The following is a 144,179-nucleotide window of genomic DNA, read 5'->3' as shown; positions in this document are numbered from 1 at the left end:
GCAAAAGCAACAGCCCCACCAGCAACTGACACTAGAAAAAGTGTCATCAGATGCAGAGGGCAAAACACTAAATGTCCCCCTACATGCTAAATGTCTAGGACAGCAAGTGTTGTAAAAGTGTTTTCATTTCCCTGTGGAAAGGAAAAGGAGTGAAGTTGTTATTCTTCCAAAGAAAAAGCTGTGCTAAAGGGCAGCTGACTATACCTCCTAAATTTACTCTGTGGCTACGGGCAAGCTTTTTGTACTGAATTAAAAGCCTGAGCACACCTGTGGTCAGTGGCCAAGCAGAAGGAGTATCTTTGCTTCAGGCAGCCCAGTCTACTCTGGGTGAATAAAGAGCAGAGCACCCTCTCTCTCGTGCTCCAAATGGTGCAAAACATGTTCTCACTAAAGCTACTCATGGGGGTTCAGGGGCTAATGGCCAGGAAACAGCTGGTTTTTGATCTCTGTAGAGCTTGTGCTGCTAGGGTTTTAAGCCTTATGCTTAAATTATGCAGAATCTGAGACTTTACTAAATACCGCAACAATAGTGACATATGTTAAGTATCAGTGATTAGTTTTTTACCAAAAAACCCATATTTAATCTGAGTGCAAACACACAGAATTCAGTAATTCAATGTAGTTATTCACCTCCTCCCAACTTGGAGATAACTTTGGAAAAAAAAAATATTACTATTCATAGTGGAAGTGTTGTTATTTCATCCAACTTTGAACCAAGCTGCCACCTACCAGAATAAATCAGGAGGATTTAACTGGGTCCATTGAAAACAACAGGTCAAAAGCAAATCTGTCTGCTTATATAACTGCTATGTTAAAGTACATTATAATTAGATTTCCATATCCACAGATACCATAAAGGGGGTCATGCTCCTCTCAAGAAGTCTTGGTACTACTCAGCAGTTAACTGTCCATTTCTACTTTCCCAAACAATGGTGATTATAACAAGTACTCATCTTCAGCTCTCAGCTACTTGACATGGACTATTCAGTACTTAAAAATGCAAGCTGAATACCTTTTTTAATTATTACTATTAACATTGAAATGTCTGCCTTAGGAGTCTCAGGCTTTTTCAGGATAGCCAGATGCCTCAGACTTGCAACAAGGGGGCAAGAATGAAGGAATAAGAACTTCTCACACATTAGGGGGGATGAGGAATTTAATTTCTAATTACAGACACAAGTTTCTCTCTTCAGTGCTAAGTACCAACTGCAGAGAAGCAGCAAACCACGTCTATTCTTAAAGGATTTGTTTGGCGGTGAGCAGACGCAGGCTTTAACTTTAAAGAGGGAGAAATAGTAAATATTTTAAAACACCCACGGGTAGTTTATGAAGAGCTGTTAATGTCTGTTCAAGCTACAGAGGATGCTTCAGAGAGAGGAGGCCACTGGCAATTTGCCCTTCGTCACTCGCACAACTTCCACTTCAAACACAAGATGCTTTGCTTATCTTCCTGCAGTTACATCTGCCAATATAATTTGTCCATTTGGAATAGAGAAATGCCTCACCATCAATGCCTCACTAAGTATTAAGAGCTGAAAACTCCGTCATGAAGCACTTGAAATGCAATTTCTCTTACTTTAGCAATAAGAGTTCAATCCCCTTAAGATGCTAAAGATTTCCCTACTAATAACACACAGGAACAGAATAAAATTTGAACAAGCCAAAGCCTTTGACATATTCCAAGGGGCATGCCCTGTCAAGTTTACCTTATATCCATCTCTCATCCATGTGACAGAGATATACATGAATAAAAATGAGTGGAAGAGCATTGCATCAACTGCTCTTCAGAATCAGTTGATTTATATCCATTTCTTTTTTCTTTTAGAGGCAAGAGGTTTATATTTATAGGGCCTAGAAAGTTAGGACTGGCTGAGATTCAGATGTCATCTTGCAATACTAGGAATTGATGCCTGACAGCTGACAGTCTGCCAAGTGTAGGTAAGCACCTAACACAGTTTCTCTCCCTTGGATTTGGTCACTTCAATATTTTGGGAATCTGAATTAGAGAAGAGGCTTTAACCTGCTCTTGCTCAGCCCAGCAATCAAAGCAAGAAATATTGCAAACTTTCCCTAAAATGTCACCAAGCTTTCAGAGCTAAAGGAACCTCTGAAATGGAAGGGAAGGAACACTCAGAAGCTACACTCAGGGAAGCTGCAGTTTTTTTCAGCAACTACTAAGAGCACAATTTTCAAGTGGTATATTACAACCCTGCCATACAGTCCATTGTTTGCCTAATGCTCAGGACCCAAACTCGTGACAACAAAAGCTCTGGGAAGGTGGACACTTATTCCTGGAGTTAATACCCCTGTGATTTTTGTAAGCTTGCCTGTTAGGTGATATTTACACTTTTGGTTTGGTACAGAGTTTGAACCTGTTGCTGATGACTTTTACATACACAATGGAATTCCTCAGGGCTATTTGGAGAGCAGAGGAATTTATGTGTTACTGGGTTTGACCCCAGTAACACCTATGGAATTGAAATATTTCTTTCCAGGGAGACTGAAGTGTGTATATATCTTCATATCAATCTCAATAAAAAGGAGGCAATGACTAGGCTGGCTATATATGACCTTGCTTCCAGATATTGCAAAGCACACAGAAAAAAAAAAAAAATTAAATCATACTTCATGGTGCCAGAGACTTACAGAAATAAAATGAAAGAGTCAATTTTGATAAAAGCAGCTCCTGCACATGTATAGAAGACCAGCTGATGAGGTGTGTGCAATTCCTCAACAGGAGAGACCACAGGCATGTTTCAGGTTTCTCATATCCTCTCTCAGGATCTACCTCCACTTGCTCCTATAGCTTTGCTTTCTCCTTTATAATATGACAAAATGCACTTGAACCCCTGTTGGGATTTCTTAGAGCTCTTAGAGAGTGAAGACATGATTTATATTTGGATTGATTGAGGATGAGCAATCCCAGACTGGGCCCTTTGGCCTGCAGGGCCTGTAGGCCTCTGGGGCCCGTGAGGCCTGCAGGCCTCAGGTTATGGCGCAGCAGAAATTCACATTTCACAGTAAGGTGTCCCGGGGAATAATGGGTTTATAAATGTAGAATTGTAGTTCTGGCACTTTAGCCACCTTAAGACTAAGATAAATAAGGTTTGTTTGCATTCTTTGTACAGCCTGTAATTATAAACTCTGTCATGAATCTATAAAATTCTCTGTGGGTAAACAATAAACAGAAGATTGACATGGTAGCCACATTGGTTGAGACATGTCGTTTGCTCTGTCCAGCCTCCTATTATCCAGAGGCCTCATATTGCAGAACAAGACCATTAAATAAAGTAACCCAAAAGCCTCCAATCTCAAGCCTCCTACCCCAAACCAAGACAGTCTTTGCACAGAGCCCACCCAGCACTTCCTTGGACTATATCCGAAAGGTTTAACTGTGTCCACAAGGTGAATTCCAGACAGTCCAGAATTAAATGCAAACCACCTTGGAGACTTTGTTTAGGTGGTGCAAAATTTGGCTCAGATTATGAACCAGTGAAGCCACACTTGATCCCTCATGTTTTGTTTTTTTTTTTAAATCATAGATCAGTCTACATTGCAGCCTCATAAAAAAACATTTACATGGCCCTTAAAGTGTAACATGAAACTACCTTTTTTCTGGTTGTGATTCATACTTATTGAAAACCTCTTTCAAAACATTGCTCTTTCACCTGTGAATCTATTTTTCTGGTGAAGCATATATAAGACTGAGGACTAGGTTTTCCCCCAAAATAAGCCAGTGTATGCACATACCTAGTGGATGTACCTCTTTTCTTGAAATAATTTCTGAATTACAGCATATATTCTACTGAAAAGAAAAAAAACAGCAGAAATATGAAGACTGAATGACTGATCGACTGCTTTACTCATCCCAGTTATCACAGGACCTAAAGAAACACTTCAATGGGTAAGTTTATCACTGTATGTCTAAGCTTATCATATCATCTGGCTATGGTTAGAATCTCATACCAAAACCATTCAGTCATTGAAATAAATGTGTTCCATAGCACAGAAGAATGACTAGATGTGAGAAGACAGTGTGATATGAGCATATAGACACCAGATGGATAATGTAGTTCTGAGCATTGTAGAACACAAGTGAACACTATTCTCCAAAATTTCTTTCCCTTCTAGTGTGTTGCAGGTTAGACAAGAAAAATAACAGAAATTTTTGCTTATCACTTGCATTTTAACAATTTGCTGTGAAGTTATACAGTGAAATTTCTCTGAAATTTCAAATGGTGTGCAGTATATTGTTAGAAAATTCCTTTAAGACTATTTCCCACATTATTGTAGTTCCTTTATTACAAAAAAAAATACCTTCATCTAAATTTTCAGAACAACAACTGTTTGAAAAGAGATAAAAAGGAGAAAAGTAAGAGCATCTCTGTGTTCACTACCATCACCAAATGCAGGAAACTTCACATGTTTTTAATCTTAGGACAGCTTTCAGTGTAATTGTTAGTTCCACCCTGACTGCTCCCCAAAATGACAGAAAGTGATGTTGACACAAGACAACAAGCCATGGTACAGAACATCTAAAGGAGTGAAAAACTGGTAACAGTGAGATAATGATAGTCCATCACCTAAATTCTGACACTCCTGAGTAATTCGGGGATAGATGTCCATCCCTTTCACCAAGCCACTCTGATTTTTCTACTTCATTTGCATTTCCTTTGATCTTCCACTCACGTTGAACAAAATAAAATGCAGACTTAGGAGCTCCATCAAGAGTGGGATATCATGGAAACTTTATAGCAGCCAGAGTTAGCTCAGTCAGCTGCTGTAAGTGAAGGATTGTACAGCACAAGGGTATCTAATATATAAATCCTAATGAAGACTCTCTGAGGAGGGACATTCAGTTCTGATGAACTGGACCAATCAGAAGTAAGAGTGAATTTTCAGATATGTTCATAACTTTAAGTCCTTCACCCTAAAAAAAAAAAGGAAATTACTACAAAATGCCTAAACTACACAACAAAGTAAATGTGAAAACTTCACAAAACTGAAGGTATTTTCTTAATCTGTTTTGCTTCCTGTAGCAGCAGAAAAAGAAATTACTCTAAAATTTTGGAAAACTGCACTTCTAATAACATCTGCTATCCCAAAGTAATTGGTAAACTACTTTCCATAGCAGATGTTTCTTTATGAATGTAGTTTTTCTCACCACAGCAATACGAAATCAAGAGGAGAAATTTGGTTGTAGACAATCTTTTCCCAAATATAACAGTCTAGTCTTCAGTGCCTAAAGCTACATAATCCTCTAAAGCTGAAGATGGTCAGTAATGCCTTCAACACATAACATCTATTCTTCCATCTGACTGAAATAGCATATCCCCCAGAGCGAGGAAAAAAAAAAAAAAAAAAAAAGTTGTTTATGGTTGAAGACTTGTTGAGGTTTGTGAATCAGGACTTCCAGACTATCAGCAACATTTGTTCATTTGTTCTGCCCTCCCCTCCCTTGAGTATGAAGTCCCCTACCCAGGCACAGAGCTAGGAAAGCCATGATTACAATCGTTTGTGAAATCTGTCAGATCACAGAACAAAGTAGGAAGGAAGGCTGCAGATTTTCTTGACATGAAAATCTGAGTGCATTAACAGACAGTTCTGGGGTTCCCAAGAAATCCTGAAAAGACAAAGAGAACCCACTTAAGGAACATGGCTCTGTATCTTCTGACATTTGGATAGGTCTAATAGAGAATACAAATCTGATCAAAAAAGAACCACCCCACAAGTAAATCCACTTACATCCTTGTAGTAAAAACTGGCTGTGCTCACATGCCAGCCAAAGAACTGAAACATCAGGTAAAGATGTAGTATTTCCTCACCACTCCGCTGGGTTACTATACCAAAATACAGTGAAATTATGTAGACAAACACCAACTCCAATTTATACTTCTTTCTCAGCAGATTAAGAAAATCACACACAAAGCAGCTTGTTAAGAAATAAGTAAAATTTTCTTAAAGGCATTTAACAATCTGTTCCTGCCACAGCTCCTTTGCAGCCAATTTGCACCTATAAGGTCATAACACAACTGCTTTGGAACCAAGAAAACATGAATTGCATATTTTTATTACACATAAGATGTATAACAATACCATTTATGCATATATACATAATTTTCCTTCACTGCTTCTCATGAACACTTCAGCAAAGACTTCTTATATGCATACTGTATAAAATTATTTAGAAGTCCAATACGTCCAATGGTAGAAAATTAACATGGACAGAATAATGATTTTTTCTCATCTTCTTTTCATTGTCGTGTTCTCCAAAAATGGATTTCTGAACACACTTGTGACATTTCTTCCTTCAGATCAAAACTTTGCCTAAAGTGGAAAACTTTTAAAGTGTAATCTACTTACCCAGAGGGAAAAGACCCCAAGACTTGCCACAATCAATAATTCTGACAGTAAATCCCTTGGCAATGCATACAACACCAAGGCAATCTGTGCCTGCGATTTTCATTTCCCCATGGGCAGCACTGAGGTGCCCATTTACATCACTTTGCGCTCAGATATTAACACTAAACATTGCTGGCTCTTTCTTCCATAAAGGGCCACTGGTACCAGTGGAAGAGACTACTTTTTTCTCATAAATAATCAATCAAAAATCTGTTCAGCCTTTCTGAAGACTTGTATTTGTCACATGGGTGGCTGGAGAAAAAATGTGGAATGGATCATAGAATGGACCTTAAAGATCACCTAGTTCTGACCCTCTTCTGTGGACAGGAACATTTTTCACTACATCAGCTTGCCCAGAGCTCCATTCATTCTAGCCTTAAACTCTCCCAGAGATGAAGCATCCACAACCTCTCTGAGCTACCCATGCCAGTGCCACACCACCCTCATAGTGAAGAATTTTTTCTTAATCTTTCATCTAAACCTAGTTTTCAGTCTGAAGATGTTCCCCTATGTCCTTATCACTACATGTCTCCATAAAAAGTCCTTCTCCATCTTTCCACTGGAACTCTGAACCACTAACCACAGCCCTCTGGGTATGACTGTTCAACCACTTTCTTATCCATGTAACAGAACCATTCATCAGACTATCATCTCACACTATTCAAAGTGATATTTGGATTATCAGAGCTTGTCATTCACATGCTTTCCAGTATAAATTATGAATTGCCATTTCTGAAGCATCAGGTCACTGTTCTTATGTGCTCCCACATTAACTTGGAAGATGGCCCCAAATGACATGAAGACATCAGACATACTTTCCTCCTTGTCATTCCCTGTCACTCGGTATGTGACAGGACAGTTGCTTTCAAAATTATGCTGAAGGAACACAGAGATGCCTGGACAGAAGCACAGCTACTCTCTTCCTGGACAGGTACAATTTATGCTGAATTCTGAATTTCTTGCTTTTGTAACAGAAACAGAGTGGTCACCTAAAATCAATGGGCTCCAAGCATTACGAAAATACATGAGTAAGAATGAACATTAGTCCTGTTCCATGAAATTTCAGATATGTTGTACAGTAAAAAAAAAAAAAAAAAAAAAAAAAAAAAAAAAAAAAAAAAAGGCACCTTTTTGCTCTGATGCTGTGTATGCAAAAACTTAGGGAATAACAGATTATAACAGAATATTCAGGATCACAAAACAATTGTATTATTGCTCTTCATCAAATTAAGTCATTATTCAGTCTCCCTCATTTTAGGCATGACAAGCCTGACAGGTGTTTCAGGCAGGAATATAACTAGCTCTTACACACAGAAATATATATTCAGTTTTGTTAGTGAATTCACTCCAGTCAAACTTGGTTTTCTGGAGATGTTGGAGGCAAAAGAACTTAACAAATGTACTTGAGAAATTGACTGGAATATGAGAATTTTCACTTTTGCTAAATGTTTCTTCCTCTGTCTGTCTAAAAGATAGTTTGTACTTTTTGAATCTTTTGACTTGCCAGTTTAGACACAATTAGCCTAATATAAATTCATCATAATTAGCAACACTCATCCTACTGCAGTGTCTGTTGAATTATAAGTAACAAGAAGCGTCAGTGTATTATTAATCTTGCTCTTAACAAGAAAAATTAAAATGGTTACAGCAGACATCTGAGCACCAGAATTCCACTGCGTCACCCTCAGTCCTGTGACAGTTCATTACAGAAACACATGGGCCAATTTTCCCCAAACTCCTTTTTTAAAACTGTCCAGGGAAGAGGATGCAATAGTAAGCTCAGATACTTCTGCAGAACTGTGGGCCTCTATCCTTGAGTTTCACACCTACCAAATGGTAACCACAGTAACTATCATTCAGTGTCACTAGACATTTGATTTAGAGCAGCAACCAGTAGTGCACACAAAAAGTGAATTTCTAAGTAGGCAGCAACATAAGATTGCAATTTGCACATTTTACAGCAATAAGATTGCTAATTTTATTGTCTGTAGTTTAGGATAGACAATGTCTTCTGGGCCAGCCTACGATGCAAGAAGGTAGAATTTTAGAAAGGGCTCCATGAGAGTACAGTTAACATTTCCATCTGTGCTGAAACTATTGTCAATGAGGAAGAAATGCACAGAAATAGAAGCACAAGAAAAGATATGGTGAGATTGTTAAAATCTGTATGCACATTGAGAAGAGAGACAGACAAAAGGCCTATCAATCTTTTTGATGTTTATAAATGACAGCAGTTAATATTTTTCCAAAGATATTTTACTTCAGATTTGTAATCAACATCAATTAGTGTTTGTCATCAATATTTTAAGGTTTATGACTAAAACTAGATATTTGATTTCTCAGCTGAAAGTAGAAGCTAAGCTTCTACCAAGCTAGATAAGGGCGTGCAAAGAGAATTACTTGACAAGAAACAATGTAAAAATAAAGGAGACAAATATATCACACCAAAAAAATGTGGGCTGGAGAAAAATAACCTGCTGATTCTGTCCCTGGCAAAAAAAAAAGCATTTAAAAAAAAAGGTTGTCAGGAAACTAACTTTTGTGGCTAAGAAGGGAGTGAAAGTCCTTCAGTCTCAAACAGATGCTCTTCTAAGACATGAGAAACTTTTCCAACAAAACTTCTCCACTGGGAGTCCTGTTTCAGGAATACATGTTCCTGACTACATGTTGAAAAACATCCAAACATATAATTTAAAACTTAAACACTGCAAAGGACCTTCAGCTGAAATTGGAGGTAATACAGACACCAGTTTTGTTCTTTGAAGATGAAACTTCAATACTGTTATATAACTGAAGAGAATTCTCATAGCTGCCACCTATAACCTCATAGTAGCATCTTCCAAACACTGACATTTTTGATCATCCAAAAGATCCCTATCCTGATCCTCCAAGAGGTTTTTAAAAAGGCAAATGTCATATACACATTAGTTAACACAGTTGTCTGAAAGTCTGCATTAAGCCAAGATGAGGGCTGTCCAACAGAACACAACTACTTAAGTGATCACTGCTTTTGTTTCAAATCAATACTCAATTAAAAATTTCCCACAGTCTTAGCTGTTAATTGCTTCACAGTAGAACAAATAACATTTTACCTGCCTGTAGGCTTGTAACAAGCCCATTTCTTTCTGTTGTAATTGTTTCTTTTCTTGGCACCCTCACATTTCTTCTTTGATCCTGTCGAAACAAATTGAAAGAATGAATGGATGATAAGATAATGTACACACAGAGATTGATTGTACACATTTTGATTACAAAAAATGTATTGGGATAAATGAGAGCAAGTAGAAAAATGTGTATAAAGTGATAATTTTGATCAAAAATATGTTTCTAATGTTATATGTTCTTAATCTGTAAAAGCATCTCAACCATTTTCAAATTTAGAAAGTTTTTCAGACTTCAAAAACAGAAGATATTTTAGAATATTAAAGTTTCTTTTTATATACAGTTTGCAACTGAACAAGGATGATATCAGTAATTTTACCACAAAATCTTACAGAGAGAAAGAGTAACAAACATCTATCATCAGCTAGAAAGTAAATATTTTGCATCTGAAGTTTCCAATGCCCAAATCAGGAAAGAAATTGCTTGTTGGCATCTTACTCCTGCAGCTTACAGAACAGCAGAAGTCAATACACAATGCTGGACTTTATTTTCACCATGAGATAAGCAGTAAAACATCTGCTCTGCCTAAAATGAAAGGACTCTATTTTCATTTAGAGATTTCATGCATTCCCTGTCTTTGCATCACCTGCACAGACCTCTGCTATTACTTTGTTCCTGCAGAAGAATTCATATAGTGCTTTAATTTCCTCTTTCCCAGAGTGGTCAAACACCCTCCTCTGCGGTTTTTTCCCATTCCAGGGAGCTGCTCAGGCCTCAGAGACACAGGGACTTGAAGGAGTACATCTCTCTCACACAGCTCCACTGCCCCTCATTTGTCAAGAATTTGCCAGCAGGTTGTAAATCCTCAATAGATTTGTTTGCAAGGATATCTGCTTTTGTGCTTGATCCCTTGTCTACCCATCCCTACCTGTGGCTGAACATCTGTATTCATGGGCTTCTGCAGCCTTTATCTGGAACGGCCTTCCTACAACTTCTCCTCTTGACTTAATTACATCAATAAAAGAATTGCAAAACACCTTTAAAAGTAATGAGCTCACACACACACACTACTGCTGTTTCCTCTCTTATGTAGTCCATAAAATGTACCAGGGGACAGATGATTACAGCTGATGATTCTGCTTTACAAAGGGTAACTAACTCTGGCAGTACAGTGTACAGCACCCTGTTTAGATCTTTTTTATTAATTGTAATAAAAAACAATAAAACTAATTCATGCAACAAATCAGGGACCTTAATCTGATGCTCAAGATGAGGACTTCAACAGGTAAACTGTGACTGATATTCTCAGAGTATTAGTGAAGATTAAGAACACTGAAAACACAGGTTATCTAATTTTATCAATCAAAAATAGACTGCACTTGTCACACTGTTTTTCAAGTACAAGATGCAGCCCATGTGAAATTATTATTTCTTCAAATTCTCTTGATAGGACTTTTCAAGGCCTCCCTGCAGCTCACATTCTTAAAAATAAAGTTCTACATATCTACAAAACAACCTTCTGTTAGCAACCATCAAGTAATTTGCACGCAAACATCCAATGAGAAGACACAAAGATATAAATCTCAGTGGGATGAACTAACATAACTTTCTCTGAACTTACCTAAATTGATTAGTTGAAACCCATTTTTATGGAACTGTGTTCTGTGCCCCATTGTGGCCCAATGACACCCATGATAAGAAATGAAAATTTCTGATAAAAAATCACTTTTATAAATATATTCTATGATCTTTGTTTGATTATTGTTAAAAAAAAATCCCTGGAACTCACAATAAATTACGATTTAGCCACCTGGTTATCCTACTGAAATACTGGGAGGAAAAAGATCAAGTTACTGTATTCCAATGAGCTTAAAGGAATGTTTCTGCCACAGTAAATGCCACCATCTGATAGTGCTGAAGGAAAAACTGGGGGGCTTGTATCCTTTGATTTTTCACATGAAATATAACCTAAGAATCCTGAAATCACTGCTTCTCGAGAGCACACAGGAATCTCTCATTTAGTTTAATTGCACTATGAATCTTGCCACTGGTGGAGAAGCTTTGATGAAACTTTAGGGGGAGAGGGGAAAAAAGAGAGAATTTCACATGCTATCTGAACTTCTGAAATGAGCCTTGTTCCTGTTTTCCAAACAGTAAAATTCAACCAGAGGGTTAAAAGACAAAATCACACCATTGTTATTCATTCACACCTCCAAGAAGATCTGATCAAAATCTTACAGGAAACCAGTGTTTAGCCTCCAGTTTATCCTTGGAAGGGACATGCAGAGGAAGTGATCTCTCAGACTGCCTTCATAGTAATTTACCTCATAAAGCTCCAAATGCATCGTCTCCTTTTAGAATGATAGACAAGCTCTGTCAGGCTGTTGACACCTTAATGTTGCCCACAAACACCCCCAGGTTCTGGCTGTCAGTGGTTTTTTAAAGCTGTCAGTCTTCCTGCAGTTATTTGAATGGGATACTCCATTTGGATGCTCTTCTAAGTAATTTTTCACTGGTATATGAACCATTACTCCTTAGGAAGAGTAGTGACATCTGTTCCTCACAGGAAGAAAGGGTGGATTGAGCAATGCTGTCAAGCCCCAGCAATTTTTTCTTTTTCTTAAACAAAATTTTACATGAGAATTTAAAATTAACAGGAACAAGAATAACTCTGAAAATTGTGTGCACAACCACAGTTTGGAAATTTTGCCTTTTCTCTATTCTTTCTAACACAATTTAAGCTTCCATTGATTTCACAGTTATACAGGAAGTCAAATTATGAAACATTCCCAGTGTTCTATTCCCATGTTCTCAATATGTTCTACCAGTCCTTGTAAAGTGTGTCACAAAAAGTAACTAAAATTGAGGGGAAAAAAGGATAAGAAAAGGGAGGGGAGGAATACAGTTCCCTCCCTCCTTATGTATATATTTATTGGTTTTAAAATATTTGTTCAAGGTTATTCAAAATCCAACTTTTTCAGTAATGTAGAATTCTTATATAGTTATATTTTGCATAAATAAGGATAATTACATATCATCAGTGGCTCAATCTTGACTGGTGAATGTAACAATTTCAAGGCTTTTTTTTACTTTTGGACAATTGATCAACCATTGATTTCATTCTCTTCAACATAATCTGGGAAAATCTATCTTCATTTTGTAGGTATGGGAAGGAGAAAGAAGACCTTTCTGTTTTCCAAACAATTTGTGTAACAATACAAGGCAGTCTCAAATATTTTTACCCCATGGAAAATCTGGTGAGGATGTTACTTGGAAGTTTTTACTTCCAAGTGCCCCTTATTTGTTCCATTCTGGATGGAATCCACCTATTCATCAGAACAGCACTCAAGGTCCAGCTGGCACTGAACTTTATCCATCCATAAAAGTAGGAGAACAAATTATATGTAAATCCAAACTGTATGGTGACAAAGAGCACTCTGTATGCCTGAGTTAATAGCAAGTGTCTCCTGATAAAGGATAAAGTGATCTTTCTCTTATGAAGAAGATGTAGACAGCAAATAACAAATGCATGATCTAGACTAAAATAAATAAACATGGGAGATAACAGGAGGGAAGGTTTCCTATGTGCAGCTTGAGGAATGATAGCATCCATAAAGAGTAACACATTTCCATTCTCAGCATTTATCAATATTCCTCCAGGAAGTTGAGCATCATAAATTAAAATTCCTCCTTTCTAGACAATTCTGAAAGGAATTGGTAAAATCCAGTCATCTGAATCCAGTATCCTGGATCCAGGACAGAGTACTTTTTTGAATTAAGATAAAAACTATGGGTTTTTTTTTATTATTATTATTAAATGCATTAAAACTTCCTTTAGGGGATTATGTGACATAAAAGATCATGGCTGAGAAATTTCACCTATATAAAAAAACATTAAAAGAGTCTAAAATTATGGTGTTCTATGGTAAAAAAGACTCATCCAACCCAAAACTCAATTTTTGCTATTTAATAAACAAAACAAAAACAAAAAACAAACAAAAAAAATAAAAATAAAAACCAAACCAACAAAAAAGACAAAAACAAAACCAAAGTTGTACCATTCATCATGAAAAGAGTCTCTCCAGAATAAAATTACTTCTTTGACCACATATTAGTTGGGGTAACTGCCCTACTAGGCCACAGAATCAACGTTTACTACATGGTCATTGTACAAGGATTACATGACAATTTCTCTATAATGAAAAAAATAACTAATGACCTGCTCGTTCTTATGGAGGGCTGCTGTAAAATCTGTCAGTTAAACCCTAAAACCCTCAACAAGAAAGATTTGGAAACCTGTCCAATAGTTTTTGGGTTTCTCTAATCATTTCCTCGACAATCTTTCTAATACAGCTTGTGGTCAATTAATACAAATTACGTAGCCTTATGACTCCAGGAGTTTGATAACAAGCACATGATATAACCTGCAGCAAGAGCAAACACATCACCATACTTTTCTTTTTTTAAAGTAAGCCCTTACTACTCAACAACAAAAACAGCAACATTTTGCTATCCTGTATTTTGCAGAAAGACTAGATTCTAATGCTCTGGCTCCTCCCAAGAACTCCTTCCTGCACAAACATTTACTCTGACTTAAACATGCTTATCCAAATCCTTGAACCAGGAGGCAAACTTGAACTCTGGCATGTAAAGAAACCCCAAGTCAATTGCATTCTGAAATGCAAGCAGAGGCATAAATTCCTTGTTGAGTTTTGCTTAAGATGATAGTCAATACAGAAAAAAATTAATTAGAATTTTACTTGAAAGATTGTAATCATCCAGAAAGAAAAAAAAATACTACTGTTTAACTGCGTTGAAGACGAGTAATTTGGTATCCAAAGAAAATTCAGCCATGTCTGGTTCTGACAAAATACCATAACATTGATATAAACCTCACTTACTCTCTCTTAATTGTCCTTTGAAAATATTGTCATTCCAAATTCAAATCGTTTCACAAAACTCTGCAGCCATTCTTCTCCTATGGACATCACTCTGGAGAGGAAAACAGTAAAATAAAAAATGAGGGAGATTTCCAAAAGCTATTAGTCATACATAATAAATATGTAAAATATTATGCGAAATTCAGACAAAGTATATGAAAGTGGACACAGCATTTGTGTCAAAGGCTTCCCATATAATTTGGTAGTAGCAGGATTTCCTTATAGTGCACTTTTCTCTTATAAACACAACACAGTTGATTTATAGCTATGTTTTCATGGAAAAGAGGATGAGGCAAGTGCATCCTCCCTTTCAGAGAGATGCAATGGTTCTCCCACCACAGCAGCCTCCAAGCCTCTGCAAGATGAAGAGGTGACTTTGGAGTGTGTTCTCTCTGTTGGAACCCTGGGCACTGACCCTAGCAGAAAAGAAGACAAAAAGCAACACTCTCAACTAACTTCAGGAGGAAGAAGGTAGTCACAAAATGTGTTCAGAGTGATTGGATATGTATTTGTAAAAATCAAAACAAATACTGCAACAGGCCAGGATAGTAGTCAATATTTTATAAGCCAATGTTCTTTTTGCAGTGTGTTTTGCTTTTTGGGGTTTTTTTTAGGAAAACACTTGCCTGTTTGCCACAGAGGGGGGGTTTGATAAATCTAGTCTCTCTCAAGAGCTCCACAATCCCAGTGGACTATTCTTCTCAGTGTAGATCAGTCTGTGCCTCTGCCAAATGCTGCCACAAGGGATGTTCTAGGGAAATCACAGGCTTGGTGGCCATTTACAGTGTCCCAGGGCACAGACATGAAGCAGGAGAAAATCAGCCTCTGAACCTCTGCATAAGTCCTGAAGGAGGCACTTTTGGTTCCTGCAACTTTTAAATGAGGTTATCCCATCCCCTGAAGAAAAAAAAAAAAAAAAACAAAACAGTGATTTTCCCTTCTCTGCAGCAAGAACGCCCTGCTCCTATTCTCATCAATCCTTAAATGCTCTCCCAGTAGCTGTACATGGAAAAGGATCCTTTCATTCCCATAATACCTGTGCTAGCAGCAATACCAGGACCAAGGATGACAGCATACACATTTTTGAGTCTAATACTCTTTCTTTCTCTGAGTTCTGACCTTCAGGCTCGCCGTTAAAAATGTTGTTTTTGGCAGGAGCAAAGGCTCTTAACCACAAAATCAGGTGAAGGTGGAGGAAGAGGAGGGAACAGTGATGAAATGGAAAAAGTCAAGCGTCTGACCAGAAATAAGACTGTCAGAAGAATAACATTTCCAACTTACTTGTCCCACCAAAAATAAGGGAGTAAATGAAATGTTATCATTCCCTTTGGGATCCTGAGGGGATGAAGTGACACCAGGAAACAAAGTCTGCCAAGTGAGTCATCTTCATGCCTTTCCCCTCCTCTCCTCCCTTTGACACCCTCATCCAGTTCTTGTAGCACCCCAACGAGCACCTGCAGCCAGCACAGCCAGTCCAGGCCATTTGCTGCTTCTGATTCAATGACAAGAGTCTCCAGGAGGATCTTGTAAAGACTGTGTTTTACCTAATGCAACCCGAATATGAAGGGGTTTCTCATTCAGAACCTCCTTGATACAGAGAGAGGTTTTTTTCTGTCAGAGGAGAAAATCAAGAAAGAGGAAGAAAGAGGGAGAGTTTATGCATAATTTTAAGAGGAGTCTGGTTTACTGTAAGTCATTAGCCTGTTTTGGTAACCTCTTTTAACTTCTGCTGGGAGCCTACAGCCAGCTCTCTGCTTGTGCCCCACGGTGGGGGAGATCTGTGTAAATGTGTATATATGTGTATATTATGTGTATATTATGTGTATTTGTCTGTATCTGCACATGTTGCTTCTGGCTTTCGCACCACCAAGGCAAAGCATCACAGCAGAAAACTATTCTCTCATTTTCAAGGGGTGTGGGGCTGGGATTGTAACCAAACGAAAAGCTGCAAGCCAAGGAGAAGCATCAGAAAAGCAGCTTCGGAAAGGAACAGGCCATGCACTTTGAGTCTGAAACTGCCTGAAGTTAACAGCACACATAAGAAGAATAAACTGGTAGTGCTGTAATTGAATTTTTATGGAAATAAACAGGTGGCAGATTTACTGTGGCTGCAGGGATAGCAGGGGGTGAAATGCTGCAGCTACATTAACCTGTTTAATTTAATAGCCTCTCTACTCCAAGAGGAAAAAAAAAAAAAAAAGATACTGTGCTGTTTAGTTCAGTCAGCTGGATGCCAAATGTAAATAACTGCAATTACCCTACTATGCCCATGTGCTGGATGGGAAAGGGCTTTGTGCCAAGCCTCACTTCGTTGTCGTGTTTATTAATTAAGCTCCAGGAAGTTTAAAAACACAACAGTTTTCATGAAAAATCAAGGCAAGAGGAGCCTGCATGTGGCAGCAAGTGCAGGATGTACCTGGGTCCTCTCTGTAGGGTCTGCTACTTAAACCCAGCACTGCAGCCCCTCTGCCAGAGAGATGTGGCCAAGTCAGTACATTCATGGCAGGCTTTTAATGCCTGCTGGGATATTCAGAACTGGCCAGCATTTAACAGCAACCTTTAATGTTCACAGGGAGCCTGCAGCAGTTTAGCACAGGGAATCCAAAACTATTATGTATTTATAATCAAGGAAATTGTATGGGGAGGGATGGAAATATTAGATCTAGCTTTTTTTACCTTAACTGCTGATGCAAAACAAAAATAGGCGGAAGCATTATGAGCAATATATTTGCGTCCTGGCATGAGAGAGGTACATGAAAGAAATGCTGCAATAATACTTGAAGAGGGCTCTGGAGCAACCCTATAAAATTACACATTAATGGAATGGGGAAACTGCACATTTAGGCAGCTGCCAGCCAAAAATGGGTTCCAGGGCTCTGCCCCTTGTCCATATGGATGATGATACAGGTTTTTAAGTATATGATCAGTCTTTAATGATGTAATATAATAACAACACATTTCCTGGTATACTGCCCTTGATAAGCTTATGCAGCCCCCTACAGCTGTGGGTAAGTAGACAAGATAAAAATACTTTATACATAAAATTTCTTTTAATTCAAGTAAATGAAGGTTTTTCTCTGGAAAATTACTCTGTTCAAGGAAAGGAATTACATTCCCTTTTAGTGTACACTGGCATTGACTCTGAGGGAGCTACAGTCATTTATATGCATTGCGGGTCTGGTCCAAGCAATCATGTAATTAAAGACTGCAATGCAATTGCATCTCATTAGTATGGCTGAGATAAAGCTTTAATTTAGTCACTACCTGCCTCATGAGCAAAATATCTGGGGCTTTAACATACTCTCACTGTTAGTCTTTATGTAATTTTCTATCTTAAAAGAGTATGACTGAAAACAAGAAGATCCCATAATTTAAGACACGTTAGAAAGACATGACTGGAAGAAAGCATATTGATCTCTGTCTCATTCACTATGCTCTGTGCAATATACAGACTGCACACACAAGAATCCTTCCTTATTCCTCACTAATCTTCAGTAAATTTTTGGCTTTACTTGTTTACTCATGGATAAAAAAAATATAAACCTCTCTTCTCCTTTAAAAGTTTCTGCTCAACTTACCAAACATTTTCAAAACCCTCATCATCAAAATACTTTGCTACACCTGCCACTCCAAACAACCTAAGAAGGTCAGGAGGGCAGTGAAAATGGAAAGGAGAACTTAAATGTCTTTTAAAGCAAAACAGGTAACATTTAGCTTGGGAAACTGAAGTCCATTCTTCATCATTCCAGATATTCTCTGAATCCCAAGAAGAAATGCAGGAGCTTGCACTCCTGGCTCCATTTTAACACTGCCCCTTCTGAAAGAATACTGATTTTGAAAATTACAGCAATAAAAGCATAAATCACATGCAGCACAAGGGCCAGGATTTCTGACCCAAATGATGCATCTGAACAAAAGGTAAATTTAAACACCATTAAGGACTATATGTTGCAAAATACAACTGCTAAAACATAGCTCATTCTGAGACATTATTAATGGCCCTCCTCTTAGCTGCTATCTATGTTAAATACTGTGATGAAAAATTAGAGCATGCAAAAGATACAAGGTAATACATCTGAGGGTAAAAACCCAAAACTGTTAGAGAGGTGGGTTTTATTTCTTTTATTTCTCTCAACAGTCATCAGCCTGATCCGCATGAAGCTGCCATGTGTGCATCCCTAGATCTTAAGTGGAGAATCATAGAATGGTTTGGGTTAGAATGGACCTTTAAAGGTCACTCAGTCCAACCCCCATGCCATGAGCAGGGACATCTTCGGTTAGGTTGGGTTGGTCTAATTGACCTATCCAACCTGACCTTGAATGTTTCCAGGGATGGGACATCTACCACCTGTTACTGTGATCCACTACCCTCATAGAAAAAACTTCTTCCTTGTATCTAATCTAAATTAAACCTCTTTCAGTTTAGAAAGTTAAAACCACTTTCCCTTGTTCTATTACACTGGACTGTGGTAAGAAATCTGTCTGCACTCTTATTATAAGCGCCCTTTAAGCATCAAAAGAAATAGGCTGTCCCAAGAGTTTTCTCCAGGCTGGGTAAATCTGTCTCAGCCTTTCCTCAAAGGAGAGATGCTCCTTCCCTCCAGTCACCTTGGTGTCCCTCCTCTGGATTCAGTTAGACAAGTCCATGTTCTCCCTGTGCTGGGAGCCCAGAGCTGATGCAGCATTTCAGGTGGGCTCTGACCAGAGCAGAGCAGAGGGGCAGAATCCCCTCCCTCCCTTGCTGCCCACGGGGCTTTGGATGAGCCCAGGATAGATTTAATTTTCTGGGCTGATTGCCATGGCCGGGACATGTCCAACCTCTCAACCACAAGCACTGCCAAGTCCTTCTGGGCAGGGCTGTTCTCCATCAGCTCATCCCCAGTCTGGATTGACAGCGGGAATTGCTCCCACCCCGTACATTAAACACGGCTATCACCTTCCGTGCTGAGAATCCTCCTCAGAAGCAGCACCAAACACCTGAGAACAGCACGAACACCGATTCCTTCCACAAAACAAACAACGAAAAAATCAAAAGGCAATTCCCCTTGGCAGCGATATTTTTTGCAGGTGCGCCGCGGGATGGCCGGAGGAGCTGGAATTCGGAGCTGGGCTGATACTCCCATCTAGTGGGGATCGCTGGAAGAACGAGAGCAGGGAGGCAGGGAAAAGTCCAGCATCTTCCCAACTCTGTACCGCGCCTGCGATTCGACTGGAGCCGCACTGAAAAGAGTAAAAAGTAGGTTAAAAATTAGCAGTCTCATAGCGTCTGCCGCTTTTCAGGGAGGTTCCCAACTAAGCGGGAAGACATGCTGGAAAATATTTTATTCGAGCTAAAAAAAGAAGGTCAGGATTCTTTAAAAGCAGTCAGGAGTCTGTCATCCACAGTGAGCAAAAGATGATATCATGTATTGTTTCTTAACTATGAGAAGCAGACCCATATCTGGAAACAAAACTCAGTGTTTCTTATTATTGAGTCTCCCACTGAAATATTGTCACTACGTTTGCAAATGAAAACAGAAAATCACTTTATTAGTGCTTTTAATTTGGCGCTTTTTTTCTCCTCCTTTCTTTCTTTTTTTCTCTTTTTCTTCTAGGTTTGGGTTTTTTGGTTGTTTGTTTGATTTGTTTGACTGCTTAAGTTTTGTTTTGTTTGTTCATTTTCTGGGGTTTTTGTGGTTATATTGTGCTTTTTTTGCTGTGGGTTTTGAGGTTTGGGTTTGTTTTGTTTGTTTTTCCAATTGGGTTTTTTAATATAAATAAATAAAACCAGCATTTCTCTTTTTTTTCTTTTTCCTGAGGTTCTGATAAACTTTAGGAAGATTACTGTTCTAGAAGAAATATCTTCAGGATTCCCGGTCCCTCCCAATACTAGGATTTAGTACCCAAGGAGGAGACATTTTTATAGACAAAATACAGTGATGGGGACTTTCTTCCTCAGAAGCCTGTGTATATGTGGCTTCCACAAGCCATAAATGCAGGAAAATTATGTTGCTCCTCATGGTGGTATAGGATAATGAAAGTGTTGAAACCAGAAAAACATGATACAGGTATATAAGTGTCCTTGGAGTCTGAAGACATCATAAACTACTCATGTTTTTCTCTTTTTTACTACCAGAACCCCATAATGCCTACATAGTGGTTTATCATCAGTTTTTCCTCAGTTGGCTTTTTATATGTAATGGGTAAAAAAAAACCTCTCATAGCTGCTGCTGTAATATTCAGTTATGTAGTACCAGTAACCAAGAAAGTCTCATTTTGTTTCTTCTTCAGGGAAACTGGTGGGTTTTTACTCCTTGTTACTCTTTGGCACACGTGAATGAGAAGTTGATATTCCTTTCAACAAACAAAAAAAAATTTGAAGTAAACCAAATAGCTACTAAAACAAATTTGGAAGGATTTCCCCCTGACAGAGTGATGAATATCCCAAAGAACCCAGTTCTACGTAAGTACAGGAATTTTACAGCCATTTAACAATGCAAATGTAAAAAACACTGCAAAAATGAAGGCCAGAGAAACTTTGTATCTATCTGCTTATCACACTTGCAAATATTTTTGCCTCTTTTATGCTGTTGTTTTCTTTTTCTGATTATTGTTTTCTTGTTGTTTCTATATTTGGCTACTGCCACTAAAGCATCTCCTGCTTGTTTTCCAGAACATATTTTCAGTCTGGAGTAACATATGCAACTGATACTTAGGTCTTCTGATAATGATTCTTGCTTTGGTTTGGGGGTTTTATTTTCTAACTTACTCAATGTCTTCTTAACAGCATTATACTTCAAAACATGTCAGAATCTCACTTTCACAAACATATCATCATTAGGCTAAACAGTTGCAATTACATGGGTGCATGATATAATATCCTTCACCTTCCATTTCAGGAGAATTTAGAAGCTCTTGCTTTTGGTTTCATGGAGTTTTGGTTTGCTTTCTCAGAGGATTATGTAAAACATTCCTCCAAGTCTAATCCAACTCTGATATCCTGGAATTTTATTGTTCACAAGCACATCAAAGGTCTGACCTTAGTGAAACTCAACTGAACTTGAGTTTATTCTGAATTCACATCACTTCTACCCAAATTTTCTTATTTTTCCAGATGCAGAATTTTAAGCCAAGTGAAATTCAACTCACATTCAACCTGACATCAGTGCCTTCACCTGAAATGTTTGGGAAGCTCAGAATGATGGAACAAGCACTTACACCTGTAAGCTTCAAGGTAAGTTGAATACCATGCAAAAATCAGTCCCATGGCTCTGGAACATTTCACATTACAGAAGCCTGAACCACCACAGCTGAAGCATCACTTCAATTTACATGTTTCCATTTGTTTGCGAACAGATCACACTGCTTTTCTGTTCAACCCACCCAGGAAGGCCCCGAATTCCTGCTTCTGAGAATCAGCTGATGTCAGTGGAATTGGTTAATTTACACTGTTCAGCAATCTGGCCCTCTGGCATTCTCTATTAAACAGAGCCAGAGTAACAGCTGAGTAGATAAGCATAAACTAACAGATAGTGGACATATGTAAAGCAGTTGTCCATTTTATAATTGGAAATGTAAGAAATAGATCTTTCAGATAAGACTTAAGTTCTCCATCCTGCACGGAAGTGCATTCATCGGAAATTAAAATGCTGAAAATACTGGACTGTGACTTGCCTTAACACACAGAACTCCCCAGCACTTATGCCATGACAAATCCCCTGGAGAGAGCAGCGTTTCCCTCGATACTCAGGGATATGCTGGATTTCTCCTGCTGAAGTGTCTCTGCTTGCAGAATGAATTCAATATTAAATCAATGAGGAACCCCAGCTCAAGGAGATAACATCTCTCTCTCTTTCTCAGTAGTGGTAGAGACCAAAATCCCCTCAAGCCCTCAGAAAGCTTGGCATGACACTGGTGACCTCTCCAGGTGAGCCCAGAGGAGGCCCAGGATTGTGATCCTGGACCTGGAATATCTCTCCTGTGAAGAGAGATGGGGATGTTCTCCCTAGAGATGAAAGCACACCAGAGAGACCTTAAATTACTTTCCAGTACCTAAAGTGACCTACAAAAGATCTGGAGTGGGATATTTTACAAGGCCAGGTTGTGATAGAAAAAGGGGGAATGGCTTCACATTGAAAGAGGGAAGGTTTAGATCAGGTATTAGGAAGAAATTCTTTACACCAAAGATAATTAAGCACTGGAACAGTTTGCCCTCAGAAGCTGTGGATGCCCCATCCGCAAAAAGTGTTCAAGGCTGGGTTGGAGGGAGCTCTGAACAATCCAGTCTGTTGAAAGTTCTCTCTGCCATTCTGTGATGCTTTATTCATAGGATTTTTCTGCTTGTTTGCTTTTTCAGAGCAGTGAAGAGTTGGCCAGCTTTCACAGCTGTGCATCCTTACACACAGAGACCTTTCCCTCTCATTTCTGAGTAAGGCACCTAAAAATTTCTCTGGCTTTCTGCTGGGCAAGCTAAAAAGCTTCCTACTCAACACGCTGGTTTTAATAAACCCCTATAAGTCTTAGCCGTTTAAGAGATATTTCCAAATCCAGATGGTGCTATCCAAGGCAACACAGGCATCAGAAGGGCTCTGGCAGTGTTATCACAGAGTGCACTGATAACTGGGCTGGGCTCTGTGTGCCCAGGGAGGCTGTTGATCCAACACAGCCATGCTCCATCCAGTGCTCTACCCAGCCTTGCAGACAAGGCAGACTGGCTCTCCCCCTGCATCATCTCCCTGCATTGCAGTACTAAGTCAGCTGGAGAATCAAGTCTCAGTTTTTTCTATGGCTAGAAGAGGTTTATTTGCCTCCTGATGAGGCGATGAGTTAACTGGATTTTTTTTTGGGGGGGGGGGGGGGGGGAGATCTGAGTCCAGACATAAAAATCTTTCTTATGCTCCTATCATCCCCTAAAATTCATTCTACTTCTCTTCTGAAGCTGCTTTTCTCTGCTTCAACCATCACACCAAAATAACATGGTCATTTCCCAAGTGCCAGCCGCTGCCACCTTCTCAGCAGGAAAAAAGGGGTCTTTGATCTGAGCTAATTATTCATCTTGCCCCACACCTACTACTACTGTTAAAAAACACAACACATCTGAGGTAGATTGTGCTGTATTTCATGAGCATTCACTGCTGGTGCTAAGGGACATACCCCATCTGTTATTTGCTCTCAGCTTCGCTTACTGATAAAACAGGAAAGACAGATTGCTGATGGGCTCTTTGAAGCAAAAGGCTTCACTCTTTTACAATTAAAGTCTATAAATTATTGTTTTCAGTAGACAGCATGCAGCCTAGCTCAAATCAAAATTACTTCTACTAAATTAAAACTAAGTACTTTGTACTTTTTTTTTTTTTTTTTTTTTTTTTTTTATCATGTAACTTTGAGTGATGGAACCTCACAGCAGCATGACTTTCTCTAAATTGTATTGGACTTTCTCCCAGCACAATCTGCCTTTCTGTTACCTGGATTTCAAACATATGCTCTAGTCTGTTTTTCAGCTGTGTCATCGTAGAAAACTCTGTGAGTGAGTTAGTGCATTGTGGCTCAGGGACCCAAGGAGGCAATCAAGGGCAGAGGGTAGATAGACAATGAACTTTGTGTAGGATGGAGGTTTGACAGACACTGTCCTTTTCAGGGGACTTTTTATGGCCATCACAGATCCCAAGAATTTCCCAGTACAGAAGACAGGCCGTCTGTAACACACAAGGAGGGAGTCACAACACACTGCTAGGAGACATGGTGTTTGTTATAACTTTTCACCAGGCTGAACAAAGACACCAGACACATGTCAGGAGCTCTTCTGTTTTCTTGTGCATCACACTTCAGTAAGTTTTCAACTCCCACCATAAACTCCTCAAAGGTGCTGACTCACAAGCCACAGCACACCTCCAGCATCTTAATGGGGATGGTTTTCACCTCCAGGAACATGGAATAGGGGATAGAGCACAGGTTTTGTATAGATGAATTGTGTTTTTAGAGTGTGAGTAGCTCCCTCTTTTTTGTCACTCAGAGCAGTCACCACACTGCCAACCCTCATTCATCAGTGCAGCAGCTCAGATTTAATCCCAAAAATATTAAAAGTTGCCCTGGAAGGTTTCCAGTTTTGCCAGATATATATCCTGGCAGCAGCTCATCTAGTACACATTACCTGTGTCACTCTTCATGCCCTATCAGAGGATCTCTGGCCAGCACTGGAGTCCTCTTCATTCAGCACAGGAATACTTGGCAGTGCCCTCTCTGAGGAGCAGAAATACTCAGTATAAAGGCACATCAGTGACAGGTGACATACCAAGTTTCTCTTGGTATGCATCTCAAAGCAGCATTTAAAGCTTTTTGGAGGAAAGTTAATTTTCTGATAATGATTACATTTTCTGCATGCTGGTATTCTACAGGCAGGAAGTACAGGAGGAGCTGTCCTTTATGATTCACAGTCAATGAGTTCTGAGCTTTTAGGATTCAGGTGCACTATCCAATGAAGTGCAACAGTTAACAGCATCTTCTGTGTGCTTCTCACGATATCTGAAAACAAGTCATTGTTCTGGCAAGGTCATTTCTACTGCTTGAACAAATTAAACCTCCTAAGGAGAAAAAATAGCCTGCTAAGCACAGAAAATTCTGCTCTAGGTTCAAAGTACCTGCACAGTTCAGAGAAAATAGCCTTGTAACTTTGGGACAAATTTGCTAACACAAGCATCTCTGCACAACCAGTGTCATTTTGCTCAATGTGATCAACATACAGAACACCTATAATGTAGCCCCTTATGGGTATGCACCCTCCATATGAGATACCCAAAAATCTAGAACAGCAAACCTTTGCTGTTCTTCTTCCTCACATATTGCCGTATTGTTCACAGCAATCTACAAAAGGACCAAAATCTGAGGAGGTCTGTTGGCTGGTGAATTCTTACTGCTTTGGGAGACTGGAGGTCCTCATGAACTGAGTCACTGTGCCACAGACATCATCCTAAAATACCCTAGGAAAATGCTTCAGAGAAGAACATCAGTGCTCCCTGACTGTATTATTATTCTGTCTGTCCCATACCAAGGAGCCTTCAGAGAAAGCTGGTGAGTTCTTTTGTACTGTCATAACTTAACTCCATCCAGCAACTAAGTGCCATGCAGATGTTCACTCACTCCCTCTATCCCACTGTGGGACAGGGAGGGGAATCAGAAAAAGTGAAAAAACCCGTCATGGATTAAGCTAAGAAGTGTTTAATAATAGAAACTAAATAAAATAAATAAATAACAATAACAATTATAGTAATGGGGGCGGGGGAAGAGAAAGAAATAAAATCCACAACAGACAAGTTGCACATGATAAAATTGCTCACCACCCACTGGCCAATATTCAGCCCATTCCCAGTCTTTTTGGATAACCCTCTCCAGTTTATACTGACCATGATGTTCTAAGATATGGAACAGCCTTCTGACCAGTTCAATTCAGCTGTCCCAGCAATGCTCCCTCCCAGATTCCTGTGCATCTTGTCACTGCAGACACTTGGACACTGAAAAGTGCTTTATTTATGGTAAGCACTACTGAGCAACAGCCAAAACATCAGTGTGCTACCCATGTTATTCTCATACTAAATCCAAGCCACAGCACTGTACCAGCTGCTAAGATGAACATGAACTCTATCCCAGGACACTTGCTAGCATGAAGGGAGTGTTATGAGATTCCTGAAGAAAGTCATGGCTGAAGTGCAAGTCTCACAAGCAGCCAGAGGTTTGGGCATTGGACCTTGGCCAGCAGAGGAGCTGAACAAGCACAGCCCAGGCAGCTGGAGTCTGCCAAGGAGCTTTGCTGCTCTTCATGGAGGAAAAGGCCTCACAGCTGCAGTAAGCAGCTTCATCTGGTTGAGCCCTAAAAAGTGAAATTTAAGTTGGAAAGCAACTGAAGGGAAACGCCAAGTGCAATCAGCCCCTTATGTGTGTCTGGCAGCAGGACTTGGTCTGCCTGAGCACACTGTATTGATGGGTCAGCTGGGCTGTTCTGGATTTTAGGGGGTACACTGGTGTGTACAAAGTCAGGGTAACCTCACAGTGCAAAAATCTCAACTTCATTACTGCTTTGCCCACAGCAATCATTGTTACCTCCTCTGTAAGTACCTCTGTCATTGTTGCAGCTTAACATAATTACATGGCAATTTGTCTACACTTTGGAAAAAAATGTGTAGTTTGTGTGATCTCACTGTCACAGGGTGCCTTGGCTCCATTCTCTATGTGTTCTTCTCCACACAGCATGCTTGTCACAGGTTTGGGGAATTTTTCTTCCTCTTGGGCAGAATAAACAAAGGAACACTCCACAAAACCTTTCCTGCTCCAGGCAATGGGTAGCCTCCTCTGGAGACTGTGCTCCTAGTACACAGCTCCTCTCCCTGGAGGCACAAAGGGCCACCTCTCTCTACCAGACCTGCAGCATTTCTGAGCCACTAGAACAGAAAAAGGGATTTGGTAGCATCAGGTCATGAAACTTTGTGTCATGTGAAATGGCAACCTCCTCTGCCCTTTCCCTTGTGTCAAAAAGTTAACAAAGGGAAACAAGGAAAGTCGTGAACAAGTAAAAAAATGTTGGTAAAAAGAAGGCAGGAATACCAATGCTTGTGCATGATTTACAATAGGTTAACAAATGTTTTTTGTATCTGGTCATCTAATATATCCCATCTTAAAATACACCTCTATGCATGTCTATGTACAGGTATGTATATAACCTGGAAAAAATAGTTATGTTTTTAGCCTGTTTTTATGCCAAAAGCCATCCATTTTATGGGTAGTCTGAACTTTTCATTTCTTCCCTTCAAACAAGGTCTATGGATTATTTATCTGTTCCCTTCAAGTGTGAACACATTCTGTCATCCATTTATTGTATGAACATCCTTAGGGACTACATCATGCAATTAGACCCCCTTCTGTCACCTTCCTTCTAGGCCTGGAGATAATGTACTATCCAAACATCACCTCATACATAACTCATTCATTTAATTCCCTGCAGTGCACTCACTTCTTGCCCTTCTTTGCACTTCCTAAAGCATTTAAATCCCATCTTCAAACTACTGTTATGAGACTAGCCCACAAAACAGCACACAGGAATTAGACCAGGTTTTGGAGATGCTGTAGAGACGACTTCTCTTTGACCCATAACAACGTTTTTCATGGTCTTCTGGCAGCTCCGTCCTTTGAGAAAAGGAGGCTCAAAAACAAGCCATTCCTAAAAGTGAGCTGCAGCTTGTTGCTTTCTCTGGTGCATTTCAGTTATTTTCTGGGCCTTACTGAGCATCCTGGGTCAGATGATTTCCTTTTGCTCAAGTGTGTCAGCAGCATATCAGCTCTGTTCTGGTGGTGTTGCACTCAGCATACTAACAGTGCAGGCAATGCATTTCAAAAGAGTAATGCTGTGAGCTACAGAGAATATTCTTAGTTTTTGAAGCATTGTCACAATGCTCAAAACCTTGAACACCTACCAGAAACAATGAAACATCTGCTTAGGAAAGCAAGATTATAATTAATAACAGCAAGAGTTTCTTTTGTAAAACAAACAAAAAACAAAACAGAACAAAAAAACTGAGGGAATAAAATATCAACAAAATATAAATTCCTCCTTAACCAACCCTCTGGAGAAATCAGCTATTTCCTTACAGGAGATACAACTTAGGAGGGAAACATTCTCCACTTTTCTTTCTCAAATGAATTTTGTGTTCGATAAAAGCATGAGCATGTGATTACATCATGCTTCTTACACTTGCCAGTGCCTGACTATAGTCAGTCTGCTTCCAAAGCCTGTCAAGTTTACCTATTTTCTCTGCTGTTAAATAGGCTATTTTATGCAGCTTTTTCTCTCTGCACAATAATGAGTAGGCTGGTGTGTGTCATTCCAGCACTGTCATTAACAGCAGGCTGGAATGAGGCCATGCTTTGTTGGAGCAAAGCCAGACCAGAGAAGTATCTTAATAAATGCCAGCACTTTTCTGAGAGAATACCCCAAACAAAGCAAGCCAGGAAAATTCCAGAAAAATATCTTTTCATTGAAACACATGGGATATTTCCAAATATAAAATATTGGGATTTATTCATTTATTATTAATTTTTTTAAACATGCTGATTCTGGTGAGAGGGGCCTGGAGAGGCATGAGTGCTTTCTAGACAGATGAAGCAACCTTCAGGAACAGAGGGTCTGTCCTGAAAATGTCATTGCCATTGACATTGCTTGGCTATTGAAAGCCCAGCAATTATTCTATGATTCACAGCCCAGGAGCAGATCCCACTTGCTGGCTGCCACATGTAAGAAGCTACACAAGTTTCTCAAAAAGTGATTTTCCTCCTAGTTTTCCCTAGGTTTTTTTTGTCACAGGTTTAACACACATACTTCTTCCCCACCATCCCCTCAAAAATCTCCAAAGCCCCAGGGCTTCTGAATTCCTCAAGATGCAAAAAGAAAACTCTGCTTTTCACTTGCTCTGCTCTCCAATGTTGACTTCTCCAGAGAGCTCACTGTTAAGTACGAAATGCAGGTCTACACAATGCAACACCCAGGGTGACCATGTGGTTTATGGAATTTCTTTGGTGTCTCTTCAAGCAGAAGAAAACCCCAGCAGTAATTGAGCAATGTTGCCTGCTCTTATGTATTTTTGGCATTTGTTTCTCTTTTGGTGGAATACATTGTATTTTAAATATTTCACTGGAGTCATCAGCAACAGTGTACTGCCTAATATGAAATGAATTAAGCTCCTTGGAGAGTTAGTTTGGATTTAATGCTGGGTTTAATGGTCTAGCTAGTGTGGTTCTCTGAATAATCTGTGTCATCAAAACTCACTCTGTGTGAAAAGATATGAAGATCCAAAGTGAATCAGTGCTGCATCTGCAAAATTAGTGTAGTGCTGAATTCTGATCCTCAAATAGTGCAATGCAGAGCAACAGCAGAGATTACTTACGAGGCAATTCCTCTGTATTAATTTAGATGCCATACTCTGCCCTGCAAACATAATTTAGGCATTCTTCTGTCTATGACACAAGTACAATCTGCTGAGTCAGCTTTCAGCTGGCTCTTGATTTCAATGACATGAATTTCAGCAGCTGGTGATAAAATACATACTTGGTTTTGCTGAGGAGCGACAGAAGTTCAAGTTTTACATTTCTCTAAACCTGGAGCTGAGTTTGGTATTACAGTGGTGCCTGGAGGTAGAAGTAGTTAATTGTTCCTAACCAAAACTTTTCCATAAAAAAATTCACCTTTCATATACAGACATTTACATGCATCTATATTAAAAAAAAAAAAAAAAAAAAAATTCAAAATGTTTTAGGCAAGCCAAAAATTCAAGAGATGTGAAAATGTGCCTTGAAGCTGAGGTGAGTGGGCTGTCCTGACAGGCCTATTTACAAAGAAAACTATGGTATCATTCTGTTTTAAAGTCCAGACTTGCCTTAACTATTCCTTTAGCAGTAGCACCTATTTAATACAATCTCAGAATCACTTTGCTTGAAAAAGACCTCTAAAGCTATGAGTCCAACTGCTAACCTAGTACTGCCTTTGCAAAACCTTAGAGTACCACAGCTACACATTTTTTAAATATCTCTAGGGATGGTGGCTTAACCACTTTCCTGGGCAGTCTATTCCAATTCTTGGCAACCCTTTCCATGAAGAATTCTTTCCTAATATCCAATCTAAACCTGGTTTGGTACAACTTGAAGACATTCCATCTTCTCCTATCTGTTGTTACTTGGGAAAAGGTCACTTACACACATCAAATTCTAAAAGTAAAATTTAATTTTACTATTATCTTCAGTCTAACAGGAGCTTTGGTTGCTCTTTCTGCCATTTTAATGTTTTTATTTCCTGGCCCCACAGGTGCTGTCGTGCCACAGTGTGAGAGAGCTTTGTTTTCTCTTTGAGAAACCACAAACACTGCCTGAAGGTTTGCAGACCTTCAGTGGTAATAATGTCCAACACCCCCAGTTCCCTCTGTCCTACTCACACACTTAGTGTCAGCCTGTAAGCCAGACTCCAGGATGGACAAAAGGATCCATTGAGGTCCCTTCCAACCCAATTTTTCTCATGTGCTTCTTATATGCAAATATAAAATCCTATAAGGAAATGAAGCAACATACAGAACAACAGAGAGTGGTATAAAGAAAGGGAAGAAACCAGGGCAGTTTTAAGCCTGAGATTAATTCCTCTGCCATTTGAGATGGTTAAGTACTTCACAAATACCACTAGGAAAATGCCCAGTTCCTAAGGCTCATTTATTAAATGCATTAACATTGAGAGAAGTCTTCCAGAATGACGTTCTTCCTCTCCTCAAAATGTGCTCAGATTTTTGATCACATTTCACAGAGGGACAGCCAGCCCTAGAAGAGCTGACTAAGTGCTCTCCCTGCTCAAAGGGGGTAGGAGAAAAGCTGGAATGCAGGCATCTAGCCTGGCAATACCAATTACGATGGCAAGATGACTAATGAAATGACTAATGGAGGATATCATGGCCTAAAACTTCACCTTTGCCAGAAATGAAAGGCTGAGGGAGTTAGTTGCATTTATGCACTAATTTATCCTATACAAAGACCAGGTGGCTTTCAGAATTTGTTCCACTGATTTTCTCTATTTTTTTCAAGTCTTGTTTATTGACATTTCAGCAAAAGAATTCTTCTTTCATAGCAGCCACATAACTTATCTCTGAAGTTTTACATTTCTTTCTTCCCTCTCCTTTTTCCTGATCTTTTCTTTTTAATAACTAAAGAGCCAATTTTGCAAAGTTTAACTGTAACAGCAGTGCACGACAGAAACATTCTTCTGCTTAGCCTGGTTTGTCACTTATGCTAAACAAAAATTTGGCCCTCAGAACAGAGGTTGCATAAATAAATGGTGGAAATAAATGTACAGCACGTTAAAAATTTTGCTTTCTGTTAGACCCTTTGCTCTGTCTGATATCATGCATCTAAGTTACACCTGAAAAAGCACTTAAGCACATACCTATATATAGGAGGCAAAGCAGTTTGCTAACTAGGAATGCACAACTCAGCTGGGGACTGCATTTGCAAATCACATATTTATCAGTTAATCTGAGTGAGTATTTTAGGAAGAACAGTCTGAATAGCACACATGTGGTGCAGAAATTGCCATAGCACCAGAGAGGAAAGATACAGCAGGATGATGATAACCACTATTATTAATATTTTTATCAATGGAAATTATTAGTAAGGATTAATAATGTATCCCAGTGTTTTGATTTTAAAGGGTTTCTTTTCTGAGATAAAATGCTTCACGAAAGTTTGCATTATACTTTAATATATATTAAGGCAACATTTCAAGAAGGAAGGTGGGCTTAGTGCATGTTTTACAGAGCTCTGAACATCAAGATATTTAAACTCTTCAGGCTCATGCAAGCACAGATTGGCAGAGTGTTCCAAGTGGCACTGCTAGATACTAAACCAGGAGGTTTCCTGTTCTCTGCTGAATCCATGAGCAATCCTTGCAGCAGCACTGACCATGCTCAGTCTGCTACCAGGAGCATTTCCAAGTGGAATTACAGTATTGGAAAAGCAGGATATTTTACACTCTGCTTTAGACTTTTCATCTATCAACAGTTATCATGGTGAATAAATAACTTCCAAAGAATTTAGCAACTGTACCAGACTCCCCTGAAAAGTGAGGTCTCCCACAGCCTGTAGCTCAATTCTGCTGTATCTCCTCCCACAGAAATGCTGACATTGACCACAGGGAGTCACCTTCTGAGCCACTAAGAAACTTTTGAGGTTTTGCATATTGGGCCAGGTATTCCATTTTCACCAGTCTTCTTTTGCTGCACTGGAAACCATGACAAATGTGACAAGAGAAATAGTGAATGGAGGGCACCTTTACTAGGTGACCCAGAGTCTTCAGATCTCTGGACAAGAGGTCTACCTCTCACTTTGGAAGGAGTTTTAATGTTTTCAGTTTATTATCCTGAATTATTTTCAGTTGAATGACAGAGAGTCTGTTTAATGACTTAAATTTATAGGCCTTTTGTTAATAACTTCATCTGACTATGGAGTGCAAATTACAAAGGTAAAGACAGAGAAGAGGCTTATAGCAAAATACCTTCTAAAAAATTGAGTTCAGTATATCCTACTATAAAGGAATAAATAAATAAAAGGAACTAGTCTATGACACCTTTACAGAGGAAAAATACCACAGCAGAAGTACTTCTTATGGCCTTCCTCACTCTTCTTTTTGTGGTTGTTCAATGACTTCATGCAATTCAGAAGTCAAAGTACAACAAAGTACAACGATGCCTACTTTCCAAGTCAGTACTAAAAAAAAAGGTTCAAATTCATCATAACTGTAGTGTCTTGCCTGCACAGTTTCTTTCTCTTGGTGCTGGCAGCCACAGGAGGCACAGTCCTGATCTATGCGCTGCCAATGGGAAATGGGGAGTATCTGCCTCATATGAGATGAAGACATAAACTCACATGTGGGATCAGATCTTGTCTCTCTATTCCACACCTCCAGGAGCTATTTCTGTATCCAGTGGCGGATGGCAGGCCAAAAACCACTGGCAGATACATTGGAAAACGGCCTTGAACATTTTCATGGATGGGGTGCAGGAAGAGATGGGATGGAGTTGAGCTGTGGGACCCGCCTGCAGAAGCACGTGGCAGCACAAGGAGGCACATGGCAGCAGACTCCTAGGGGAGAGAAGACTGCTGGAAGCTGACAGATGGATGAACAGCACATGATTTTTGCAGCAGGTCTCTTGTTAGAGAGCAGAAATGAGCCCAGACACAGATTCCTTGTTTATCACAACATAAAAAGGGGCCTGGTTTACTCCTCTTTACAGCTCATCCATCCTGACTCCAACCATTCACTGACTCTGCCTGCAGCAAGCTCCTACTGGAGGTTTCACTTACAGCCTCTGACTGCAGCTTTTACCCACCTAGACTGTGACTGCAGGTTCCAACAACAGGCTCTGACTGCACACCCACACTGACCTCACAGCAGGGATTCTCTGTCCTTATGAGTCTTTTTCTTCAGGGTCCTCACATTCATGATCCTCCATGATGATTCCCTTCACCAGCTAACCCACTCCCTTTTATCTCAGTTATCTTTATTGGATACAGCTGTTATTCATGAGGGACAAGGCTGTATTGGTAATGAACACAGCTGTTACTTATCAGGGATGAGCTCACCTGTATTCCCTTCTCCTACAGGTGATCAGCCCATAAAAGGACATTTAGAAAAGGTGCTGTTGACGTGGCAACATGGCATAGGGTCACAGAGTGAGAATTTTCATGCAGTGGAATACTGTGCCTTGAAAAATTGTATAAACCCAGCTTGTTTCTCTGAATAAAGGATTCAGATTCCCTGCCAGTCTGGATCTGTGCCTTGGTCATTCACAATGGGGCATCCCCAGCTTCTCTGGGCAACCTGTGCCAGACACTCACCACCTTCACAAGGAAGAATTCCTAACTAGAATCTATTCTAGACCTACCCTCTTTAGGCTGGAAGCCATTCCCCTTTGTCCTATCAATAATCTCTCTGTAAGGAAATCCCGTAGTTGTTTACAAGCACAAACACCAAGTACCAAGGACAGCAGAATGATGCTGAAGGTTTTGGCAGGAAGACAAAAAAACTGTACACTGAGATGCAGGACTCTGAGCATTACCAATTATTGTAAATAAACTTAATGAAAAACAGAAAGAAATTATGAAAGGTAAGATTTTCTGGACTAGAATTTCTAAATGTAAATTGTTGTCTTAGAAAAAAGGCATATAGAATATGGCATATTATAATAGATAGGAATACCAACTGAAGTGGAGTCACAATCAATTTTTGTAATAACAGAAACATAAATCAAGAAGCAGCAGTATCATGATACTCATTGAACCTGTATTTTGTTAATGAAGAGTAAAAGATCTCTGCAAAACAGGCTGTTAATGTAAAATCTGTAAGCCTGCCTAGATTTCAGATAGCTGCTTCTGGAATGATACCTCCTGGTCTGCTGCTAGCATTGCCAAGAATGCAAGAATATGAACTGAATACGAAAATAAAAGCAATGCACTTTTTGTTTTTTTAATGAAAAAATCTTTTAGGAATGGATTTGAACTGCAAGCAAAAATTTCAAAGTACTTTTGGAACCCCATGAGCAATACGAACACAGTTATAAGGAAAGAAAAAACATTACCATTCCAAAAAGGGTCTACAACTTCTAAATTATGGCTCTGTAAGTTCCTCTTACATTTGAATACTCAGTTACTCAGTTTAAAATATATCAAATTAGATGTTCCAAAGGAAACACAAAATGTGTTGGTGCCTTTTAGTTTTTTATTTTATTACTTCAAAAGTGTCATTGTAACTGAAGCCCTTTGTGCGTGCCCTTCCTGTTATCCTTTGAACATGAATGTTTGGATTAGAATCATAGAAGAGTTTGGGTTGGCAAAGACCTTAAGGACCACCTTATTCCAACCCCCTTGCCATGAGCAGGGTCATCTTTCGTTTGATCAGGTTGAACCTGGCCTTGGACACATCCAGGAATGGGGCAGTCACAACATCAATAGGTGCCTTAGCAGAACAGAAACAATATTATGTGCCTGTCTCAATTGGTCAGTCACAATTTCTTTATAGATATAATTCCTCAATTGTAGGCTAAAGATTTCAAAACATTATTCCTCAAATATTGTTGAATATGAGTCAACTGTCAAGAAGCCACACTTTGTTAATTGGTACAAGGTCACCCACACTCAAATGCATCTGTTCCCTGAATGTAAATATGGGGAAAAACATGGAAGAAAAATCACAACTTTTTAAAGGTTTATATGAGCATTCATTCTCTGTTCATACAAATGAATGCTGCAAAAGCTTGGACCTCTTTCCAGCTCAGTTTCTGATCATTATACCTTGTCCCAGGCAGTTCTCTACCTTCCCTCAGGTTTCATACATCAGCCACCAGTTTCCTCCGGAAGAAGTGACAGGTCTGTAACTCTGGCATCCCTCTTTAAGAGGACTTTGAGCTTACAGTATCCTCTTCAAGACACCAGGACTTGAAATTCACAGGGAGAAAACTCTGCCCATTCTTTCCATTCCTTCCTACAGGTGATAACTGTTGGCACACTGTCCTGATCCTCTCAATTCAGCCTGTCTCCCTACTGTTATCTTTCTCCTTTTCTCCAGCCTCCTAAAATAACCCAGCTTTCACAACTGCCCTCATGAACTGAGCCTTCTTTTTTGTTTTTTGGTTGTTTTTTTGGTTTTTTTTCCCCCCTGAGCTGTGTTTATCTCTCCAGGGAGCTGAATTAATTATCCCCCAACAGAGACAGGAGCACAGAAAGACAACACTGACAGCACCCCTATGTTCACTTTGGAGCTCCATTTCTTTTATACAGTCTGTTCGAGCTTGGTATAAAAGACTTCACGATTTTAGAGCTTCCAGTAAATTACATTTGTCACAAACACGGGCTTCTGGGTGAGTTCCCAAACGCCACCCATTTCTTCTCAGACTTTGTTCTCACTGTATTCCACAGTCCCACTGGGTATGGGGCTGCCTCTCCCTGGCTTTCCCAGGTACATTGCACCTTTTTCACCACCCAGAGAGTGGCAGCACCTGAAAGACTGATGCTGGAAGTCCTTGGGAGAAGAGACAGGAATATCAGTCCCAAAATTTTGGCAGCACAACTCCCCTCCTTTGGCACTCATTCCTTCCCCAGAGTTTCAGGATTAGCACACAGAACATCGCTCTTACTTGTTCTCCCACCTGCAATGCTTTATTTCTTCTCTCACGCACCCACATATCTGTCTGCTTTCATTTGAGAACAAAATGTTTTATATGAGTGTGGAGAAATTGTTGGGTTTTTTAAAAAATATTTGCAGTAGTACTTCTGAATCTGACTCTCATCTGACAAAAAAGGAGAATTTAATGCAAACCCGTATTTCCATTGCTTTCCCAATGCTGCTGCTTTTTCTACAGAAATTGTTTTACTGACTCTGATTTTTTTTTAAATTAATTTAGTATTCATGAAAGAGCTCAGATTGATAGGCTAGAAGGTGATGGCCAGAATTCTGCACAGAACTCAAGTAAGCAAAACTACCTCCGTTTTAAAAATGCTTCTGGTGGGATTTCAGTTCTTATCCACAGGGAAACATTTCACCCCTGTGCACAACACGATCCAAGGCAGTGTTCCCACTTCTTCCCAGGTTCATTTTAAAGACTTGTTGCCTGGATGGGGTGCTGTAAGATAGTAGCCTCCCTACCTGGTGGCATTGGGAGGCAGCTTAATGAGAGACAGTGGCCAATAATATGGTCAAACAGTGATTTAAATAGCTGATCCAACATTAAAAACCTGATCTATCTAGTGCCTGAGAGACTGAATCTTCTCTTAAATCAGTTTCATTAGAAAGAAAGGAAATCACTGTAATTTAAGAGCAATGTTGAAAAATATGGAATGGATGAAATACAAAACAAAAAAGTTTTTAATTTTGAGGGTGAAGAATATCCAAAGTCTTCAAGTAGCTGTTACACTCTCCAAAGGACTTCAAAGTTTGCAGCAGCCTTTCTACCTACCCAAGGGCTATGTTCACATGATCTGGTATGCACAGTCACTTTGATATGAGTAAACACAGGTGCAGATTTGCATCAATCAAAAAAAAAAAAAAAAAAATCTGTTTAATGTTTTTCCAACAGCTCCTTTTTATTATCTTTTCCTTTTTCAATGTAACTTTGTTCCAAGACCAAAATAACAAGCCTTCATTCCATGCACAGTTGTAGTGTTTGGCAAACTAGGGGCTGGTATGATATCTTACCAAAAAGATGTTCCAATCTGAAGGAAAATAGAGTCCATGTTATTTTGTCTCGTTTATATTGGAGAAAAATGGAGTGTGAAGTACTATAGGTTTGCAACAAAGAGCTTGAAAGTACCTCTTGATTATCATTCACTGCTTTATAGACCATTGTTAAAAGTGGTAATTTCAATTATCTAAATATTTTTCTGGCTTGTATGACATTTGCAATAAAATTACCAGGGCCAGATTTACTGACCTACACCATTTGACGTGTGCAATTCCAGCCTCAGCTTTACAACTGCTTTGTGTTGCTGGAGTGGTGCACTAAGCTTTTTAATGATTCTGGCTTATTGCCTTTTCCCCACACATTCTATATCAATTTATTATTCCATGGTGGGTAGCTGTGTGCTTGCTGCACTTTACTTTAGAAATAGTATTTAAAAAGAAGTTGACATGCATTAAATAATACTTCATTGATTGTCTTAAACTTGCAACAGAGGGCTGCAGCTCTGCATCACTAGCCTCAAAGAATATATGTACATGTATATACAGAAAATCCTTTGTATTATAAAAGAGAAAGCCAAATCAAAGCCATATAAGCCAAACATCAATGTATCTCAAATAACATGTTGAAAAATTGTGAGAAAACCAGACACAATGTGCTGCACCAGTCTGTGGCTCGTATGCAGACATACTAATTACGTGAACGAACTACAATTTGTCCACAAGAGCAGCTTCCAGATGAGTTCTATTCTTATGACAGATACACAAACCCCTCACCAACAAGGCAGGACTGGGACACAGCCACAGGCTGCTGCTCCTTGCTCCCTCTGCCCAGAGAAACTTTTGGGTTTCAGATCCAAATTCAATATTCAGGACCAGAGCTTTGGTGCAGGCATCCATCGCCAAGAGCCAAACAGCAACCAAACTCAAATTTGTAGGGCTAGAGAGTTTCTGACACTTGAGCAAACTGGTTTTTTGTAAAGCAGGAAGAATATGAGTGTTTGGGTGACCACCTAACCTTCTGACTAACACATAATGATTTCATTTCTAAAAACAGCACTCTTAGGGAGTGCAGAGATGAGCTATTTTATTACCCACATGTGTCTGCTTTAGATAAAGGCTTTATGTTTCCATTTTGGAAAGGTTTTAGAAAACACTTTTTGTTTAAAATATGGGTAAAGGAATAAAAAATGGGCCAAGATGGATTCAACACAAGAGAGAATTATTACCATGAGCTACAACCTGAAGCATTTTAGCAGACACATGCCCCTAAATAAATATGACAGTGGTGTAGCACTCTATGCTGTGTTCTAAGCCAGCCTGCTTTTCATCATCCAGATGCCTCTATATGATCTAAAGTGGGGCTGCATGAGACATGTAGTCAAATGCAGTGCTGTCAGAAAAGCATGATCAATCATCTCTGCCAACCTGACAGTACAGGGTCTGATTTATTCTGCCTCTGACTCCTGTATTTATTACAAAATCAAAGGTAGGGCTTAGCATTAGTACAAAGCACTGGAGTTTTTTTCAATGGTGAGCTGTTGCATGTGGAACAAGCATCAAATCCCCTGATGTTTAATGATTCATTTTAAATATATCTGGTACATGAATTAGCAAACAGAGATGGGAAATACTAACAGCAGCCAAAAGTAATTTATGAATATTGAATTGCACTGTGCAGTGAATGTAGAGAAAATACAGTGAGAATTCTCTTAAAAGCTTCAATGTCTGCTCCAGCTTTCAAGCAGAACACCTGAGGGAGCTGTCCTGAATGTAATGCTCAAAAACAAAGGAAAGAAAAATGAAAAATAAAAAAAAAAATTAAAAGAAAGAAAGAAAGAAAGAAAAAAAGAACAAAAAAAGAACAAAATAATAAAAAACAAACTCAGGAAACCTGAAATGTCCCTCTAGAACAGTATAACAGATTTTTTTTTAATGACGCTATCGATAATTGAAAATATGCAAGTAATTAAGTATACATTCATGGCAAATCATAAAACTCACTGCTGTGCATATAGTCTTTTTAGCTTGTCCAAATCTCTCAGAGTTCTCATAGCCTTGAATGGGGTTTACTAGGTGCCCAAATTTTCTAATGCCAGGTTGGCCAAGTCAGGACCCCTAATCAGGTGTTGGAGTGCAAGTGCAAGTGCAAGGGTTCTATTAAAACACCACTTCCTTATACCTGAGAGGAGCTGAGTATTTGCTGTGATAATCTTTAAGATCCTCCAGCTGCAATCTGCAAACAAAACAAAACTCTACGAGCCTGTGAGGAGAGATCTGCTTGGAACTGCTTTAGAGCTGTATGTGACCCTAATTTATGTCTAATTAAAGATTGTGTTACTTTTTAAAAGTACTGTTACAGCTTTTCTATGGCATGACAGCTTTCAGGCAAGGAAAAACAGGGGGTTTAAACAAATGACAAGCAGATGGGCAAGAACAGCACCCAACTTAAAATTAAATACAGATGCTTCAAAGACCTGGCTTGCAGAAGATACTCTGAATAGAAATGCTCTCAGTAAAAATGTATTTGTAGCCTTCAGTCAGGGTGAATGCAGAAGAAAGCACTGGGGAGATCATCTGCCTAGGAGGTCATGTTTATACCTCTCAGACTTTCCTCATTTTCTCCCAGAAATTTTGCCAAATATGGAAAACATTTGGCAAAAAAAAATATCTCAGGCTGTGCACTCATGTTCTGGGCTGTGCCATACGCCCTTCTGAAAGCCTCCATCCAGCTTAAGCAAGAGATCTTGCCTTGATGAGTTTAAGCAACTTGATGATAAATAGCATGAAAGCTCAAGTTCTCAAGAAGAGTCATTCATCTGCACCAGTCTGACTGCTATGCTATGCATATTCACTGATGAGTACTGTTAGAAATCAGCTGGAAGTCATAATTAAGAGAAGCCAGCATTGCCAGCAGCAAATCATACACATACTTTAGACCCAATTACACTGTAATGGCTGAGTGGCAAAGAGATATTGGCAGCTGAAACTGCATCAAGTGGCTTTCTTCAGGCAGAGCCAAAGGCACGGGGTAAAATTAGAAGATCCCATAACATTTAATTTCTCATAACTAACAGGGAGGAGGAAAAAAATAAAAATCACACACACACACACAACCACATTAAAAAAATAGCACCAAAATTCTTATCTGACAGTTTTACAAAACTTTCAAAGTGCAAATGACAGAAGTAATTGCAAAATCCAGCTACCTTTTAAAACCCAGGGCTCCAACTTCCTTTGAACAGAAGAAGCTCTGGGCTCAGCAAAGAGCCTGTCTAGAGCCAAGGTCACCTGCTAATATCCAGCTGTCGGGGCTCAGGTGCACCACAAAGGAAGGGATGGCATTTCCCTTTCAAAGGAGAGGTAGGTGAATTCCTGGATCTGAAAAAGACCTGTAGAAAAGCTTAGCACTGGAAACATTTTGTAACCTGAGTTGGGAGCAGAAAATGAGCTACAGGAGCATAAAACTGTAGTCACAGCATCTTTATAACCATGTTGGATCATCATCAATATCATATTTAGAAAATATCGAAGCTTTGATATACATCACAACACCACAGAAGTTCCTATTACAGGGAATTTGAAGAGGATCCAAACTCTCTCTTGATAAAATTAATCCTTCGTTGGAACAGGTGTTTTATGCATTTGGATCTTTGCACTTCAAGGAAAAACTATTTCAAAAGTTTCTTTGAATAAAAAAGAAACAAGAAAGCAGAGGTTAACAGAAATGGTGTCAATTGTTGACATGTTCCCCAAGAGTTCCTCAGCAAAAATACAATATAAAACAAACTAACATGCAAGAAAATGCTACAGGCTTCTGAAGGCAACTGAAATACTCCATCAGTTTGCCAAATCCCCAGGGATGTTCAAGGTGTGGAGGATTTCCTCAGTTACTCCAGACACCACCAGAGAGGAAAGGTGCCAAGAATGCAGAGGGATGTACAAGGGGCAAAACAACAATCACAAGTGATGTCTCCTAGACAAAAGGCACAGGGATATCTCCATTTGCCATCTCCCTCTGACAGTACCAGCCCTCCATGAGACTTATCCTGCATGGAGAGAGCCAGGCTAAAGGGCACTACACAGCACCTTAGGCAGGACACAAACTGGCATGGGCACAAGTACACATTTTTTTGATGGTTGTCCTGCAGAAGAGGCTCCAGCCTTAGGCAGTTGCCCTATAACCAAATACGGGTCATCACACATTATCCTGCACTTCTACCTGGCCACTCCTGCTTGGGCTTGAATGCCAGTCTTTGTACTTTGCATCCTTTGCAGACATAAATATAATTTTTGTATTGGATTTCAGTATGTTTGTGACCTGCTCCATGCTCTGCTGTCCAAGCTATCCATGGTATGCTGGGCATTAAACACAATATTTGATAAGTACATTGAAAAAACGAAATACCTCCATTTCTCAAAGACTTATGCTAATTAAAATCTGTTTGGATCCTGACATATAGCTAATTCTTAAGTCAGAAATTCTGGAGGCACTGAACATAATGGGAAATCCACTTTTTCTTGTTTACATCAACACAATTATGCACCTTGCAGATATAAGTAACTACTTTCTTCTGTATGTTGAATATTTGAAACTATTCTTAAATTGAAGCCTGATTTTCCTGTGAAAATCAAAAAAGCAGAAGCATATACATTCAAAGAGTTATATCTGTACACATATAGAAAAAGGCACATGAAGCGTTGACAAGCAGAGTTTTTTGTTCACCACTTGGATTGAAAAATACAAAAGATTAAGAGTGGTCAAAAGAAGCCTCTATCACAATTTGAATTGAAAACAAATAATTCTTATGGGGGAATTGTGATACTCCAGATCAGAGGATGCAAAGGCACGTCAGCCCCTTCAGAGGCTTCAGGTGCTGAACAGTGTCTCTGTGTTATACTAAACCTGAGCAGTATTTGCTGCTCACATAAGATGTTCCTTCTCTTGCCTTCAGTGACACTTTTACCTGCACCCCAGAAAAGCAACAAATTCAAAGAAGAAAGAAAACAGCAACAACCACCTAAACAAAAAGAATTATATATTTTGCCACATCCAGTTAATAAACATTTGCAAAAGGCAAGAAAAAGAACCACTGAAATTCTGCACAGAATTACCCTCATTGGCCTCACCACCTCAGGCCTTAATAAGAAAAATTATGTATAAAGTCTATCCTTTATCCTCTAAGAATTTCCTCTATGACTCTGAAAAGAGATACTTAACAATCTTATTAGAGAACCTGATGCTTTAAGAAAAAAATGGTTTTCCTCAATTTCTGAAAATATGCCTCTACTTTCAAGTGCAATAAAAACCTTTAATACTGACTTTCATAATACAGTGGAAACACATTTACATTATTTTGCAATGTGCTGCATTAAAGAGACTAAACCTGAAATTAAAATCCCTGCGCACCTTCAAAAAACACAGATTTTTGTTTTGCATGTAATTTCTTTCCTTCCTAAAACATACAACTTCACAATCACAAAGTCCTAGGATTTCCCTTGGGATAAACTAACCCTTCAAATGAACTTAACCTAGCAAGACTATCTTCACTGAATCAGGCTTCAGAAACCTTTCCAAACCTTAAAGACCACAAAAAGAAAACAAAGCAACATTAAGGTTTTATTTATGGAGCCCATTTATTTCTACAAGTTAACACTGCCTACAAGTGAACTTTCAAGTAACATGGCACAACAGGAGTGAACACATGGGAAGGAAACAGTCAGAGAGAAGAACTTGCACCCACTGTCACCCTGGAAGTGGTTTTGCTCTGGATCCCATGCACTTTGCATTCATCAGGGGAGGAACAGTGCACTCCTGGAGGATGCCAGTCAGTTTATTTCTGTCAGAAAGAAGTAGAGTTTGTGTGCTTTGGAGATGCTCCATGACGACAGAGGCCAAACCCCAGTGAACGAGGTTGGCAGGAGATGGCCTCAAAGGCAGAATTGTGACCCAAATGTAAGCACTAAATAAACATATCCACTGTCAACACAAAAGACAAAACCACTCTCTCAAAATGTATGCCTAAAAAAAAAATTCAAATAACACTAAATTACAGTAAACAGAAAACATTTAAAGAAAAACACTGTTTGCAAGATGCTTTCTGTGTCTTAAATTACTGCTTTTCTCCATAAGCAGTTACTTGTATCTCCCTACTTCTGTGAAATGCCACCACAGGGATACAAAATTGTATAAAAAAATGTGTATACATTTAAGACACATTACTGTACCTTTAAAACCATTAAAGCAGTAAATATTCTGGATATATACATCACATATACAATACACAGTCTCCCTTTACTGTAGTGGTCTGGCTACTAGTTGTGCTTTTCTCCCAGTTTAGGAAGTTAACTGTTGCTTAGTTCCATAAGAATTTTCATGAAACATGATTTGCTGAAAGCAGACAGCTCAAATAGTAGTGCATTCAATAGTTAGGTGTTATATTCTTAACAGAGTGATAATAAACCTTAACCTTAAGGTTGGGTAGTCATTAAGAATATAAAACTCAGTTTCTAAATATTAAAAAACTTCTTTAGTTATACAATTATCTTTTAAAAAGAGCAAAATTTCAGCTCATATTTGAGCCAGAGCTCAGCTCAAAAATAGTTCTGAAGATCAATTTCATTTTATTTTATCTATTTTGAAGGCCTTTCTCTGTTTCTGCTGAGATAAAACCCATGAGAAGACAGGAAAAGCACATATTCCTCAGTGCTCCAAAGCCCTGTTAACTGGAGTGTGTTTGAATGAACAGTCCACAGATCAGGCACACATCCTACTCAAACCAGCAAATCTGCAGTAGCCTGCCTTATACCTTATTCATAAAAAAATATTGCATGTATTGTCATGCCTTTACCATGTTCCCACCAACTCACATTTATTTCTGCCCACCAACACTGATACAAAACTTTAAAATCAGATTTGCCTGACTGATAACTGCAGGACCATATATTTCCTGACAGGAAATATTCATATAACAATGGAGGTGACATTCAAATAATTTGACTGATTTGAAGGTCATTGCTCAACTCGCTGGATTTTGTGTGTGTAGGTGCACAAACACTCGTAAAACCAGTGATCAATTCCAGCCTGGTAAAAAATTTAACTTGCATAAAATTACTGATAAAATTCCTGTGCTAAAATGTTTCTTCTCCACTGGCAGAAACATTAGGTCTCAAAGATGTTTCTGTTGGCTGTGGTATAAGAACTCTGGAATGAAGAAACCTTGAGTTTGCCATCACAAAGGTCTGGGGAGTGGTGCTTCTGTATCAGTGTGCTGGGGCTTCCAGAGAGTCAAAAGAAGTCAAATCAGGCTGCCAAACAGAATGATGGGATGAATGCAGTATGTGAAACTCAGCAGCTTTATCTCACCCTTGCCCTGGTGAGAGTTGAGATCTCCAGGGACAGAAGGCAAGGTACTTTCTTCACAGTACACCCAGCCATCACACGTCACTTAAACCTATCTTCAAGGACAGGGCAAACAAAATCGCTGCTTGATGAACTTACAGTTTGTTAAAATAAGACACTGTACTAAAAGAAACAGTAAAGAGTTCCCTCGTAGCACAAGTGTTTGCTTTCTGCCTACAGACAATCACATTAAAAAAATTTTGCAACAGCATCACAAAATACAGTTCTGGTGAGCGACTCGTTCGGTGTCCATCACAACTGCGACTTTTTCCTCCAGTTTGCAGCATGTTAGGAAGGGGGATAAGTCTCCCTACTCTTTTTCTTTCAGGTAAAAAATGAAACACCAAACCAAAAGCTGTACATGATGATCATGATTTCTGGTCTTCCTCTGCTGGGATGACTTCCAAGAGGATTTGCAATGTTATGGTTATCCTGCCTGCAAAGATAAAAGCACATGGTGACAATTCTGCAGGAGGCATGAAAAAGGAGAAACAGCAAAATAGTCTTAGCTTCTATCCAGGCTAATTGCACATAGACTTCACACAGGTCATGTATATCACATAAACGTATATCATTTAAACTCAAATTTTTCTTATTTTTAGCGGTTTTCTGTGCCTCTGATCCAAGGCTATGCATATACAATAATAATGGAAGGGTATGAATGTATAATCTTATTCAATATAAGTCTGCATGCTTTTAAAGGCTATCTTAAAAAATTACTACTCTGCATAATTGCTTAGCTTTAATCAAGATGTTATGTTGAAAAAAAAGTCTGGAAGAATTCAAATAAATTTATTTACCTGTCCCAAGACCTGCCTAAACAAAAAACTTCATGGGGTTTTTTTCTTCACTCTTTTATTTCCTTCTGGTTTTTGGTGGTTTTCTTTTTAGGGTACTGATGTATAAATGGCACCATTAATTCACATATAGCATATACAGAATAGAAAAAGGTCATTTTCCTACAATTCTTTTCATTTATTGCTCTTTTTTAGTATCCTATTTTAAATAAGCAGAAACTGTTGTAAAAGAAAGTTCTCATTTTTCTTGAATGTCTGGCATGAATTTTGACATTGACACAGTGCAAAGCCAGGAGGGTAAAACAGTGCAACTCACAGAAGATATGAACTGAAACCACTTCTCTGACCTCCTGTCCAAGGCAGATTCTACCATCCTTTCCTCTTTTCTCTGGATGTCACCAGTTCAGTGCAAAGCCAGGTTGCCCTTAGACTATAAACTGATAGGGGCAGAGAGGCTGAGAGTCTCCAGACACTGCATTTTCCTCCTCATCTGCCTTCCCTACCCACAGTGGGGACATCAGAGCTGGGCTGAGCATAGCAGGGACAAAGGACAGGAGGAAAGCCACCAGCAGGGAACAGCAGGGCTTTGCCCCTGCCATCCCAGCTCTTCCAGCTCTGAGGACAAGCAAAGGGAAAAAGAATTTTATGAAACTGAGCTGTGACATGACAGCTCTTGGAAAAGGGGCACAGAAACAGAGAGAAATCCTGGACATTTCTAGATCTGGCTGTGCTTTTGTTCACTTAAGTGGACAGACCTTACGCAGTGTTCCATTTCCAAGCAGCAGTTTTTCTCTCTCCTTGGATGAAGCAATAGCAGAGTTGGGGGAGCTGGCATTCTTTGCATTTTTTGGTTGCAATTTACTCAGAATAAGTCAGCCTAAGGAGCATTTTTCCCTAGGAAAACGTTCCAATCTGTTTCCAGGCAGTACCTCTATGCTGTCTGCTTGAAGCAGCACTTAGAGTTACAGGACCTGTTCCACATTTGTCACAAGACAATTCAACATACCATGACAATGCAGATAATTTCCCCAGCCCACTTTAAATCCTAATTTTCCCTTTCTGAGAGGAGAATTCACTGTAAATGGGTCCCAGGGGACAACCTTTATAAAAAAAACCCACACAAGCACCACACAAAGTTTAGGTGAGGAAAGAAAGCAGGAATTTTATCGCATATATATGACTGGACATAAAACCTGTAATAACAAAATGCTGAGATAATCTCCCGTGGATCCCATCACAAACTCGACAAAGGGAAGCAAACTGAGCAGATAATACTGTGTCCTAAGTGAGCAAGTGTCATCCTCTGGGGTTGCTAAATAGCCCTGCCAGAGATATTTTGTTATATAAAGGCATCTCATTTCCAGCAGGGGCTCAGCTATGAAAAAAGTAGGATTCAATTCAAAAAAGTAGGATTTTACCTCTTGCAATTCAATCCACTGTGAAGAAATAAAGATGTTTTAAGTGTGAGTATAAGGTTGGGTTTTCAACTGAGGTAATGCAGACAGAAGCATTGTAGTACTGGTGATGCATCGTTTTACACACTGATCTGCTGCTTAGGATTTACTAGGCTCAACTTTTTCATTTTCACATTAGTTTTACAAAAAGCAAGAATGCAGAGGTCAAATGAAGCCTGTACTAGATGAAAATTGTTTGTCCCAGAACATCTAGTGCTACAGCAAAACTCCTTTGGAAGAGGAGAGAACAAAATGTTACTCTCACTGCACAGTACCCTCCCAAAATCTACAAACCATACAAGCTGTAAAGTTACCTTTTGTTAAGTGCAGCAATTTTGTAAGGAGAATAGGCAATGCAAATTCCATAAGTACAGAACAAAGACTCCCAGCCTTGGGAGAGGATTCTTTGGGTAATCCATTCGAGGGCTCTGCTGGTGTAATCAGCCTGAAATTCCTTTCAGAAATATATGCATCTTCAGGCTGGCTCTTTCATCCTGCTACTCATTCTGGCTGCTCAATATCCCTTTCCTCTGATCCTTACAAAGCCTGTTCAGGATATTCCCTCTGACCCTATGTGGGGCTGGTCTGTACCCAGGGGTATTTGCACCTTATGGGTTCTATGAGCAACAGGCATCTCTCATTGCCAAAGCACAATTGGGCAGCTGAAGCAGTCAATGCCTCAAGAAGGTGGTTTTTCAAAACTCCACACCCATTGCCCATGAATCAACTTGGGAGCAGTATTGGTAGCACTAGCTGGCTCCTACTTCCCCACTGGTATCACACAAAATGCTTTGGTTAAGTCTAAGTAGATCGGATTAAGCACATTCTCCTTTGTAAATAATAATTTTAAAAAATTTAAAAAAGAAGTCATTTACCTTCTCATAGAAAGTTACTCTGGCAAAAATCTACCTCTTAAATGACAATCTCATTTTTTTATACTGTTCTGGAATTATGCTCTCATGCCTGTGTAACACATATTGTTTCAACGTTAGAATATCAAGTTTACAGCTGCCCAATTTCTTTTCTATATCTCACAGAGGTGCTTTAAGTTAATTTATCCTCATTCAATACCTTTTGTAAATGTTCTCAGGCTATACAATGGGTCTCCCAAAATAATGCCAGCTTAATGACTCCACACAGAAGGTTTATTGCTTCTTCTAAGGGAAAAGAAAAATCTGTTCATTTCACAAGTAAATCTCCACTCTGCTCCACCTCAAAACTGTCAGCATCAGTTTTCTGTCATTACTGTTGTTATTTTGGGGATAATAATTGCAAAGCAAACAAGCTGTTTCCCTCACTGACTGGTTTCTGCTGCCTTCCCCTCTGAGCCAGTACACCATGCCCATCCATAGATATGACACAGGCACAAAGACTTCTTCCTAGCAGGAGAATTTTGTGTTATCTCAAAAGCTAGGAATTATTCACCTTCATTGTCACAGCTGGCAGTAAAATCTTCACATCTATCCAGTCTACCTTAAAGAGAATATTCTTTCTCTTGCCCAAGTAATGCAGTTCAACACTGGCATCCCGTGGCCAAAATTCAAGTAGCAGTATTCCAAAACCTCTGAGAGATGACGGCAAATGCCAAAAAGCTCCTGGATTTGATAAGGGAAAAAATTCCTAGATCCTAAATGTCAAGACTAAGAAATTATAAACAGACTAAACCTCAACTACTTAATAAAAGGTCCTTCTGCATACCACTGCTGTAATTTGTACTGAAAATTTCTACCCATTCCCAGGACTCTGGAAGTAATTTATACCTTTTTGGCTATAAAATTAGGAATTTGCTACTCTAAACTAACATCTTTTTCTTTAAATACTTCCTGCCCTATTGACTATGGACTTCCCAGCATATATTGAGAGGGAAATTCAAGTATTCTACAGCAGATAGGTTGTAAGTCTATAACATATTTATACTGAGAAAATACATACAATGGGTTATAATGTAATTACATATAAAAGCACTATTCCTTTCTTGTGAGCAGCCCATTTTAAATCATCAATTAAGACTGAAGCACAGAAGACGATACGCACTTTTGATTCACCATCTATAGAAATCAACCATTTTTAATTAAAGGTTTCACAGGCTGAGTTTTAGTTTTGCAGCAAAAGAAATTTTATTTTTGTTTTGTTTAATAAATTATCCATTATTCCTGAAACATTTTGCCAATAATCTTATTTCATGTTTTGAAAATTCCCTTTATTTTGGGAGCCTATCATGCTGAGTAACAACAAAAAAAAAGAGAACAAAGAGCTGTTATAAATAATACTGACTTCTAATTGAAATGTTTCAAATAATCCTTCTCTAACATATCAGAACTTCCACAAATCCTTTCAAAACCTTTCAGAAATGGTACCAAGAGGATTCTCAATGTATTTCAGGCATGAAATACTACTAGCCAAGTCACACAGAGGTCATTCTTCATGAAGTACAGAAATAATTTCCATAGAGGCACATCAGCCATGGTATATGTTGTTATCACCTTGTCAGCAGCCACAGCTAAGGACAGCATCCCCATGCCCAGGCTGCCTGGACCTTCCAGACACTTCCAATCCCATTACAAACACTTCTCAGTGCTCCACAGACACATGGGTTCAGAAGGGAAACACCAAACTCAATCTTGTCATCACAGCTGTTTTGCTCAAGATTTCAAACAGATTCTCCAAGGAGTGCAGTACTGTCCTTATTAGCACAGAGACAGGGTCAGGAGAAGACAAAGGTGATTTAAAAGGAATTAGGTGGCTGTAGGGGAAGTAGGGGAAGAAGCATCAATCACTTAAAGTCAATCACTGGCTGAAGAACAGCCTTGCTGTGAATGTACCTCATTAGTTAGGGTGCATTGATTGCCATTGGCAGAGCAATGCTAGAGCATGTGCCCAAAAGCCACTTGTGTTGTCACCCCCAGCTCATGGCAGCTGAGAGCATCGATCCAAAGGATTTCATGGCATGGGTGTTGCTGTTAGGGACACAAAAGAACCAGGCAGGCAGTAGGAGGTCAAGCAGGAAAGCTCTTTTATAATTTCTCTGACTCCACACATATATGCTTTATCAAAAGGCAAAAGATTGACTACACAAGTTGCCACCTCTTCAACCTCAAAGGTGAACATCACCATCAATCACAAGACTCCTCCCAGAGGAGAAGTATGTAAACAATACATAGTTTACATGAGGCTGCGTGGGAATCTCCACTACAAAAATGCAAACACTCAAAACGCAAGAAAACTTACGGCAACATCATGGGGAGAGCTCTGAGAAATTCCTGAAGGAGAGAAGTTCCACACCAGGACTTACCTAGAAGCTTTCTGAACCACTTTGGCTTATTGTCCCACACAATAAAGAGGTAGTAGGCAGGAATGCCAGTCAGGGTTATTGCAAATCCAATCCCTGTGTTCACTGGGTCAGAGTAAAGTGACAGCGCAACCATGAAGAGGCAAGTGAAGGAAAACAACGCCGGAATAAATAGAGGAACCTGAAAAATAACCACACAAAGAACCATTCAGTAATAAGGTCAATGTAAAGTAATGACCAAGGCATTTAACTTGCCATGAAATGTAAATTGGGTAAGACCCAGCAGTACAGGACAGTTCTGGGGAAATAAGGGTATCCAGAACAGGCACACAAAATGTCAGTGACTGCAGACACCAGGCCCTGCCAACTGCTATGCAGTGAGTACCACAGAAGTCTCTTAATTACACTCTAAAACACTCCAGTGTTTTACATCCTTTAAAATGTAAGGACTGTAAATAAGTTACATTGTAAAAACCCTTCCTCTAATCCCTCAGCATATAAGTAAGCAGCTCTAACCTCAGTAAAGATTTCCGCTTTGATAATTACCCATTAGAAAACATTTTAAAACACAACCAGGAGCTCAAGTCACCTTTTAAAACTATTAAGAACATATTGATTTTCTTCCTAAGGTAAAAATCAAAATCTAGCAGGAAGAGAGCAAATTAAACAGTAATTTGACTAGTGATAAAGATATTTGATAGTGTTATGCCCCTGATAGCCATTGAAAAAGCACTTTCTGACTGTATGAGTGATAGCATTGCCAGTGTCACTGTTGAAAGCATACAAAGTAACCATATCAAATTTATTTCCTCAATTTTCAAGAACACCAATACAATCACTCTCTTAGCAACTCTCTGAAGGAAATGCCTACAGGCATGGCTTATGAGACATTGAGTGTAATGGAGAATTGAGGAATTGAGAATTCCTTGGAGATTTTTCTCTTCCTTTCATGCCTCAAAGCATCACTGTTCTTCTTTTGTGCACTGTCAAAGCATTTTTTTTAATCACAGCAAAATAGGTTGTACTGTTCACCTCCTTATTTACTAATATACCTACAAGGATGCAACAATACAGATCATTAGTTCTTCACGAAACAGTCCCTTTGACAGCATCTAAATAGGGATATAGTTCTCTATTTTTTGATGACGGATATTATCTTTCTGGATACACAATGGGACAACTTACTTTGTATGACATTACTTAAAAGAAGCAAGAAAAATATCAGAACCAAGGTCAAAATAGCTGCTATTCAAGGAGCTGGACTATTAGCATTTTCTTTCTGGGTTCACAATAACTCTGTCTGCAAATCCACTGCAAGGCCAAATATTACAACAATCACACTAACCATTTATTTGCAAAGAAAATGGGCACATTTGATATTGGATATGCAATGACATAAATGCTCGCCCGTAAGTTCTTACACTCAACATGACTTTTTGGTGGTAAAATTATCCAGGCCTTTATCAAAGGAGACACTAAATGGAGGACTGCCTGAAAATCAGGTTGGCACATGTAACCTAAATATTTGCAGTTTGAGCCCTCGGTGACTGCAGAGGGCTCAAGGTATTTTCACACAGCTCACATCACACAGCCTGAACACAACAGGTAAAACTGAAAAAATGCCTTCATCTCAGCACAGCAGCTTCCAGTCTCTGCCCCCCACACATAGGGAAGAAGCAAGAATCATTTCACACAGCCGGGGTAGCACTGGGGGCCTTGCAGGAAAACTCTCCGTCTTCACTGCAAAACACTTCTTTCTCTTAACTCTGCTTTTCCTGAAAAAGAGGTTAGCTTGTTCCATCAGCTCCTCCCTTGCTGTCTGACTACAGGACGGAGAGGAGGGAGGATTCATGTAAAAGAGTAGAGAGCAGATGTTACCTTGAAAGGACGAGGCATATCAGGACGTTTATATCGGAGATAAATCAACCCAGCAACTACCAGTCCAATAAAAAGCCACCTGGCAAAGCTGAGGAAATTCAAGAGGCTGTAGAGATCCCCGTTGAATAACATTATCATTGTGAGAGGATGCTGCAAAAGAAATTCAGAGCATAAGAGGGGTTTAGTAGATCGATCTCTATTACTTTACAGCAGTGATGTCAAATTTTGCCACAGAGACAAGCAGCACAGCCTTATGCACACACCTGACTGCCACAGACTTCAGGCTTGCCTTTGTCATGCAATCAGGTGCGTGATCGATGTCTTGCTGTCCCCTGAGACCCCTTTGGATCAATAAATATCTGCCCTGGGTGGCCACACACAGTCAATACAAATCTGTCCCCTGTGACCCAGACGAAAACACACAGGCATACAGCACAACCACAATGCTGAGGCATCCTGGACAACATTCTCATGGGATCTGAGCCCACTGCAGGTTTATTTGTCAATTGCTGATGCAAACAATAAGAACAGTTCAATATTGGTCACATCTGATCTCATGAAAGCAGAGGTTTCTTGGTGTTTTGTGGAAGTCTCCCAGGTTTCAAAGGGGAAGTGAGCAAACGGGACATGGCAAGGGGCAGTTCCACACCATGAGATGCCAGCTGGGCACACTGGGTTGCCACCAGCTTGGGTTTGCTTTTCAGACTTGTGACGTGTAGACTTATTGCCCATTGTAAATGCAAATATTTATAAGCAGAAGGAAGAATTTAGCTGTCACTCAGGCAGCTACTGAAGAGCAAGAAGCAAAGGGGAGACCAGAATAAATACAGTTCCTCCTAAAAAAACTAGTCTAAGATAAAAGGCTTCTGTGAGGCAGGCAGAAGGTTATGTCTAAAATAGAGTGTTTATGTATAAAACAGAGAGTTAGATGGTTAGTGAAGGTTACATGGATCTATTTCAAAGTAGCATCTGGACAAAAAATGTCCTTGTATTTGGGCATGAAGGTGTAAGTCAAATTCACCATATCCCTCACTGTTCAGCAAGAGGGGAGATCCTGGAAGTGAGAGCCTTTAGGTTTGTTACAAGGCAATAGGTGAAATCAACTGCAGATGCAGTAAAACACTGGGCTAAATCCTTAAACAGAGAAAACTAACTTGCATTATTTATCTAGATTCACAGCCTCTCTCTCCTTTTTTTCAAAGCAATGCAGACAATATGGATTTGAATCAGAAGGATCAATATTTCAAATGCGGGTCTCTGGCCTCCAACCTCTAACAACTTATAAAGTACTTGGTTCCTTACACACAGATATTGAGCAAACTGCTATGTAAATGTCAAGGGAAACTGAATTATATTGGACAAGGTTTCTTCTCTACAGACCCAGCCTCTACAAGTTTAAAACCTCAGCTTTGGCTATAATGCAAGCCATATACAATAACACATGTGAAGGAGAGCTATCAAGAAAAATGCAAGAAAGTAGGATAACAGATTACGAGATTTCTATGAGTTACTACACACATCTATCAAATTTTTCATATTAGTGAGGAATACTTCTGGTCTAGGTAGCTCAACTTGCAAACTGAGATGCAGACTGAAATGCAGACTGAACTCTGCGTGGATTTTTTAATTCAAAAAAAGGTGTTGGATTGGTTTGTTTTGGTTTTTAATTTAACAAGCCTCAGACACTTGCTCATTTTTTCAGTTTATCCTCAAGAGCTCTTTCCTTTTTTATAGTGTGCAGAACTTGGAAGGAGAAATAAAATAGGGAAATGCTAAAATTACTATTGATGTAGAATATATCCTGCACTGCTTTATTTGCAATAAGGTGTGCTAAAAAATTGCAATCTTTGAAGGAAAGCCATCTTCATATGAGAATCTGCCTTTTTCAAAGGAAATCAATGCACTGGTGTAACAGGACCATATACAATAGCAGAAAATGTCTGTCAGGAAAAAATATATTAATACATTTTGTGCATTTCATTCCACAAAAAAACAGTCAATGCACTATACCCATTAGGTATGACTAGACTCAAAGAAATAAAATGCAAACTACATGTTTATGGAAAACTGATTTCATTAAAATTTTTCACCATAATCACACCACCTAATTTTCAAAATTTCAAAGCTTAGGTGCACATATAAAATTCAACAATTCAGCATCAATAGACATAGGCTTCAATAACAAAAAAACAATTCAAATTCCACAAGCATTTGCTCTTACTAGCATCGACTCCTAGGTGCATCTTTTATTTCAGCTGTAAGCCCCTAAATATGGCAGAGGCCTATCCAGATACACTGCAGTCATTGATCCCAAAAGAGGGGCTGAACACCCATGATTATGTAGACTGCAAGTTAAGTGAAAATCTTCCTGGCACTACAAAATCTGAACTTTAAAGTTGGTATTTTGACATTTAGTCCTAACATTTTACCATACAAATGAGTCTGCAAAGCTAACACATGGCCAACATTTACCTTTGCTGCTTATTTTAGAAGTCAGTAATAGGATTTCCACTAAAGCACCAGTGGTTTTCCTTAGAAAATTCACAGACTATGTCCCAGGAAAATGTTCTCTCATTTTTTAATCACCACTATGCTGAACAGCTGAGGGTTCCTCCTCCATTATCTTAGTGCAAAACTGTTTGCATTTGTCATTATAAGGCAGTACAATGAGCCTTTAGGGTACTCCTGGATGCTGGTGTTTAGTTCAACTTTCAGTTAACTTAATCTCCTTTCTGTTTGTTTAACTGGAATTTGTTTCTCTGAAAGGGAACTAGCTCATCACTGGCAGGTCCTTAGAAATTCAGAGCAGTAAGATATGAATTGGATTGCAGTGATAGGCAAGAATGCAAGGAGGAGAAAAAACAAAAACAACTCCCAAATATCATTCCTCTTTCTCCTGTCCTCCACCCTGCCCAAAGCCCATGTTCACATTAATAAATGAGATTCAAGCAGTCCCCAAATTCTGTTTGAATCCTCCAGAGCAAGCCTGTAATATGAATTCTAGTGCAGGAACATTTGTTTGTATGATTTACCAAAACAATGACAGCTGGCAGAGGAGTGTGCTTGCGGACATGAATCATGGAGAGAATTTCTGGAAGGTGACCCTCACGGGATGCAACGAAGAACATCCTGGTGGGAAATAAATGTGGACAGACTTTAAATGTGCTCATTATTGTGAGTAGGCAAAGTGGCTCGTGAAAGTCACAGAGCAGGGCAGCACGTCTTAGTCTTGTTTCAGGCGTTCTAAATGAAAGCACTTGCAGGAGAAACCCACATGCAGAAATCAAAACCCTCTCTGAAGGTGCCCCTTGATTGGCGCTTGGAAATAGTTAATATTTTCCCTCCAGTTTTCCTCCTTTACATGAAAAAAAAAGCAGCCACTGGTTAAGGGCTAGCCTCAGAGAGATTCATTTCCAAACCATTCAAAGGATTTTAAAGATAGTACCCTAAACAAAGTGAGAAAATGCCCTATGCCTGGTAAAGTCTCACATCCTGCTAAAGCAATGAACCCTTCTCTCCCTTCCCCTTGCTTCCATACTTCCAGTACGTCTCCCAAGCCCTCACCCCCAGGAACATCAGCAGTGCTCACCTGGAGACAGCAAAAACACCACCATTCATGGATCCAAAGCAGGAGAGAGCAACAAACACTGGTACAGCTAAAGAAAAGTCTCCCATTAGTCGTTCAGCAAAGGTCTGTTAGAAAAGAGAGAGAAACACACAATGATTTTTTCATACAGTGGGAAGATAATTGTTCTCTGTTAACAAATTATCATGGTGTGAGTTACACCCCTTCTCTGCATCCCTCACTGGAAATTGTGCTGGACATTTGTTGCCTCTTTTGTGGGAGCACAGCTACTACAGCTAAGCTGTCCTACCCTTACCCCTGAAGGCATGTGGAAGATCTCCAATTGAAGCAATAATGAGGAGGTGGAATCAGCCCCTGACTCCTGTCAGTTTAGACCATTATGGCTCCAAAGAAGAAAACCACCAAGTCTGAAAGGATCTAGGTCTGACCTGCACACCTCATGTCTTTTTCCTACAGGCTTCATTGCACTCAGCTGGTACTAGCCAGTGGTATAGTCCATCCATTCATGCTTTAGTGTTTTAGGTTAGCAGAAGAGCCTTATTTGGAGTTTGGGGCAAACCACAGGCAACATGCATAGTTTTTGTCATGTTTATAAAATGTTTTCTTTCGAGACCTCCCATTAGCTACAGAATTTGGTCATTTTTCAAAACTCACGTCAGTTGAAATAGCCACAGGCAGTATCACTACTGGAAAAGAAATGGAATTATTCATTTCCTCATTGTGACTCAGATACCATAAACATAAAAATCAGTGTCATCACCACAATTCAGCAAGAACAATCAAAGCAGTATTTCCTAGCCAACTTGCTTTGCAACTCCTTCCCAAATGAGCTCCAGTATTCACAGCAAGCCCCTTCCCAAGCACTCAGGACACACATTGTGCAGAGACAAAGTTACAGTATTCTGCTACACAAGATAGTCAGAGCTCTCTCTTCCGTAAATATCCTGCTTCCCAGGAGCTGAGCTTACAATTTAGTGCTGAATTTTTCAAGCATGTACTTGGCTATGAAATTTAAGTCCCACTGACTTTGTTATAAGAGGTAAATAAATACAGACCAATGTTACATTATAAATGTTACTGATGGCCTGAAGCGCAATCCCAGTCATCAGTCAAAAATCAAATTTCACCAGGATGCTAATAAGTGCTGCCATGCTAAACCTGACTGGATGTGGCCACCCAATCTTTTTACCCCCTGAAAATAAGAATAATATCAACAAACATAACTGCAGCAGGAATATATCTTTGTATTTTTCTTCTGTAACTTACCACTGCTACAGCTTTTGAAAGCAGCAATTCCCCAGCACTGATTGTAGTGAAATAAGCCACGTTTGTTAACACATAGCCAACTGTGACGATAATCATTGAAATGCATATTGCGAGGGGTATGTTTCTGAAATACACAAGGCAGCTCATTATTTTGCAATCTGGTTGCTGATCCCTGAACATGAAACAAATAACATGAGAAGAAGCCACTAATGATGGTGAATGCACATTTGGTGATCCCAAAATATCATCATTAGAATCTACTAGTAAAAAAAAAAGGAATTAAAAACACCCTCTAGACAATGGAAATAGGTTTATAATGAAGAGGTGAGAAACCATTTCGGAGGGAGTCCTCTGGGGACACCAAGGGGCTTGTGGCTCCCGTGCTTCCCATTTGCCCCCCACCTCTCATTTACTACTCAGATTGACTTGCAAGCTGAACCCAAACACCTGGAGGTGTTTGACATCTTCCCCTGGATACCAAAATATGCGGCATGCAAAATTCTGCCCTTTCCCCTTGGCTGTATTTCTTTCTTGACACACCTTACCATATCCCAGTGATCCCTCTCAGTACTCAGGGGAACATGAGAGCAGAATATGACACAGAAATGGAAACAGCACAAATTTGTAAATTTAGCACAGCACAAATGGTATTGAAAAGCATAACCCCCCTGCCATCCTACCTAAAAGATAGAACAATAACAAAAAAATATATAATGATGCCAAACTTTCATAAAGCATGTCCTTCTAGTCAGACAAACCAGAATTATTTCTGGTTTTAAAAGGAGGAACAGAGGCACGGTGAATTTGTCCAAAGCTACACTCCAAGTGTTTGAGCCAGGAGAAAAACCCAGATGCCTCAAGTGTTACTCCAGTCTCTTTCCACCTAATATTATTGATATCTACATCGCATCAAGAAGAAACTTGGATCTGAAACTAATCCTTTAGTTCCAAGGATGAGAATGGCAGTATGTGCAGTCCCTCTGAGGAGAGCTGAGGGCTCCTCTCTCATGGCTGGTTCCTCCAGCTGTCTATATTAAGGCTGCTTTTGGAGGCATGGAGAGGTGGCCATATTTAAAGAACGTCACCCCAGCAAGTGGAAGAAAGGAAAGACAGAACTATGAATTCTGGTATTCCAGAAGAGCATTTCTAAAGGACTATTGTAATCACCTCAAAGGAAAAGGCATTTTGAAAACCCAACACAAAGATCCATTCTTTTCTGATATTTTTCTCAAGGAAATGCAGCAGGGTCAGAATTTAAGGACCTTCTTCACTATCAGTCCTTATTTCTTAAATAGATCCTTCACATTAGTATGGCTGTATGGAGCTGAAAACAAGCTCTGACCTGAGACTGAATAAATAAATGTATTTATAAATAAATAAAGCACGACAGTATCATTGCTGCACATCTTGCCCACCTCAGAAACCATGGTGTCAAATGCTCCCATTAACCCAGGCACACGGGTGGGTAAGAGGATCAATGCCAGTAATGTAACACCAAATCTGGGTAAGACATCATGATACTGTATTAAGTAGCCACAGCTACCTCATACACACATCTCAGGTGAAGAAACCAGAAAAAGGGAAGCCAGTCAACCGGGTTTGTTGATGGAGGAAATGACAGCAAGGACTGGAGCAAAGAGCCCAGAATACAGGTGCTGTATTGCTGGAAAACCCATAGTTCTGGACACATGAAATACTGCAGCTCCATGTGTTGATAATATATGCCAAAATGGGGTTTGTAGGTCAGTTGCCAGATGTATTGCAATCAGTTGGGTTAAGCTTCTTACCTGACCTGGGTGTAAATTGAAGTCAATCCTCTTAGCATCTGATTCAAGGTAGGGATACATGGATTTTTAAGCCTCTCAGAGCAGGTATTTTATCTATATTTTCTGCATCACAGATGAATGCTTCAACCACCAAGCTCTTGGAAAAATCAGCCCTGACTCCAATCTTAAAAAGAGGGGTTTTAGCCCAATATAGCAAATTTGGGCTTTTTTCACAAATACCACTTAAATGACTGAAAGCATATTGCTAAACTTAACAGATTATCCTTGTTTGTTGTAACTCTTACTAAACACCTTACATTCACATCTAATTTAAATCCCAGATTAATTTCTGGTAAAACCAAATGGCAATTCAAACCTGGGGCGGGGAGGGTTGAGGGGGTGAAGAATCATGTTTCCAAACGTGACCATTATCTGAGCACAGCAAGTCCTGCTTTGTTATGCTGAGGAGTGCTAACGCCCTTGGATAGTAACAGCAACAAAAAAACACACTCAGAAGAATAAAACCCCTACACAAGCCAGAACTAGTCAGGAAGCACTATTCATTAAAAAGCCTGCAAATCATAACCCAGTGCCTCGAGCAGCACAGGGGATGCTGTGACTCCTGAGCTCCCAAGTCCCTGCTCTTGAAGGAAACAAGTGCTCAGGCTGCACTGCCTTTTGTCTCCTGGCAGGAGCGAGCTTTCAGAGGGCTGTCGTGTGCCTGCACAACCCTTTCAAGTGCTGCTTATTACCCATTGCTTCCAGTGACAGGTTTAGACAGAAATAAAAGGCCAGTTTCAAGATTTCAGGGATAAGCCATACAGTGTGGTTCGTTTCTCACTGACACCTCTGCCTACATTTGCACTTGGTCCTCAAATCACCCAAAAACACAGACAGACAGGTAGGAACCATATGCAAAAGCACGGAGTGAGAGCTTTAATTGTGTCTTTTCTATCCATCCAATTTAAGAGACAGTTCCTAATTTGCAACAGGATCCCATTATCAGACTCTGGTGTGAACTACAAGCCTCCATGCTGGAATAAAAGCTGTAATGCCATTAGCAATAAAGACTTCCTCCTTTCCCGAGAGGATCACTGTACCAATTTTCTTGGAAGATTTTAGATATTCTCCAGACTTTCAAATCTTATCTCTAAGTAAGAAAAATAGTACCTAGGTCCTAGTCTCCATTAAATTGCCTCTATTAATACAGTTTCCACCTTTTCACTTCTGCATTCTATGCATCACACACAACACTGAGTGCCCACAATACTGATAAGCCATGTTTCTGATGTAAAACAAATTCACAGCTGCCTCACAGCTAGCTGAGACATTTGGACTAGAGAGAGAAAATTCAAGAAAACATATTTTCCACTTTTATTTTTTTTAAGATTTTGATTCATCAAAGCTAAAATTTCTGATAGGAAACTTGACCCTATCAGTAGGAGATTTCTTTGGAAAAAAATCTTAGAAGCAAAACACAAATCTCATCCTACCAATAAAGACCTCAGAACAGTCAATGGCTTAAAAACCATGGCACTGTGAGTGCTCAGACACAGGACACTACAATATCTCATTTACTTAAAGCAAGCCCAGAACTTCAACTTGCACTGAAACAGCTACTGGTTACTATAGGGCAATGCTCTTAGTTTTGCACTTCATTTTAGAGTGAGATTTTGGAAGATTTCAAAAGGAAGAATAACTCTTTTCAAACCAGCTCTTTGCCTGGGTAGACCTTGAGGTGCTGATCACAGAATCGTCATACCATCTTAGAATGATTTGGGGTGGAACATATCTTAAACATCCTCTAATTACAGTCTCCCTGGTGGGGGCAAGGACAAATTTCATTGAACCAGGTTGCTCAGGGCCCCATCCAACCTAGCCTTGATATGAGCTCCAAACCTATACAATTATTTGGAAATGTCTTGAGCATTAGTGTCAAGATGATATTCAAGCAGGCTGCTCCTTGGTTAGAAGGGGAAGCTGCTGTCAGGAAAGTCTTTTTGCAATACTCATGTCTTCTCACTTTGCAGCAAATCGGTATCAAAAGGAATCTGAGGAAATCTGAATTAGAAAAATATTGACCCTATAATTAAAAAGTCTTTTAAAAAGTGGGTGAGAGACAATTAGGGCAGCTTCTATGCAGCTGAATGTTGACTAAGATTGAATTGAAGCTCCATATTTTTTAAGACTTACCCATCCCTAGCTGCTATTCAAAGTTAATCTTCCCCTTCTGCCCTATATACAGAGCAACTGTAATGAAGAACCACACTTGAACAAAGAGCACATTTACCTTGTGATTCCCAGAAAAGGAGTCACCAAGGAGCCTACCATCTCAGAGAAGTTCAATGTTGGGAATACAGCTAGCCCATCCTGTGCTATACAGGGCTGAAATGGTTGCCAAGGAATGCTATATATTGCTTGGAAGCAAATTTCTTTCCTCTAGAGCCTGTGAAAGGCACTGGAGCCAGGGCATATGGTTCAGTTAATCAGGATAACCACTGGATTTTGCATTTAACCTTCAGTGTTGCAGAATCATAGATCTTCTGATAATTTGCTCTAGTACATCTCCACTCCTACAAATACCTTTACAAGAAAAACCTGAAAGCAGAGCAAGCAAGACAAGGGGAAAAGGGGGGGAAAAAAAGATAAAGGGGAAAAGAGAAAGAAAGCCAGAGCAAGAACATGAGGATGAGAAAAACCATATCAATAAATCAGCTGAGGAACATTCCTAGAAATGTACAGCACATATCCCGGGCCAATGGCAACTTTTACAACAGCAAACAGTGGGCACTAAGAGCTGTGTCCAGTGAGGGCTGTTCTTTCTATGAAATGACAACCACACAGTCCAAGACACTCCTCCAAGCCAGCTGAGTTCACAACGGTGAAGAACCTTGTTGCCACATTCTTTGTCACTTAGTGGTCCTACCAAAACCTTTTCCTTGCATCCAAATCAAAGCCAGGTTTTATAAATGCTCATCATAGTCAACTGTCTTGGATAAAGCTGCCTTAGCAGGACCCAGCCAGGGAATATAAATAAAAGGGCTGAAATATATTACTTAATTACTGACAAAGTTATATGAAATTACACATAACAGGAAATTGTGGAAGATAATTTTACAGATAAATTTAGAATTAAAATAGTAAAGAAGGAGAGAAATCCTAATTCCCTCACATGATTTACAGGCGAGTATTTGCTTAGTTTTCATAAGCATGATGCTGTACATTCTGTATTTCCTTAGCTGAAAATTTACCACCAGAGGAGTTTCAAAAGTTCCCTTGTGCAACAATTTATTCACTATTTGCAATCTGCTAAGCAATTTTCCAAATGAACTCTCCCCAGATTTTGGGGAGAAAAAACAAAAAACCTCTTAAAAAAATCTAATCATCCACTGCACTGCCCATAGCACCAAAGCTTGGCAGAAAAAGAGCAAATTTATCACAAGAGCAAATTTATCCAAATAAGCAGACACTGGGAAAAAAGGAACCAAATACAGAAAGTGGCAAGAGAAATTTAATATTCCCAGGGGTTCAGTGCAAGGCTAGAAGACATGTAGGCTTGCTTGGTAAGGGCTGTGTTCCAGAGCCCAAACTATGTCTCTCACCATTCCCAGGCAGTCATTCCATGAGCTGTGAAAATCCCAAATCCTGGACAGCAAGCAGTACATTTTGATATAAACTCACTTGTCCTTGACATATTTTTCATGTAAAAAGCAGCTTATGAGACAACACTTTGTTACACTGAACGGATCAAATAGTCCTCACCATGTCAACAGGTGAAAAAAACCACAATCTCATCCATCTCCTAGGAGAAAAGGTGGATGTAAAACTTCAAAGGAGATCACCTCCCAGGACTGAATAAAAGCCAGCAATAGAGAGACAAAAGGGATGGGAATCATCCCAGCACCTCTCAAATCCACATATTTCTACATGCTAACCAGTGTCTCAGCAACTGATGACTTCAGTGAGAAGCTATTATTATTTTGTTTATTGAAGTGAAGATTCCCATCAGCAAATCATCTCTTCCCTTCACTGCCTCCCAGTATGTCCCATCCTTATGTTCCAGATCAAAGAAAATTGCAGTCTGTGGTCTTCCAGCTTAGACAATATTCAGTTACATAAGTGCCCTTAATCAACCTGTGATCATTTTTTTTATTTTGAGGGGAGGAATGAAAGAAAGGAAGGCCCAGTCATTAAGCTGCACTCTCATTTACACCACCACATGCTCCATGGATGCTACTGCTGAAGTGAATTTTAAATGGTTCCCCTTCTTCATTTCCACGCTTTGGTTCCATATCTCTTACTTCAGAGACACAGCAGCATGACACTGGGATAAAAGAGTGAAGAATCAGGCTACAGTCTGTATTTACAAGCCTTCTTGCCTTCTACCACGAGCAAGAAAAGAAAAGAGCTTCTGCTGTGCTAATTACTTATTTACTTCTCAGTGTTTGACTTCACTGGTTCAGAGTATAATTGCTTACAGTGTGTAAATAGGGTCTTCCATGACCAACTGACTTTAAAGGGTCATACTGTGTTATCACTGTGCTGCAAAAGGCAGGAAATTTTCTTAACTTCTCAGATGTTTTCAGCACTTTTTCCAAGAGGTTTTCCTCAAAAACTAATTAGCATAAATGCTGCCTTGTCTTAAGACTTAGGTATTAATTGCACAGGGTAACCCTCTTTTCCATAAAACATCTCCTTTCAGGCAAACCCTCCCAGCTCAAGTCTCATGAAGCAAATCTACACACAGCCCTTGAGAAACAGAATGCTTGTTATGCTCACAAGGGGATTTATTTCATTTTGATGGAGATATAAAGCTGACTGTGATGCCTTTGTGTACAAACTCCGGTTGCCAAGCCAGATCTTACCAGAGTGCTCATTTACGTCACGGCCCAAGCCCCACCCTGTCAAGTCAATACCTTTTATGAAACATGTTTCTTGGAAGAGCAGAATGGATTGATCTGAGACTTGGACTACCAGCCAGAGACAGTCCTCATGGTCAGGCAGGATCCTGAATGATTTTGCATGGAGTGGATAGCACTACCGGCATTCCCAAAGAAATCTATGCCAACATAGTTGCCAACATTATTCTATCAATGATGACAGCTAAATACACAAAGGACTTCTGAGATTACAACATTAAATATTAGTCTCTCTGTCTCTGCTTAGCCATTTCTTGTATAGCAGGCATGTGAGCACTGTTAGGAGCCAGAAATTGAGCACAAGAGGCAGCACATAGAGCTATTATGGGGGCTAATTTTAAAAATCTCTTTAAAAGAAGAAATGGAACACAGACTTGAAACATAAAATATTGATCACTTCCTGTGATTTCTCAGTCAACTCTGTTTCCATAAGTACATCAAGTGGCAGTGATCAACATCTTCATGTTACCTCAGTTGCAAACCTGTTGTACAAAGTTTACAACTGTTTCCAAAAGACGTGTGAATAACCAAATGTGGCTTTTATTTTGCACTGTAACTTGACCCCAAGCTACATCCCTCCTGAGAACCTGAAAGTCCCAAGGAGCTTGTTTTTCTTTCCTATTGTCATTGTCATACCTACTGGGAATAAGGCCAACCCCAGGAACTCAATTGTGCTTTCTGTTAGTCTGGGAGGCTTAACCAGAGAACAGCCAGGTGCCTGGAAAATGCAGGATCTCTAGCCAAGGGTCTGCATTTTGCATTTCAGAGCCTGAAATGGTAGTGAAGATGCCCAGAAGACAATGGTTATTTATCTATTGTATTGCAACACAAGTGAGGTTTAGGTTCCACCTGTAATTAAAAGGTTGTCTGCATTCTCACAAAAGCTTGCCTTTTAAAAAGCAGCATAGTCTAAATTCAGAGGATTCAAATACAAATATATTGTCACTCCTGCCAATATATATTGACAAACTCCTGAGTTTGATAAATGAATTCTATGTTTCTACCTTACATCATCATTTAACTTCACCTCCCTTTTATTTCATTTGTGGGAAACCTTAATGTCCTCAAGGAAGTTTGTCACTTTTTCCACCAGAAGGGCAAAACAAAACCTCAGATTTTACCTTTATTGCCCAGCTCTCTTCCAATGAGGAGTTGAAAGGAGCACCTCTGCTCTCTCAAAAAGCTCCAGCACTTTATTTTCTCCTGAGGTCTATTTGTTAGAAGTGTTCCCAGTACTGCCAGTAGTGTAGACCAGGGTGAGAAGCACCAGTAAATCACAGTGCTTGCTTGGAAGCAAGGAAGCCATAACAACAAACCCCACACGGGGCCATAAAAACAAAACACCACCCTGCACCCAGCTCCCATATGGAAATGAAGAGGAAAGGGGCACAGCCACAATCCAAAGCACTTCCTCCAAGCTGCTTTATTTAGCCTGTGACAGTGGGTCTACCTTCCTCTTAATTGCCCCATGCCAACACATACCTCATTGCCAGGCTTATATAAATGTAAAAGGGAGGAAGTGAAGTAATTGTGTATTAAAAGTAGTTTAACGTATTACAGTAGGCTCTCTTGGGAATTTTAAATTATTAATTCCCTGAGCACCTGATTTATGAACAGCTTTTACTTTCTCCAGACAGGATCACTTTTCTCTAGGAAAGATGGACCACTGGCAGTAATTGGCAGTGGGGAAGTAAGAGATATTTAGAATTATAAACAAGGGAACCTGAGCTGGGAAATGTGCCCATCAGGCCACGTAGCTGAGAAACCTAAGCCATCATCTATTGCATAACAATATCATGGCCAGGAAAAGAGAGCACGGTGGTTGTGAAAGGAATCCCACTGAAAACTCTGCTGCCTGTCACAGTGCCCTCCCCACACTCCTGTAAGTACCTCAGTGCTCTCAGGGAGCAGAGCCCTGCCTTGACCTGTGTGTATTTTTCTCTTGCCCACACTGACCATATAGGTTTCCAATTTGGGCCAGTGCAAATGACAGAGCAACACTTGGAAGGCTGCTATCATTCCCAAAATGAAATACTCAAGCTCACAGCCTGGGAACAAGTAGCCTAAATACAAAACACCTCGCTCAGTTCCAGTGGAAGGTACAGGAAGGAATGCTACCCTCTCAGCCCCTCTAAAAGCTGGACGTTTTGGGAGGCATCACTGGCAGCATATTAATGACTTGTTACAGTAAATAATAAAGGAAGGTAAATGCTTAGGTGCACAGAGCACGGAGGGAAGAGCATATGTCTCTGTGTGTATGTGCATAAAAGGAGCCAGATTTTTCATACTTGCTAAATTCCTTGACATTTAATTCTGAGCAGGAGAGTTTCCACAATGCCAAGGATCATAAAGGAGCAATTTGCTGCTGCATGTTACCATTGATATTTCAGCATGAATGAAAATTGCACCGTTTGGTGATGAAAAGAGCAGCTATTTGTAATAAGGAGCACCATGGAAACTGAAATATCATTTACCAAGACAGGCTCCTCTTCTGAAGGAATTCAAAATGAGAAAAATGATTACTGCAGGTGCCTTAAAGCATTAGCATTTTTAAAGACACAAAAAGGTGTAAATTAAATTAAAAGGAGATGTCTTAACAATACTGCACTGCCATGAAGGCAGCTATCTGGCAGATAAATTGTTTTCTCTGCAGAAAGCAGGGAAATTATGGTCTTGCTAAGGACAGCCCAGCAGACCACCTACAGGTGTGGGAGAGCCCATAAAGCAAACTGAAATAACTCTGTAGGAGTTCTGACATAGAATAGAAACCATAAAACTCCAAATATGAGCTTAAATATGCCTTTGCAGCACACAGTGGCTGGAAGCATTTGAATGGAGTTCAAATGGGAATATCAACTTTTTCTATTTTATTACCTTCTGTGCTTTGAGTAAGGAAATAGTAAGCTGAAATCCTCTCTCACTAAGCCTTCATAATGCTGAAACTACAATCACAGGCATAGGAGAAAAGCTTATCCTTCTATTTTCTGATGAAATGGTATCATGAAGCAAAATATGCACAATTTCCAAAATGACCAGTAAGGATGAGTTTTACTTTTTTTGTGTTCAAACTGAGAAATCTTAAGCATAACCTTAAACATAACCTTAGGGAGTTAATCCTGAAACTCTGCTGCAAATTAAGTTCCCTGCAGTTGGTAGTGACATGAAATAGCCAGACTTATTAGCCTATTTCAATTATCTTGGACAGTATAATCAATGAGACTCAGGATTTTAAAGCTGACTCATCCTTGCAATTGCACGTTGTTCAGTGTACCCTCTGTCAAAAATGCCCTACTCCTCCATGCTAAAATCTTAAAATGAAAGTGATAATGAGGGTTTATACAGAATTTACCACACTATCTCTTATCCTGAGGCACAGCATCAACTTTAAAGGATCTTGTACTGGTGCCACCAAAAGCCCCTACATGCTGTAACTCCATGGCATCCTTTCCAGCACCAGCCTCCCTGACATCTGCATTTGAAAGTGAACCTAGATAATCACAGAATCATAGAAAGGTTTGGGTTGAGAGGGACCATTAAATGTCATCTCATCGTACTTGCCTGGGAGGGGCAGGGACACCTTCCACTAGATCAGATTGTTCAGAACCCCACCCTGGCCTTGAATGTTTCCTGGGATGTGGCATTTGCCACTGCCCTGAGCAACCCATTCCACTGCTTTACAATCCTCGTTGTAAACCTCCTCTTCCATGTGTCTAATCTAAACCTATTACCCCTTTTCCTATAGATTGAAACAGATCCTGTTAAAAATTCTGTCTTCATTTTTCTTGCAGGGCCCCATTTAAAAACACCAGCTCTGGGGAACAGGACAAATTTATGTGTTAGTTTAGCAATAGTGCTTGCAAGACATTTTTTCAGTAACCAAAGTAAGCACAAAACAAATGGCAGGATTTGGGCCTCTGTGGGCAAAATTATGTTCTTAAAAGCAGAGAAAATATGTAATTCACTGAGCTCCAGGGTCATTCTACTACAGCATCATGACTCTGTCAACACTTAACACCAAGCTGAAGTGGCCTACAGCTTGGACCTATTCATGTCTGGGATAGCCTGCAACTAAGAAAAAGCTTCTCCTCACGGCTTTCACAATCACCAAGCAAGAATCCTAAAGCATTTCTGCTTATTTTAACATCCATTGAAATATTTCTTCCTTAGACTCACAAGCAGATTATTCTCTAATAGGAGTTTTGCCCAAGGAAAAGGAACTTCATGGTGTTCTCTGTTCCTTGTGGATAAATCTTTATTTTTATCTGGTTTTGCTTAGCAACTGTTTTTTTCCTGTAATAAACAGATATGATAAATTAGAAGTGCCTGACATTCCTTTACAGCTTTGGATGAATGTAAATTTTCTTTCCTTTAAAATATCCCCACACAGAAGTTAAACCTCTTGTCATATCAGAGTGCTCCTGTTCATTATTCATTCTCTGTGGAGGAGGTCTCCAAATTGCTGTTAGATCTTTTCAAATGATGATATCAAAACTATTCTTGTAAGGGATCTTCCATTTCATCATACTTCAAAAACCTAAATACTGCTATTATATAGTGCACTTTTTCACAATAAACAAAATATAATGACAAGGTGAAGATGCAAATAACAGCACTTGTTCGACAGCAAGTGTCACAAGTGAATGAGGATTGACATAATAAACCACAGCATCACAACTTGTGAAATGCAGATTATTCACTTCACAGCACCCCTGGAGCATTTATAATCTTATATAAATCCTCTTAACTTATGTTTTGCGGATATAGGCTGCACTGTAATTTAAATTACTGAAAATCCTAATGGTCACTTAGTTTACAATAGTCACTCCATAAATAAAATATCACTGTCACTGTGTGTTTAAAATTCCAAGATATTCACAGCCAAATATCAACATGTAAACTACACTATAAGTGACCAGAACCTGCACCCAGAAAATCTGCACACCCACAAGAACTCACATAAAACAGCCACCATGCAGTGAAGGAGTGTGCAAGGGAGTAAGAATCTTAGCATTCACTAGCTAAGATCAATGCTCCTCTGATGGAAATTCTGCTGTAAAAAACACAAGAAAGGATGTACTCAACTACAGAGAGGTGTACAAAGTCAAATTGTCTCATTTTGATATAACTATTACATATCTTAAATACAAGCCAGCAATCTCATTACCTATAAAAGATGAACAATCAGGTAAGAGAACCCCATTTAATGTCTCATACAAAAAGACTATGTCAGAGTAAGTTATTGTGCTGGCTGAACTAAGTGGAACATATTCCTTTTCTTGTGTGTGGTAAGACCATTGCTGTTGGTATTTTGACCATGCTGTTCTAAAGAATAGCTACTCATGGCAGCATGGCACATGTTAATGACTCTTTGTGCATTATAAAACTCCAATCTGATGTGCTTGGCTGCAATAAAGAGCATACAGCCCTTGCAATTTTTGTTGCCCGTTGCTTTGTTTGCATTTTATTCTCCGATTTTGTATCTTATCCCAGTAAAAAATGCTGTCTTGCTTCTTTCTGTGACAGTCATCTCACCACCTCTGTCAGATGGTGCCAGCCAGCATCAGCCTAATGGTGCTCCAATTAAAGATTTCCAGTTAATGGCAAGCAAGGTGCTGCTTCATGAGCTTACCTAACACTGCCTTAGCACTCTGCTCTTCCTCATTTTTGAGGCTTAGCCTCTCAGTTAAAGAGAAAAAGAAATAAAAAGTGGCAGAAGAGGGTCATCCCCTTCTGGCTCCAGGAGAGGATGCACCACATACAGATCACAACACTGCGCTATGAATTTAAGTGGCTGTCACTGCCCTATGTAACTAACCATAGGTACTGGGAGTGGCTTGCTTTCACAAATACCAGGATAAATGGCTGTGAGACCTCTTTTTCTATACCCAGGCTACAGACAGTACCCATGAGAAAAGGCTGACCTACAATTTCATAAGGAATTTCATGGTTTTGACTGGGGTGTGCAGTGAGATTTCAGTGCTGTTTGAAACACAGATGTAAATCACAGACCAAAACAGTAGGGCAAGTGCTCTGAGTCACTTCCTTTCCTAGTCACCATTAGTCAGCTAATGCCGTTGGTAAACACAGAAATAAGGGCTCAAACATCAGACAAAACCAGGTTCCAGTTTTAAAGTGGGAAGGAGAAAACCTGGGAGAGGTTTGCCTACGATGCAGAACAGCACCCACAGTAGAAGTTCTATAAAACACTCTTGCTTTCACAAAGAGTGCAACACCCCCAGGACCCAAGACAAAGAGATGTGGTGCAGCTGCAGTGAGTGCTCTGAACCATCTCAGCTGCACTTTTCACCCTAGTGAATTTATCCATTTTTCTATTTATCCCTAATACACTCTTGCCCATCTCCTTTCCAGTAATTTCAGTCGGGCCTCCTGCTTATGAACCACCAAAAGAGAAAAGCTGCTCAGCCCTGAGAAACCCATTATCTCTTCAGTAAAATACACCCTCTTCTACAGCTCTGGACCTTCAGCAGAACATGAGTCCTGCAAGGGATTTTTATTCCTTCCATGAATATTTTGCTGAGCAGCTCAGGTTCCCCATAAGGAGGATACTGTCACCCTTCTGTACAGGTACTGCTGTGTCCCTCAGAGAAACAGTAATAGATGTTAGACCAGTTTTGCATGTGTTTCAGCAGGTGAAAATGAAGCAAAATCCAGGGCAATGGAAACTTTGATGGTTATAATGTTTTGTATTACATTGCATTACCCTGCTGGTAAATTACAATAAAGATTACAATTTTTCCAGCTACCCAGAGAGACTGTGGATAAACATTTGTTTTACTTCCTTAGGAGAGCTGAATCATAGTAACCATGATTCACATAAACAAACAGAAATTATTTAAAAAACAAAAAGGTAAAACCAGTAACAGGAAAGAAAACAAACCTTACACTCATCAGGTTATCACTGGCAAACAAAATGAGCCACGAGGGCTAGAAAGAGGCAGTCTGCTGTGTGCAGTGGCACAGCACCATGCACTACACACTGAATAACCACTGTGGGGACAGGCAGGGCCAGCACATGGGCTTGTCACATCCTCACACCTTGGAGACATCAAAGCTCCATGAAGCAGAGTGGCTGTAGGACCCTCTGCAGCAGCAAGACACAGTCCTGGCACCCAGGACACACCTTCTCCAGTCTGGAGCTAGAGGGAGGGCAGGAAGATCCAGCTGAGCTCCCTGGACTTTGCTTCCTCATAAGAGGTGCCACAGGTTTGGCAGAGGAAGACCTGTTTGAGGGCTTGTGTCCTAAGTGTCCACTCCCATGTAGATGTTTGGCCCTTCTGTGTACACTGCAAGCAGAACCTCACCCGTGCCTGGCCATGGCACCTTCCACGGTCACCAATGAATTAACAAAAGCAGTCACTAATAAAAATCAAAAGACTGAAATAATTCAATAGTTTTGGTTGGAAGGGCCCTTAAAGACCACCTTGTTCCAACCTTCTGCCATGGACAGGGACACCTCCCCCTCGACCAATTTGCTCAGTCCTCATCCCCTCAGAAGAGATTAGCTCAGACCCCCTTTCTCCACTACCCCTGGATAAAAAAAGAATTAAGGACATGCATCACAGCAGCCCAGGTATCCACATGTCTCCCCTCCTCCAGTGAGTTTGCAGGAACCTCCTGCAATAGGATCCTGCCCCAGTGATGCACTTTTAGAACTACTAGATAGTTCTAACAAATCGTCTTCAAAAAGTTTCAGTTGTCTCCAGAATTGTGAAGGAATTCACAAAGTCATTTTCACTTCAAGTTGGTTCCTTTATCTTAAGCCACAGAGTCTACATGAACAGAAACAAACATATCAAAGCAAAGGCTTCAGAAGTACTGCCTTAATGTAGATGCTGCCTTAGAGGGGGACAATCCTACTGACAGCATGCACTCCCACCCTGCTTTACCATCCTCCCTCCCATCAGCACACACAGAACAGAACCACCACTAACCTCATGTTCTGGTATATAGCAGCATGGTGTTATACTCTCTGCCCTTTCAATTTTATCTTTTTCCTTCCATCCTCCACCTATGTTTGCTGAATAGATTTGATTTTTCAGGCAGCTGACTACCTTCCTGATTTCTGTCTAATGCCTTGCTGGTATCTTTATTACATTTTTGAGACATAAAAGGAGTCAGAATCAGATTCTATATCAGACAATTAGGGGGGAAAGAGCAGAGGTAGCACTATTAATTTCAACACACATATCCACAGATAAAACCCAGCACAGCAATACTATATCTAACCATGCATATATAGCACCTTTTTTTATTCTGCTATTTTCCCACTCACTCTTCTCCAACACTCATGCCAGGTCTGAGCTATAAATTAACTCTGTATGAAAGAATAACTAGGTCTATAAAAATCAAACAAATACATAGAAAAATATAAATACCGTGTTTCTTTAGTGATCCCTCGAAGTTTACGTATGAAAACTGCATTGCCTAGTCCTGAATATTTCCATGGCCTTCAGCTCAACTTTCATGTGAGTAGGAGTATTTTATACAAGGAATATAAATGTTAGAACAGGCAATTACACAAGTGACCTTGCCTTGCCTCATTCGATAGTGAATTATTAGGCTTCTCAACTGCAGTTGTATAAGACATCCTTATTGTCTTAATTAATGATCAAGGTACATCTTTGAAATCTTTACAGACACTATAGATTACATCAGACTCTTCTCTAATTTACACATATTGACTGGCATATCAGTTTAAACCTTGCCGCTCTTCACTGCAGTCAATTTCTAAACAGAACATCACTTTTTTTTCTTTTTTTTAAAACATAATATAGAAAGATAGAAAGATAATGAAGTGGAAGTAGGAGATAGAAAGAACTGAAGACAGCTGAACCAATTCAAATGCTAAACTAAGGTTTAGAAAGCAGCTGCCAATGACAAAGATACAGCACCCGGGGGTTATCTCTCTCATGGTGTAGAATTTCACCACAGGACTCAGCAGTGATATAAGCACCAAAACAAAACAAAACAAAACAAAAAGTAGGGGAAAAATAGCAAGCAACTGCACACAGGAAAAGGAAAGATAAATAAATAAATCCGATTAAATGTGTTGAATGCTTGTCATGTACACATCCCTGAACATGGTAGACTGTAACAGCATCCATTAGGCAGTCCCTAACTAAATGGAAAATATGCAGCCTCTGGAAAGTGCAGGCACACACAGTGGCTGCCTCTGCCTGTCTCAGAGGAAAGGAAAAGGAACAGCGCCCAATGAAATCTGCAGCCCTTTTGTCATCTCTGCTGCTGAAGCCTTTGCTCGCTGTGATCACCCAGATGACAGGAGAATTCATGCAGTGAGTCATCTTGCCAGACCCTCTGCTGCCCACATCCATTGCTGGGGTGAATTCAGAGCACAGCTCAGGCACAAAGTGCATCTGTCAAAGACAAGGCAGGAGGTCTGCAGTGCTTTTCTCCATGCATCTGTATCCCTCCAGACTCAGACTGCACAGTACACTGTGCTTTCCAGCTGTTCTCTCTATTCCCCCTCTCCTGTGGCACAGCACTTGCTGCTCAGGAGGGTCCAGTGCACCTGTGGGGCAGGGGACACTCAGGTGTAGCGGGAGGAATTTGTGTTCAATGGCCAAGAATAAAGAAAATAAGGACAGAAGGACCGAATCTGCATCCTCAGTTAATTATATTATATATGGTAGCTATTGTGTTGAAACTCTCAAAAATTACAGGGCCAAAGAAATGTCTTCACTACAAGACAACAGGACAACTCACATTATCAAATCCAAAAATCCAGTCCAATGTAATTGAAGTGAACAAAAAAAAAAAAAAAGAAAGAAACCAATTTTTTGGATTTTAGTTTGGGTTACCATTTCCAATTCCATTCTGACACTTTCCCCATTTTAACTCAAGCTGCTAACACACAAGGTTTGGTTTTGTTTTTTTTTTTTTTTTTTTAAATCAGAGTTTCATGTCTTCCTCTGGTTGGAAATACTTTGTGGATTCAGTGACCCTAAACAAATCCTATCACAGACACACTCCAATTAGGGCTCAATTTGCAACCCTTGAACCATTTGCATGTATCACATGTGACTAAATCACATGTTTTGTCAGCAGAACCAACAGATTGTCAAGTTTAGGGCATTTATGGCACATCTCCTGGTGAGTGGGATGGAGAGTTGTCTTCGGTTACAACGTAAGATGTAGCCAAAACCATGTATTCTATTAACATCTGTTAAAACCAGGTGGGGTTTTCTCTTTTTCTTTTTCTCTTCCATGGCCCATCCTCTTCTCCCAGGGAATATCTTCTGCTAATGGGCCATCAAAGTCTGATTTCATGACTGATAAAATACCATTGTGAGATGCTCCGCCCATGGAGAGGTATCAAAAATTCCTACCTGAATATAATCTGAGGCTTGGAACACCACAAACAGCCTTATCCACTGAATTCCCAGAGGACAAGAGCTACATAACTACCACTGGACCTTCAGAGGAACACCAAACCGTTCTACAGGATCACTGCTCCAACAGAACCACATCTATCACTTCAAGAGGACTGCAGCCACCTTTTAATTGGACTGCTACCACCACCCTGACCAACAGGGTGTCAGGTTGACTTCTGTCAGGTTAAGGCAGTGGGGTTTTGCACTTATTTTAATTTTCCTGTTAATTTGTAGTTCTGACGTGGAGTCTCTCATTGATTTGCTTTCCAACAAGTACAAGAGTGAAGAGGCTGGAGCCAGGACTCAGGAATGTTCTAGGTCAGGTTGGATGGGGCCCTGAGAAGCCTGGGCTAAAATCTCCCAAACTAGGAGTGAAAAAAGAATATATATAAAGGCAAAGCAACTCTGGATATTTGGGTCTCACTCCTAAGAGAATGTCCAACTTCCAGCAAGAGTGGCATCCTTCAACCAAAAATAATAAAAGAAATTATGAAGGGAAGAAAGCTAGTTCCCATGGTGGGATTTCAGAAGTCTGAATCCATTAAAAACATGCATCTAAGACTGAAGTACTTATTTTCAGAAATTAATTATTAGTAATTTCTAAAAGAAACAATAATTGTTGAGCTGAAGATGTGAGTCATGCAAATAGTAAGGGGCTAATAAGGTTAGCAAGAAAGCAAAAGTAAAGGAAAGATCATTTTATTAAGAACAGTCTCATGCTGGTGAGTGAGTCAACTCTCCTGAGAGCTAGTAATTGTCTATTTGTCCCTCTCAAACACACACAAATGCTACTGAATCGCATTCTTAATTAAATGCCTTTCATACATTTTATAAATAGCAAAACCCATGCTTGGCTTTGTGAAAGTACATTTGAGCCAGTAAATTAATTTGTTTTCCTTGTTTGGTAGATTCAGCTCACCATTAAAGGATTGTATAGATCTGAAAACACAGTTTTATCACTTACAGAGGGCAGAAATAAACTGTAGAAATTGATGTTGAATTTACCGGGTTTGGATACCTCATCTGAGATGCCTCCCAGATAACTGTAATGCTATTAGATACAGCCAAATTTAGAAAGTGTAAAACTTCTACTAAAGAGACATAAAAACAGCTGTGGGGAAGCTAATTAGAACATTCTCACTCTGGGATGAAGAAAAAGTATTCAAGTACAAAAAGATACCAAGACACAAATAATATATAAAGGAAATATGCAAATGCTCACATAACTGACCTGGTTTTCCCTTTAAGATAATCTGATGAATTCACATGAGCAAATGTGCTTTACAAAATACTGGAAAGATTAGCATTTGTCTGTTTTGATTGTCTTCAGGTAAAATATCACAATGTAATCCTATAACTTCTGCACTGAATATTTGGCACTGTTGCCTGACATGAAGAAAATGAATTGGAGTCAAATGCATCTTTTAGGAATAAGTAGGATATAATGACACAAGAAAGATTTCAAACTCCAGGATGATAAACCTATTGTCTAAGAGTACTGGTATTAGTATTCCTCTTCAGAGTAAATCTTGTCATTAAATTATAAAATAATATTAAAAAAATCCCTTAAGAAGCAGGGAGGCAGAAACATCAAGGGCTTACATCCTCTCAATTAACAATGAAAATATTTTTCACTCTTTGGATTACTGGGAATCTGATCCTTAATCAGTGGCTAGATTGATAATGAGCAACAGTGCAATTCATGTTTCTGACTGACTTTGGTAGGGGGCTTCACATTTTAAGGTGAAGCACCACAAATCAGAGAGCTAAAAATAACAAGAGAGCTGGAAGAGTTGTAGCATCTAAGCCACCATTCCCCTCCCATCCATCTACATCTCTATAATGCTCAGACAGACTGAAGAAAACACCCCTAATACTTTATTTCTCTCACTCAGCCCTCATAGATGCAGAGTTGACTATAATTAGAATGAATGGGTGGCACACATTAGCTAGACATGACATTCACATTATTTAAAAACAGTATAAAAATAGATTATATCAAACATTTCGATATCCTGATTTTACAAGATGTCTGATGACATCAAGCTCTGGTGACTTGCTGTACAGCTACTGTTTCTTGGTGCTTTGGAAAAGAAGGAATAAATGAAGTGAGAAAAACACTGGCAAAATCTAATAGACAAACTGACTAATATCAGACCCCAAGGTCACAGCAAAGCAATTCATTTCTCACTTTTTCAACAGCACAAGACATGATTTATCAATCTGAGACCACACTTATAAACACTATACATCTCAATAATATGTTCTTTGCACTGTGTAACTTTTTAAACAATGACAGATTGCCTGGGCTGGACCAAAGTTTTTTTACAAATAGAAATGAAATATTTGCAAATGAAATGGTTCAATAAGGGAGGTGAGGAAGAAATGGGAAAGGGAAAAAAAAAAAAAAAAAAAAAAAGAGAGAGAGAGAGAGAGAGAAAATAAGAAAGGATTATGCCAAAGAGCAGCTGTACTTAACTGCAACTGCAAATAATCTATGCTGTAAAACACTTTCAGAATCCACGTCCTTTGAAATTCTATCATTTTTATCTACTAAATGAAAAATATTTCCTAAGTCAAACAACACCAACAAAACCCTACACAGCCGAAGAAATAAAACTGTTTAGTAAAATTAGGGTTATAAACATCTCTCACAAGTTGCCCACTTGATGACAGACTTGTTGTCAGTAAGGAATTTGAGTCTAAGTTTCCCTCCCCTCAGCCTCTTTCCTGAGAGTACATAGTGGGTGCTCAAGAATACAGATGAAATAAAAGACTATGTACAAGAAATGAGTCTGAAAGTTCAACATGCATGATTTCTAGTCCTCTGAATTTCCTGCTTCAGACAACATGGCTTCTGTCAATTTTCAGGTGACAAACTCTCTCAGAGACCAGGCTGTTCCTTCATTCGCCTATTATTTAACAACAGAATACAAATAAAGCCTCAGTTTGAGAGAGAACCTTATAGTGTAAGAAAATCAAAAAAATCAGAGCTGCATGTGATGTTGCTGCACAAAATTGTTTTGATGAAGTTCTGCTTCAAGGATTATTTAGGTATTTTGTTTGAAACAATTGCTATTGACCCAGCCCATACATGCAAAGCATAATTTAAAAAAAAAAATTTTGTTGTCACATTAAAATGTTGTCCCACATATTCTTGATAATAAAATTATTTCAGGCTATTTTAAAAAATTGTACATTAACACTGCAACTACAGCCCCTTCTAAAATAAACATTAACTTCATGTTTCTTCAGGTCCTACTAATAGCTGCATGAGAGAAGCACTTGAACAAACAGGAATAAAGAAATGAGTTTAGGCTTAAAAATGAGACACCAAAAGGGAGTTTAGCAAGAGACAGAAACAGCTACTTTTACATCTTATGATAATTGGGGTTATAACAATGTCCTCACACAAAAGAAGGAACAGTGGCATTTCCAAAGTGAGAATTCAACACTACTTTCAAAACTCTGTTCATTCACTTTGAGATATTTTTTTAAAGTCTTACTGTTCTCCCTTCTGTAATGTAAAGGGTGCTTCCTGCAATGTCTCAGCTCTCCCTCTCTAGGGTTTCATATTGCCTCACCACCCCAGTGCCTAAAACCCAGAATATTTATCCTACTTATAGACCTTAGTGTGGGATTTACTGTGCCCAGGCAGACAGCTGCACCTCTACAGACTCCCACAGCCTCCCAAGCCCTTCCTGCCTCCACAAACAGCTGCCTGGAGCACAAAGGGGACTGGGCAAGGGCCTGGAGCATCCCCCTTTCCCTGTCTCTCTCCTGCATTCCCAGTGACACATGCCATACTCCAAAAGGTTTTCCTTGTGCCATACACCACGGAAAGAAATTCAATCCCTATCTGGGAAACTTAATGTCTAAGAGCAGATGCTTCTGCCTTCCTATCTGCATCTCAGGATATATTCTAAGGCCCCTCTCCACAGAATGTTTTGGGTTGGATTTTTAAAGATCATCTTGTTCCCTAGGCACGGACACCTTCCACCAGACCAGGCTGCTCAAAGCTCCATCCCCACTCTCTGCTAGAGCATTCCTGCCATCCCCCTGCTGTAAACCTGGCACATCCCTTTGGTACATTCACTGGGGTTTGCAGCCTGCTGGTTCACGGTGGGATGGAGCTGATCGTTCACCTCAGTCACTCCCAAAGCTGTTGCACACCTGGAAATGCACAACTGTGACTGATTCTCAGGCAAATATTCACTTTGGCAGGTGCAGGACAGAAGACCTCACTGTGGTAATTTGCATCCACCCTAACCATTGACAAACATTACCAATTGCACAGCTGGAGCTGTTACAAGCTCTAAGTGGTTCAAGCCTCTACTTTCCTCTTCCCTTTTTAAAACCAGCTACATCATACCTATGTAGAAGTACATTACAGTGGAATCACAGGATGGTTTGGGTTTGGGAGGGACCTTAAAGCTGTAGCTCCAAGCCCCCTGCCCATGGCCTCCTTCCCCTAGGCCAGGTTGCTCAGTGCAACCTTTAACATAAGGCTCACAGCAAGAATGAAAGACAGCATTTTAAGTTAAAAAAAAAAAAAAAAAAAAAAAAAAAAAAAAAAAAAAAAAACACACTCGCCAAAAAAACCCCCACAGTTGAGTCTTAATAAATGCTTACAGGAGGAGGACAATTAGTGGCTCATCCAACATTTGCACTGGATTTAGGGGGAGCTGAGACAGTTGCCACTGAGATTAATCCACACTATTCCCTTGCCCTGTAGCTTTGGGAGCAATGGTGGAGCAGGCCTTTGTTCAGGACATCTTTCCAACAGAGCCATACACAGGGGGCAACCAGAAAAAAAAAATGTTCCAAATGTTTCATTTAATTGCTTATTTCAGCTCAAGGGAGTCCAGAATTCCCATTTACAGGTGGTGCAGAGGTCTCTGTCAGCACAGACAGCAGCAATCCATTTGCCCCACCATCACCTGCCACTTATTTAGCAATTTTTAAAATCCCACTCTCTTCTATTCTACATTACACCTTTGCATGGAGATTGTAAAAACTGGCCATCTACTCATCCTCTCAGAGTGCAGCCTCAAGAGGAAGAGTGATGAAGAGAATTTTCAAGAGCCTTGTAATAACATTACACATGGAATATCAAGCTGGTTTTCTTTTTCCAGTGCCATCCTGGAATACACTAAACCAGCCAGGTTGTGTGGTTTGCCCTCCAGTACTACACCTTCACTAGCAGCACAAATAACTTCAGCAGTTCTCCAAGGATAATCTGGAGAACAGAGAAGCTGAGAAAAGACAGTCCTCTTCCCTCACATCCTAGCTGCAAAGGAAAAAAAATCAGAATTGGACCAGCACCACTTCTCTTAACTGAGATTATCATGCTTCAATGAGTGTTTAGCTTTTTTAAAAGAGAGGAACTGTGCTTTTCTGTCCTAGGCAGCAGAGAGCAAAACATTCAAAAATAGCCACTCCTCTGACTCATATCACAAAAACCTCAGCATATATCAAAATAGCTATAATGAAAATTACTAAGAATTCCAGTTAAAAGAACTGCAGAGACACAGAAGTGTATGAAAAGCCCCAAAGGGTGTAGACATCTGCACATTTAAAAAGATCACACAGTATTGATGGTAACCACATGATAAGGTAACCACATGACAATTTACAAATTATACTGCTTCTAGCTGAATTTGATCATACCAGCAAGACTCTGGGTCCTAACTCATCTCCCCAGAATTTTCTGAAGTAGTAGATGTCCTGGACCAGAATCCCTTCACTCCTACATTTAGTTTCACATTTAAAATCAGTCTGTCATACAACAATTCTCCAAAAGTAAAAACAAAAAAATTGAAGATTGTCTTTTGGTTTTAATGCCTGCCTCTCATGGTTTTATAAAGAGCACAGATCATTGGTAGTTAAACCCTAGATCATCCAGCTTGGGTTCATGTGTGTCTCAGGGCTGAGAATCTTTAGGTCCACTGACACAAATAACTCAGAAGCACAGAAGCCTTTAGGTTTGAAAAGACCTCTGAGACCATTGAGTCCAACCATTAAACCAACACTGCCAAGTCCACCACTAAACCATGCCCCCAAGTGCCACATCTACACATTTTAATACATCCAGAGTCATGTTTTACTAAACCACAACTTCTAAAATAGTGTTTTATCAGAGCTGAAGATTACCAGTGAAGAACCCATTTGTACATAGGTATCTGTCATAATGATTACTCATAAATATTAATGCAGTATTTTCTACCTGCATTTGTCTGGCCTCAGATTCCAGTCACACAATTCTCACTCTACATATCCTGATCACATCAAAAAGCCAGCTAACACACAACACATCCCAAAGTCACTGAAACAATGGAAATCTGCCAGTCTTTCTACCAGCCTCATGTTTTATTTTCCATTTCCTTATAATGATTTTCAGGTCTCTGAAACAGCAGCAGGTTTGGTTCAGACTTTGAAGAAATCTACAAAAACCTTCTGCATGCTCCCAATCAGTGGCTTGGGGTTTTCTTTCCTCATATGTCTCAGATTTCTATTATCTGAGTGTACACTGCTGGGGGTCCTTTTAAAACAATAAGTAATTTGGTACCCAGCCAGCTATCTTATTTTAAAAACCTAAGAAAATTGTATTTAGCCATTAATTTCTTCATCAATTAAATTGTTTATTTTCCTCAAAAAACCCAAATTGATCTGAAAAGGCATATTTTCCTCAACTTTTAGAAAACATTAGTAGCTTTTAATTACTGGCCCCAGGTACCAAAACATGTCTACCAAAATAGATGGGACAAATCCAACTCTCCCTATGTAACAGGATAACGTTTCTTCCCGTGTTCTACAGGCAGGTGATGTGAGAGTATTTATCTCTGGTTGGAAACAAGCTCCAACCCACACTCCCTGTTCAGTTTAATTAGACTGGATGCTGTGTGATGTGTATTCAAGATCCTGCATTCCTGAGACATCTAAAACAAGTAGAACTAAGTATTTGATTAATATTTAAACACAGCAAAACTGGCAAATATCGCAGCAGATAAGTTTCTTGGGCAAGATTTCCCTGACAGGATATCAGTAACTTCCACTGAAAGGAGCCACTGATAGTTACTCATATCCTGAGGGGGAGAATTGGAGCCCCAGAGATCTACTTAATTTTCTGCTCTCTGTGCACATAAAAGCAGAATACATAATAAGGTCACAACAGACCAAAAATAGCAAATCTTCAAGCAGTTGCAATTCAAATAGATACCAGATCTGCTGGAAGGCAAGCACCTTGACCAGCATGCAGAACTTCTGAAGATCACTACTTTTTATAACATTTAAAATTTCACAACCATTTTTCAAAAGTCAAGCAAAACATTAGGTACATACTTTTCAGGGTTTTCCACTTCTTCCGTAACAAAATTGAGGTAAAACCTAGAAAATAGTTATAAAATGTATTATAAGATTTATTCTTGTAGTCGTATATTTTTATGCTGCATTTCTTTCACTAAGAATCAAGACGATGCTTTTATTTAAGCACTGCTGTTAATTACAGCAGGTTTTCCAGGCCCTTGTTTGGATTAAGGAGAGAGTGATATTTAACCTTCCCTTATCCCCACACTCAGGAAGGGAATTCTCAGAAAAGACAGAAAATCAGGAGAAGAAAGAGACAATAACTATGTAAAGTCAGTGTGTAATTAAGATTTTTTTTCCCCTGACATACTACACAGGTAATGATTTACCCTAATCCCATACATACACACACACATGCACCATTCAAGCTCTATATTCCATTTGTGCTTGTTGCCTTTCACAGTTTCAGGTTATATTGCCAAAAAGTCCCATCAGAGTACTCAGCAAGGGTTTCTTAACAACACAAATAACTGAAGCCTTGGGAAAACCCCTCCTAAACCAAGAACTTACACACCAGTTTGCAGTATAGAATCTCAAACACAGGCTGCTAGCCCTGCATGCTCTTGCACCACCTCCAGTACAGGTTGCACCCTGATCATATTCCAGCAGCATTCAAGAGATGGCTCTGTATGGGAATTCACAGTAGCTGCTCACCAGGCACAGCCCTGCATACAAAGCAACCATAAGCCTCAAGGTCACTGAACCAATCCCCTGTTCTACATTTATTAGCACTAGGTCTGTGCCTGGCTGGATCACAGTGGTGCCTGGCTTGGAGACAGGCCCAAGGTCAGATCTTGTCTAATTAAACAGAGCAGTCAATGCAATGCCTGTGCTGGTCCTCTGCTCTTGTGCAGAAAGGCAAATGGCACCTGAGCCAGCGCTGCTGCAGTGAATAAGCAACTGGTGACTGATCTGGCAGAAAGTCTGGGAGCTTTGCCCCATCACAAGTCTTGGAGCAGAACTGGGTCAGCAGAACAAGTTAATGCTGGCTCATGGCTTTGTAAAAATAGTGATTTTGTCACTGAGCCTGAAATTCTTTGTGACCTTATGCGAAAACATCAGTATTTGTTTTTAAACTTTCCAGTGCACAGAACACAGAAGAAGATTTAGGTTTTATATATATACAGGAAAGTCTTTACAGTGAGGGTGGAGGACTGGAACTGGTTGCCCAAGGAAGCTGTGGATGCCCTGTCCCTGGTAGTGTTCAAGGCATGGTTGTACAGGGTTTTTAGCAACTGGTCCAGTGGGAAGTGTCCCTACTCTTGACAGGGGGGTTGGAACAAAATCATCTTTAAGGTCCCCTTTCAACACAAACCATTCTGTGATAGCCCAGCATCAGTCCTTTTACTGATGCAAAGACATGCTTCCTTGCATTCATTTCTCCACTTGTCCTTTTGCAGCCAGCATTTTACATAGCAAATAGTCTACACTTGCTCTTGGCAGAATGAACCCACACACAGAAGAGATACTGCTTTTCTCTGTGTCTTCAAAGCTATATCATTAAAACTTAACAGTTAAAAGCTAACAGTCTTGTGAGCTATGCATAAAATTCTGCCTGCACCCCAGGACACACCACCAACACTCACAACACTCCTTCATATTCAGCTAATCGTATTGATTTAGCCTCATGAAACTGATATTGTGAGGATATTGCCACTCCACTTAATGGTCTGCTCCTCCATGCTCTGAGGTGATGAATTTTAGCTGATGACAAAGATAAATAGACAGCTCAGAAGAACCACTAGTCACATTAGGTCTTTTTTCCTGCTAATTTCATTTATAAGGGGCAAATAAGGACCTTGAAATAAAAGTCAGAAGGTGTAAAGGGAAAAAAAGATGATTTTTATTGCAGGGCTTGGAACCGTTATGTGAAAAATGGGAAAGCAGCAACAGAATAACAGTATTTTTGATGAGGTATTTTGCAGGAAAGAAACTCTGAATAATATTAAATAGCTTTTAAAATTGTTTTTATACAAAAACTTAGGCTAATATTTAAAAAGTAAGAAACCATCACATTTATGGATACAAAGGACAGAGGCAGTTATAAGAGAGAGGAGGAAGAAAGTAGAGATTGTCCACATAATCAATTCCATTTCTTTGAGGCTTCAAAATGCCAGGCTCTTTTCTTACATATCTATCCCAGATAAAGGCTTTGGACTCCCTTGGGTTTCTTCCCCCGCTGCCATTTAATACATAAAGTTCTGTTCATACTTCAGTGTGCAGATTTACAATGCTCCTGCAACCAGGGAGTTACAGATGGGCAGAGAACTCCAACGCTCGGCCCATTGTCCCTCCATATTAAATAAATAAACCCCTTATCTTGCAGCTCTGGCCTTTTGTGCAAGGTAAAAGAACTTGGCTGCCTGTGAGGCTGTGGAAAGCAAAGGGAAGACCTGCAGACAAAGCTATCTCAAAATAAGCCCACTCTGTGCACTGTAGTCTGCTTTCTTCCCCCCACGCCGCTGCTGCTGCAAAAGCCCTTTGGCACTGCACAATGTGGAGCCCTCATGAGCATGAATAAATTGTAAAGGCAGATTGGAGAAGCAGCAGCACCTTTCAAACCAGCTGCTATGTACTTTGGAGGGAAAAGAGAGAAAGGGCTTGAAAGTTCTGAGCAGAATACCTGAAGGTAGATTCTCATACCTTAGCTCACAGTCAATTGCGCTTGACTTTTGTGGGAGCCAGTCACACTTCTTGTCAGTGTGGTCCAAATCTCTTGGAGCAAGAAGTGTAAAAATCTGGAGATTTTTATTCTGTTTTGTGGTCCATACCAATCTCATTGATTCTTACTTGCCAAATACTGCTTTTACACAGCAAGGTTAAGGGCCACACAACCTCATAACATCACAGATTGGGTTTATATAATTACTGACTTCTTCAAAATAATTAAAGCTTCATTACTCCTTTTATCATTTTTATTAAAATATTTAATGAAAAATGAAGAATATGCCTTTCTTGTGGTGTGATTATTTTGGTCATCAGTGCATGTTTATACATTGTACACTGAAAAAGAAAAATCTTTCCTTTGCAGAGCTGCTGGCACAATGACCACTGAGCATGTGGTGAGAACTACCCTAGCTGTATGATGTAGCTTGGCAAAAGATGTAGAATGTGATACTCATGGCTTCATATAAATAGATGGCTTTGTTATAGCATATTAGTGTTTGTTTTCAGGACAAATACACATAAGTTTTATCCACTTACCAGCCTGAATAGGCATACATTCCTGAATAGAAAGCAAGTGGTAATCCCATAATACTGGCATCATTCCCTGCAAAGGCATTTTTAAAGTGCTCTGTTTCTCCTGCAAAATCAACAACAAAAAAAAAAAAGTTTGAAAAATAAGCTCTTTGGTTATAACTACTTTAAAAAAATAAATATAACACATCATGGAACATTTTATCACCCAACAGTTCAGTGACATCAAGTTCTGCCCTTGACCTTAAATTCTGACCCAACCCTTGCAGCCATAATCTGCCAGCAATTGTAAAAGGCTTTATTCATCTTATTATTCATACAGCAATTGTAAAAGGCATCTTTATTCATGCAATAGGAGAATTTGACCTATTATTTTGTTTCAAAGCATTCTGAGCTTGATGACACTCACTGCTCTGTCATTTACAGCAGTGACTTACATCAACATGAAAGAGCAGAATGAGTTCAGCAGTTTTTGATATGGAAACATTTCACTCATTCAACATTTTAATCAGAATGAACTTTGTTGGCATTTCACTCAGAAGCAACGTTTAGAAGATAAATAAACCCAAAATCTTAAACATTTCTACCATATAAAAATGCGTTCAGTAACTCCCTACCATGATAATCAGTACTGTATTAATATTACATCAAGTAAGAATTTGCTATATATCTATATATGCAAAACTTTTGTTATGGTCTTATTCATTTACAAAGTTTGAAAGATGTCCCACCATATTCCAAATTTATTGAGAAGCATTAATCCTGCACAGATATGGAGCAGGAAGAAACTTAATCAATCCAGAGTTAAATTTGCAATGAGTTAAATCCTCTACTCTTCACTCTGTTTTTACTGAGCCCTCAGTCAAATTTCCCATTGAAGCAGAGGCTTTTTGGTTAAGGGAGAAACTGTGGCCAGAGGAAGGTCCCAGTGAACAATCAGGGACACTAGTTGAGCTACTTCAGGGCAACAAACCCCAACCAAACCTGAGTTTTACCTGCTCCAAAGGTCCAGGAAAAGGGGGGATGGGAAGAGAGAATTTTTGCACATTTCATATGTCATGTGCAACAGGAAACAGCATTGCAAGTGCCAGGAAGAAAGTGAAAAACAAGAAAACAAAAACAGTGAATCAGCAGAGTGCTACACAGGAAAACTTCTATTTCAGAGTCATATTAACCACAGAGAGACACCTGTCCCTGAGAAACTGAGCTCACTGCACAGACTGACACTGTGCTCTTCACTTGGGGGAAATATCAGAAAAGAGCCTCCTGCGGGACATAGCCAAAAACTGTGATGGTTTTTTGATAGATAAAATCTGCCACAAATACTCTCAAGAGTGCTCCCTACTCTGCCCCTCTGTGCTGAATGTAGTAGTTTTTGTAGGGAGGGTGACCTGTTGTAGGGATGACTTGTCACCATCTCACACCTGCTGCTCAGAGGGCTGGAATGAAAAAGTCTCCACAGGTAGCTGAGCATCTGTCAGTGAAAACAGGGCATGTAGTGATAGTGACAGACAAGGGGAAATGGCTATAAAGTGACAGAGGGCACATTTAGACTACATGTTAGGAAAACTTCTTCCCTGTGACAGTGATGAGGCACTGGAATAGATTGTCCAGAGAAGCTGTGGATGCTCTGAAAGTGTTCAAGGCTTTTGCTGGCCCTTTAAGAAACATGGTCTGGTCAAAGATATCTCTGCCCCAGCAGACAGTTTGAACTAGATTATCTTTAAGGTCCCTTCCAATCCAAACCATCATGTGATTTTGTGGTTCTGTGAATTGTGAGCCCCCTCTACCACCACACACATGCACCATGACTAGAGCAGACATCCTCCCTGGATGAGGCATGTGCTCTGGAGAGCTGTATGCACATCTCTCTTTAAATCCTATCCTGCCCCTGTCACAAAGTTCAGGCCAAAGACAGATTACAGAGAAGAGCAGTCCATTTGCTCCTTTGAAAAGCAGGTCTCACTGGAATGGTCTCATTGGCATGCTGAAGGAAACATCAGATCATCCCAGTGTAGTTCCACCTCTAATCAATGACATGACAGAACAGAGCCTCAGTTAAGCAAGCAGAGACTAATTAAGAGATTTTGCTGCTATAAGCATTACGTGGTGGAGGCAAGTGGGGAAAGACCGCGGAGGGTAAAGACGAAAGCTCTTTAAAAGCATTTACTTTTCATTTCATACCTTTAATTAGCTGGATAACTCCAGGGACTATAATTATCAGAATTGCTACAAGCTTGCAAAAGGTAAGGAACATCTGAATGCGGGCACTCCAGCTGACACTTGTGCTGTTCAGGACCATCACCAGCGCTGTGAGGGGAAAAAGAAAAGTCAGAAGGAAAATAATTACCACAAACTTCTTTGCCAGCAGACAGGTTACACAAACAATAGATGCATTAAAGGAAATACACCCTGATAACCTTCTCTAGCTTGTCCTCCCACTTCTCCCATCCCTCTTCAAGGTCCCACATCAAAGGCTTGAGCTGAGCCCACTGCACTGACCGTCCATCTATCCCTTCTCTGCCTGACATCCTTCACACCAAATTACAGCTTCATTGACCCAGAACTGTCAGCTGCTGGTGGACAACGGACTGGCAGGACCCTGCTTCAGATGAAAGAAATTGATTGCCCAGCTCTTGTCACTCCAGATTTCTCTGTGCAGCTTTGAGTAGAGATTTGTATTTTTTATAAAACAATAACAATGAATAACCATATTAAACTTTCTCACCCTCTTTTAAATCATGCATAAATTTGTAACTGTTTTACCTCTGGTCCTCTTTTCCATGTTCTTCCCCCTCTTTGCTGTACTATCAGAGATGCAGGAGGGCCAGAGTGCAATTCCCACTCTTTCCACCCCTTCTTCAGCAATTAGTGAAGAAACAGAGACCTTTTAATTCTTGAAAACAAAGCTCAGGTCTGCAGCTCACCAGCATATGGAGAGATCACTGAGAAGGGTTTTTACAGCCTGTCTGGTCAGCTTGCATCTCCTTCAGGGTCAAGCACAGCATCTCCTAGCATTTCCTACTGCACTGACTGACAGGAGGGCAGGTCTTGCCATTTTAGTGCCACTTATTCTAGTTTACTTAAACAGAAGGAGCTTAGCTATTAAAAAAAAATTAAAATTTCCCTAAAGAATGGAAAATGGGAGCCATTTTACCAGATAAAAAAATCTCTTTCCCCTGCTGCTTCAGGGAAACATGGTCAAGTATGTTCCTCTCCTTCTTGCCATCATATGGAGCTAATGAAAGAGCTCCTCATCTCAATCCTCCCGTAATTCAAGCTCTCTCAAGAGCACCAGTTTGTGTAAATGATCAGCCACATCACACAAAAGCACAGTGAGCTAGTTTGTAGGAGCTAGCATTGTAAATCTGACATGGCACAGGCTTTCTGGGGAAAAAAACACTGATTTATGTCAATTCATTTATACAGTTTCTCTTCCCCAGTGAGGTTTAAAAATATTTTTAAAATCTACTCATTTCAACTGAAAGTAGTTTGGGTTTGATGGAACAGGGAGAAAATTCCAAGTAATCTGGATCCCAATGTATTCTTTATATATATTTTAATAAAATAAAAATTTCAGGGGGCAAAAAAAGGAAAGTATTTTTCTAGAATTTTTATTTAGGAGAGAGACAGTCCCACTGTCATATGAGCAATTTACAAGTCAATTTACACTCACATTACCACCTAACACAATTTTTTACCAGAAAAGCATCTTGAAGATCAAAATCTTTACTAAGACTTTCACCATATTTCAGAGCTGAAGTGTTCTGAAGTGACAAAGAAATCGTTTGGACTTCTGCAAAATTTCACTTGACACCCAAATACCTTTTTTTTCTTTTTTACTTCCTTGTATACCTATATTTGGCAGGCAACAGAAAAATCCCAGGGCCATGATTCATTACTCTATTGTTCCAATATTACACTGACATATCTTGACTCATTTAAATTTTGAAAGATTTCTTTAGGTTGCTGATAAATATTAGTGCTGTTTGAGTCTCCCCTTCTTTTCCTGAGGCTTCATTACCAGCAAGTCTAACAACTGTCACTTAAGCAAAAAATATTCAAAATATTCATTTGACCAGAAATGTTTAAGTTATAAAAAAATCTAGTGCCACAGAGAGCACAAGCTTATTTTAATTTTCCTAGAAGACTCAGGATATCATACCTTTCTTCTGTAGAAAGTGAAGCCCAGGCATGGACCAGAGCACAAGAAAATGTCAAGGAGGAGTTTTTTGTGTAAGAGAATCTGCAATTTGATATCCAGTTTACCCAGAGTTCAAGCTAACTGCAGCAATCAATCTGTCACCTTGCACAGGTCAGAGCAGGTAACATGAGTGCAGAGAGCTCCTCCAGGTTTTCTAATGCATTGGTTTCACCTTCCTGATACACATATGAGAATGTTACTGGATGGTGTGGCCTCAAGCACTTCTGGAATGGGTCAGCCACAACTTCTCCAGACAACCTGTGCCAGTGTCTAACCACTCACATTAGAAGAATTTCTTCCATGTACCCGATCTAAACCAACCCTTTTCCAGTATGAAGCCATTTCCCCTCATCCTATTGTCACAGTTTAAGCCCAAATGGAAATTAAACCTGGCAGCTGCTTGCTCAACACCCCCTTTTCACCCCCCACCCACCACTGGAATGAGGAGGAGAATCAAAATAAAACTTGTGTGTTGAGATAGGAGCAGTTAAATAATTGGAAACAAAGTAAAATACAATAATAATGGTTAATAATAACAATACAAAGGAAAAAAAAACAAGTGCTGTGCAATACAATTGCTCACCACCCACTGAACAGAGCCAGGTCTTACAATCCCAAACCCATATCAGATGCCATTTCATTTAAATCCTCCCAGTTTATGTATCAGGCATAATGTTCTGTGGTGTGGAATATCCCTTTGGTCAGTTCAGATCACCTGTTCCAGCTATGCTCCCTCTCAATTTCTTTTGTGAACCTCCTCACTGGCAGAGCATGGAGGCAGGGAAAAAATGTCCTTGGCTATGGATAAACTGGACTTAACAAAACATCAGCGTGTTACCAACACCATTCTCATTCCAAATACCAAACACAGTTCTGTTATAGCTACTGAGAAATTAACTCTAACCTGGCTGAAACCAGGACACCTATCACTGCTTGCCCTTGTAAAAGGTCCCTTGATACAAATGTCCTTTGATGGTCATTCCTAAGAGGAAGGGCAGAGCTGGAGGACCACACTAGCAGTAATCCAGGTTGCAGGGCTGAGACTTTAAGTGCTTACAAGTGCTTAGAAAATTTGAGACCAGTTTTATATTTTTTAATTTTTTTTTGTACTTATTAGGCTATAAGAGTTAACAGTCTTTTTTATAATATAGTGCAATATTACATAATATAAATATATTATTGCTTACTCTATATTATCGATAATAGTAGTAGTATTTTATAATAAAATATTTAGTCTTAATGGTTCTATGTGCAAGACATTTGTCTAGAAATGTGAGGCTTACACAACTTCCAGCACCATAGTAATTGTTGTGTTAGCAACTGGGTAGAGAAGGGCAATGGGGAAGTGGAGTCAGGAAGAAAGTTGCTAAAAAGCAAGGAAAGATGATGACAGCTGAGCCAGGATTCAGGAAGGACATTGTATTCTGGGACTATGGCCATTTATCTTCAGAATAGGGCCTATTGGAGATATTTAGAGAAAGTGATTGCAGACACTTTGATAAGGAATCTCAGCAAATATCAGAAGGAGCAGCGGTTTCTCAGAAAAAGGGCAGTGAAAGGAGGACTCGGGTCTAACTTTTCTAACTAAAAGTCAGGCGTTAAGTGTGGCTGCATCCTCAATGAAGGCAGTTAGCTCCAGAGGATGAATAACAATACCTCTGTGAGATGCCTATCCCAGATGAGATCGTTTACCTTCAGGAAGTTTCTCTTTCCTCTTTCTCCACTGACTGTATGGGGAGCACAGATTACCTAAACTAGGTACCTCGGTAAAAACAAGATGAATCCTAACCAAGAGGAGTGTGGAGGAAGAACAAAATGGGGCTCGTGAACAATCAAACACAATGGAAACACCAAGCATGTTTTTCACAATCTCTTTCCTGCCCACAGACACAGCTATAGATGGATAACAAAACCTAACGGGAGAAGCAGCACTGAGCATTACATCCTGGCCTACTTTTCACAATATATATACCATTGCCTCAGCAGGAGACCAAGAAAACTGTTCTCCCATAACTTATCAGACTTTTAGGGTGAGGGAATTTAAAAAAAAAGCCAAAAAATACCCTCAATTTGCAGACCCGAATGAGCCAATTAAAAGTCACAGGAAGCACAAAATCACCTATCAGAGCATATTTGCAAAGAGCATATCAGAGTATATCCCTGTTAGCCAAGACATATTTTAATGCAAACTGCTTCTCTGAAGGCTGTCAGCAGTAAAGAGAGGCATCTGCAACATCTGCCATGATGAGGGAAGAAAAGGTATCTAATCATAAACTCACACGGACACCAACAAAACTTGGGGCTGGAGCATTTGCTAGCAAGCAATAGACCTGTACAGCTAACCTCAGTTTTCAAGCAACTTTACCTCTAACAGCCAAAGTTTGGGGTTATTTAAGGTATTTTGCCGATTTCCAAAAAATATATAGAAATAATATTAATAAATAAATATTTTAAAAATTTATATTATTGCAGTGTAAATACACATATGAATTAGTGCAAAAACTCAAGTGAGTTAGTAGGTTGTTTTCAGTCTCACAGTTTTTAATGGGTGAAACCTGTTTATCTGCTTTCTGATACAGAGGCCATGTGAAAAGTTTGGAACAGGCTCCATTCCTACATATTGAAAGAAAAGTTTGATACCATTGCACAGTGCAATTTTGCCCTTCCTGTTACCATGATATTTAAGTTTACTATTAGAAAAATAATTAATAGATACAACTAAACTTAATAGATAAAAGTAAAATTAATAGATACAACTATATGATTATATGGCCTTTTTTTGCAATGATAGGCAGGGTGATAAGATATTTCTTCACGTCAAGAAACAATTAATATGGAGGAGTCTATCAACTTTCAAGGCAAGAGAAGAACAAATTTTCAATCCTTTCTCCTAAAAAGACTACCCTCAGCATCAGAACAAAGGTGGACAACATCCCTTTGCTTTGTCCTGGAGCTATTTTGTCCTGCTGGAACAAAGTGGGAAGTTAGAGGGGCTAGTCTCCTGCTTGCATTTTCTTCAGCTGTCCTTCCCTGTGCTGGAGCACATCCAGCTTCTCTCTCCTCTACCTGGTCATTTATTTTCATAAAATTGTAGTAATTAGGTATCCTGCCTCTGGAAGTGTTCAAGGCCAGGTTGGATAGGGCTTTGAGCTACTTGATCTAGTGGGAAATGTCCCAGCCCATGACAGGGTGATCTTTAACATCCTTTCCAACCTAAACCATTCTATGACTCATTCTATGAGTCTGTAAAATGTATAGTGTAATAAAAATCTTTCAGATATCTTATCTTCTTTAACATACAGTTAAATTAACTGAGTTGAGAAAAAGTTTATGGCAGGCTGACAAATTGGGATCTGCATATCCAGTATTTATTTGATCTAGGTTTTTCTCCTCGTGAAGGTTTGCTTAAGAAACACCAAGAGAACGCAAGTGATTTCTAAGTTTGAAAAGAACAGGAAGGTTTTGCTTCAGAGGTTCAGAAAGCTGTGGCATCTGAAAGACACAAGGATCCTTGTGTCTACTGAGACATTGAAATGTTTGAACATTTTGGTTGATTGGTCTTGTTAAAAAGAGAAAAACCGTAATGAAGGCAACTATAAATGAAAGCAGCATATTGTAGAACAGAAAGTTTGTTTCTACAGATTGTTCAAGATTGCTCTGAAGAGGTGATTTTGAGGGGAATTTTGTGCCCAGCATATGTCTTTTTCCTATAAATAATAAAGCAACAAGGGATTTTTTTTTTAAATGCCACCATGTCCAGAAGTTACATTTTAACTCTCATCTGAACTACTTCTCCCCTGCACTATCATTAATTTTTCCCTGAAGAGGCACAGAAGGGAAATGGTGGGGAGCAGAATGGCTGTAGCCCCTCTACAATAAATATTTTTTGGTGGCTGGTAGAGAAGGAATAGTATTTGCCACTCCCCAACATAATCCTGGTTGAATCCATCTCAGTCAACCTTTTAATAACAGGATTAAGATGCATCAATAGAGATTCAGGTGGAGAGGAAAAAAAAAATAAAGAGAAAATCTGGATTGTGACAAGGAAAGGAAAAAACTGGGCTACAGTACTAGTGAGGGTTTAAAAAACTCTCACGCTGCAGATTTTAAGACCAGTTTAGACAAACATCTGAAGGAAATTGTTTAGATAAGACTGATTGTGTTTGGGATCAGGGGATCACCTGAAGATTTTCAAAATTTCTCCCTCTTCTTTTACGTACAATGAGAAATTACAAGGTAAAATAATGGAACAAAGTCTCAGCCAAGGGCAGATTTCAGTGGTGAATCCCAGTGCCTTTCCCTGTGCAATAAAGACACACAACCAGTGCTCTCTCATCAAGCAAGGAAGGAAAAGGGACCAGACATGGGTAAGAAAAACAGGCATGTCATTTCACTTTCTGATTAACTTTTAAAATTTGAAGTGGAAACAAATACAACTTTTTGCACCATTATATTGGATTATAAAATCTTCAGGGCTCCAAAGTGTCTGTTCAGCTCACCAACTTAATCTTACCTATCATGCTGCCTACATGCCCAGTACCAAACACTCATAACAATTACCGCCACAGCAGCTGATTCTTACCATACAAGGAGAACAGTCAGACACTCTGGGATCGCTGAGCTTAAGTGCAGCAGAAGTTCTAAGAACTACTACAAGTGAAACTCCACTGTGGAGCAAATTGCAAAGAACAAAGCCTCAGTCTGACACATCACTGTTTTTCTCAGCATCATCTCATTCACCACTACAACTTCCCTGCAAGATTCCCTTCTTTCAGTGAAATGCCAGTTCATCCTACCTGTGCTGCATAGGAGCATCTGCTGTGACCTCCCCTCTCCCTTCAAGCTGTGATTATTTCAGCCTAACTCGACCTTCCCTGCAACGCTACTTCTTTGTTCAATTATTTTGCCAATGGCTTATCACACAGATTTTCACTCAAATTAAATGTAATAAAAATATATTGCAGGTTGTTCACCTATTGTGCTTGAATCACATGCAATTAACAAAACGCTTTGATGGAGTCCTCACTTAACATTCCTTCTGTTTCAGTGACCTTAACGTTACTGAACATCTGTTTCACTCTTACCTTGCACTGAAATGTTTTAGACAGATGTAGTGCAAAAAAGTCATTGACCTCAAAAATCAAACCCCTAATTCAATTACTCCTATGAAACCTATAGTTTGTGCATAATTAAGTCAGAAAGGAATGCAGTCACATACTGATTTTTTAAGACTCCCAGCAGAAAGGAAATCTTATCAAGAGAGCTCCCACAAAAAGCCACAGTAACCTGGCGACTGGAAATTTCAATGTCAATTGAACTCCTTGCCCTGAAGAAAGAAAAACTGAACCTATTATTGTGCAAACCTGAAGGGGTCTCCTGTAGGCCTTTGATCATTTTGCATGTCTTAATTCCTTTTTCCAGTCTTTTTGTTTCTGATATGTGCACTGAGCAAATTGAAAGGAACAATCTGTTACTAATTACTCTGGTCTACTCTGCACTCCCTTCTAGCACAGCTGAATTCCAATGTGTGCCCACAAGGAGTAGCCTCACCAGTGACCAGACAGACTTGGAAACAAGCCTCTAATGCTACAAGCTCCAGAGTTCCATTCCCATCCCTTTTGTGCCTTCCCATTTCATACATCCTCCACACCAGCCCAGGTACACTGTAAACCCTCTGCTCTCAGGGTAGTATCCCTCTTTCCACTGCAAATATTGGCTTTCTATGATCCTAAATGATCCCTTTTACACTAACTACAAAAGTAAGGAAGTGTAGGACAACAAGCCAGCAAGAACCACGCACCAGGCTGTATGTTCTGCTCCCAAAATTCAGTTCCTGCTTTCTGAACCACAAGTGCCTCAATAAGGATTCTTGCCAGGATGGAAAGAGTGGGACTGGGGAAGATGACCTCATGTTGCCTGTCTGCACTCAAGAGAACTACATTTCTTCATGACATCATACCTGGCATTCAACTGCCTCCTAAAACCAAGGTAGAGCAAAACACTTAAAGCAGGTAATCATTCTTCCATATCTCCGGCCATCTCTTAGGGGCTGAAATTGCTTCTACAAAAATAATGAAAATTTGGCCATTAATTCCAGTAGATTTTCCCTGCCATTGATAAAGTCTGCTGGTTTTTTTTTTTACTCCTGCATTTGTTCACAAATACACACACAAAATATCACACAGGTGCCCCTGGCACTGGATGCACAGTAATTAATGATTTTACATTAAACAACTACCTGCTCAGTGTGCTACTTTTTTTTCAATTTTTATCATCTTTATCCTTCCCTGAAACCTAAAATTGGATACTTACTGATGCCAACAGCTGTAATAAGTTTAATTGCAAGTTCTGGGATCTCGCACTGCATGAAGAAAGGTTCCAAGATGTAGCGTCCAAATGCCAATGATATCACTGCTGTGGCAGCAGGGCTGGAGTAAAAAAAAAAACAAAGTCACAAAATTAATCTGCAATAGTACATAGTTATTGTTCTTACTGGATCATGCTGTAACTTCACTTTCAAGGAACTGTGACCCTTAATTTTGGTGCTTTCTTGCAGCTTTGCTGACATGTACCAAAGTCTCTGAATGTAGCACTACTCAGTGATTCTGATCTTGACAGCAACACCTCTTACCAGGGTGGCTCTTACAGCTTCCGTGTTGCAAAGCAGTCATAATCAAAAAGGAAAAGTATAGATAGAAATCTTCATTCACTCACTTGAAGTGAACATAGCCAGAATCAGATTACATGGGCAACACTCTCCACAAAAGTCAGTGAAGCTTAGTGGCCAGATATATCTCACCCCTCAGAGACACAAGCAAATGAATTCCATTCAAGTTGAGAATTCTGGTTTACTAAAATAAGGGTCCAAGATCTACCCAGGTCTTTTATTAAATTCTGAGGCAGTCCAAATGGGATTTTCTAAAATACAAAGAGAATTTGTTCTTTTTATTGACTAACAATTTCTTAGCACTGCAAGTGAAAGCAAAAATCCCTACAGTGTACCATAGAACACCATTAAAAAAAGGAATATGAAGACATAATGTTTCTTTACTCGGTCAATTAATGCTTTTCATAGTAAGAGTTAAGTTCTCCAACACCCCAGAAAGTTGTTGCGTTTAAAAATTTGAAATGCTCAAAATATTCATACAGCCTTTCTCTTTTAGAGAAGCTTATTATTTGACAGAAACCCTAGCAATGACACACATTAGTAGCAAATTAGCCTGTGCCTGCACGTTACAGTTCATATTCCATTTGGGAGGACATTTTCACCCTCTTTAGGACAGCTGGTGGCATCTGTGGTTTGTCACATACACGCTGTAGGACAGAAGGCCACATGATTCTCAAAGGATTTCTGAGTTGAACAAGAGTCCATGCAAATTTCTTGTGAAAAACTCTAACATATCACTTCACAGACTTTTGATAAAAATTCTATGGAAGAGGGTAAAAATCCTGCAGAGACGTTGTCGTTCTCCATCAAACAATTAAATACTTTCCCACAAGGGAGGTGCAAGTTGGAAACAAAACCCACTTTCTCTGTGTTATGACTCAACCCAGAAGTCACAGACCGTGCTGGATCAAGCTGCAGAGTCTCAGAGAACAGAACAATCTTCCCCAGTAAGTTTCTGCATGGAAGAGCAAGGGCTGCTGCACGTGCATTTCCCATGCATGGGGATGTTCCTCTCACTGGCCAGCAAATGGCTTTGCAAATTTTGTCTGGATTTTCAGACACTTTACCTCAATGCAATATTTCTAATTCATATCAGATGATCATTAGGTTTCCAGTTTTTAAGCACTGCATAGAGCCTGCCATAAGTAGTTTTGAAGTGCCCTAGATCAGATGGAAAGATCAGTTCTTTGGAGCTATCCCAGACTTTTTTCTTCTGTCCCTGCTCCTTTCCCCAGGACTTGGATTTTACCCTCCCATTTCAAGGAAAAACCTTTTTAAAGAAGCAGTCACGGCTATCCACACCACTATGTTTCTAAAAACACAGCTCCTAAATTACACCTCTAACAAACAGCCCTGCCTCTGACATTCCCATGTCTTGGGGGAGATGTTGCTGGCAGTGAAGTCAATCAATGGAGGGAAAAGTTCAAAGAATGGAGCAGGACTGAAAAATTACACAGATGGGATGTTTAGGGACACAGCTTAGTGGTAGACTCAGCAGTGCTGAGTTAATGGTTGGAATCAATGATCTTGGAGGTCTTTTCCAACCTTACTGATCCTGTGCTTTTCCTTTAGATTACAGTAGCACAGGCAGGCTGGCAGGCTCCAATAGCTGTGTGCTCAGGAGCAGGTAGAATAACCAGCTTTCACTGAAGGGCAAGGATACAGGAAGACACCAGATAAGGACCAGGGCAGGGTCCCAGCACATTCCACAGGTGAGTCAGGCACCTGGCAGCACACTCGCACCCAGACTTTGTTTAGCAACCACCACAGTGAAGCTCTACAGACAATGCATTCACACTGCTGTCTTCACTTGTTTGAAAAGTAGTTGTTAGGGATTTTTCAAAGGTATACAAATATATATAAAATACAGACAGCCTGGCTTTGGCAGAGAAAAAGGTTTGCAGTTGCTCTGGGTGAGAAGCAGCACAGTGTAAGGCAGAACTAATCAGTATGCAGGCAGAGTAGTTAAGTGTGTCCTCCACCATCAAGTAGTGGCTTTACAGAGATACATGAGAGCAGGAAACATCTATTTTGGTTGTGACTCCTTCACCAGCCTATGAGTGTGATAATCCTGCAAATTTTCAGAAGAAAAGCCAGCCTAGCTGCACTCTGTGTGTGCAACTTCATCTGCTGAAAACAAAAAAATAAACACACACAAGCTCTCAAGTTCTTTGATAGTAGCAGTCAATTAGTTTCCTGATGCAGGAGTCAGATATAAAACTCTACACAGAGTTTCAGCAGTGCTGCTCTGATCATCACAAGTTACAACATGTGTGCCTTCCTCGCTGCCTCTCAGATCGGGTGATTAAAGAATCCACTGATGTTCTCTCCTATGCAACATGATTATTTTCTGGGTGTGGGGCAGATCACGATGACTACAAGCATTTTCACAGCACTCCTGGGACGCTGTCATACGTAAAAAAATATTTATTTCATGAGGAAAGGAATTTATGATGCCTGATTTCTTATGGGTGTTTGTGCCTAGGTTAATAAGTTGCCTCAGTCGAGCAAGGTGCAGATTAAGAGGGGGATTTCTAATGCTGCTCCCTTTTGTTGATTCTGTGATGTGAAATGATACAGCCATTCACAGCACTGTGATAACATAGGTTTCATTCCACTGCCTGATTTTCCTTTTTGCCAAAAGGTTCATACAGTTGAGACATTTGCCCTTTCACCACATTTGATGGAAATGATGCCATTAACTCAAAGGTTACGTTTTGGTGGGGAGGTTGTGTCGGACCATCTGACACGCAGAGTTATTTCCTCTGGAAACAACGTAAGGACTTATAGATTCATAATGACTCAGCACCGTCAGCACTTTCAAACTCAAGAGTCTATGCTAGAACTTGTCAGTGTTATGTAAACATAGTTGTGATTGGAAATGAGGCTTGTGCCTCCTTTGTGACTAATCTGCTGATTGCGGAAGAGAGGGGAAAGCAGCGCTAACCAGCCTGAGGCGGGGATGGAGCATTCCCAAAGTCGGTTTGTATAAGTGAGTCGCCCTGTTCTACACGTATCAAGATCTCCAAACTCAGCAAAACTATAAAAATACGGAGAGAGGCTGCACGTGAGTTTGATACCTTGATCCGTTTACATTATGAAAGTTTATTTTACATGATTCAACATCTTCACATTGTAATTCCTCTGCACGACGTCAAAGGCTGCATGAGTCACAGGCAATATATTGGATATTTTAAGTAAGTGAAGACAATGTCTCTTTATTTACTCAGTTAGTGTTTTTCAGAGTAAGAGTCAACTTCTCCAACACCCCACAAAGGCAAAATTTCAGGGCTCAATCTGACATATAAAGCATACATGGTGCCCCTACCTCTGAAAACTACTGGAGAATAGTTTCACCAGGAGTTATCCCTGTACCCACAGACAACAGTAATTGATCCAGAAGGTAGTGAGTGCCATGACTGAGAAACGTTAGGGTGACTTCTCTCTTTCACTGTACCATAGCTAGGTATGGCTGACAGCATTATTAGTGACATCAATGGACACAGTAACCTTGGCAAAATTAAGGCGAGTAATTGAATTTTTGTGGCAGGGAGTTTTCTTATTTCCCCCATATATGCACATGTGTCTCCTTGAACACCTCAAAGCTGATGGGCAGAACAGCATTTTTAGACCCTCTGAAGCAATCGTAGTAAAAGAACACAGTTAATTGACCAAAATATGTTTGGATTTTTTTTTTCTTTTGCCCAACACATATCAGAGACTTTTCTAAATGACTGACAAGTGGAATGCCACCAGAGAAGAAACAGGGTCATGATACACTTACCGAATAATAAGCAGCTCAACCCAGACCCTCACAAATGCAGGTAATGGGCCAAAGGCCTCCAGGATATAGGTGTAGTGACCACCAGATTTCTTAATGCATGTTCCTAGCTCAGCATAGCAGAGGGCACCTGTGAGAATTCAACAGTGCCAACATGAGACATATCCAGAAATACCTATCAAAGCATTTATAGCCTAAACAACAGAGCAGCAGTGGTATCATGACTACTTCTTGTATATTTTAATTTTTTCCAATGAATTTCGTAAGTTTTCATTCATTCAGTTAGACATACAGTAAACCACAACATTTATCCAGTTATATTTAAAGGCACTGGACAAGCTATTTGCAGTCTTAGTACTCTGCATCTTCTGAAGAGGGACAATAAAATGGGGTGTCACACCAGCCCACCGTACTTCCCAGGCAGCCAGACTGCACCACTAAATGAAAGATTTCTGACACCTTTGCTTGTTATCAAAGGCTGATCTACTCCTTTCAGCCTTAGAGATGCCTGGCTCAAACTCTGACTGTCTGAAAAATGTATTACCTCTCCTCAGCCATGGATAAAAGCGACCAAATGGCCAAAATTTGGAATCAGCATCTGCAGAATAAGAATTTTCCTCAGCAGTACTCCTAACATCTTACATACAAAACTCAGGGGGTGGCTTAGTCGGCTTTTCAACACTGGTGGAGTGTTTTTGTGTGCTCCAAATGCAGTGAAAGGTCAGGAACCATCAGCCAGTTACAAAGCCGAGGATTTTCAGCTCCAAAGGTGGAGCCCATCAATAGCGTTCCACGACCAATAAATATAGACAGCCCTCTTGGAAGGCCCTGAGAAGCCAGCAATAAACAGTAATAAAGTTTGTTAGCACTGCATGCCACAGAGTTAAGATCAGAGACATACATGAGCTCATTTCAGCTCTCTTCCCTGATGCCTTTAGGTAACAACACTTTCAATTAAACTGCAGTTGTCAAAACCACACCACAAGTACAAGCCCATTAAAGCTGTACCACATGATGACAAACTCTCCAGCACTGCTCATTTGGTTTTGTTTGGGGCTTTGCAAAAAACGTGGCAACTTTCATCCTCTACTCTTTAGCTTACCTGAAGACGTATTTAATGAACCCTTACAGCCACATTTTAAAAAGTTGTTTCTGCATTTTCTTTTGCCAGCCTCTTCTGCTGAGGCTCAGGATGAAATGAAATTGTGTTTTAATATATGTTATAAACACAGCCTCAGCAAGGCCTTATGTGACCTCTGTATGTGATTTAACTACAACTGAGTCATGCAGGGAACTAAAAAATAAAATATTAAGAAAAAAAGCAAGAACAACCAAAAAAATATAACAGGTCCATTCTGAGAACAAGATACTACCTTTTGCTGTGCCAAATTACACAGTTCTTCATATCTAGAGGTCTGGAAAATGACCTAAAAACATCTGTCTGATAAAAGAGAGAGGGGGTTTTGTGTTTTGGTTTGGGTTTTTTGTGGGGATTTTCTTTTTTGTACAGCCAGAAGATTACTACTACTTACTAAAGGTAGAGCCACAAATGCAGTGCTTAAGCAAATTCTAGGTTAAGTAACTCAAAAGACCAAGGTCTTTTTACAGGGTTACAAATAGCATCTGAGATTTTTCTTGACAGGGGAGTTTTGTCACAGGCAGAACTTCCACATTTGTACAAGAGATTATGCTACACATTGTACCCATACATTTACCATTTGACCCAAATTGTTCCTAACTTACTCGGACTGTTTGTTTGGCCCGGGTGGGTTTAGCCTGTAAAGAATATTTCTTTGAAGCTCAGAGCCAATTTACAAGGTGGCATTTGCATGTTCCGCCTATTAAGTAGACACTTAGTACCTCTTTGTCCTCTTCACCTCCTGCCAGTAAACAAGTAGTTTCCCTTTTAAATAAAGCCAATATTCATGTTAATTCTTCAGTTTCTTTGAGATTAACTCATTAAATAGGTCAATGAACCCTCTGTCCCACGGGGGCCAGGGTGGGGTTTTCCTCTCTGAATGAGGGTTTTGTGTACGGAACAACTTAACTGGACTTCTTCAGAATTCAACACTCTTCAAGAATACAAAGAATTAGCAAAAAACTCCCACAATAAGCAGGCCAGCAGTAAAACTCCCAGAGCAAATTTGCTTCCATCACACTGTGTTTTGCAGCCCAATCTTTCAAAGCAACATCATGAGCGAGGAAGGAAGAAAAAAAAGCTGGGAAGAAGGGTTATTAGTATTATTGTTTTGCTGCCCTTCGTGCTAATACAGCTTATATACAGTGGGAATTGTTCCTCTCAGACCTTGCTCTAGCCTCTCGGGAACTAGGTTGAGCTGTCTAAACATTTCAGAGGTGTTCAAGCAGCGTGCTCATCCAGCTGCCGGGGGCTTTACAAGCAAACCATAAATTCGTTTTACAGACAGGAGAAAAAATACACATACAGCACATTCTGTAGGGGGAAAAAAGGCACATTCGGTTTTCCTGTTCCTTTAGGAACCCATTAAAAAAAAATTATGGTTCCAGCTTTCACAGGCTGGTGCCAGGAGTGGAGGGACAGGGGTTGCAAATCTTTGCACTCCACAAACCCATCGTGCAGCACAGACCTTCTGTAGTCCCATTGGTGCTCCAGCTCTGCACTCTGACTTCCTATCCAATAGCAAAATCAGAGAAATAATCGCAATAATTCACCGGCTGCCCCTCTAGACCAATTAGAAACTTTTCAGGGACTTACCAAAAAGCGAGAGGATACCACACACTGTCCAGACAGTCAAGGACATGCCCACGCTGCCTGTGTTCTTCAGGATGCCTTTGGGAGAGATGAAGATGCCAGCTCCAATGATAGTGCCAATTATGATGGATATGCCCCTCAAAAGCGTCACTTTCTTCTTCAGCACAACTTTTCCCTCCCGGGCTGGCTGTTCGCTGTCCATAGAGGACAACTTGCCATTAGCTTGTCCCTGCAAGTAGCTTCCATTAGAGACCGTGGGCAGAGCAGCTTTCCTAAACATGCTACAGTGCCACCAGCACACTGCTGGCAAGCACAGGCAGAAAAGTTTTCTGCAGAAACCGAAGGGGTGTTTTTTTCCCCTCTCTGTGTAAGCCAACTACTTTGTCGCTTCCTCTTATCTTTCCAACTGCTCCTACACACAGGTAACAAGCTCCTGAGGAGTGTGTGAGCCCTTCCTGTGATCCAAGCCCAGCTCAGGAACACCTGCGTTTCCACACTGTGGCACTGCCCTATCATTGGAAACCAGCTCAGCTTCCGCATGGACTTGTATTTAAGCTCTTGTCATACCAAGTTACTCTAGGCTGAATGATGATGCAAATTCTCCAGGTTTGCATCAGCCATTTGAGAAACCGCTGGCATTAGTCAGCATTTCTCTTTTTTTTTTTTTTTTCCTTTCTTTTTTTTTTTTCCCCTCTTTCTTTTTCCTTTTTAAACCGCAGGGGCATGTTGTGCAACTGACCCGGGGGTGGTGAGAAGAACAAAGCGCTCGCAAGCAGCCCGAGCTAACCCGCGCCAATCAATGCGAGCACAGCACCCTCGACACCCCGACACACACTCCCGATTTCTTTTTCCTTTTTTTTTTTTTTTTTTTTTTTTTTTTTTTTTAAGAAGCTCAGAGCCAGAAACAAAAGCCTGCCTAAACACAAAGCTCCTCAGAGCACAAGGGGGAAAGAAATGAAACAGCGTACGTCATTCCTGGGTCTAATCCAATTTCATTCTCGAAAAACTCTCGGCAAAAGTTGAGTTTGCGGGGGCTGAACTTGCAGCGTCGCAGCTGATCAGCCTGTCCCACGTCCATGTTACTAATTCGGAACTCTCTGCAGGGGCCAGGACCCACCGTAAGGGATCCATAGAACCCCGGTGTTACCCCGAGTTACTTAGCAACACTCCCCAGGCAGCCCAAGGAGCGCGCAGGGGCTCCTTCCGCGGAACAGGCATTCCCCTAGGTGCAGCCGGGATGTCGGGAAACAGCCCCGCAACACCACCTCTTTGTTAAAATCACATTCTAAAGGTTTACAGCCACCTCCCGTGAATGACCCAGAGCACAGGACCTCCAGCAGCTCAGGGATCAGAACGGGAGTTTCGTGTTCCCGCAGAACGCCCCTGACCAGATAAACAGGTAATCAGATGCGTAGATACATTCGCTTCACCTGAGCAATTAAAGTGTTAAAAAGAGGGACATTCTCCTAAAACAGATCAAAAATCAATAGCCTTCGAGCACTTTTGACCTAATCGAGGGACAGCCTTTTATAATATATGCCAAAGGGGAGAAATTCTTGGTGGTATAACTATTGCAGATGCTAATAGCTTCAGATTAAATCAGTGAAGTGAGACGCTATTGCTGCAGTTACTGCTCTTACAGGTATTGCTTAATTAGTACCTAGGTTTGGGAGTAAAAATAAAATCAGTTAAACCACTTTATCCTTCAAAAAGCACGCGCTGAGCTCAGAGCACAACTGTGCTTTCAAAGTTACGTGAGAAAGAACAAACCCTGAACTACGAACATCCTGCAGCTGTAAAACTTCAGTGTTTTTAAAGCCTCATATTTTCAGCTATAGCTCACCTGAAATAGCTGGCACTGAGATAAAAGAAGGCATTTAAAAAAGCTTATCTGGTTTTAAATGCATACAGGTAAAAAGCAAAGTGATTGTAGCTTTAGAGTGCAGAGCAGCCCGGTTTTCTGAACATATCCTATTTGTGCCTCCACCTACTGATGTGCTCAGTTGTTGATCCCTCACTTCCCTGTACAGTAGCCTAGGTGTGACTGCACAGGCTGGTGGCAGGCAGGACCTTCCCTTTCACTCCACAGCCCAAACCAAGCCAGTTTCTATGGCACTAGGTACAAGTAAAGCCAGGACCAGGCGTCACTTTGTGCCAGGTCATTTTCCCCTGATGCACGTTCCCCTCAATAAGATTTGGCAACTGGATCAAATCAAACCAGCAAAGAGCATTAACCGGAGAACTGAGCTGGGCTGGTGACCTTTATTTCTATTTTCAAAGGCTTTTAACGAAGAAACACATGACATCTTCAAATATCTGATACTTTAAGGTAGACACTCTTTACTAATGTTTACCCTTTATTTACACAGGAAGCTGGGTCCAAGATCAAACCAAAAGCTCAGTAACCAGACGGCCCCGAGGCAGCTCCCAGCAAGCCACGTTGTCTGCAACAACCATCCGGTGCAAATGCTGGGCAGCCTAATGGCTTTCAAATATCATTTGATTACTAGCCAGGAGAATACATGTTTCCCCTCTGGGCATAGCAATTAACACTCTCCCACACAGGAGGGGAAAAAATTAAAAAAAAAAAGGTGCTTGCTCCTTCATTGATATGGGGATAGCATGCAGGCAAAGCTTGTGAAATTCTAAGTGAAATTTATAAGGAAGGCTGGATGCAGAAAACTCCTTTTCCTAGATCCTGGCAGCTTGCTAGCCTCTCATTATTTGTAGCCTTCCCAGGGAGTATGTTTGTGCACACTGCTTCTCAATGCTATCCACTAAAAATAAGAAAAATAGGAGCTTTTCTTCTTTGAGTTCCAGCCTTACTTCCAATTATTAGTTCCACTCAGGGTAAGGAGTACTTCTTTGGTGTTGGAGGATTATTTGTTATATTCTGGGAATTTCATGAGAATTATCCATCAACTGAGCTCAGTCCTGAGGAGGTCATGAAGATGGAAGAAAGTCAAAACTGTCTGCTGACCCCACTTACAGTGCACTCACAAAATCTCTTCTGATTATTTCTATCTCACCAGCCACTTTTACTTCAATTATTCATCACAGAGCAAGGCCCACTATGTAAACACAACAAACAATGCTCAGTGTCTCTTCAAAGAGGTTTTCTGAAAGCAGAGAGCTTAACCTGTCCAACACTCAGAACAGCCCCATTCTTTCATAAAAAAAAAAAAAAATCACTCTAAAAGCAGAACAAAAAGGTATAAGGTGCAATTTTCTTTAGACTGATGAAATTATTTGAAGCATGTTCCTAAAAAGTGTTCTGAAAATAAACCTTCAACCTTTAATGGTATCTGGGATTGTTCACAGCCTTTTTATTTTTTTCTCTCTGGTTGTTTGTTTTTGGTTTTTTTTCAGTTCATAGACATTTTCTCCTGAACAAACATTTTAGAGCTTAACTGAGATCATCACTATGAAAGTTTCCTGTTGAATCTCACCACCAGCCCTGATCAATCTATCCACTGTCTGCTCCAAACAAAATCTCTATCAGAAAAGCCTACAAGTCCCATACCTACACCCTGCAAAGAGCTAAAGCATCAGCCAGAAGATTCAGCAGGCCAGACTGGTTGCCTGAATGCCATCAGTGGCCTCTCATGGTGTGAATAACCTTCCTACCAGCTATAACACTCTTCTTTCTCAGTGCTTGTGCATCACAGAGAACAACAATACCTCAGTACCTCAGGCTGAACACACCTGACACGGTGTTTTCCCCATTTATCACACTAATAGAGTTTCTCCCAACATCTGGACACAGCTGTATCTTTCCAAAGAAGCTACAGTTTTGGTATTTCCCCTGGGGAATGCTACAAAATACATACAAAAGCATTCACCATTATGGTAATGCTACAACGAACACAGCAGAGCAAAGGACCTAAAGTTCCACCCTGAACTTGAGTTCACAATTCTCAAGCCCACAAAAACTCTTAATTTCTAGATGTAGAGATCATACCTTGACAATGTTTCCAGGCATTTGTCTATCAGCTTATTGCATCAAACAAATCCAAGGAGTCACAAGTCAAGCCTCCAGCCACACATTGCCATGCTGACTGGAGACACAGGAATAAAAGAGGAAGTACAGCCAGACTGAAGAGGCGAGGAAAGCCCCAAACTCTCATATGTGGGTGGCATGGCATGAAAAAATGTTGTTTAGAAAACTGATCTCAGTCTTCTGTGCATAATGCCAAGTTGTTTGTGAGCTTCAGAAAGCAGCCCTGTAGAAAACCAGTAGTGTGGTTTCAAATGTCAAAGGATGGCAAAATACCTAAAAGTATTTGTTTCATGTAGATAATTTAGCACTGAGAATTTTTTAATAGGGATTTTAGCTCCTATTTTAATGTTGAGGGGAAAAGAAATCTACAAGCATTTAAAAATTAAGATGTGTTTGAGAATAAATCATTACAAAGTAACAAAAATCTCAGCAGATTGGGACAGACTTTTAAAGTTTTAATGCAAGCATGGAACTGCGAAAATATCAAAATATTTTGTTACCTCCACTACAGGTCAAATCCTTAGTTTAAAATGGAACCACTGAGAATGTTGGGGGGATGTTATTTTGTAGTCAGTCTTACAAATTACTCAATTATTTTGCATTCCACTTTGTGCTGGATACAAACATATTTAGCAGCAAAAGGAAAAATGAGGAGGAATGAAATACACATCCAGCTCACAGATTTTAAAAGTAAGATAAAACTTCCATAAGAAATCCAAAAGCAATTCAAATATTTTCCCTGTATTCTCAGTCAAAAGCTTCCAACAGAATGCAGGAAGCAAATAAAAATCTGATATAAAGAAGACTGCAGGCAAAGCAGTTTAGAAGGCAAATGCTTCTGAAAGTTTCCATGTCTTCAATTTGCTGATAGCTGCCAGTCAATTTTCAGGTGGAAAAGAAGGGGAGAAAAAGGGATTTTAGAAATCCTCCTATTTTTCTCACTATTAGAGTTCTATTTCAAAAGACATGATCAATTTGGCTGAATGGTTTGACAGTTTAATGGGTCTTTTTTAAGCAGACAGGAATCATTAGCACCTGGTATCAAGCATGAAAGCGCCACATGAGAGAAAGCCAATTCTCACTGAAGCCCTGTGGATGTGAAAATACGAGTGTGTTTTGTCTCATTTTTCGTATCTGGGATATATGTAATCATAACCTAAGCAAAGCTGTACATAAATATTATTCTTGAGTTTTCTGTGTTTGCATTTCTCATTAGGAGAATGAGACAACAATTTTCAGAGTCCCCATGTTATTTTTTCCTCAGCTTTTGGATGCAAACACTGAGACACCCCATGGCACTCAAGAAATCAAGACCTCAGGGTAAATTTCCATTAAAACTGCATGTGCCAGATACCTGGCAGGATGAAAAGATTGCTGGCAGCTTCAGGGAGTCAGGATTTTACTTCAGATGACTCAGGCTAGGCTGGGCATGTGAAGAGAAGAGAATTAATTGGCACTTCAGATTAAAAAAAAAAAAAAAGCTTTTTGGAAAACTCAAATAGAGACAAAATTAGCACAGAGAATGTTTTTTAACCCATTTCCCCTTTTTTTGTCGGAGAAATTTTCACAGTAGATAAAAAGTTTGCAATGTGAAGAAAACATACAACTGCATAGATTGTCAAATTTAACCGTGGCTCTTTAGCAACTCCATTTTCACTTTTATCGTATTTTTCATACAGTTCAATATATTATCATTTTCCATTTGCATTACTTTTCTATTTGATCAGGTGCTGAACTTTCTGTAAATCATGGTTTTCCACTATAATTCATACATTTCTTTTTTTTAAAGGGTTAATGATACTTACCCCAGTTCACAGGTATGACAGGTAGATTCAGCGGCTGAATTTTGTGATGAAAAGAATCTATGGAAAATGTTGGAGAGGAGAATTCAAGAACTTAAGCAAACTTTTAATTTACTGACCACTAAGTGGGGAAATCTCCCAGATCTCTTGCCATAATCTGAAGCTCAGTTCCTTACTTCCACCCTTAACAGAAGGTCACTTTTCTATCCCACCAGATTAAGCAAGCTCATTCCCTTTCTGCTGCACACAATTTAGACTAGATAGAGAATAGGTACGAAGTTTGATTTGATTTTTCTTAAGCAGAAAACCTACACTCTTACCCAAGAATAATTGCAATGGGAATTATTTTGTTCTCATTCGTGTCTCAAATGCCATATGCAGAAATGCTCACACTCTTTCCCTTTTGGTCCTTTTAATGTAGATTTTTTTTTTTTTTTTGTGCGTGTCTGGAGACCAAACAAATCTTAGTTGGGGCACTGAGCACATCATGAATACAGCAAGGTCAGACTTCACTCGATGAACTCTGGGGTGGTCAGGGCTCCTTGAGCAGCAATTGCACAACATCTCCATCAACAGAGATGGACAGCAGCATCTCAGTTAAGGGTTGAAGCAGTGACAGAACTTGCCACAAGGAGGGATTTAACCTGCAGATAAGCAAAAGCACGTACATGCCCAGAAATGTTTCAGCGGTGGCTGGCAGTCAATCACTCACAAAGCCATCGCAGTTTAGGGCTGAAATGCAGCCTGTGGATCCTACAGGGAATCATTTTATTGGCATCTAAATACACATACTTTGTCTTCTTGAAGTATTAAAAACTCCATCAGAAAAAAGCAGTTGCTTGGAGCACCGCCAGGGTGCTTCAGCAGTTTGTACCAGTGCAGCTCCATATATTATTCCCACACTCCTACAGAGAGGAGCATTTTAGTGCTGAGGTCAGCTTCTGTTTTTACTTTGAAAATGAAGTTCCTGTTTTCCACATTCAAAATCCATTCTTCAGAGAAACTGTCTATTCAAACATTGTATTTTTACCACGTATTGTGACATTTAGTAAGAGGACTAAGAAGTCAGTGTGTGGCAGACGGACACAGTATCTGGGCATTTCTGACTTGCCTCTTCTAGACTTTAAAATTTTGTGCAAACCAGCTACCATGCCAGAAACATGCCCTCTTTCCCCTCCACACATTTGTGAGGAGGTAGTTTACCCAGATCCTGAGAAGTTCAGTCTCCAGGACAACAAAAAGTACTGATATGGATTTCTAGGCACATTTCAAACTCATGCTTCACATATAAACTTAGAAATAGTCAACAGCTCAACCCTCTCTGTGTGTAATGCACTACTTCCAGCATTTTTCCATCCCTTCCACCTTTAATCTAGTACAAAGATTAAGAGAGGAGGCTTTCCTATCAAATGGTTCTACTCTTATCATATCTTTCACAACAAAATGGACACTAACCTCAGAGTTTTATTCTTCTTTGTTAACATCTTGCTCGCACTCTTGAAAGGAGAGTTGAGATGACTCTGTAAGAAAGCACAATTTGAGGGCTCTTGCCTTAAAATAAATGAATATAATCAGTATTGTTCACACTTTTCTAGAGGCTTCAGGGCCCTAACCGTCCCTTCACAGAGAAGGATTCAATAGGATAAAAACTCTCACACCTCTTTAACACACAGAGGTGAAATTTCAAGCTAATACGCAGACAAGAAAACATATCTAGTCAGCTGTCTCTATAGCTGAAACAAATTCTTCCCATTGCATAACCTCTCCCACACTGAAGCAGCCCTCCCCTTGAGTACGCAACCCTGAATATACATGTAGCTCCTTTACTGAGTGATCTGCTGAATCAAAATACAAATTGTACTGGAGTTAAAACAGCACACCAAGTTAATGGTGGTCATTTTCGAGTAGCACAAGTCCTTCCTGTAAAAGATGTTCTGTGGTAGACAGAAGTGTTGCAGAGAGGGAGTACAGAAAGATGCTGCACTATTAATCACGGGAACACTTGCTGCAGAATAGGTCATAATACCACAGAAATTTAAGTTGGGGAAAACTTGAGCTCCTGTATCAATTTCAAAACTGCTCCTGTATCAATTTCTCTTCAGGTTACACAAAGTAGGCTTTTATCTATTCTTAATTTAGACAAGAAATAAATGTTTACTTGGATAGGAGTACAGGTTAAGTAGAGAGATTATGTTAATCATCTGAGTAAACTTTTTGTTAATAATTATCTTCAATTTATAAAACCTTTCAGAGAAATTAAGGAAAAGAGCCCAATTCAGCTTTCTGAAAACAACATTAAACTCAGTCATAACAGCAATGAATCTGCTACATAAGGGATATCTTGCCATTAATTATTGCTTTATTTTAGTTTTTGATCATTAATTCTCACCCTTTTTATTTCCACCTGAAAACACACTGAGTAAAGTCAGAACTAAAGTAGGACCCATTCCCATTTGAATTTATTCTTACTTTCCATATTTTTTTCATGCCCCTTTCCAGCAGGCATCGAATGCCCAAGTCTCAATGAATCTTCATGAACAATGCAGAATTCACTCTGATGCAGACATCCATCATTATCCCAGATAGCTCAACTACACCTTCACCAAGCAAAGCAGCTAAATCCAGAGCTTTTCCCTGTCCTGCCTGCCCCTCAGGCCATGCCAGTTCTGCACACTGGGGGAGATGGACATGACCAGCCAGCTTTCTGTGGCCACACCAGTGCACAGACAAGCAGAAACCTTGGTGAGGAGGCAGCAGTTCCCAGATTGCCTTTCGGCATTGGTGTCATTTCTGCTTCCCACCAAAGCAGAGTCAGCTCAGAGTTCAAAGACAGGAATTCCTATTTTTCTCGAAACAGAACAAGAATGAGCAGTATCATTAAGATAGGAACTACTTCATTAGAGGCAATTAGGGAATAATTTCTCTGATTCTCCTCCTCCACTGCTCCTCCTCTTCCAAATGGGAAAGGCTTTGTTGTTTCTTTATCAAAAGGGAAAATAGAAGAGGTAGTAATCCAGAAGTTCCAACAAATCCCATAACTAGTAGTAGGTTATCCTAATCCCTCCCATAGCAGGGAGCTTTTTGAAATGCTCTCCTCTTTGTATGGACAGCCTCGCTATTCTTCACAAAATGGAGGATATCACCATGAAGCATGGTGTAAAGGACTGAAAGGTCAAATTTGTAAAGAATTTTAATTTCTATATAATGTATTTCTCATTATATTTCCAATACTGCTTCTCCTGACATGAGCTATTCTGAACAGACTAGGGAACAAAGAAATCCTACCTCCTGACAATTGTCCTGTCAAAAAACTGGAAATGAGAAATGATGCTCTGAGTTACAGTCCATCATCCTACCTCTCCCTTTATCTCCCAATGAAAGGCTACAAAGACCAGTTTTTCTATAAGTGTTCCCTTTCCTCTTGGCTTGTGCATGGCAGCCATGTATTTGGGAACCTATGCAAATTTCAGAGATCCTTTTACATACATCGTTTTATTTTTGTCTTCTGAGCTTATTCTACCTTATCTATCCAGATATGCAAAATCCACTGCTATAAACTTCAGTGAATTCATCTTGGGGTAGAAGGCTCATACATTTTTATTTCTACTTGCATGATCTTGCATTTAATTCCTCTTCTTTCCTTCTGATAATTAATTACTTGGGAGTGTGGAGAGCAGAGGGAAAAGTGAGGAGAAAAGCCAGGAATTGTGCCAACCTAAGGTTTGAAAAAGAAGTTTTCTTTTCTATTTTGGCAGCAAAGGTTCACATTAGTTGTTCCGCATTCCTTAACTGTAGCTGTTACTACATTTTGTTTATAAGAGGAAATTGTCAGAGTATGCAAAAGTAATCCCAAAGATAAAAAGGAGAAATGGTTCTGGATTTTCATGTCTGTTGGCAGTTTCGGTAATTGAAGGAGCAGATTCATAGCTCAGCACCACAAAATACATAATGAGGTGTAACTACTAAAGGATACCGGGTCAAAAGGAAATCTGCCACTATTTTGTTCAGAAAATAAGTCCTGAAAGAAAAAAAAATAAAATCTGGGAACAAAACAAAGCATGCATTGGTTTGTTTCTTCCCCAAAAATAAGTGTCCAGGTGCTCAGCTATCATCCAGAGAGTGAAATTTTGGCACAGCAGGGAGCATGCAACTGTGAATGAAGGGACTTCTTGTTCCTTCCTCTGCAACTTGCTGACAGATTACTCTGTACATTTTAACAGAGAACGGATGATGGGTCCTTGTCCCTGTCCAGGAATGAAAAAAGCCAGTCATATCTGTATGGCAATATCCATCACTTTGAGAAAAGGATGTTTTCTTCCTCAGGACGAGATAGATGTGCAGTTTAAACCTCTCAGTTCCCACAATATCCTTCTTACCTAGGTGCCAGCTGAACCAGTCAGATTTGCACAGCAGCCTGATAACATGAAGTGCAGCACATCTCTGATATTTGAAATTAAGTCGTGTCTTTACAGTCACACTCAGTACTTAACTTCCTCTGTGTGGCTCTTCTGCTTCCATGCTCCCCCCTTCTGATCTCAAATTACAGAAATTTATTTGTATTCAGGGCTTTTCCATATACTCTTGGTTCTTTTTTTCTGTTCATCAGAAGGATAATTTCCTCTTCTAGAGTCTGATGCCATCCTGAAGAGCAAACATTAGAAATAGATTACAAGCAGTGTGCATTGAAATAAATTACATGTTTAAATGTGTCAGTTAAGCTATAATGCTCAATTAGACAGCTAATTATGTTGAAAATGCAGTTGTGTGCATAAATTGATGGCCACACCCCCAGCCTGCCTGGCTGCTTCCATTCATATATTGTCCCTTTGTAAGTTTTATCTTTCATGTATCACCTGCTTTAAGGTTTATTTAGTGATCTAGTGCAGTCAGACACTGCTTTACTGTTAGTTCACTTAAAATATAATTTCAAATACAATTCAACCTTTGCATTGATTTTTACTACTTGCCATCAAAAATTTAGTGGCAGTAGAATTTGTGGACCAGGTCCCCAGACTTCTCAAGGTCATATTCCCAAAATGCTTTTCCTCTGTTTATCATGATTCACTTTCCAGGGTACTTTTTAATCACCCTCACTGGAGCATTTTACAAGGAAAAACTAAATTTCTTTTAAATTTACATGCACATGTCAATTTTAGAGATGATCTTTTCAGTTGATAGAGAAGCAGTACATGAAAATAGATGACACACTTACATTTAAAAAACACAATCTTAAAATTATCACTGAATTCATTAATACTAGTTAGGGCCTGGAAATCAATTAAGAAGAAGAAAGAGTCTGACAGCATGAACTAAAAGGTTTCATTTAAGAGTGATATCTTGGTATGATAAAATACATCCTCATCTTTTATTTCTGACATATCATCTCACAACCATCAGATAAAATAGAGATCTTTCCATATATTTTTTTTTATTTTTTACCATTCATTCATTTTCTATAGACTTACCAGGTTTACTGGCAACCAATCTGACTGAAGTATTTATACACAGGAAAAACCCAAGATCTCAGAGTTGATGAGATCTGAGAAAAGATAAATTATTTGTTTGGTTTTTCCAGACACCTACATATTTCATTTCTCACAATGTGAAAAGAATTATACAATATCAAATTTCATCAGTATAACTGTGTTAAAAATTTAGGCAAAGTAAAGACAGTATGATAGCACCAAAGGGATAAAAATAAACTTCACTTGAGCTCAGCATAAAAATCTATTTCAAGCAGACAGCTGATCTCTTCAGTTCTTGTGTGTAGAAAATGCAGAAAAATTAATGGTGAAATAAAAACCCCAAATCGGACCACTTTCTTTGTTTTCTAGGTTTTTCTTTCCCCTGTATTATGAAAGGTAATAGTTTCATTTTAAGGTCTAAAACCATTGTCATACAGATAGACCATGTGAGCCATATCATTAGTTTTCTCAGTCAACCCACATTTCCTGGTAATATATTTAAGATCCCACACAAAGCAAAAACGAAATAACCCTGTGTCTGTAGCTCTGGGTGTATATGGTAGTAAAATCCATCTCCCTGAGACAACTAGAATTAATCTGGATAAGTATTGAAAATAACATGAGCCCACTTCAACTTTGACAACATAAGAGACAAAATGATCTATTGTATAACATCTTCTTTTATTTTTTTTTTTTAATTTGTTACCTCTGTAGTCATTCAAGAAAACTTTCAGCATTATGTTCTGCTTTGTCCTTTCAGGACTTTTGGTAACTCCTCTGAACTACCTTAACAGCTGAAATCCAGGACATGGGGTTTTTTGGCACACACTGCAGATTATTAAATTCCACTTTCAAAATAAAAATTCTGTTCAAGTCTCTCTTCAAAAATGGCATAAAAATCCACACATCAATTTCTGACATGTCATTTTGAACCAGTAGTCCTGGAACAGACTAACTGATATATATATATATATATAAAAGCAGGCTTAGTATTTATCATTTGGTCCAAGTCACTGAGCAGTGCTGGTATGCCAGCCTAGAGAGTCAGAGAGTGACACTGAGAGGGGCTAGAAACTGCTCAGAGATTTTTAAAGGTTCTTATGACTGTCACTAAGCTCACTGCTTCACAACAGATTGAAAAATGTGAGAGGTTTTCCAGCTGAAGTCACATGTGTCTTAAAGAGGATTAACATGAACAGCCGACTAACAAATGCCAGGTTTTTTCCTTTCCATTTTTTAAATCCTCCTTTCTTTTCTATCCTGTAATAAAACTTTTTTTAAACTTTTTTTTCTTTCTATTCTATTCTATATATTTCCTCCCTTTTGGCATAGCACTTAAGGAAACTGCAGGTCATTTAATAGGTGCATCCAGCACAACAAAACTCTCTGTTACAGACTGAGTGCAAAGTGAATCTCATTCAAAGCAGAGAGCATTAAATCACATAACCAGTGAAACAGTTCAGAATCTCAACTGCTCGTTTACACATCTCAGTTGTGGCATGCTTATCTCTCCATTCTCTATTATGCCCACTCTGTATATCAACAAAACTTGTTCAGGCTTAAAAACATCTTTGCATTAGCACCCAGAGTCTCTCCAGACAGAAACAAAATAGAAATACTTTGGATGAATCAGACTAAAAGGCAGCCTTCAAAGTGACACATCCATCAAGGCAGAACACAGCATCCTTGTGCAGCCTCATCCCATCAGCTGGCCAGCTTTCATCTACATCTCTGAAATATTGAAGGCATCACAGTCTGGCCCAGTTCTACAGTTATTGTTCATACACAGTAGGTTGGCTGAGTACGGCAAGAAAATCAGGGAAACAAACACTGTAACTAGCAGATGTCATCATTTTTGCAGATCTTAGTTTAATCAATAGTGTCATAGTTACTCATGTTGAAGCCTCCCCATGGTAACCTGGTGTTCTTTTGGTGCACTCTCAACTAAAAGCTAACAGAAAGAAAAAATACCAAGATTTATTTTTGGTGGAGAAAAGAGAGACAAGAGGTTAATACTGAGCTGCTATTGTTCACCTTTCTCTTCCAGGATCATCTCTTTTCATAACAAAGAAGTCATTTCTTTGTTCCCTCATTAACTGCTGTACAGTAGCTTAATGTCATCACAGCAGTTCTTCAACACGTGGCAGATTGGTTTCCCCAACAAACACCATCCACCCTAAGTTTGACTTCAGCTGCAGTCCCAAAAGCTCTTGACATAAAAATTGCATCTGAATTACCTCTATTTTAACTGCCAGAACTCTACTCCACCATGAATTTTCATAAGCCCTTTTGAGACATATTTAACTCTGGAGAAAGCAAAACAAAAAATGTTTTCTATATTTCTGCTTAAAATATGTTTTATTTTAGATTATCCACTCATATTAAAACTCCAAACTACCTTGCTCTTTAATTTGTTTCCTTTCAGTTTAGAGGCAAGTTTTATTAGATGTATTTTTCAACCACTTTAAGGAAACATATGGAAGAAGAAAGAGTAAAAAAAAAAAACCCAATCTTTATCTTCACCAATATCTATCATAGGATTTTTTCTCCTCATTAACACTGTTGAATATCATTCACAAAGCAATTTGACATCTGTACGTACTTAAACTATGAACATCTTAACATTTCCTTTTTAAATTCCTCAGGAAGTAGTGGTCAGGCTTAAATGCTAAAAAGAAAGAAGATAAATTTCTGAATGGGACCTCTGAGAGACAGATTATAGCACATTTCACTATTACATTAAGCTTTCTTCAGGCGATAAAAAAAAAGCCAAAGGTAAAGGAGAGTTCTGAGTCTCTTACAGTGTTCATTTAGGTCAGGAAAATTTCTAGTGCTTAAATATTTCCAAGTAATTCCACCAGAAAATTCTCAAACTATATTTTACTTTTTTTGGTAGAACTCTCCCAAAATTCAAAGTTTGGATGAGCCAATCTGAGCTGTACACAGGAAGAAGTGGTACATTAATACAGTGAGAGAATGATCTCACTGTAATTGTAAGTCAACAGATTAATGCTTTAGCACAATACGTTCCTCTCTTGTCCTTCTCTCTGCAACTGAACTATATATGGACCAATTCTGCCCTCAGATCAGGCTCCAAAAATTTGTAAGTCATAATAAAATAAATTGTATCTTTCTCTACTGTAGTTGTTTCATTTCTTATAATTAATACAGTCTTCACTCAATTGCTTACACCAGAGAATCTATCCATTCAGACCCTTCAAGAGATGCTTGTTGGGTGTGCTTAAAGCTTGAATTATTTGGAGTAAGTTCTCACAGACATCTTCAGCTCCTTATTCAGGTAGAGTTTTCTACACACAAGAGGCACCATTTCATCAGATTATCAGTCATGAATTTTTTCAATATACATCCAATAGCAAATTAAACAACAAGAACGAAAAATCAGATAGATTTTATGGATGAAAGTAAATTTAGCAGTTCCTCATTTTGAAGCTAATGATGTTTGTACATTTGAGTAGCTAAATCTATTATTACTCCTAATACGTGGGTAAGAAAATTTCAGCTTTACATTCTCTTGGAGGGAGGCAGGGATGGAGGTCCAGAAGCAGCTTCTTTCATCCAGTGCACACGGGAACGTGCATTAGCTGCATGACAATCTCTGTCATGAACTATCAAGGAAATGCTGAACCTGGAGATATAAACCATCTCTTCTGCAAAAGGGACTCTAACAGCTGGCAGCAGAAACCAGGAACACCACAAATGTATTTATCATACCACACAAGCTGCATGGAAGGAAAGGGAAGTAATCACCATGCTCACATTCAGCACAGCAGTGCAGAAAGAAATATCTATTCAAGTCTATGTGATTTAACTATGCTTACTCCAAAAGTTCAGCCAGCGAAATAATCATCGACTAATCTCAGCATGCAGCTGCAGAGACATTGATGGCACTAATCATTGATTTTATGTGACTATCAAGTGATTGATTTTGGTTTGAACAGAAAGCAGTCCACCCTCCTTTGTTGGCTTTGGCGATGCCCATTATCAATAAGATGCTCATATTGCTTTTCTCATAAATTTCATCAGAATCTTGTGGCATCGTTTTTGTTGTGAACATCATTACATCTTAGTGGCAACTACAAATGTCAAAAGGGGCTTATTTTAGAGTACATGTCAGTTTTTTTAATGCAAAATTATTATAATTTTCTCAAAACTTCTCTAAGGTGAGTAACAAGCAAAAGGGAATTTTTCACTCTGCTTTCAAAATAAGAAAAACACTTATTAGCCTCCAAATGACTGTGGACCATAGGAGGAAGATCCTTCAACTTCTCTTTCCACCACCTGCCACCTCCTCCTTCTTGCATTTACCACCAATATCTCCAGTCCCACTGCCTGCCCAATAACTCCTATACTTTACTTTATTCCACTAGGTATAGTTCAGTAGTACTAAGAATCAATGAATCATTTAGGTTGGAAAAGGCCTCTAAGGTCACTGTTGCAGCAGCCCTCTCATTAGAGGGTAGAAAAGAGCCAAGGCACAGACTTCTTGTTTATCACAGCATGAAAAGGGCTCTGGTTTATTCCTCTTTACAGCTCAGCCATCCTGACTCCAACCATTCACTGAGTCTGCGTGCAGCAAGCTCCTACCGGACGTTTCCCTTGCAGACTCTGACTGCAGCTTTTATCTGGCTAGACTGTGACTACAGGTTCCACCAACAGGCTCTGACTGCACACCCAGACTGACCTCACAGCAGGGATTCTCTATAATCCTCTCTTCCTCAAAGTTCCTCCTCATTCATAATTCTCCCCTCACCACTCCCTTTTATCACACTTACCTTTATTGGATATAGCTGTGACTCATCAGGGGTAAGGCTGTATTGGGTGATTAACACAACTGTTACTTATCAGGGATGAGGTCACCCGTAGTCCCTTCTACTACAGGTCACCAGTCCAACAATCCAGCACTGCTGTCTTTATCTTTAAACCATGTTACGAAATGCCACACCTAGAAGTTTTCTGAACACTTCCAGGGAGGGTGACTTCACTGTTTCTCTGGGCAGCCTGTTCCAATCCTTGACAATACTTCCTGTGGAGAAATTTCTCTTAATATCAATCTAAACTTCCCTGGTACAATTTGAGACCCTTTCTTGTTGTCCTATCACTCATTACCCAGGGGAAAAGACCAACTTCCACCTGGCTACAACTTTTCATTCCTCTCCCCCAAGCCTCCTTTTCACCAGATTGAACACTCCCACCTCCCTCAGCTCCTCCTTATTCACCATGTGCTCCCTACTTTTCCCCAGTTCCTTTGCCTTTCCCTGGGCACACTCCAGCACTTCAATGCCTCTCTTGAGGCAAAGGGCCCAAAACTCAACACGGAATTTGAGGTTGCAAAGCCTTTAAGGCACGGATTGGGTCTTAAATTTACAAACATAAACCAATCAACACAACAGAAATTCCTCAGGCCGCTCTGTACACAGGCACACACAGGCATCTTCTCATCCTGGTATACACTGTTGATCGTGGCTGCTCCAGTGCAAGTGTCCATCCCAGCTGGTCACTGAATCGACCAACATCTTTCCCAACTATCCTACAAGCACACCAGCAAGGCTTGGTCAGTTCTCAAAACCCAGCAGGACCCAAGGTGATGGAAAACAAAGCCACAAAGTTTCTTGTCCAGCTCTCCTGATGGACCCCAAACAAAGACTTCTTAACAACATGGGAAGCTGAGCAAGATCATCACTTTTTCACTAAAATTGGTGCAACCTGCTACGTAAAGAGTGGTGGCTGACCACTAAAAGCCTGTACCACTTTCTGTCTCTTCCCTCAAGTATTTTGCAAAAGGGGCTCTTTAGGTTGCTGCAATTCCTGCACTTTTGAGAGGAACTGCTGTTCTTTTGAGAGGACATTGTCCATACAATGAAGTTTTGAATTACAATCACACCTATCAGCAGTGGAGAGGAGAACAAATTTGCCTAAGTATGGATAGCAAATTCCCTAGTGCAGAAAGAGATTCACGAAGAGCCAAGTACTTTTGTAGGCATAGGGTAGGTCATTTATCATTTTTTGCACTATGGAAATACTCTTCACCTCTGCACAACATCTCCACCATGCTAACATCATGGCATATGCCAATGTATGGTATTTTAGCCATTCCAGTGCTGGCAAGATCAGCAGCCCAGCAGCTCTGGCTTTTTATTTCTCATTTGCATCTTTTTTTTACAAGAAATAGACACCTTACCCAGAGAAAGTAGATTCATTACAATATTTCTCCTTTTCTTCTTTCGAGTGTGGGTCACTGGAGGCAGATAGAGGCTAGACTGGCCTCATAAAAGGATGCAGAAAATGTAGACTCTGCTCCAAGAACTGTCTCATTTTCAACCTTTGCCTTGTTCTGAGCTAATATGAAAACTGTGAGTAATTTTTTAAAACTTGGAAAAGATTATGCCTACAGCAACTCTAATCAACCTACTGGCACATACCATATGAGGTACATATCATTCTGCTGAGTCCTACATGGCAAATAAGTTACTTAGAATTTTAATACAGCAATTACCATCTGCCAGTTCAAGATAATGATTAGGTAATGTGTAATGATGCATGTGTAAGTGCATCAATGAGGGGGATAAGTTGCAAGCTACAGGAGAAGAGGCAGCAGAATGAGGTGTTTGCCAGATGAACTACCCCTTAAGAAGGGTAAAAACAGAATATATCCACTATAAAGCTTCGGCATCAGATAACAGTGGCACAAGAAACACAAGAAAAAGAATGACCAACAGATATAAGAACCCCTAGCCTTAAACTGAATCCAGTAGTCTGACAAAGAGACTGGCATAGACATATCTTTGGGCAGAGAAAACATTACTAACCAAAGAAGCAAACACAGGGAAAAGTGGAAACTTTTGGAGGGCATGAATAATTCAGGAAAAAGAGCAGCTTGAAAACATGTCATCATTTTCCTTTCCTCTATTTGTCTTTCTGACCTGTCCCTTAGCTCCTCAGGTTTTAAAGCATATCCATATAATCCTTCTGGACCATAAAAGGCTCTCACAGCAAAAGGTGATGTAGTTCCTCTGCTTATCTAGCATTACACAGCCCAGCTTTAAGCCAGAGTCAGAAGTCACTGGCTATCTTTAAGCTGCATCTCTCTAGTAAAAGCTTTTCCTATGGTTGCTAACTATCAAGGGAAGTAATTGTGTGTACTCCAGTGTATGTCAAAACATTGTTAAGCTAGATCAAATCTATGGCAAGCTTCTCTCTAGCTACACAAAAGTATCACTATGTGTTATGACAAAGTGATGGACAAACTTTAGCAGAAAGACTTTTTTAAGGGAAAAAAACCACAAGAAGCTACCCTTGGTGGCAAAGGAAAACCCAAAACAAAATTACCCATAAAAGCATGGCAAGGCTTAATTTGGTCATACTTGGTACTAGTGGATCTTGGGAACATAAAAGGAATCACAGAAGAAACAATTGATTGTTCCATGCCTTTGCCCCAGCCAAGGGAGCAGCTTTGAAAAACAGTCCAGCTTTCTAATGAGTTTCACAACAGCACATAGATGTATTCAGATAAACAAGAGAAGGCACTGAAAAACACTGCAATGTATCAGAAAACTGCAGGGTTTTCACCTAGGGGTAGATGCTGTGATAAATTTGTTGCCATGCTCTGTTTTTGTCGTGAGTATGAACCAAATACGTCCACAAAATTCTATCCAAACTTTCAATCTCTAATATTTATGTAGTATATATAAAAACACAATTCCACACTACTTAAGATTAGTAGGATGACAACCACTGAGCCTGCAGAGAGAGTGAAAATTTCTACATAAGAATTCTCACTAGAAATATCTGAACAAGTAGTGGTTATGTGAGAAATGGTATAAAACAGGAAAATTGAACAGAAGTAGTACAAATTATAAGAAAAATTGTGAAGTCAAAGTCATATTAAAGTATGAGGCAATCACTCACTAGCAGAAGCTGAGACAACTTAGCACCTTGTTCCTCAGGGTTTACCAAATGACTTTTCAGAACAGATCTTCCCCTTTAAGCTTGATTTGTCTTGTGTTGAATGTCTGCTTTAAAACAACATATAAAACTGGCCAGTGGTGGAACTTTACAATCCAATGCATACCTTCTGTACTGCTCCTTTACTGAAAACTCTCTATATGAGTAAGCATGGGAAAGGGACATTTTAGAAGGTTGGAGCATAACATGACACATTCCTCACTTTTGCATGACAAATGACAAAGGACTTGGGTCCTTTTTCAGGAAATTGCCTATCACTGTATGTCAGGTCAAGATTTGTGGTCCAAAAGGAAGCATTTCTACCTCTTCCAGCTTCGCTGTTAGCAGTTCTTTGCCCATCACACATATAAACATACTTAAAATCAAAATGTAGGTGCTACAGGATTACTCATGATATTTATGGGTACCTAAATAATATTGTACGTGCATTTTTTAGTTCACCTCCACATCATCTAAAGATTAGTATTTTCTTTTTCACATAAATCTCTTTGCTAGTTTAAAGAATAGCTGAAGAAAAATCTAAAGCACTGTCACATTCCCATTTCTTGATCTTTTGGTATTTGAAATTCTCTCCTCAAACCCAGTAGTATACCAAAAGAAGAGTAAATATTACCAGAATAAAATGTAAAGAAAGGAGATCAACTTAAGCTGCAACTGAGCTCAAAACATTCAGCGGCTTCCAGAAGTGTAATAATTACAGTAAGAAAAGATACAGAAAAATCTATTGTACAAGGCAATCTTTAGCCCCATGTGAATGACTAGAGCCAAAGGCTAAGCTGGGCAGTAACTCAGCTGCTCTGGCAGGGGATTCCAGGGCTGGGTTTTTTTGGAACAAAAAACTGTTAAAGCACAACCATGGCAATAAGGCCATGGCAATAAGGACTTGTAATTTTGTGTCCTGTGGATAGCTTTTATTAGTGAAGTCTCTAAGACACTTGGTCTTTTTTCCTTTTAAATTTTTTTTTTAAGTCAGCAGTAATTTTTTGTGCTTGGAGTAATATCAGGCAATACTGGCACCACCATTTCAAGTTGTAGAAAAAGGAAAAATTGTAAAGCCATTGATATTCTGCTTCAATGCACTGTTAAGATTAGTGCTAGACAGTTGACATCAGCAGAAGTTTTATCAAAGCCAAATAATTATATAGTTAGCTTTCCTTCAAAATACATTTCATAGTTACTATACCCTGCTAATGAGCTCTGCAATGTGTGGAGTTTCTCTGGAAGTCACACACTAGGCACAATAGATTTGGTCTCCCTTTAACCCCACTGGTAAGAGGAGTTTCCAAAATTATGTTCTAGTTCAATTGCATTATCCTTCTGGTAATATACCAGGACATCAGGGTGGATATAAAGTCATTACTCAAGCCTGCAACTAAATTATAACTTATTTTTTCATCACTGATTCAAGAGAAAGATGGTATCACTTTTCAAACACAAGAAAGAAAGATGGAAAATTTCCAGCCTGTACAGGTAGCTGGTTTGGGAAGACATGACTCACCAGATGGCCAGATCTGAGTGTACTCTTGGGCTTAGTGCTTTAGCAACAGCTCAACCTATCCACTGCTCTACCTGCCTCATCCAGGAAGGCACTTCTTTGGAAGAGGCATCAACAGCCCTGTCTGCTATGGAGACATCTAGATTCCTTGAACAGCTACTGGGACGTCTTGTCCTTTTCCAGTCTTCAGAGGAGCAGACTAGATATCCTGCTTTGTTTGCTCTGCATCATTCACCCACAAGCAAAAAGGTAAGAAGTAGTGGTGGGTTGCATCTCTCCACACACAGACATCTCCTGATAAGTTTGCTTCTCTTCCTGACCTTCCTTCCCCTCTAACTTCCCATGTCATTCCAGCTGTCATCTGGCTGCACAAGCTGAGCCAAAGCTCTCCTGAAGTCACAGAATGGCTCAGGAGGAGACCACAGTGGGTCATCTGGTCCCACCCCCCCCCAGCTCAAACGGGATCATCCCACGGCACATAGAACAGGATTGTGTACAGACAGTTCTTAAATATCTCCAGTGAGGGAGACTCCACACCCTCTCTTAATCTGTTACAGTGCTTGGTCACTGCATAGCCAAGAAATTCTCCCTCAAATTCAGGTGGAGCTCCTTGCACATCAGTTTCTGCCCATTGCCTCTTGTCCTGTTTCTCAGTGCCACAGAGCAGAGCCTGGTCCCTCCTCTGGCATCTCCCTGCAGACGCTGACAGATGCTGATGAGGGCCCCGCTCACTCCTCTCTTCTCCAGGCTGAACAGGGCCAATTCTAAACCTTTCTTCACTGGATGCTCCAGTCCCTTCATCATCTTCATAGCCTTCTGCTCCACTGTTGCAAGGGACACCAATTAATAGGAGGCTGGGCAGAGCAAACGCACGTCTAACCAATATCGTTCTCCCCCTTGATTGTTTACCGACAGCGAGTTATATAGATTCACAACATAATTTACAATTACAGGGTATACAAAGAATGCAAACAAACCTTATTTATCTTAGTCTTAAGGTGGCTAAGTTTCAATATTATAAAACTACATTTAGAAACCCACTATCCCCTGGGACACCTCAAGTGAATTGCTAGTGAATTTTTGCTGCGTCACTACGGCCTGCAGGCCCCAGAGGCCCACAGGCCTCACAAGCCAAAGGGCCCAGTTTGGAATTGCTTGACCCCCAATAAATCATGTCCTCGGTCTCTAAGAACTCTAAGAATTTCCACAACATTCCACAAGCTCCATGTCCCTCTTGTACTGGAGGAGCCCAGAGCTGGACACAGCACTCCAGATGCTCCTCAGTGGGGCTGAGGAGAGGGGCAGGATCACCTTCCTCTGCCTGCTGGCAGTGCTCAGTCTAATGCACCCCAGGACACCACTGGCCTTCTTGGCCACAGGGGCACTGCTGGCTCATGGACACCCTGCTGTCCACCAAGTCCCTCAGGTCCTTCTCTGCGGAGCTGCTTCCCACCAGGTAACTCCTGGCCTGTGCTGGCACAGGGCGTCATTCCTCCCCAGGTGCAGGACTCTGCACTTGCCTTTGTTGAATTTCAGATGATCCTTCTCTGTCCATCTCTCCATTCTTATGAAGGTCCTTCTGAAGGGCTAACAGCCCTCTTGAGTATTGGTCACTCCTCACAGATTTGTGCCACCAGTGAGCTTACTGAGGAGACCTCTGCCCCTTCATCCAAGTCACTGATGAGTAGGTCAATATGAAGTCCAGGATCTGTTCTCTACTTATCTCCTTCCCCCATATTTTCGGGATGTTGAAACACACTGTTTTGTGGACCCCACAGCCACTGTCCAGAGAACCTGTGGATGCCTCATTGCTGGAAGAGTTCAAGATCAGGTTGTATGGGGTTTTGAGCAACCTGGTTTAGTGGAAAGTATCCCTGCCCATGGTAGGGGTATTAGAACAATATGATCTTCAAAATCCCTTTGAATCCAAACCTGACAGCTTGCCACATCCCAAAGCAATGTCTTCCAGGTTAACAAGGAGCAGATCTATCTGTGCATCACCCTAGCTGCTTGGAGCAAGAAGTTATTCCTGATGTCCTCCAGAAATGTCCTGGACTGTTTGTGTCCTGCCATGATGAAAGAAGATCTCAGGGTTGGTTAATAGGCTTGCTGGTAAAACTGTGTGGTTTAATCATGAAGATGTTAGGTTAATGGTGGAACTCCATAATCCAAAAGTTCTTTCCAACCTAAATGATTCTATGATTCTTCCAAAGAAACAATAAATTCAGAGTCTGGTTGGGATCAATAAAGATCAGGCAGCAACTTTATAAAATTAACTGTGTCCATCACAGTGCTATAATTTAATTTCTACCCAGATAATGATCAGCAGCTCCTGCAGGACCCCTGCTCCCCTATCTCCCTGCCTTCCTCCTTCCCTCCATTCCTCCCTCCCATCTCCATTTCCTTTGTGAGACTTGTCAAGACAGTCACACACACTTAAGAGACTATTGCATTTCAGGGGTGGTCAAAGTTGACTTCCTACAAGCTCAGTCTTTCCCTGTGTTCTGGAGACTCAATAAATTACAAAAAGGGCACCAACAGACATTAGACATATTTCTCTCAGAAGGCACCATAAACACCTGAAGGAATGACTTTATCTTCAGACTGTCGTGTGGACAACTGTTCTCTTTCAACATTCAAAGTTTTCAACATAAAAAGCAGGATTCCCAATAAGAAAACCTACTTCAATTTTTACTGTATATTTTCCCCAATATTGCCTGACTTATATTGCAAATAGCCTTTCTTGGGCTTCAGAAGAGCTCATGATCTTCTAACACATCCCAGATCCAGTGGGCTTCACAAATTATTCATATCTACACACATCTTCCTATCTACCAACTAAACATCACCAAGTACATGCTAAAGACATACTAAAGTGAAAAAGTTTAATTGGAGCACACAAAATCCAGTCTCACTGATACTCTGTTCTTCTGCAGCTGCTTTATTTTACTGCTGGTTTCTTTGTATTATACCCATTTTGGTCTACAGAAGAAGTCCTTTCATACATCAAATTAATTCTGATTAAATCCACAGAAATCTGTGCAGACATAGCACCTCCCAATCTGCAATCAGACTGAGGTAAGAAGTCAGGATTTATAAATCTGGTAGCAAAATTTATGACAGCACTTAAAAACAATAGAGTTTAATTAAAATGAGATATGCTAGGGTGGATTTTCTTTTCCCCTTATTATAGTTTCATGGCCAAGCTACTGTGGTAATTGAGGATTCATCTTCTTCTTATGACCCTCATAATTTTCTTTGTTTATTGTTCAAACTGAGTTTTGTTTCCATCCTCCAGTTCATTTTACAGATTGTGATCTTTTCAGCAGCCCGGAGAGCCTTATTTAATTCTTCTACATGTTAGGACCAAAGAAGAGAACTACTTCAAAAGAAAAACTGGGAGTACAAAGAAGGTTCAAGATGGGAGGGTTGGGAGGGGTGGAAGCAGCACAACAACAATAATCAGCATTAAACACAAATTTCATCAGCAAGCAGAGTATTGAGGTATTCCAAAGAGGATTCTCTTACTCCAGCAGTTCTGCCTTTCTGTATTTGGTCTGGAAGAGAGTTTCTAATTGTATTTTCACAACGTACTTGCAGATCTAATTTTCCTGTGTAATAACTTTAGGTCACACTGTGCCCAACAGGAATCCTCACACTACAAATTTGTCTAAAACCAGAAATTATTTATGCCACAGACTCCCTTCTTTCCCTCATTTTCACTGAAAATTTTCACCCAGTTTATACACTGTTATGAGACTAAATGCTTACGCTCAAAGACAGAAAATTATGTTGTAGCCAGGGAAGAAATAGATCCGCAGGTTTTATATGACTAAGATACAACTAATTCAAAAACCAGCATAAAGTTATGCATTATTTCTCTGAAATTAAATGGAGTTATTTGCTTTGACTGCACAAAGACACAAATTATCATGTTGGCCATGCACTTAAACCCCTCTGTGGCAGGCAGTTGTTCTTGGCCAGTACTTAACTATTGTATAGGTATAAGGTGACATATTTTTTTTTCTGTATCCAAAGCTTTTGCATTTTTATCAGCTGTAGCAGCTGTCATTTTTCAAGAGATATTTGATGCAACATGGAACGAAAGAGGAATCCATTTAAACAACTTCTCAAAACATTGCTGTGATGCTTTCATAAATGTTCACTTAGAAAAGCAAAGCCACAGGACAATTTAAAGAGCACATAGTCCCTCTTTATTAACCTGAAAACAAATATATAAATATCTTGTATTTATTGAAGAAGTTATGAGTTCTGATTTTGAAGCGGGCTACAGTTAAAATGTGTCAGCTGAGGTATTCTTTCCTTAAAATGGTAGTAGGCAAATTGCCATCCCCAAATTTGACCTTGCTGATGTTTTAAAACTTTTTAAAAAGTGCTAGCAGACATAAATCACTGTCCCATCAGTAATGGAAGAGCAGAACCTCCTACTGAGGATCCTAGTAAAGCAGAAGGGCCAAGAAGTCACAGGTCAAATCACACTGCTTTAAAAGAAATTCATGTGCCTTGACACTGCTGTAATGTTTTCAGGTATCTTCCTGCCTCAGCTGGATGTTCCAGCTGGGCATGGGTATTCCAAAGTTCCTGTATCACATCTGCCAACCATACAGAGGTTTTTTATGCAGGCTGTCCCATCCCATTGTAAAGGGGGAAGTCGGGGAGGATTCTTTTGGATAGATTTCTCAGACAAAAAAAAAAGCTTAAACCTAGCAATATTTTATCTGAGGATTGTTTATTGATAAAGAAGGGCAAGTGTTTCTACTGAAGGAGGATAGAAAAGAGAGCTGAGAGGGAAAAAAGAGGTGGAGAACAGAAGACAGAGATCATTACCGCTGTGAGAAATAACGCTCACTTTTAAAAATTGCACAGGTTTATTAAAAATCTTAACAAAGGGCAGTGCTGGGAGCATTGAAGTAAACCGCCACATGCTCACCCACAAAATGGCTGCTTTGCCTTTTTTACCTCCCAGGTTGCATTGGGCAACCCTGGCCCCTCCCAAAGTCTGCCAATCAACCCTTCTTTGCCGTCTATTGGTGTAGACTGCTTTCTTGCAGCTTGATTGGAGGCCAGGTGCTGCCATGCCACGCCCCCAGTAACAAACCGTCCCTCCTCCCAAATGCCCCATGGGAGGGGCACAGGTAAAGCCCTCCACGTGTCCCATCCACCAAGGCCATCCCTTGGCAACCATACAGGGGAAAAGGAGACTATGGGGAGAACAGAGGACATCTAAATAAATCACAATAACCTGACTCTACGTCAATAAAGCTTCTTTCAACATACACATAATATTCATCCCTTAATTGCAATAGTCAACCATTGTATCAGCCATCTGTAACAGAAATGAGACAGCCCTTTAGGCTGATGTGTTTGTTTCTCAAATTTATTTGTCTAATGGACAGAGTGCTTCAGAGCAAGGCATAATTTAAAGAATCAGACTGCAATTTCCATGGCCATGGTCCAACTGTATCCCAACCCCAAAGAAGGAGAATCCAGGCACCTGGACTAGACAGCAGTTGTCCAGTTCCTCCAGGCATCTGGAAAGGGGATCCATGACTCCAAGGCACACTGGAGAATTCCTCTGCGAGTTACCTACATGCCACTGCTTATAACATTCAAAGATATTTTCCTACCCAAAATTAACACTGACTCCTGTGTTCAGAAGAAATAATAAGAAAGAAAGATTAGAATTTAGAGCACAGAATTATTTTCTCTGACTACTGGGATTTCAGGAAGCACAAGCAGAAATTACCAGCAAAGATATTTGCTTTGAATTACAAAAAGCATCAGTGAAATAGAATTGTTAACCTTCCAAAATTGCTTTCATTACATCTACACCAAAGAAATCACACAATGCGCAACACTTCTAATTTTCAATCACAGCTAGCCAACCTTGATCCCATAGTCTCTTATTAATTATTTCCTTCTCACTCTACCAACCAGATATATTAACATGTCCTTGTCCTGCATGATCTAGATTCCAATGGCCAATCCAAGAACTGCTGTTACAAGTATCAGTTGATTGAAGGTCTTCACACTGCTTCTATTAACAGAGAGCAGCTGGTCATTTATTAGTGATGTGTTTTCAGCTTGAGACCCTACTGCTGTTTTTCATCTTAGAGGCAATTCAACCTCTTAGACATTTTTACACCTCTTTTATTTTGGCCTTTGTGACATCTTTTATATTGCTGAGAGCCAAAAGGTCAATACACTGGAGCTGCATTATAACACAAATAAGACACAGATGCAAATCTTATTCCACAGATGGATCCTGAAAGAATTCCCCTCAGCATTTTTCTTTAGGTGGAGCTATTTATGACCAATACACACACAAGCTTTTGAAGAGAGTGAAGGGAAAGACAGACCAAATATTCTGGTATATTCAGAAATAGCTATTGTAGTAATTAATAATCACTTATCTTGTAGGTGTAGATGTAATACACAGGAAAATCAGGATTAGAAGTCAGGTTTGAATCAAGCTATTTTTAATGCCATACCTTCATGGCCTATTTCTTGCATGACTGTGGGTCTGGTTTTCCTTATGGAGAGGATAAAATTGTTTGCAGTTAAAAAGCAGTATTATACTTTACAAGATGGCAAACAAAGGCCAACATTTTCAAGCAAGCCTTGAATGTTGAACCTGTGAATGTTCATATTCACAGCTTTCAGCTCCTCAGGCTACTACTTCTCCTGGTTTTATGACCATTCTGAATTTTCCAAAAACATATAATTATCTCTCAAACATTTAGATGACTAAACATAAGGTAGAATTCATTATATTCAACTATATATTGTACCACAGGCTCTGCTAAACAGATAGCAGAGAAAAGGGCATTTTGAGCACCCTGACCATTTGATGTTTTTCACATATCTAACATTAAAATGAAATCAGCTGTATCCCCTGACATTCATCCCTTTTTTTTTTCACTGCTTGCAAAGGAAGTCTAGCCGTTTATTCACATGTAGACACACAACAGAGGGTCTACATTTGAGCAAATGAATCCAAACCAAAGCAAACTTCCACTGCCTCATGGAGGGCTGGATGAAGGTCCCTGAGCTGGTAGTGACTGAGCTGTACACAGAGCCATAAACCAAAATTAGTCTGGGACCCAGGAGGGGCAGAGTGCTGCACTGAGAACAGTAAATTCGGCTTTCCAGATAGCTCTGCTGAAGCCAACTTCACAAGGAATGCTTCTCCAGGTGAAAAAAAAATGGCATCTTATTCCCATTTGTTGATTATAAACAATCCAATACCTCTTAGCTTCAAGCAAGGCCCACAAATACACCATTTATATAATTGCTGCCAGAATGCATTCAGGTATATAGTCGAGTTTCAATTGTATTTTACATGTCTCGGAAAAAGAGGTTATTATTCACAATGCCAAAAAGATATTCAACAATAAAAAGCAGATAAATGTTCATTGAAATGCAGAATTGAATTTTAAAAAACCTGGTACAAAGCTTGTATTTCAGTATCCCTGGGTAGTTAAGGGTAAACAGGGGTTTTTTTTCATTTTTTAAAGAATCTTGAGAGCTTGTAAACTTCACAGCTATAAATCGTTATATTTCACTTCTAAAATAGAGGTCTGCAATCCTACATACCACTTCATGAAAACACAGGTTAGTTTACAAGACCTCACATTTAAAGGTTTCTATAAAGGATTTAAAAAATCTACCAAAAAAAGTACAACTCCAAACTTTCCTGCTGTAAAGGTCCCTATAAACAAATATTGAAAAGCAACAAATCACCATCCTCTAACAGTATATAATTAAAATCTTTCAAATGAAAAAATGTTACTTAACCATTTGAGAAAGGAACTGCTGTTATGTGTGGTTGTGACATCGAAGGAAAATCTTTTGCAATGTGTGACTTCTACAAAATAAATTTTGCTGCTGTTCTCTGACATTTATCAGATTCATTTTTATCTCCTTTAGGCAGTAACATGTGTAGGAACAATTATTATTAAGAAAGAATCATTATGGAAAATCTTTTTTTTTTTTTTTTTTTTGGTTTTTATGAAGCTCCTGATATTTGACGTTAAAACAATAACTGGTGAGCAAAAAACAGTTGTCTGCATTTGTTTCCTCTACTTAAGGGAGTATCTATTCTCCAGGAATATATTTAGGATGTGACTTCATGTGAAATTAGACTGCCTGTACTTTGAAAGTGTTTCCAAACTCTTGGAAGTTAAAATCCCTTGGAATTTCATGGCTCTCACAGTTATGTGAAGACTTTTCCTCAGAAAATTAACTTCATGTCAGTAGTTTCCAAAGCAAGTCTTGATCACTCTGCAAACAGCACTACATCTATAGCAACTGTCACTCCTGTGAACTTATCTTTGGGCATCAGAACTCAAACACACAAGTCATGTATTTTGTTCCCAAAATACCACCATAAAGACAAGGGCTGAACATGTTTGTTGGGTCTTGAGGAAGGACACAGTCGTCCTCACCAGGGTTTGTCATCATACATCACATATTGCCTGACCCGTCAGACGTCCCCTAGGATTGGCTACTCCTGTGTAAGGATTGAATTTCAAGAAGTAATGAGAAATGGAGGGACAATAATGGAATGAATTGGAGAACAGGAAAATGCATTAAACTTCCTGCCCATAGCCCATGTGCTGAGGTGGGGCTGGCTGACTTCTTAATTTTGCTCAGTTCGTTCTGCTTTCACAGAGGAGCTGGGGGTGACCACACTTACACAGTCCCTTCTGGAAGCTTCACTCCTTAAGGTATTAAATACCACAGCTAAGTATAACATTTGTTCTGGAAAAACTCCTCACCTGGCATTAGCAGTAATTTTACTTCTTTATAGATCTCATGACCTTATAATTATTAGAACTATAGCAAACTAATTCCTGCCCTACAACACAAGGCACCCAACATGTCAGTGCCCAGCAAAGCACTCCGGGTTAGGAACATTGTAACAAATAACTGCATAGTCCTATAACAGCTTTATCTCATCTGGTTTAGAATTAATCAGATATTACTCATTTGTTTTGCTTCTGGAAGCATCACAGAGGAATTTAAAGAATACTGTCTATGGAAAATTAAGGTCATTAAAAACCTGAAAATTCTTTTAGACAAGAAATTTTATTTTATTGCAGCTGTTTCACACCTGGGATTTTCTTTCTTACATGAACAATAGATGATAGAATAGTTTTCTTAAAAGTAAGTAAATCAATTACTCCTATCCATATTTAGATCTGCTTTTCTCCATTTCTTCAAAATATGGATGATCAGCCTAGGATGTAGTTCAATATGTGCAACTTATGGACCATATTTTATATTAGATTCCATTCGAACCCAGGAAACTAAAAAAAAAAAGAGAGTATCTATCTCTTTCTGTTCCTTCTGTCTTAATTTCCTGAACTTGCCCTGTCTATAAAAGGTGAGCAGCTAGAAAATACAGCAGGTGACAACTGGAAATTTTTTATAATTATAATAGGAAGTATGCCACAGCAAATAAAGCATTAAGCTCCTTATGGATTTTCTTTTTATTTAGGTAGAGTTGAAATAATTTAACATTTTAATAGAGAGGAACAAAGTCACTGCCCAGTCAGGACTACATAGATGCAAAAAAAGGTTAAAAATTTCCAAACTTCCAAAACAGGGTTAGTTTAGTTGAAGGATGATGAGAGTTTTGACAAACTTGTCCTTTTACCCATGTGTCCTTAATAAAGCACATATCAAGACTGCCACCTGGCCAACTCATTTTTGAGTTGGGCATGATATCTGCATGCAGAGAAAGCTCCCAGTCACAGAGTGACAGCAGATATTGCAGCCACTCATCCTTAAAGAAAACACATTTTCAGGTAATATCCACAAGTGCTGTGCTAACAGCAATTTCCAAAATCTATATTATAATGACTTCAACATGCTTTATTGATCTATATTATTTCTTTATAGGAACATGGCTAGAAGAAGCTGGTATGCTTTATATAATGCCCTGACCTTCCCCTAAGCTTGGTAAAATCTCAGGCACAGCTGAAAGTCTGGATGTCATGTTAAAATAGAGCTTGAAAAGGCTTTTGAAAAATCATTCTCTGGCTAAAGGTCACTGAATACTGTTTAAATTAGATAAAGAGACTGGAAATTAAGATTATTCACCTTTGGCTGTTTTCCTGCTTCAAAGAATGTGAGGACAATTAATAATGCCAAGAGCTTAAAGTATTTATTGGTGCAAAGTGCTTAGCAGAAATATCCATTTTATTTCCAAGACACCACAACAGACTGAGCAGGTTTGCTGCTCTGCCTGCACAGGATACCATCTTGTTCCTTCATGATTTTTGAAAGCACTAGATTTACAACTTCTTTCCTGAAGAAGATAAACACAATCCAAATTCCTCCTGCTTAATTATCTTAGAATCATAGAATAATTTAGATTAGAAGGGAGTTTAAAAGGTCACCTAGTCCAGCTTCTCAGCAATGACTTGGGACACCTTTCACTAGACCAGGTGAGTCCATGCCCCATCCAGCCTGGCCTTGAACACTTCCAGGGATACATCATCCACAACTTCCCTGGGCGACTTGTGCCACTGTTTCATGACTCTCATCATAAAAATGTTTTCCAAATATCTAATCTAAACCTGTCCTCTTTCAGTTTAAAGCCCAAAGTTGGATGGCTCCGTGCACATTGCGTGGGTCTCACACACGTGTGTGCTTGTTGGAGAAAGAGGCAGGAGCTGCAGAATTCAATGTTATTGTAATGCTTCCCTGAGGCACACACTCAGAATAAGAGATCAGAATGAGAAAAAGGATGGAGCACAAGAAATAGAAAAGCTTCAAAGGCAATAATGAAAGCATTTACAGACTCACTTACAGACCCTCAGTTCTTATGAAGGAAAGCTGAACGTATGAAAATGGAAATTAGGTAAGACTGGCTAGGAGCAAAGGGGTCATAATAGCCAAGCACTTCAGGACTTTGGAATAGAAATGCCTTCCCTTTTCCCCACTCTCCTTCCAAGGCAGGTCATTGCTGTGGATTTTAATCCCTTGGTATGGTGTAATTAGACACATTAGGACACGCTGTGGAGGAAGGGTTATGTGGAAAAGAGTCTTGTAGCAGTCTGCTAGGAGCCTAGTCCAAGTCTGTCCATGCCTGTGTCCCTTTCCCATCCTAGACTCCATGCAAGCCCCCAGGAGACACCAGATGTTTCTATCTTCATCAAATAATGTGAAACTGAACAACAGAGAGACAATTTGGTTGGAAGGATGCGGGTAAGGGAAGCAGTGGAAGAAGTAATAACACACCCAGTACTGCACCTTACTAATTGGCTGTCTAGCACTCACTTAGAGATATAGAAACAGATTTAATATCTGATGAGCTTTATTCACAACTTTTGAACTGTTGTACAGTGTTCAACAACTTTCAGAACACTGAAATAAAATTTGGCACAAACAAATGCCAACTCCTACATTAAATTGACATTTTCCTGTGCTACATTAACCTCATCAAATCTTTGTCATGCCAGAAGCCAAGTGATTCAATAAATTTGGGGTAAAGAAACAATCTAGTTAATAGTTGTAATTAACTGACAACCAAAAATCCTTTATTCATTTAGGAGTTCTGCAAAAGAAAGAGAAAGTGATCAAATGAAATGAGAAGTGGAACGTTTATTCCAGAGAACTAGCACAGATTTTTCCTGTCATACAAGTATATTTAGTATACAACTACTCTGAATCTAGTCCTGAACTTCTCCTTGTCTCATCTGAGCAGACTAAAAATGAGTGAAGGTAAACATCTGCTAAGGTTTATATCTGATTTGGCATCTTAAAAGAATAATAATCTTGTAACTTTAAAATATCAGGATGTTAATTAGCTGTAAGGAAAGCATGGGGCTTTTGACAGAATAAAATTTTAGAGTGTAAGGATGCGCTTCACTGGGACTATTGCTATTTCCCACATTCCCCTCTTGCCTCCACATTCTGGCCATCTGCATCTTTATGCTCAGACTGTGCTCAGAATGACTGGGAGTTGAGAGGAGATCCTCTCCAGATTTTACACTCCGGCAGGGGTTGAGCATCAGCAGTATTTCTTCCGTGTTTCTCACAAACTAATACATATAAATAGGAGGCAATGACTGGAAAACCATTTTGAAAATATTAAGAGAGCCAAGAAGAAAAGTTTCCATTTCTGACTAAACCTTTGACAATATGGCTTGTCCCATTTACTGATATCGCCTGTATTTTCTGATGTTCCTCCTCATTATTCTTGTTTGCTGAGTATGTACTTCCATAACATCCTACAGCTAGATTCTTTCAGCTCCACTTCCAATACAAGTAGCTTCTTCAGCACAAAAAGAAAACAAATGCCTGTCTTTTACTGGATTTCGTACCAGGGGAAAAGGCAGTACCATTTACTATTTATTTTGCCATCATAAGCAGAAACACAAGTTTGAGCTGCATCTGTATTACGAGGCTTGGCAGGAGTGCATACCCTCTCCCAGTTCTGCATTCTGCATCCCAAGTGATCCTTTACTCCTGAAATCCCATTTCTATACATAAAATGCCTTCATACACCATAGTCGAACCCAGTATGTAGTCTAGATGCAACTTAAATAAAATCCTGAAGTATGCAAAGAGATAAATTTCATCAGGCAGATCAATTTTCTGTCTTATTTGAATTTGGGAAGTTGGTTAAGAAAAATACAAACATAATTAACAAATGTTAGCAACAACTTCTTCACCAGTGAAGGCCTTGACTGTGACTGAAATTTCTCAGATGCTGGCAAGACTTTTCACATGATCAGGACTCCTCAGCCCGTAATCCGCAAGACATCAGGAAATCATTCATTTATCATTTTTAATAAAACAACATAGACTCCTACAGAGAAAAACAAGCCACCAAGCAAACTCAAATTACAGCTAAATTTTTAAAGTTAACTATTTTGCATACAGTGTCCAGGACTGACTGCAAATTTTTGTCCATGACAGCTGAGACTTTAAGAACAACTGGGATACCCTGAAACTGGGTGACTAAGCCAACCTTGTAGCATTTGGATGGCTCATTGGTGCCTGCAGCTGAACAAGCACTGTCTTTAAGATACAAACAGGGTAAAGATTTCCTGAAACACGTTAGAAAACTGCAGTGCCAGTCCAGTAAGGTGAGGAAGAGAAGTTTCAGAAAAACTGAAAAAGCAGGAAGGAAAAAGTTCCAAACTGCAGCCATCCCTCTCCATATGCTGAGGGCTGGAGAGAGCATTGCACATCTCAGGCTCATTTGGTGGAAGAGTTGTCTTTTGCAGTAAGCAAATATAGCCTGTGGCCATGTGTCAAGCAAAGCTAGAACCTTTGATCCCATAAACCTCAGTCTCACTGAGAACAATGAGCAGCAACTCTCGGTCCAGGAAGGACATTTTAATGAGGGGCAACCTGTGACCACAGGGCTCTGGCAGACATGCAGCAGCAGAGGAAAATTGGACAGGTGAAGCTGCTGCCACTCCCTGCCTTCCTCCCCCATCTGCCTAACAGATGTTGCTGGCCTCAAGGCAGGGATGTCTGATCCACTCATGAATCAACTCCTAATTCATCCTACTTTAGCACATTAGGGCAACCTGACATCAGGGTTAGTTGACAAAGTTGGTATGGAGAACATTATGGGCAGTAACAGCTCTAGCAGCGTGATGCTAATTGACCTCTGCATTCCGTACAAAGCCCGAGCTGACAGCTGAAAGGGCAGCATGGCAGTGGTTCATCCTGGAAGCAAGCCCCAGCAGAGAGAGGCGGCTTGACTCTCCCTATCTACCTGCAAATTTCCTCCAGGCTTCAAATAGGTCACAGCTTGGGGGAGAATTCACAAGCACAGGGAGATTTAAGCTCCACAAAGATGCTGAGTCCTTCCTTTAAGCACAAGCTCAGCCCTAAACATGTGTCTTTTTATGCTGTGATTCCGTGTTTTGGTGTGTTTCTAAGGCTAATCAGAAATACTAAATATGATGTTTAGTAATCAATATCCACACATCACCTAGAGATCCAATAAGCATCTTCTAGATGAGTTATTTTTGCATAATATTTCAACAATAAATTCACAGATTATTTAAATTATTAGGAGGCTATTTTGAAATAACTGCTTCAGTAGAGGGGCTTTCTTTCAATTTGCATTTGTGAGTATGTACACGAGGTCTTCTTTATGCATGCAAGAGCTTGGGCAAAGTTTGCATGAAATATGCAAAGTTTCCTCTGACTGTATCGGCTCCTCCTTCAGCACAGACCCTTTCTTTTAGTTTTTCCTTTCTAATCATTGCCCTCAGAAGTATATTTTTATGAGCAGCTCCCTTCAGAAGGCAGCCTGGACAGTTAGAGACAGGATACTGCCAGAAACCTAGTCAGTAATACAATGAAATTAAATTGGCACTCAGGGTGCTTTATATTTAAATCTAACTGACAAACTGAAAACACAAAGGTTAGGGGATCAGGATCTAACAGTATCCCATATAAATCCTAAATAGATCCAACATTAGTGTGAAAATATTCCAAATTAACAGTAATGAAAAGAAAACAGATAAAGAAGCTGTGCCTCATCTCTGGAAAAGTTTTCCAGAGTGAGTTTTGCAACTTTTCTCTGGGCTCCTGTGTTGGGTTTGCATGGCCAGGTTTTGGAAGCAAGGGGGCTGCAGGGGTGGCTTTCTGTGAGAAGCTGCAGAGGCTTTCCCTGTGTCTGACAGAACCAGTGCCAGCTGATTTCAGGAGGAACACACCGCTGCACAAAGCAAAGCCCGTCAGAGATGGTGGTAGTGCCTCTAGAATAACAGATGTAAGAAGGGGGTAAAAAAATTATTGCACGTAGACTAAGAAGATGTGAGAGGAACACCTCTGCAGACACCAAGGTCAGTGAAGAAGGAGGGGCAGGAGGTTCTCCAGGTACCAGAGCTGAGATTTCCCCCCTGTGTGTCATGCAGCCTGGTGAAGTAACTCGTGCCCCTGCAGCCCATGGGGATCCACAGGGATGCAGAGATCCACCTGCAGCTGGTGGAGGAGACCAGGCTGAAGCACGTGGATGACCAAAGGATGCTGGAGAGCCCATGGGAAGCCTGTGTCAGAGTAGGTTTCTGTCAGGGACCTAAGGGCCCATGGAGACAGGAGCCCACATTAGAGGAGATGTCCTGGTGGGACTTGTGACTCTGTGGAGGACCCACACTGAGCAGCCTGTTCCTGAAGGACTTCACCCCATGGAAAAGTGACCCTGGAGCAGTCAGTGAAGAACTACAGCCCATGGGAAGAACTTACTTTGGAGCAGTTAATGGAAAACACATTCCCATGGGAGGGACCCAGGGCAAGGACTGCTCTCCCTGAGCAGCAGCAGGAGAAATGTGGGATGAACAGACCATAATTCCCACTCCTTGTCTCCCTGCCCAGCTTGTAGAGGAGGAGGCAGAGCATGGGGAGAAAGGAAGGTAGGGGGAGGATGTTTTTAAGATTTTATTTCTCATTATCCTGCTCTGATTTGATTGGTAATAAATGCAACTGATTTCCCCAAGTCAAGTCTGTGTTGCCTGTCACAGTAATCAGCAATTGATTTCTCCTTGTCCTTATCTCAGCTCATGAATCTTTTGTTATATTTTCTCTCCTCTCTCAAGTGGTGGAAGGGACCTCGTGTCCAGCCAAAGTCAGCCCACTACAGTCCTCTGACACTGGTAGCTCTTGGGAAACCACACTGAGTTAGACTGACAACTACCTCGTGAAACATTTCAACTCCTGAAACAGGTTAGTGTGGAACAAATAAAAACTCCCTGTGCTTTTAAATGAGTGAGCTGGAGCCATTTGCCCAGAATTTCTACTCCCAGGCCCAAGGAGGTGACAAGACTTCTGGTCTTGGTGGCTATAAAAAAAAATCTAAAGACCCACTTCTATCTCAGTGTGAATCAAACAGAAAAAATAATTTCGTAGCTATCCCAGGCACTGTATCCCTGCTGAGCTCTAAAAGGAATATTCTGAAGGCAAGATGCTGTTCTCTACTCATATCTATCTGAACAACAGCCAAAAAAGTAACCCTAGAAAAGACAGCCATCCCTCCCAAAAAAGATGGTAAATTGTTTTAGTGGGAAAAAACCAAACATCATTACAATATGGAAATATGTGGAATATATAAATAACAGACAACAAAAACTTGAGTGCATTGAACTCAAATTGTGCTCCTTAAAGAGTTCTGTTCTGTTTATATGTGGGCCCAATACTAAAGACAAAATTATTTATGACATATAATAAAAGCACAACTCAGGTCCTTCTAAAAACTCACTTTTCAAACACTCTCAGCATTTCAGCTATACCAAGATCATCAGATTTCATTGGAAAGACATGCAGACATCAAAAGTCTGAGAGCACTTACTAGAGTCAACATATAACACTGTCTTCCTTTAGACCAGCTCAATATTAAGCCCCTAATATTTATTGCCACTTCCAGTGATCACATGCCAGAGCTTTCAATAAGTCATTTCATTAAAATGAAGTGTTTACTGGAAAGTGGCAACAGTAAATGAGTGAAAATATGTCCAAAGGGAACATTCAGTATTCATAACCCTTGTCCTATCTAGGGATTTCTAGAAGAGCAAATCAAGTATTTCTTTCCCTTTTTCCATCTAAGAAAGAGATTCACTAAAGACTTCAAATAAAGCTCAGGGGAAGCATTAGGAAAGCAACATCATCCAGCAGAGCTAGGATAATCCTGCAATTATTATTCTAATCTGGAATTCCCAGCAGGTTGAGAGCTACCTTTCAAGAAACACTGTTGAATCAGGTAGATATCCACTTTCTCTAGAAATAAAAAGGAAACAAGCTATGCCTAGATGCAATGACACAAGAAAATTTCTAGCTGTCATTCTCAAACATTTCTCCAAAGAAAGCTTTTGTGCTTACATTTCTCTGATCCCTTGGATCAAGCAGGGGTCTGTGCTGGTTAGTTAATTGGTTATGGGCTCCTGCTCCCACGTTGTTTCTCCTGTATCGTGGACTAGCCCTGCTTGGAATTCTGATGCAAACCACAGCACTGTGCCAAGGCTCAACATTTCAGGGATCTGCCTTTAGCCATAATTATATGCTCACCTTTGTGCTCTGCCCTTTCAAGGGCAGCAGCTACTATAAATTACCACAGGCAGAAAAAAAACCCACCAAGTCACAAAACAACAGCAGCATTCTTGAAGGGGCACTGAACAAGATACAAGTCTTCCCACTGACATTTTCTTCCTATATAACCCAGATCAGGAGGTAAAAACAATGGCTGGCTAACAGGATAGCATACAGGGAAAAGGTTTCCATGAATAATGCAAGACAAGAGCAGTGCGAGGACAAGTAATGGTAGGAAAAACACACCAAGATGACCAAGAGAATACAGGGGTCATGCAAGAAATTACTAGGTGATAGTCAGAGAAATTATTTGCTAAAAAAAAAATCACAATTTTGCTAATTGAACATCCTTCTGAGGGGTCAGTAACTCCTGCTCCCCATGTATTCCCTTCAGAGGTAGATATATACAGATCTACTATTGTTGCAAAGGAGACAGAGCCCAAGAACAGCCTCATCTACCACCCCAGCACAGACTCATTAATATTAAGCCTACATTTGGCCTAAGGTGTAATACACCATAAAATCCTAAAATGGTTCAAGTTGGAAGAAGAGCTTGAAGACCATCTCTTTCCAACCTCCCTGCCATGGGCAGGGACACCTTCAACTAGACCAGGTTGCTCAGAGCCCCACCCAAGCAGGCCTTAAACATCCGGATCCCATCTCACCCAGTCCACTTTTCCCATCTCAGACATACCTGCCCAAGTTTTACACACTGATATAAAAGATAAAAGAATCATAAGAATCAGAATCATGGTTTTGCTCAAGACTGTTTTACACTATAGTCACTCTGAATCATCTGGGACTCCTGCCAACCTCACATCTTGAATTTTCCCTGAAAACAAATAAAGAAACTTTGCATAAGTGAATGATTAAAGAGGAACACCAGATTATTGTTTGTATGACACCTTTTTTTAAGGTGATCTCCAAATGAAAGTGGGCTCATAACTGACTGATCGGAAGAACACACTGCTGAGCACCAAATTATTCAGACTCTAAATGCATCTATTTAATATCTGAAAGATTATCTCAATTTTATAACACACAAACAGTGGGAAGATCAGAATAATTGTCTCACAAGCACAGGAGCTTTCTGTTCCTGTAATCCACTAACCAGGAAAAATGTCTGACCCACACAGCAACCAGAGAAGATTAAGTTGTTAGCTGTCACAGGCAAGATAAAAGGGAGGAGTTCATTTCTTTGCCTCCAGTTGCACAAGTTAAGTTCAGTTCCAGAACACAGAGAGTCTTTTTAATTCCTGGGCTTATAAATTCATTAGTCAGCCTTTACCTCTCCTGTAACAATCCCTTTTCTCAAATGCATTTTAAAATCAATTTTTTTTTTTCAGATAGAATCTTTTTTATTGTATTGTCGAGGCATTAGGGAGGAATTAAGCTTATATTTTCAGGCTTTTCCATGCAAAAGGGATGAACCAAGAGATCTAAAACACATTCTTCTCTTCTTCTAATAAAAAATTAGGGTTTTCCCTCCAGAAGTCAGGACTTCCAGAAAACTGCAAACATTTTTTGAAGAATTTTTGGCATTAGTTAACAGCTCATAAATTCTCTGATGGGATGGAAAGAAACTGGTGGTGGAAGCTACTTTTGACACAAGATGTCATTATGAATGACATTTAAAATAGGCATTAATTAACTTATAGTTCTTAAAGTTCTTATATGAATTCATGTTTAAAACACAAGAAATTGCTTATTCTGTATGACAGACAAAAATGTGGAGAACTGAAGAGATTTGCATCCTTGAGGGAGTTTGGCACAAGCCAGTCAGAACCAGACATGACAAATTTCAGTACCATTCAAAACCTCCAAAGTCAAGCATGAGCTATTGGGCTCATTGCTGGCACAAAGAGTAAATCTCCTTGGCCTGAAATATTGGTTTTATAAATGCAAAAATACTGATTAATATTTGTCATTTAGATTTGCTGAGGAAGCTTCAGTGCTGAGACAGTATTTCTACAGCGTTGTCTGATTTACCCTTTTTTTTAAAAAAAGGGAAAAAAAGGTAATTCAATAGCTCACAAATTAACAGGCAAGGAAACTTTGATTAACTGAAACTAAAAAGTACAGAACAACCCAGTTCATCTGCACTAACAAGAAAATTTCAGCCATCCCAACCCAGTTCCATTTTGTGGCTATAGTTCGTATCTGTAGGGTACCCTGAATTTCTGAACTTCTCAGAACTGAGAAGTTCTGAACTTCTCTCAAAACTTCTCAATTTTGTTTCTGAGAAAACACAAAATAATAAAGAAAGTCTGGCCAATAGAAACACATAAAAATTGAACTTGTAGGATTTTACTTTTTATGCCGTTTTTTTAATGCATTAATGTGTTTCTACGCGTGCCCAGAAGCAGCACTTCATCAAGAAACAGCATAAGCCAAGGAAGTTTTGTTTGAAATCTTCAATTTCAAATTAAATTCTATGGGAAACTTTTGCTTTACATAAGTTTTTAGATTATCTCATTTCCCCCAAAACCAGTGTTATAAGTTCACTCCTCTGTTCCACTTCCTGTATTAGTCAAAGAAAGCAGTTTCTGAAATATGCATGGACAACACTCTTTAAAAATGTCAATTACTATGCAGCAATGTATCATTCCTCTGACAAGACAAATATACCTATATCAGTTATCTCATATGCTCCTGGACTTTAAAGTTAGAATCACTGGATAGAAACAGAACAGAGAATTGAAGGAGCTGTAAGACAGATCAGGAGAATCACGTATTTGTATCAGAGAAGTCCCAGATTCCAGTCATCATAAAGGTATACACACAGAAGAAAAAATAAAGGGAAAAATAAGAATAACCAGATGAAATAGTGTTGGTGAGAGGTCCTAACTTTGTCAGCTGTCATTTGACTTAAAAGATCAATCTCTTTTTTGTTTTTTTGTTTTTTTTTTTTTTTTTTTTCTCACAAGTGCTGTATTATATTTATAATATATTCAGATTTTAGAGGGACAGCCTCGCTCCAAAATTTAATCAAGTTTGTTTCACTTGTTCTCCTGCAGGAAAGATGCCTTTCCTCCATAATTCTACTTATTATTTTCCTCCATTTATCAACTCAAAGTCCTCTAAGCATGTCACTGAAATTCCATACCCTTATTTTTGAATGACGGATTTGTGCTATAATTTTTAAGAACATTTGTACTAAACTGTGTCCTATAGAATAGTTTTATATGACTAGATATCTTACTGACAATCTAAAAAATATCTTAAATTGCCTCTAAAAATGCACTTCAAATGAGAAGAGTATATAGTTCATAAATTTTGAGCAGCTGCTAAACTCTTATGCAAATGTCTTTGCAGAATGGGGACTTTAAAGTAAGAGAGCATTGATTTTATTCTCCTAGGAATTTGTTAAAAAAAAGCACCAACACATAATTAGATAATATTCAAGAACTGCATGTTATTCTAAGCTGTTCAGAACCCAGGTTTCTCTGGGAATACAGAAAATTTTGTTTTAATCTCCACTACAGATTCTACTTCCTAATAATTTGCCATGAAGAAATGGAAATTAATTAAAGACAGCCTTTAGTACTGGGAGAGAAGAGAAGAAAATTTAACAAAAGGCAAGCATTCTGAAAGAACATTGAAAAGGGAAGAACAAACTTTTTTTCTATTTCAATTTAATTAAAAAGTTATTTGCTTTTTCCTTAAAAAAAAAAAAAAGTGGAAAAAATACTTTGAAAAATTATAATATAGCTAATTATAATTAAACAGCCATCCAAAATCCCAAGGTATAATTTAGTCACTACATTTCAGGTAGTGACTGTTTAGCTGGGGATTTATCACACCCTCCATTAACTCACCTACTCAATAACAGTAGAACACATGTTACTGATGTGCCCAGAGTAAAAGGTTTGTTCCAGACCACTCTTTGCTGTGATCTCATTATAATTCTTGAATAATATATATTTATTATCTATAATGAGAATTATAGATAATAAATATATATCTTTATTTCTGTAAAGGTGTTCTTCCTTGTCCCAGGACATCCATCCCCCACTGCTGTTCCCTACTGGAATGTTTTGCACATGGGTGGTGACTATATCACCATGCACAGGTCTGGCAGCAGCTGTCATTGTAGGGTGTTTCTTATACCTCTCCTTCATTATGAAAGATATTTAATAAAATTTGCCCCACGCTGTAAATTAGGTGAGCTAGAAAGCCAAGAAATTTGAATGTAGGTTTGGCATGAAGTAACAACCCAACCTAAATCACCCTTTAAAAGAAAATCTCTATTTTAAAAGCCTAGTCATGGGGCTGTCCAGCTTATTGTTTCAGTCTCATGAAACTCCCATTTCAATATCATGCTCCAGTCTGAAGCTGCTCATTGCAACACATCCCCCCAGTTCCTCCCTCCTGAAATGGCAGGACATATAAACCCAATTTTAGCATAGGAAATAGTCCAGCTATTTTGTCTTTACCAGGACTTGAGTCTATTTTCCACCATTCAAAGCACAT

At 39.7% G+C, this 144,179-nt stretch overlaps 1 protein-coding gene across 1 annotated transcript; it reads right to left on the bottom strand.

The window, feature by feature from the left end:
- Positions 1-44,837: 44,837 nt before the first annotated feature.
- SLC7A11 (solute carrier family 7 member 11) lies at positions 44,838-102,206 on the bottom strand. Its single transcript, XM_066318463.1, has 12 exons — positions 101,886-102,206; positions 99,155-99,281; positions 95,016-95,131; positions 86,684-86,809; positions 84,506-84,605; positions 81,278-81,322; positions 56,840-56,963; positions 55,577-55,680; positions 55,020-55,116; positions 51,988-52,137; positions 50,109-50,290; positions 44,838-45,001 (listed from the first exon to the last, which is right to left on the bottom strand). Exons 1-12 carry the CDS (start codon positions 102,160-102,162, stop codon positions 44,938-44,940), a joined length of 1,512 nt encoding a protein of 503 aa, XP_066174560.1. The 5' UTR covers positions 102,163-102,206; the 3' UTR covers positions 44,838-44,937.
- Positions 102,207-144,179: the final 41,973 nt, after the last annotated feature.

The sequence above is a fragment of the Sylvia atricapilla genome, chromosome 4 (genome assembly GCF_009819655.1).
Source record: "Sylvia atricapilla isolate bSylAtr1 chromosome 4, bSylAtr1.pri, whole genome shotgun sequence".
NCBI lineage: Eukaryota > Metazoa > Chordata > Aves > Passeriformes > Sylviidae > Sylvia > Sylvia atricapilla.
This window is presented reverse-complemented; position numbering and strand designations above follow the sequence as displayed.

What these genes read in the sequence shown, in the direction of transcription:
- SLC7A11 (XM_066318463.1), bottom strand. Translation starts at nt 102,162, where the DNA reads ATGTTTAGGAAAGCTGCTCTGCCCACGGTCTCTAATGGAAGCTACTTG. An exon ending in TATTACAGCTGTTGGCATCA is followed by an intron (nt 86,810 to 95,015) that starts GTAAGTATCCAA and finishes TTCCCCTCACAG; the next exon opens with CGCTGGTGATGGTCCTGAAC. An exon ending in TGCCAGCTGTCATTGTTTTG is followed by an intron (nt 52,138 to 55,019) that starts GTAAATCATACA and finishes TTTCTTTTGCAG; the next exon opens with CATCCTCTCACAATGATAAT.